The 144,179-nt window shown below is 34.9% G+C and overlaps 11 protein-coding genes, 1 long non-coding RNA gene and 1 other non-coding gene across 18 annotated transcripts; 3 read left to right on the top strand and 10 right to left on the bottom strand.

The window, feature by feature from the left end:
* Nucleotides 1–25,812: 25,812 nt before the first annotated feature.
* Nucleotides 25,813–26,133, top strand: LOC127899246 (cysteine protease RD19A-like). The gene has a single exon (XM_052432584.1). It carries the CDS (start codon nucleotides 25,813–25,815, stop codon nucleotides 26,131–26,133), a length of 321 nt encoding a protein of 106 aa, XP_052288544.1.
* A 583-nt stretch (nucleotides 26,134–26,716) lies between these two features.
* On the bottom strand, nucleotides 26,717–38,460 carry LOC112496692 (uncharacterized). The gene is made up of 6 exons (XR_008050960.1): nucleotides 38,383–38,460; nucleotides 37,661–37,730; nucleotides 37,002–37,090; nucleotides 36,622–36,776; nucleotides 27,424–27,491; nucleotides 26,717–27,285 (listed from the first exon to the last, which is right to left on the bottom strand). It is a non-coding gene; the product is annotated as an uncharacterized LOC112496692 (long non-coding RNA).
* Nucleotides 38,461–41,914: 3,454 nt separating this feature from the next.
* LOC102620752 (purple acid phosphatase 2-like) lies at nucleotides 41,915–45,386 on the bottom strand. Of its 2 annotated transcripts, XM_006487276.4 has the most exons (9): nucleotides 45,176–45,385; nucleotides 44,916–45,034; nucleotides 44,590–44,790; nucleotides 44,386–44,497; nucleotides 44,002–44,231; nucleotides 43,412–43,550; nucleotides 42,764–42,984; nucleotides 42,418–42,539; nucleotides 41,915–42,321 (listed from the first exon to the last, which is right to left on the bottom strand). In XM_006487276.4, the coding sequence occupies exons 2-9, from the start codon at nucleotides 44,970–44,972 to the stop codon at nucleotides 42,123–42,125; spliced, it is 1,281 nt and encodes a 426-aa protein (XP_006487339.2). In that variant the 5' UTR covers nucleotides 44,973–45,034; nucleotides 45,176–45,385; the 3' UTR covers nucleotides 41,915–42,122. The 2 variants fall into 2 exon arrangements, with proteins under 2 accessions (XP_006487339.2, XP_006487338.2); XM_006487275.4 differs by having other exon boundaries at nucleotides 44,916–45,386.
* Nucleotides 45,387–58,491: 13,105 nt separating this feature from the next.
* LOC102620490 (probable cysteine protease RD19B) lies at nucleotides 58,492–60,671 on the top strand. The gene is made up of 4 exons (XM_006487274.4): nucleotides 58,492–59,037; nucleotides 59,391–59,510; nucleotides 59,756–60,005; nucleotides 60,169–60,671. Exons 1-4 carry the CDS (start codon nucleotides 58,552–58,554, stop codon nucleotides 60,438–60,440), a joined length of 1,128 nt encoding a protein of 375 aa, XP_006487337.2. The 5' UTR covers nucleotides 58,492–58,551; the 3' UTR covers nucleotides 60,441–60,671.
* Nucleotides 60,672–64,030: 3,359 nt separating this feature from the next.
* Nucleotides 64,031–71,727, bottom strand: LOC102620201 (V-type proton ATPase subunit a3). Its single transcript, XM_006487273.4, has 18 exons — nucleotides 71,435–71,727; nucleotides 71,022–71,066; nucleotides 70,303–70,425; nucleotides 70,093–70,200; nucleotides 69,664–69,774; nucleotides 69,403–69,576; nucleotides 68,732–68,869; nucleotides 68,219–68,326; nucleotides 67,954–68,061; nucleotides 67,717–67,865; nucleotides 66,955–67,108; nucleotides 66,086–66,246; nucleotides 65,798–66,004; nucleotides 65,493–65,676; nucleotides 65,320–65,403; nucleotides 65,023–65,216; nucleotides 64,670–64,729; nucleotides 64,031–64,566 (listed from the first exon to the last, which is right to left on the bottom strand). The coding sequence occupies exons 1-18, from the start codon at nucleotides 71,591–71,593 to the stop codon at nucleotides 64,362–64,364; spliced, it is 2,472 nt and encodes an 823-aa protein (XP_006487336.2). The 5' UTR covers nucleotides 71,594–71,727; the 3' UTR covers nucleotides 64,031–64,361.
* A 1,107-nt stretch (nucleotides 71,728–72,834) lies between these two features.
* TRNAM-CAU (transfer RNA methionine (anticodon CAU)) lies at nucleotides 72,835–72,906 on the bottom strand. Its single transcript has one exon. It is a non-coding gene; the product is annotated as a tRNA-Met (tRNA).
* A 1,762-nt stretch (nucleotides 72,907–74,668) lies between these two features.
* On the bottom strand, nucleotides 74,669–80,162 carry LOC102619925 (DNA replication licensing factor MCM4). Its single transcript, XM_006487272.4, has 18 exons — nucleotides 80,006–80,162; nucleotides 79,230–79,922; nucleotides 78,996–79,124; nucleotides 78,815–78,896; nucleotides 78,317–78,449; nucleotides 78,126–78,197; nucleotides 77,913–78,035; nucleotides 77,723–77,836; nucleotides 77,390–77,602; nucleotides 77,185–77,283; nucleotides 76,675–76,835; nucleotides 76,338–76,434; nucleotides 76,088–76,249; nucleotides 75,666–75,746; nucleotides 75,509–75,587; nucleotides 75,276–75,412; nucleotides 75,137–75,190; nucleotides 74,669–75,057 (listed from the first exon to the last, which is right to left on the bottom strand). The coding sequence occupies exons 1-18, from the start codon at nucleotides 80,040–80,042 to the stop codon at nucleotides 74,983–74,985; spliced, it is 2,541 nt and encodes an 846-aa protein (XP_006487335.2). The 5' UTR covers nucleotides 80,043–80,162; the 3' UTR covers nucleotides 74,669–74,982.
* Nucleotides 80,163–95,883: 15,721 nt separating this feature from the next.
* Nucleotides 95,884–97,057, bottom strand: LOC107178142 (protein SHI RELATED SEQUENCE 3). Its single transcript, XM_015532979.3, has 2 exons — nucleotides 96,712–97,057; nucleotides 95,884–96,506 (listed from the first exon to the last, which is right to left on the bottom strand). The coding sequence occupies exons 1-2, from the start codon at nucleotides 96,986–96,988 to the stop codon at nucleotides 96,091–96,093; spliced, it is 693 nt and encodes a 230-aa protein (XP_015388465.1). The 5' UTR covers nucleotides 96,989–97,057; the 3' UTR covers nucleotides 95,884–96,090.
* An 8,219-nt stretch (nucleotides 97,058–105,276) lies between these two features.
* On the bottom strand, nucleotides 105,277–106,210 carry LOC102619629 (uncharacterized). Its single transcript, XM_006487271.4, has one exon. The coding sequence runs from the start codon at nucleotides 106,089–106,091 to the stop codon at nucleotides 105,492–105,494; it is 600 nt and encodes a 199-aa protein (XP_006487334.2). The 5' UTR covers nucleotides 106,092–106,210; the 3' UTR covers nucleotides 105,277–105,491.
* A 2,948-nt stretch (nucleotides 106,211–109,158) lies between these two features.
* On the bottom strand, nucleotides 109,159–116,377 carry LOC102619148 (coatomer subunit alpha-2). Of its 5 annotated transcripts, none has more exons than XR_001508962.3 (5): nucleotides 116,164–116,377; nucleotides 115,581–115,825; nucleotides 114,456–114,950; nucleotides 110,875–113,933; nucleotides 109,159–109,392 (listed from the first exon to the last, which is right to left on the bottom strand). XR_001508962.3 is itself a non-coding variant. In XM_006487270.4 (4 exons), exons 2-4 carry the CDS (start codon nucleotides 115,786–115,788, stop codon nucleotides 110,977–110,979), a joined length of 3,660 nt encoding a protein of 1,219 aa, XP_006487333.2. In that variant the 5' UTR covers nucleotides 115,789–115,820; nucleotides 116,164–116,377; the 3' UTR covers nucleotides 110,592–110,976. The 5 variants fall into 5 exon arrangements, 2 of the variants coding, with proteins under 2 accessions (XP_006487333.2, XP_006487332.2); XR_008051226.1 differs by lacking the exon at nucleotides 109,159–109,392 and adding an exon at nucleotides 110,302–110,510; XR_008051225.1 differs by lacking the exon at nucleotides 109,159–109,392 and adding an exon at nucleotides 110,302–110,514.
* Nucleotides 116,378–117,150: 773 nt separating this feature from the next.
* Nucleotides 117,151–122,626, bottom strand: LOC102618849 (uncharacterized). Its single transcript, XM_006487268.4, has 11 exons — nucleotides 122,429–122,626; nucleotides 122,226–122,320; nucleotides 121,421–121,526; nucleotides 120,668–120,766; nucleotides 120,491–120,556; nucleotides 120,240–120,356; nucleotides 119,743–119,817; nucleotides 119,304–119,406; nucleotides 118,843–118,890; nucleotides 117,661–117,782; nucleotides 117,151–117,569 (listed from the first exon to the last, which is right to left on the bottom strand). Exons 1-11 carry the CDS (start codon nucleotides 122,501–122,503, stop codon nucleotides 117,468–117,470), a joined length of 1,008 nt encoding a protein of 335 aa, XP_006487331.2. The 5' UTR covers nucleotides 122,504–122,626; the 3' UTR covers nucleotides 117,151–117,467.
* Nucleotides 122,627–125,406: 2,780 nt separating this feature from the next.
* Nucleotides 125,407–125,742, top strand: LOC127899247 (uncharacterized mitochondrial protein AtMg00820-like). Its single transcript, XM_052432585.1, has one exon. The coding sequence runs from the start codon at nucleotides 125,407–125,409 to the stop codon at nucleotides 125,740–125,742; it is 336 nt and encodes a 111-aa protein (XP_052288545.1).
* Nucleotides 125,743–131,431: 5,689 nt separating this feature from the next.
* Nucleotides 131,432–132,904, bottom strand: LOC127899248 (uncharacterized). The gene is made up of 3 exons (XM_052432586.1): nucleotides 132,773–132,904; nucleotides 132,359–132,682; nucleotides 131,432–132,271 (listed from the first exon to the last, which is right to left on the bottom strand). The coding sequence occupies exons 1-3, from the start codon at nucleotides 132,902–132,904 to the stop codon at nucleotides 131,432–131,434; spliced, it is 1,296 nt and encodes a 431-aa protein (XP_052288546.1).
* Nucleotides 132,905–144,179: the final 11,275 nt, after the last annotated feature.

The following is a 144,179-nucleotide window of genomic DNA, read 5'->3' on the forward strand; positions in this document are numbered from 1 at the left end:
TATACTGCTTGTAAATCTTCTGTTCTAACTAGCTCTTCTTTACTTAAAAGATATGAACTTTGTTTAAAAGATCCTAAGTTAAAGTCTATTATCATCATATAATCATTATATGTTATTCTAGTAGTAGAGTTTATCATATATTCTTTAGAATTCCCAAGCAAAATATCGTTATTCATGTTTAAATTAGCTCTTCCTCCATAAATCTCCTCATCATCAATCATCAACAAACTTCCACCAACAGATAAGGGTTGAGAATTATTACCTAAGTTGTTCTTATTTCTTTGCCTTCCGATCCTTTTCCAGTGACCTGCAGCCTGGTTGTCCTTATTCCCTCAACGGCCTCCTTGTCTTAACGGGATCAGCGGACTCGAGCGGCCTTTCTGTATGGATTTTGATCGTTATGCTTGGAAACTTTGAACAAATTTAGGTTTCTCTTTCCTTTCTTTGGTGTTGTTTTGTTTATGATTTCTGATGGCTTGATTCTGGATTCTGAGCTGAAGAGTTGTTTAGTTATTCATTTGAGAGAGTTTTTTGGAAAAGATTTCGTAATGGAAGCTTTGAGAGCCTTTCTTCTTTTTTTTCCTTTATTTATCAAGAAAAAAAATTACATTCTTGCCCTTTTATGATTGGGTCTTTTACATTATTACCTACGTTTTATTACATTATTGCCCTTCTATGATTGGGCTTCTTACGTCATTGCTGACATTACATATCACTTACTTTAGCATCTTTCAACTTTAGCATCTTTCTTTTTGTTGTCTGCCATTTTCCTTATCTTGTCGGGCATCTTTGTTTATGCTGTCTGCTTTATCTTGTCGGGCATCTTCTTTATGTTGTCTGCCACTTCCATGAGTTGATAAGCTTGATCCATAGTTTTACTGTTACTGGGGAAACGCATAGTGCTTATTTCATTGATGAAGTCTAATAACAGATTTGATGGTGTATGACTGTCTTCAGAGGTTATGAGAATATAGTTCTGGAATTTGATGATGGTTCTGAAATTTCTTTTGTATAGATCCTTGGCTATGCTCCATATGGCCTTTATTCCTCTGGCTCTTCGTGTTCTGATCCAAGGTTCATTTATGTGTGGAACATTTGTGTAATCTGTCCCAACTTCGACCTTGAAATTCTTAGTGAGATGACATATAGAGATCATATAAAAGGCTTGATATTCTACGTTCTGATAGTATTCAGGGCTTATGGTGTAGAATTTTAGGTATATGGGTCTTTTTTGGGCGAACCTTGATACTTCTTTTATTAATAAGTCATCAAGACTGGCTATTTCTTAAAGATTTATATCTGGATATACCAAGTCTAAATACCCATATTTTGCTATTTTTCCAACAAGAAGTGGATCTGCTCCTTTTGTAGCAATCATTCTAGGATACATATTTTTTCCTGGTGCCTTGAAAATTGTATTATTGTGGGAACAAGTGGAGTACACCCATGTAGAGAATTGTTTATATTCTTCTTCTTTTGGATTCAGGGGTTTCTCTTCTTCTTCTGTATAAGGGTTGTTTATTTCTATGAACTTTTTGGAGGATCTGATTTAGGAGACTGGACTTCTATAGATATGATTTTATTTGGAACTGGGTCAGAGATTGGTTTATCTTCTCTGAAGGGTCCACTACTGCTTCCTATATTTATTGGGTTAATGTTTATTAGGCTCGTGTTTGTGAGAGCGCTTTTGTTAGGTCGTCTATGTATGATTCTAACAAATTTACTCCTTTTTCATGAGCCTCAGATGCTTCTTTTAAATAGTTTATTACATCAATTATATCAGATGCTTCTGTTTTGAGCCTTTGTACTTCAGCTTCTATTTTTCCGATGATTCTATTTACTTCGGGATTCATTCTCTAAATTCTATGTTCCTGCTTAGGAAATCTACAAGGAAATTGTTAATTCCTTTTATATGGACAATTTTAAAATTATAATATGACAGATAAACTTACCATCTATGTAATCTTCTGTACTGAGGTTCATTTGGTAAAATCCTATTAACAAGAGCGTTTACCTGAGAATTATCAGTTTCTACAATAAATTATTTTTGGAGTAAAAATAATGAGAATTTTTTAATTCCTTTGTATATTGCAAGGAGTTTTTTTTCATGTACAGGATAGTTAACTTGAGCTTGGTTAAACGTTCCACTAGTGTATCGACAAATTTCATTTATATCAGTTTTAAGTATTGCTCCCCAATATAAGTCAGACGCATCTGCTTGTATTACTAATCTATCTTTTTCATCTGGTAATCTTAAAGTTGGAAGGTTTTTACATTCTTCTTTTAAATTTTTTACAGTTTCTGTATGTTCTTCATTCCACCCTCTAATATTATTTTTTCTTAATAATTTTTGGAGTATATTCCTCTTTTTTGATAGATCTTTTATAAATCCTTCTGCATAATTTAAACATCCCAAGAATTTTGTATTTGTTGTTTATTTTCTAATTTATCTGGAAACTCAATTATTTTCCTTCCTATATGGCTCTGGAGTTTGATTCCTTGCTTGTCAAGTATCATTCCTAAAAATTCTATTTTCTTATGCTCTATTACTGCTTTTTTACTAGATAATACTATGCCTTCTCTAATACATGTATTAGCAAATTCTTTCAAATGATGTCTATGTTCCTCAATTGTTTCTGAAGCTATTAATATATCATCAACATAGACTATAATGTAATTGTAGTCTCTAAATATTTTATCCATCCTACTTTGGAAAATTTGTGGAGCATTTTTTAATCCAAAGGGCATTACTAACCATTCATAATGACCTTGTGGGGTACTAAAGGCTGTGTAAGGGATGCTATTATTTTCCATTTTTATTTGCCAAAATCCTGACTTACAATCAAATTTTGAGTAATATGTTTTATTTTTTACAAGATTTATTAGTACTTCTTTATTTGGGAGAAAATATCCATCAAATTTTGTATATTTATTTAGTTCTTTGTAGTTTATTACCATTCTTGCTTTTCCTCTAATCTGTTCTGCTCTTTTCCTAACCATAAAAGCTGGACTATTATGCGGACTATTACTACTTCTAATAAGTTTTAAATTTAATAATTCTTTTATTTGAATTTTAAATTCTTCTCTATCTTCTTCTGTATACATCATAGATTTTAGTCTTATAATCCTATTTTCAATTAACTCTATTTTTACTCTAGGATGATTCGGTTTCCATAATGCTAAATGATTTTCTTTATAAACTTGCTCAAGCTGTGATTTTATTGTTTCTAATTGTATATTATAAATTTGTCCTTTTTGTATTAAATAATATTTTTCATAAATATACTTATCACCACGCTGGGCTGGCTGAACTCTGTAAGGTTTAAATTCGCGAGGGATGCGGAGAATATGATTACAAGGGGTTTTTAAAGTAATCATATAAGGTGTTTGTTGGTAATATTAGAATTGTTGTATGAAATCATTTCCTAAAAGGATATCACAATCCATACCATTATATTGGAATATTTGATTAATACGTACTATTTTACTCCCTAATAATATTTCAAAGTTTAGAATAGATTGATTTACATGTTGTTTATCTCCTGTAATACCAATAATTTTTAATTTTCCATTTGATTCCCATGTATTAGATAAAAAGGATTTCATAATAGTTATTTCACTATCTGTAAGGCTGAGTGATGTATTGTCATTATTCTATTACCTTCTTTCATTAAATTTTTCTTTAATAACTTAAAATGTAAGCTTAATGTCTCGTCTATGTTTTTATCTTTAATGTGTACACAATATCTAGGGTGACAAGTAAATAATAATTTAGTATAACATAGATTTCCTTCTATTGTTCCAAGATGTCCTATATTAGGATCTGTAAATCTTTGATCATGTAATGATAAGACTATAGGGCTATCTATTCCTTCTTTAAAAAGAGATTTTATTAAGATTTGTATCTCAGAGAGGTATACATATTGAATTTTTCCTTTAGTTGACTCATTTTTTATTTTTCTCAGTGCTAGTTCTATGGATCTCTTATTTATTAAACTAAATCTAATATTTCATTCAGCTTGTGTGATTGTCACAGCTTTTTCTTGTTCATAATATTCATGTAATATTATTCGTTTTCTTTTAAACATATCTCTAAATCTATGGATTATTCCATATTCTGGTTTTTCCATATTTAATTTTAAAAGTTTATTATATTTTTCTTTGTTAAAGGTAGCAACAAGGCTGTATCCACTTTTATTTTCTTCTTTTTCTATTTCTTCTATTTCTTCTATTTTTTCATTATCTAATAACTTTTCTTTATTCTGATTCATTTTCAGATTCTTCAGCCATATAAACTTCTTCTCCTATGTAGTCAGATAAATTACTTATTTCTTCTAAGTCACTTTCTATATTTTCAAAATCTTCTTTTAAGAGTTTAACCTTTTTCTTTTTTATACAATCTGTACTTATATGTCCTATTTCTCCACAATTCCAACATTTGCATTTAGACTTATCTAATATTTTTCTTTGGTTTTTATATCTTCTTTTATAATATTTTCTTCCTGATTTTTAAATTTTTTCTTAAAATTATTATATTTTTTATATCTCTTCTCTTTATGATAAGATTTTCTGCGTTTTTTATGAGGTACATAACATCCCCATTTGGTAGGCATTTCTGTCTTTTCACAACATATTTTTGTTATGTTTTTACTCTTTTTTATTAAACTTCTTTGGATACAAATTTCACTTAATCTTGTATTTAAAAATCTGATCCTAGATCCTAATGTATCTGGGATTCTACTATCACTATTACTAGTATATTTTTCATATTCATTTATGAAATATCCATTCCATGGATAAGGTAATTTAGAGTAATACAAATTTTTATAAATGTTATGGTCTTCATGACTCATGAATTGTGTATAATAATATTTACTAAATTCACATGTATATTCTTTTACATAACACATATTACAGATTGTCAGGTTTATTAATTTCATTCTAGCATTTAATTTATCATATTTTGCTTCCTTTTCTGTATTTTGTAACCAATCTTCTCCTAAGAATTCATTAGCAACGTATTCGATTATTCTTTCAATACCTAATCCTTTATCTTTTCCTAATGCTATTTTGGTTGAGTCTTTTATTAATTTTTGTGTATCGTCACTTAATCTTTTCCACCAATTAAATACATTTCCTGTAAAACTTGCTATTAGAATATCTGTTTATTTTTTCTTCTTCGGTTTCTACATTCCAATCATCTTTGGATCCATTGAATATGAAAAATAATTTCATTTGCATTCCCCATTCTACTAAAGCTTTTCGGGGGTCTATTTTACAATCTAAGTCTAAAAATGTACCTGCATTGCTTATTGGCATCAAGTGGTCATTATTAGGTTGGTAATCTTTTTTCCAAGGGGTATTTTTAACGGGCGGATAGTATTCATAAAATGGTCTATTTTTCTTTTTATTTGTTTCATATCTGTGGCTAGGTTCTCCAATATCAGGTTTTAATTCTGGACCTCCAGCGACATTCATTTTTATTTGGTATTCTTTTTCAAATTCTTCTAAATCACTAAGGTTAATATCACTAAATTGTTCTGTTAATTTTTCTAATGTATTTTCCATCATTCTGTATCACTAGGTGTGTTTTCTTTTATCTCTAATTTTTCTTTTCCCTTTTCTTCTCTTTTTAATTCTGCTTTTAGCTTTTCTGATTCCTCTAATATTTTTGGGTACTGGGTTTTTATAAACCAATCATCATAACTTCCTGGTTGAGGTTTTGTCATATGTTTTTCAATATTTGTTCCTATTATTCCTGATTTTATCATTTCAAGTTTCTCAACTTTTTTATTTTTCTTTCGGCTTATCTGTATTGTTGATAATTCTATCTTTATCTTTCCTATTTCTTGTTTAATTTCTCTCATTTCTTCTTTAAGATTTAAAAGTATCTCTTTTAATTCGATTAATGTAGTTTCCATAGTATGTAGGGGTTCTAATAGATATTTTTCCTTTTGAGTGTATGTTACATTCAAAGTAACATAGTGTTAGCCAACATTTTATTATGATCATAAGATATAATCCCAACATATATTTTTAATTGGATGTGTCCAATGGAAATAAATCTTGGATGATCTTGTTGTGACAAGATTTACATAATAGGATAAATTAAATGTTAATAGATATATTAGATTGCATTAAATGATGACACATAATGAGGATTTGCAATTAATTTGCTTTTTGGATAATTCTATTGGAAATGCCAAATAATTCTGGTTGTCGGCATTGCATATAGTCATATGGCAAATAGATCATTTACTAGATTTCATTTACTTTGACCCATATGACCATTGCCAGGGTTGCAGGGCATAATGGGAATCTTGGATAGAGTTCGCGAGAAGTCCAAGAAACAAGCTTGATTGGTATATAAATTTGTATCGCTCCATTGTCACAAATTCTTATATAAATTTATTTTACACAAATTGATATGGCATGATAAAATTAATTGAATTAAATATCTCGACCCACATGATTTATTTATATTATTTTATATTTTCATTAAACCAATGAATTAATGATACATCAATTTACACAAGACAAATTTATAAAAGAATTTATGACTGTATCATCACTCTATCTGGATTCATGCGGTTGTTTTATATATTCTCCTTTTTAGTAGCTTTCATCACCAAAAAGAAAAAGAAAACAAACAAAAAAAATCTGCTTCCGTTCCATCACTCTTCCTTGTAGCTTGCGCTTGAGCACCAAAATTATAATATAGATTAAATCAATTTCATCTCCAGCTAAGGCAGCAAGCCAGCAAACTAGTATAAAATGTTTTATATCCGATGACAAAACCAATACAAAATGTTTATACTATGACAAGCAATATATGAATCGATGGATTAAAATATTATATATATGTTAAGAATATATAACAATTACAATGATATTATCAGAAAACTATTGCCAAATAAACTGATTCATACAATTAAATTATTTAAGTGACCTTTTTTTTTTTAATCTCAAATCGATTATTAAAAGATTTTTCCTAAAAATACAATATACTGAAGTCTTTATTAATATATATTATATCGTATTATAAAATCTCAACGACAATTGACATGGGTCATTATCTTTAAATATTTATGTGTGTCTTAGCACAACACTATCATATTAATATTATTATATATAATAATTCTTATATGCGAGTACCTTATATTTTTTAATATGGACGCACTCTTAAACTATATTAAAAAAATGAGGACATTTGTACTAGAGAATAACTCTTATGTATGTGTGTGTGTGTGTTAACTTATGTTTATGTTTTTCTAATGAACAGATAGGGATGACAAAATCTTCCACGGGTTTGGGGCCCCATGGAGCCCCACCCTAAATGAGAAAAATTTTAAATAATTTTTGGAGAATGGGGTGGGAAGTGGGGAAAAAAATCCCTAAATTCTTAACGGGGTGGGGTTTGGTTTTATACTCCCCACCCCAATCCACATTATATATAAATATGTTTTTAATTCTTATTTAATAATTTTTATTTTATCAACTATAATGTCAATTAATAATTTTTTTATTTTTATGTAATATAAATATGATATGAATAAAAGAAAATCCTACAATATAATTCTTTTTCAACTCTAAAATATTGTTATGTTTTCTTTTCTCTTTTAAGATGCTGCTCTCTTCAAACATTTTTCAGTTTTGATAGAATTTTAAGATACTGTTTCAAACTTTTAGAGATTTTTTTAAATAACTTAAATACTTAATAATATGATAATGATTTTATTTTAAGCCTCTAATTTTTAATTTACTGAAATAATGTATTTATACCTATTATAAAATAGGTAAATGGAGAATGAGGTGGGGATGAGAAAATCATTCACCACATGAAGATTCCCCATCCCCACCCAACTAAATTTATTAGGGAATGAGGTGGGAAATGGAGGCAAAAACTTTTAATGGGGTGAGAAATAGATAGGCCTTCCCACTCCCACCCCACCCCATTGCCATCCCTATGAACGGATGAGAGTAAAAGTTGCAAAATTCAAAATGCAAAACTTGGGAGCGCCTTATCATAGCAAGTAGTAACTAGATGGAGTGTCAAAAGAGAGAAAAGTCCAAGAAAGAAGCTTTGATTGATTTGCATCGCCCATATTATCATCATCTCCTTCAATTGATGACTCATCAAAGTGCCTTTTTAAAAATCACTACTTCCACACACTTTTCATGGAGCGTGTGTCCAACAAAACATACTTTATCGAGAGAATTAAAAAAAAAAATTCTATTTCCTTTTAATTCAGTAGTTCAATAAGTTCACATATTATATCTCTATTTCCGATTTTAAAGTCAAAGTTTTGTTTTTAATGGTAAGGAACGACCCCCTATATAAATTTAAATATCATCCATTGATGATTTTATCCAAATTCTGTTGGAATTAAGAGTGATAAAACTTAATTCTTTTCCCCAAGAAATCACCACACACTGATCTTATTACGGCAAGAATGGAGAAAACCAAGATAGGAATCAGAAAATAGAACAAGAGTATATAACTAGAGATAGAGATTAAGAAAAATGAACACAAAAGGAATTATAGAGGTTCGACTTGACAGCCTACATCCTCTTGAGAAACAGAAACCATAGCTTTTCTTTTATACTTAACAGATTACAAGTCTTAGCGAAATTGATACAAGGAACGTTCTTTTGCTAAGTATGGCCTTGGAGGCTTTATATACAACTCTTAGGAGATCCAGATAGGTGTGCTGCACGCCAGCTCTTATTCTGGGTTTGTTGAAACAAACCCAAAGAGTTCCGGCCAAGTCTAACCGTTGGTAACAACCTTTAGCTTAAAACGGCACTAGCAGCTGCCGTTTAACTAAAGCTTGATTTCGTTGATGCTCGTGCAAGTCACGTGCATTACTTAAACTCTTCGTATGATAGAGTCTTGTTGTCGTATGGGCAGCGTTATCTGTTTCTTATTCAATTTCAAAAATGACAAAGTCGTCTCCTTTAGAAATTCCTAATTCAGGTTCACAATTAACAATCTCCACCTTGAACCTGAATCATAGCACTCCTACAGCTTCTTCTTCTCGAGCTTCTATATCTTCATTTTCTACAGATGCCAGCTAAGTCTAAGCAGTGCTCAAACTTAGCCATAGGAATTGGTTTTGTCAACGTATCAGCAACATTGTTACTGGTATGAATCTTCACAAGCTTCACAGTGCCTTTAAAGACTTCCAGCCCTATGAAATGGAGCTTAATGTCAATGTGCTTGGTTTTTTCATGGTGGACTTAGTTTTTGCTCAGACTGATAGCACTTTGACTGTCACATAGAATTGTTATGGATGATTGCTCATACCCCAATTCATTTATCATGCCCTTTAACTATATTGCTTCTTTGAAGGCCTCTGCAGCAGCTGTATACTCTGCCTCTGTTGTATATAGGGCCACTACACTTTGGAGTGAGGCTTTCCAACTGATTGTGCAGCTATTAAGTGTGAATAAAAAACCAGTGAGTGATCTTCTATTATCCACATCTCCTGCATAGTCAGAGTCAACAAAACCCTTAACCAGATTGTATTTTGCTCTCTCTCATCCATACAACAAACCATAGCTTGTAGTTCCTCTTAGATACCTCAGTATCCATTTCATAGCCCTCCAGTGTTTCTTCCCTGGATTAGACATAAACCTGCTGACCAGGCTTACAACATATGACAAATCAGGTCTTGTTAAGACCATTGCATACATTAGGCAGCCCACTGAGCTAGCATATGGAGTTTTCAACATTTCAATTTGTTCTGATTCAGTGCTTGGGCACTGCTGACTTGATAACTTGAAATGAGCTACCATTGGAGTAGACACTGGTTTACAGTTCAACATTCCAAACATCTCCAAAACCTTGTTAATATATTTTTCTTGAGACAAAAACAATGTCCTGGCTGTTCTGGTCCTTATTATTTCAACACCTAAGATCTTTTTGGCTGGACCAAGGTCTTTCATGTCAAACATAACTCTAAGTTGTTGCTTCAGCAGATCAATCAGCTTCATGTTTTTACTGGCCATAAGCATGTCATCAACATATAGTACAAGATAAATCACTTCCTCCCCATAGGTCTTTCTGAAATATACACATCAATCATAACTAGATTTTTGAAAGTTCAGTTCCTGCATGTAGCTGTCAAATTTCAGGTACCACTGCCTGGGGGACTGCTTGAGCCCATAAAGAGATTTCTTCAGCAAGCAAACCCAATCAGGGTGTTTAGTATCCACAAAACCATCAGGCTGTGACATTACAATCTCATCTTGTAGATCACCATGAAGGAAGACTGTTTTAACATCTAATTGTTCAAGATACATATCATAGACAACTACCAATGACAGAATAATCCTTATTGATGTGTGTCTGACTACTGGTGAGAAGACTTCGGTGTAATCAATCCCCTCCCTTTGGGTAAAGCCCTTGGCTACCAATCTTGCTTTGAATCTTTTGGGTTCAACATCAGGGATCCCATCTTTTATTTTGTAGACCTATTTGCAGCCCACAACTTTTCCTCATTCTGGTTTCTGAATCAATTTCTAGATGCCATTCTTATTCAGAGAGTCCATCTTATCTTCCATGGCTTTGATCCATTGAGCTGATTCTTTACTTGCTACAGCTTCTTCATAAGTTTTTGGTTCCTCTTGGTCAACCTCATTTGTTGTTGTCAAGGCATATGCTATTAAGTCAGCATATCCCAGTCTCTCTGGTGCCCTAACTTGTCTCTTCTGTCTATCCCTTATAAGCTGATAGTCTTGTATTAAGGTGTGCTCTGGTGATTGAGCACTGGTCCTATCTGAGCCTTGAGTTTCTCCAGTGTGACTTGTGTTTTGACCATCCTCAGTTTTTGTTAGCTCCACCTCAAAGTGAGGTGTCTCTGCCCCTGAGATTTTCTGAATTGTGCTTTGTGCAGAGGTCTGACTTTTCAGCATCTCAGACTCATTGAAAATTACATCCCTGCTTATTATGCACTTAAGAGGCTTAAGATATACACACAACAGTTTGTAACCCTTAGTTCCACTAGGATACCTTATGAAAGCACATTTCAATGCCCTTGGTTCAAGTTTGCCCTGCTTAATATGAGCATAAGCAGTGCAGCCAAAAATTCTAAACTTAGTGTAGTCAGCTAACTTCCCTGACCAGACCTCATAAGGTGTTTTAAGTTCAATTGCAGTTGAGGGGCATCTATTTATCAAGTAACAAGTTGTACTCAAAGCTTCAGCTCACAATGTTTTTGGTAACTTTGAATGAAACAACATGCATCGAACTCTTTCCATTAATGTTCTATTCATTCTTTCTGCCAAGCCATTTTGTTGTGGTGTGTGCCTTACTGTTTTGTGCCTTAGGATCCCATTCTTTTCACACAAATCATCAAACTGTTTATTACAAAACTCAAGTCCATTATTAGTTCTGATCCTTCTAACCTTCCTATTAGTTTGAGTTTCAATCAAGGTTTTCCAGGCTTTGAATCTATCAAAAACTTGATCTTTGCTCCTTAATGGATACACCCATACCATCCTAGAGAAGTCATTTATCATAGACAAAAAATAACAAGCTCCACCTAGAGATTCAATCTGTGCTGGTCCCCACAGATCCGAGTGAATATAATCCAAAGTACCCTTAGTATTGTGCACTGCAGTTTTAAACCTAGTTCTTGAGGACTTTCTTAGGACACACTCCTCACAGAACCCAACAGTACTTATCTTATCACTCCCTAGAGCTCCTTGTTTTTCACGTTCTTTCAGCCCACTTTCACTTACATGACCCAACTTGAAATGCGACAATAATGTCTTATCTTCTTCCTAGTTTTCTACTACCCCAGCATCCCCAGTTATTGTTGTACCTTGCAATATGTATAAACCATAATGCATTACACCCTTTATCATTATTAAAGACCCTTTAATAACCTTTAGGGAGCTTGATTCAAGTCTGATACAACACCCTGCCTTATCTAACATGCTTAGAGAAATTAGGTTTCTTTTATGCTCTGGTATATGCCTTACATTATCTAGTTCTCTAATTATACCATCAGACATTTTCAACCTAACAGAGCCAATACCAATGACTTTACAGGAAATATTGTTTCCCATCAAGACTTTACCTCCTTCAAAGGGCTGATAGCTACTGAATAAGTGTTTATGAGGACACATGTGATAGGTGCAGCCAGAGTCAAGAACCCATTTACCTTCAGTTTGCATGTTTGAGGCTACCAAAATACCAGCAGAGTCATATCCCTCATCTGAATCTTCAGAAGCAACAACAACATTTTCATTCATGTTGTTAGCATCCTTAGGCTTAATCTTTTTCTCAGGGCAGTCCCTTTTGAAGTGACCCTCCTTGTGGCAGTGAAAGCACTTCAAGGCCCTGTTTTTAAACTTTGATCTTCATTTCTTTTTCCCTTTCTAGCCATCTTGCTTCTCTGATCTCCCTCTTACTGTCAACCATTCACCATCTCTTGTTTTTGATTTCTTGGAGCTTTCTTTGGAACTCAAAACTTCTTTAACATCCTGCATAGCCAGAGATTGTCTTCCATACAAGAGAGTGTCAACAAAATGTTCATAAGAATGTGGTAATGAAGATAACAGAATAATGGCTTTATCCTCATCTTCAATCTTCGCATTAATGTCTTCAAGATCTAAAATGATCCTATTGAAAGCATTAATGTGAGTAGTCAAGGAGCTACCTTCTTCCATTTGGAGTGTGTAGAGCCTTTTCTTTGTACTCAATCTTTTTGTCAAAGATTTCTTTGTGTAAAAATGCTCTAGTTTCTTTCAAAGGCCTGCAGCTGTTGTTTGGTCTCCCACTTCTCTCAGTACTCCATCTCCCAGGCTTAGGATTATAGTGTTGTGAGCTTTGTCAATGGCTTTTTGTATGTCTTCATCTTTGACCTTGCCGATCTTTTTCGAGGTTCTTGGATCCTCCAACACTTCTTCAATTCCCTGATGAACCAGCAATGCTCTCATCTTCAGCCTCCAAAGATGGAAGTCATTTTCCCCCGTGAACTTCTCCACGTCAAGCTTCTGTATTGCCATTCTTGCTCACAAGATTCAGAGATGTGAGCTCTGATACCAATTTGTTGGAATTAAGAGTGATAAAACTTAATTCTTTTCCCTAAGAAATCACCACACACTGATCTTATTACGGCAAAAATGGAGAAAACCAAGATAGGAATAAAAAAAATAGAACAAGAGTATATAACCAGAGACATAGATTAAGAAGAATGGAAACGAAATGAACATAAAAGGAATTATAGAGGTTCGGCTTGACAACCTACATCCTCTTGAGAAACAGAAGCCATAGCTTTTCTTTTATGCTTAACAGATTACAAGTCTTAGCGAAATTGATACAAGGAACGTTCTTTTGCTAAGTATGGCCTTGGAGGCTTTATATACAACTCTTAGGAGATCCAGATAGGTGTGCTGCACGCCAGCTCTTATTCTGGGTTTATTGAAACAAACCCAAAGAGTTCCGGCCAAGTCTAACCGTTGGTAACAACCTTTAGCTTAAAACGGCACTAGCAGCTGCCGTTTAACTAAAGCTTGATTTCGTTGATGCTCGTGCAAGTCACGTGCATTACTTAAACTTTCATATGATAGAGTCTTGTTGTTGTACGGGCAGCATTATTTGTTTGATTGCTTTGTCGTTTCTTATTCAATTCCAGAAACGACAAAGTTGTCTCCTTCAGAAAGTCCTAATTCAGGTTCACAATTAACAAATTCAATAGACAAAATTTAAAATAAAAATATAAGGTTTAATGTGATTAACTTATCGACTAGTTTGGTCTTCTTTTTTTTCAGAATATTACATTTGCAGATATTAGTAGAGTAGCAATTATGAATTTATCTACATCTCCATCCGAATATGTAGCTCATAACGGGTTGAATAGTTTTTTTTTTTTTATTCTGTACTAATGGATAGACGAACCTTTTCCAAGGTGTGAATATGAAATAAGAAAAAAAATGAACACGATTCATTAAAGAGAAAATTGTTTGGGAATTTGGTTATCTGAAGTATCTAACGAAAAAGACCTAAAAGGTCTACCTTTGCTCATTGGTGCTGCCATTTATGTTCGTGCGCTCAAAGTTATGCACAAGATTAGATCCTTCAGTTCAGTAGTTGAATCTCGTCGATTTATTTATTGGGATTAACCTGATCCATTGATTCTGTTTATGTGATGGTCATACATGGAGTTAGCATTTGTTACATCACTTACATGATTATTTTAATGAATCATGTGGTGCTAGGTACTTCACTCGTTGTTCCTTGAATCCTCAGCCACTTTCTTTGATTTTTCTTTAAGCATTCACGTGATCAATAAACATTTAAGCAACCTTAGTTTTTCTCTCTTGAAAACGACATTATTATTATTTTTTTATTTTGAGAATTTGAAACCGACATTATTGAGACCAAAGAGTGAGGGCGGAAAAGTGGGAAAAGCTCTTAGTTTCTAATTATCCTATAATTAAATCATCCAGAACCATAAGAATTCATAGTCAGAATGGAATTTCAATCAGTGATTTTTAAGATTTCGAGTAACAACAAAAAATAATGCCAGCTTTGTTCATAATATTGTTACTTATTAGAGATTCAATCTCAAGGGAAATATATTTATCAATTGGAATTTGGTCATTCAAAAAAAAAAAAAAAGAACTCTTAAGATGATATCTCATAAAACACAACTCGACTATAAAATTAATGAAATACTAACTAAAAGAACAATTTTCACTCTTATGTATATATAATCTAAACATGTTTTTATGGGTCTAGCTACTGTGCACTTGGTGCATGGTACCCCACATTTTGTCCATATATGAGTTACCCATTAGATCTAACGCAAAACTTATTTCAACGGCATAGATGTATTCTCTTTGGTTTTTAACATTGACATTCCTATTGTTTTTCAAAAAAGCAAAATAGTCAAAAGTTTGACAAATAATTTTGGATAATTTTTAAATTTTATATTTTGATCAATTGATCTAATTTACTATTAAAATTAATGACAATATAAGGCCAATAACTTGAAAAAAATTTAATACATAAAATCTTTTTTATTTTTTCAAAATAATATAATAATAATTTAATCTGTAATAAATAATTTAAATATATAATAAAATATATTACTTTATCAATAATATTAAACAATTTTTAGAAACAATATAAAATCTATTTAATCAATAATAAATAATTTTAATATATAATTAAATTTTAATTTATCAATAATAATATGACCAAATGACAATGTTAAAAAATTTCATAATAATCAACTATGGTTTAGTATTCAAATATAAATAACAGAAATATACTCTTAAGTGTAAATGGTAGAAATATTTTGGACTTATATATTAAAATTTTAAAATTTCTAATTTTTTCACTTTTCAGTAAATAAGAGGGATTGTAAAGTAATTTATCAAAAGCAAGGGGTTCCGTGCACCGGGACACCGTAGCTTCATCCTATTTTTATAGACAAAGTAAACAATTTTTTTTTTTAATATCCAACATTCGAATTCCTTATATATAGACAAAATGGGAAGTACTGTGCGTCAAGTACACAGTAGCTAGACTCTATATCTGTCCCAAATTCAAATGAATGAAAAATATATATTATTAATTTTTTATGTTTACTACAAAATCTTAAAGACGAGAACTACCTTACAGCTGCTGTAAAGTGCAATCCTCTCTCGTGAACAATATCAATCATGAGCCCAAGTGATTCACGATCAAATTTGTGGGAGAACTACAACTTACATCAATTGTAAGTTAGCAAGCTCCAATCTTAAATACAACTCTCAAAATTTGCTACGCTGCAGTTCAATGTAACATTAGCATTTAGCAAGACCCATACATGTAGTTAGCAAGACTTTCTGTGTGTCGTCCTTGAAATGTGGGCTTCCCACTTTGCTCACGGCGGGTGTAACGAATGTGGAAGAAGAAACACGAGATACTATTGGATGGGCGAATCTTGACCTTCCCTCCTTATCATTATCCCATTTATATTATGTCACCCTTTTGGGCTTTTTTTTTTTTACCCAACTTTTCCAAAGTAAGGCAGGCCCATTTGAACTTTTTAATAACATTTTGCTTCGCTTCAGTTTTGGTCCACCCAATCTTCTTTACTAGTTTGAAATATCCACTCTCATATTTTTTTTCTTTTTTTTTTAAATTTGACATAATATTAAAATATATAGTTTGAGTGATGAATAGCATGTATAAAATGTATTTCATTGCTACTCTAGCTTGTATGCATGGTAATTTTTTTTTAAAGTATTATCAATGATCAAAATTTTAGTGAGAACAAGCATTATCTTTGAAAGAAAAACCAGTAGGGACTGTAAAACAAACATCAAATACGCCGTAGTTGTAGAAATTTTGGGGCACTTGCAAATTGGGTTACGAAGCATGTGTCTTTATCAGATTCTAAATGGACCCATTTTAGAAAGACGTGGCCTTGTTTTGAAAACGGGTACATTCATGTTAGAAGAGGGGCCTTTGGGCCTGGGGCTCAACTGAATACTAATTTTGATTTCAATACCTTTTTTTTTTTTTGGCCTTTTTGATTTTGTAGGATCACACCTCATCAGTTTCCCCAAGACATTTGTTTGCTTCACTTCATCACCAAGTAAACATAAGCACTAAGCTGCATAGCCCGTATTGACTAGAAGATTGGAATACTAACAAGTTGTTTAATTAATTAATTAATTTTATTGAAGAGTAAGGAGAGTTCATTTTTTGTTATGTTATACATAATCCAACAACCCAATTTGTTAGTTAATAATTTATGTAATTTTTTTACCGTATTTGTTCAATAGAAATACATTGAAAACAATATGAAAAAATATTATTTCAATTTGTGCATCGTTTGCTTTCTTCTTTCTTTTTTTCCATTTTTTATTCACATAATTTTAAAAATTTTGTAAGTTCATTCATTGTGACAAGATCATGAGATAATAGTCTTACATTCATAAATATTTGGCCACGTAAGGGTGACAAATCTCCCCATTGGGCCTACCGAGCCCCACCAAAAAGACCCTACAAACAGCTACTGCAAAGGATTGTACGAGAAGCTGCCCTCCAACAAGCCCATGTGTACTTGTCCGATAGCAACGGACGGTCACATAGGGAATGCCTCGACCCAGAAAGAACCCATTATATTTGAATTCACAATAATATTAGGTCCTTACTTAAAACTCTTACCTGATTTCGAGAACAGTAAATCACACCTCGACACATTCAAAAAGATCAGAAACGCCCTATATGATTCTTCCACAATCGTTGGATTTTCATCCGATGGTTGTGGAAATAACATGATACATAATTTTATATTTCCACAATCGTTGGATTTTCCTCCAACGGTTGTGAAAGAATCATGCATCTCATATGATAATGTAAGATAACAATCTTCATGCCTTTAATAATCGTTTTCCTCATTTTCAAACTTTGCATGGGCCTTTCTTCCCAAGTTCTTCCCATAAATCCAGAGAGATCATTACCAATAATAAGTCTTTAAAATATTTTGGTCCAGATAATGGCCTGACTAGATTTTTACCAAAACATTAGTTGATAAGTGTTTTAGACAGATTTTGCTGGTAGAAAAAGATAAATTTATTTAAAATAATGAATTTGTATTTTTAGGGGAAACGAGGTACCTCACTAGTTTGTCGTGTGTGATATTTTAAATTCGAAGGAGGTGAGATGGGATGAGAGAAGTGGTAACAATGGTGAAAGGTTTGAACTAAGAAAAATGGCCTTCGAAACGAGCTTCACGCCTGCAAAACAGTGAAATAGAGATTAGATGTGAAGTTGGGGTACCCCGGCGTTCCCACTTCGACGCTCAAGTTAGCAACTCAAGCTTTTTTCATGGTAAAGAGAGCTTGCCAGCCCCCTGTAAATCAAGGTTTAAGGTTGAAGAAAACTTATTTTGTGAAGTGTGAGTGTTCATGAGTGAATGAATAATATCATGGAGAATAAAACTTAAACACCTTTATATATGAAGTACCTCACCTGTCATGTGGAGTATCTTTTATGGCTATTGGCTATCCCTTTTCAGGTCTTTCACATTTTTTTTACCTTTTTATAATTTTTGGGTCGTTATATGCATGCTTGGGAATCAAAAAGTCGTTCGTGGCGTATCTTATCCTTTGGGAACGTGGCGCGCACTGGAGAGTGGTCTAGGGTACCTTTGTCGGGTAAGGCGGCTGTGGACCACTGTCCTTCAAATTTGGCAGAGGTGGCAGGCGGCTGTCGCCAGTTTTCGGTATGACGTTTTTTATACTTAATTTTGACAAAATCAAATATTATCCTTCAAGAGATGGAGACATTTCTCATGGTGGACTTTTCAGAGGATTCCCCTGAATTTGATCTGTCGGGTTCCTCAAGTTATACAGGGTATCTCTATTTATGCGGGGTATCTTGAGTTACTCTAGAGTTATGCGGGATACCTCAAATTATGCAAGGTACCTTGAGGTATTCAGAGTACCTCGAATTATGCTGGAGTTATGCGGAGTACCTCAAATTATACTGGAATTATGTGGGTTACCTCGAATTACTCTCGAATTATGCGGGGTACCTCGAATTATACTGGAGTTATTCCGCTCATCGACATGTGGCGTTTTGCTACACTTTCCTTTTTCTCCCCAAACAACATCCCCCTTAGTTTCTTTGTGGCGAGAAGTATTGGAGGCAAAAGAAACTCACATAAAAAGTAGGAGCGACATGTGGCGATATGAAGTTTAGCTCGATGGGCGGCTGAATAGAGGGCGCCTTGCTTAGCTTCTTTTCTAACTAAACCTTATATATTTCCAAGAAATCTTCTCTTTATCTCTGTTTTTTTTAACCAAACTAATGGCATCTCCTTAGGTGGCCCAGGTACCACTCCTTCTATGAGGTGTACTTGGCCTCCTCACATCTTGAGATGTGAACTTGGTCATTTAAAAGCTTAGACATTACATCCTCTTTTATTCAATTAAAGTACTGGCGCGGATGGACCAAGCTAAAAGATGGTCGCTTTAGGGGTACCCAGAGAACCCAAAAAAAAAAAAAAAGGGCTCCATTTCCTTAGAAATGGCTACCAATTTGGACATGTTGGAAAAAACGGAGCTGATTGATCAAAATTTTTCATCTATTTCTGGGGAGGAACACTAAATATGGGTAGAAGATATTGTTAGGGTACTCCACAATTACCTATAATTTGTTTTTTTAGCGATTGCCATGTATAGATCGCTGTGGTGAGGACTTCGATGCCTTCTTTGGCTATTTGAGAAGCGGTTCATCGGTTACCCTAGGATCCACCTTATTTAAAGGTACATTTTCTCCACATGCTCTGGGGACAAAAAAAAAATCACATGACTCATTTCCTGGCAGTTTAAGGGTGCCTCAGGTACACAAAAAAGAAAGATGGGCTTCAACCCCATGAAGGGAAGCTCTCTGGAGTGAACAAGACTTTGAGGGGATAATTTGATGAAGTTTCAGAGGAGAAGGCATATAAGGTGAAAGACCCTGAAGAGTTTTAAGCTAAACTTGAGGACTTGGTACCTAGACAAAAAAACATAGTTGATAATGTTTTTGAGTGCATCATGACCGATGAATGAAGTGCTGATCTGAGGCTGGTGGTGCCAAGAGTGGAGAAATGGGTAGATAAGTCAGCTATCTTGAAGGCAATTGAGAATAGCAGAGCTCCCCACACATCTTGGTTTGAAAGCCCATGAAGATCAGCTAGGATACCTCATATAAAGTCACCATAAGGTACTCCTAATACCAATGCTTATGCTTCTGCTATTTCTAGCATTTTTTTTTATCCCCATATCCTAAGACATGAAGCTGAAGATAATTATCCTACTGTGTAACCTTATTCGACATTATTGACGAGGCGCATGGGGTACCTCGGGTACCCTTAAGTTTGGATATTCACTAAGCTATCTGTTATTTCATAACGGAACAACCCAATTTCATCAAACATATGGCGATTCCTCTATATATAATTACTGCTTATCTCAAGCTTTCTTAGGGTTCCTCTTGGTGTATACGAGGAATGATTTTCTATCATAGGGTATCTTGAGTACTATGGGTACCATTAATCTTGTCTCATCAGTATATCGCGAATTACTTAGACATGCTTTTTGCTGTTACTTCATGGCGGAACAACCCAATTTAATCAAACATATGGCGATTCCTCCAGATATGTTTATTGCTTATCTCAAGCTTTCTTAGGGTTCCTCTTGGTGTATTTGAGGAGTGACTTTCTGGCGTGGGGTACCTTGGGTACCCTTAATCAGAATATGGCAATTTTTCATAGAAATGCTTGTCGCAAGTCTTTTTTAAACTTGTGGCGATTCTTTTTTAGAGATGATGGAAAACTTCATGATCCATCATTCACTCTAAACCAAATATGCAAGACGAATAGTAATAAAGGTGGATGCTCGCCTACCATTATATATGATGGTCGAAAATCTCATGATTCGCCATTCGCATGAAATCAAATAGACAATATAGATTGAGATAAAAGTAGCTGCTCGCCTACTCTTATGAGAGATAGTCGAAAACTTTATGATCTACCATTCGCATGGAATCAAATAGACAATATAGATTGAGATAAATGTGGCTGCTTGCCTACCATTATGCGAGATTGTCGAAACCTCATGATCCACCATTCGCTCAGAATCAAATATGACGAACAAATGATGATAAAGGCGGTTACTAGCGTGCCCTTTTGCTGGGTCTGATGTTGAGTAGGTTATCAAGATCGGGGATAGGTCAGGTACCTTGGGTACCCTAAAATAAAGTGATCTCTGGATACCATCTTGCGTCATAATAAACAATACTCAAAAACATATATAAAGTTAGTTTAATGGTGACCAAATTCTTATAGCAGTTCAAGCTACTCATCCATATCAAAAAATCGAAAGGCAAATACAAGAGCACACATTATCAAACTTTGTAAGAAAATGCATTTATAGATAGTGGCGATATGGATCATTATATGACACTATTTTGTCATCCTAAAGAGAATATAGGGGATCCCGGGATCACTTGTTATTGTGATTAAGAGCTTAGGAAACTGACTAGTTTGGTGTACTCTGGGTACCCCACATGGTCAAGCATATATTTCAAACACACAAGCATTAAAGAAAACAAACAAAATAAATAGAATGAGGCAGAGTGTTATCACTTTACTAGTATGATGACTTTTCTTTGTTGTTCTTCGGAAAGGTTGCAGCCTATTTTGACAGTCTTTGTTGGATTGGTGGTGCAAATCTAAAGTGAAACCAGGTCTTCAACCGGGGTACCCCGTTTCTCATCTTTCGGTATTCAAGGATCCAAGGGTGCTTCAAATTCACATCGAGGCCCAATCTGGTCACCATGGGGTACCTTTAATTCATCTGAAGCAACCATTTCTATTCCAATTAGCGAAGGTCCCGACTGCTTTGGAGGGTCGGCTACCTGAGATGACTTTTTTAGTGCTGCTCTCCGCTGCCTAACAAGCATTTGCTTTGTCGGATAAGGTGTCGACTTGCTACCCCCCAGGTACCCCTTCATTGGCGGATCGAAAACTATTTGGTAAGTGACTTTGGAGGCCATAGAGTAATAATCGCGGGCTGACTGTTGATCCCGTTTAATGGTTATAACTTCATGGGCGACCGGAACTTTCATGGCGATGTAGTGCATGGATACCACTGCTTTAGTTGCTACTGAGAACGACCTTTCCAAGGGTAACGAGCAGTGTAATGATGCCTTTTGGGATGACCACATCCCTAACGAACCCAATAAGAGGCGTAGCATATAGGGTGATCTTTGGCGACTCAATCAATAGTTGATCCAAGGTGCTTTTGAAAATGATATCAAATGAGCTACCAGAATCTATAAGAGTCTTTACTACTTTACCAGTAGCAACCTTCAATGTAATTACTAAGGCGTCGTCATGGGGGTACGAGATACCTTCAACATCTTTTTCTGTGAAAATGATCGGCGGGGGATGGTGGGGTACCTGAGGCATTCCTCATCCGGTAAAGTTGACATCTCTGTCAATATTGGTTGTTAACGACAATGATCTACCATAGCTTTTGACGGCCCTCCTAAACTGGCCAGCTAGAATCGGTCCGCCCGCGATCATCCAAACATACACACATTTCTTATGTCTTGAGGGCACCTCTCGTTCCGGGGGCTGCTATCAGCTACCCGCTTACCCTTATCTTGTTCTATGAATTTCCGAGCCTCTCTCATACCAGCAACAAATTCTTTGAGGTACCCGCTAAAAATCAAAGATTTAATCTCCCCACACAAGCTAAAATACTCGGTTGTGCTATGGCCGAAGTCCTCGTGAAACTCGTAATACTTTAGGCTACGCTTCATGTTGGGATACTTCTTCATTGGTTTAGGCGGACAAAGGAGGCCACTATCCCGAATCTGGTAGAAGATCTACCCTGGGGAATGATTTAGCGTTCATGGTAAGATTCGTACCGAGATCTCGGTGGTGGCTCTTACTGCTCTGGTAGTGGCAATCTTGGAGGTTGGGGTACCGTGAGATACCCGGAGCGTTATACCCTCATCCCCGCGGGGCAACCCGTGGAGGGCTCCGTGTTCGGGGTACTCTTGGTAATGTGATTTCCGTCTTCTTGGGCTTCTCCTTGTTCTTTATGACCTCAGCCTTATCTTCTTGGCGCTTCAAATGACATTTATCATCTATCTCCACCTACTGTAATGCCCGGGAATAGGCTCCTCCATATGAAAGTGGGCGCTATTTTTTAAAAGAACGCCATAACTTGCCTAACCACAAATTTTTCTCAAAATAGGTCAGTTTATGTTGGTTTCCAAATGCTCCGGTTCGCAACACCTCTTGGTAGAAATGGCTCACATACTCTTCCAAACGTTCAGTTTCCCCTTACTTGATAAAAGCAAGTTTAGAGGTTGCCTTATCTTGAGTAGAAGCATAGGAAAACTCTTTAGTAAATTCGGATAACAACTAATGTAGGGAAGATATGCTACCCGCCTTTAATGACTGAAACCACGACTTCGCAGGACAAGTAAGTGTATGTGTAAACATCCTACACATGGCATTCTCAGCAACACCATTGATAAGCATTTGGTCACGGTATAGCTCAACATGCTCTGAGGGATCAGTGGTACTCGAGTATTGGGGTATCTGAGGTATGATGAACGCTTTAGGAAGAGCTGTCGTCTGAATGGCGAATGGTAGGTCATTGGTGTTGGAGCACTTGTGATTTTTTACTTTTCGGAGAAGAGCTTCGCTTGGGCTTCCAGGTTCTCCATTTTTTTCCATAAGTTCGAGGGGTACCCTAGGGGCACCTGATGATGTCGCCACTATTTGAGAAGCCCTTTTGGCGTTTAACTTGTCACGGAGATCCTCGTGGGCATGTTTTGCATACCTCGTATCCTGGCTGCCGCGAGAATTGCAAGAGGCGGCGGAACGCTCGTCTCGGGAACCCACGGTTTGAAACTTAGAACGGGTACTTGATGGCCTATGTTTTGGCCTGCTGGCCTCGGGTACCTCTGTTCTTACCATAACTTGTTGGTCTGCTTGAGGTGGTGGAGCATCTAGCATCACTGGTGGAAGTGAACTTTTAGGTACCCGAGATCCAACCGCCCTAAGAATTACATAGGCAAGATCCTCGAAACACTTGTGAGAGATGGGTTCCTCATCTTGGCGAATAATTGTCGATTGTTTGATAGACTCGCCTTTAGTGAGACGACTACTCTCCTTGCGAGATCACTACCTTCACCACTGCTGTCATCCCCCATCCTTATATGATCTGCCATTAAAACTTCGGAAGGTATGTCAGGTGCCATGTATTCGAGCACACTCAACAACTAGTTTGATAACCGCGATGGAGGCTTTTTGTGCGTATTCCCACTGACGGCGCCAATTGTTTCAGATAGATTTTGGGGGTAGAAAAAGATAAACCTATATAGAAAAATAAATTTGTACTTTTAGGGGAAACATGGTACCTCACTAGTTTGCCGTGTGTGATATTCTTAAATTCGGAGGAGGTGAGAGAAGATGAGGGAAGTGGTAACAATAGTAAAAGGTTTGAACCAAGAAAAATGGCCTTCGAAACAAACTTCATGCTTGCAAAACAGTAAAATAGAGGTTAGAGGTGAAGCCGGGGTAACGCTGGTGTTCACACTCCGACGCTCAAGTTAGCAACTCAAGTTTTTTTATGGTAAAGAGAGCTTGTCAGCCCTCTGTAAATTAAGGTTTAAGGTTGAAAAAAGCTTATTTTTTGAGTGAATGAATAATATCATGGAGAATATAACTTAGACACCTTTATATATGGAGTACCTCAACTGCCACGTGGCGTATCTTTTATGGCTATTGGCTATCATTTTTCGGGCTTTTCACGTATTTTTACCTTTTTATAATTTTTGGTCCGTTATATGCATGCTTAAGAATCAAGAAGGCGTTTGCGGCGTATCTTATCCTTTGCGAACGTGGTGCGCGCTGGAGAGTGGACCAGGGTATCTCTGTCGGGTAAGGCGGCTGTAAACCATTGTCCCAAGGACATTGTCCTTCACTTTTGGGGTATCTCGATCTGCCGGGTACCTCAAGTTATACGGGGTATCTCAATCTATGCGGGATACCTCGAGTTACTCTGGAGTTATGCAGGGTACCTCGAGTTATTCCGAATACCTAGAATTATGCTGGAGTTATGCGGGTTACCTCGAATTATACTGGAGTTATGTGGGTACCTCAAATTACTCTCGAGTTATGCGGGGTACCTCAAATTATACTGGAATTATTCCGCTCATCGACACGTGGCGTTCTGCTATATTTTCCTTTTTCTCCCCAAACAATAAGGAAAAAAAAGTACGTTAATGATTCTGAAATTCGAAAATTTAGGGAAACAAAATACATTAGTGATTCTGAAATTTGAAATTTTCATTGTTTTAAAATTTATTTTCAGAAAATCCAATCAAACAATTCATGATTCCTTCCCCCGGTATGTTCAATAATTTTGTATGTGGCTTCTTAGTAATTTACTGGAAACATAACGTCAACAACTCAATATCACCATATCGTTGTATTTATTTGCCCATTCGCTACATCCCCACTGACCAAAAAGGAAAAGGAAAAAAAATGATCAGCTTCAACCTATTCGCTTTAGTATTACAGAACATTTTTTATGAAAATAAGAAAAGACACAAAAAAGAGACAAAAGTCGGTTCCTGTTGAGGCCGTATAATCCAACAACGATTCCAATCCACAAGTCTTTGTATGAATAGTCCATATTTCAATGGAATCATAAAACTACATGACAGCTCCCATTTTCTTTGTATCCAATCACGTTCGCTCAGAACTAACAAGGCAAGCAACTACATTTCCCTGAACTCTACACTCAACTCATGCCACGTGTTCCATGTTCATTGCCCCTTCTTCTTCTTCTTCCCAAAGCAATACCCAATCAGAATATATAAAAAAATTATAAAAATAATACGTTGGCTTTACTTTGATCAGATATTTTATAAAAAAATACATATATTTATTAAATAGTGTTTCTCACGGTAATTAGAAAAATTAAAAAAATTCTAAAATTAAGGTGAATAAAAAAATTCTAAAAAATACTCTTTACTGTATTTAGAGTAAGGTGAATAAAATTAATCACCTGAAATCTCTCCGTAACTTTGTGCTAAGTAGAGATGTAAATCTTACCCATAACTTGCTTTTTATTTAAAATTTATATATATTAATTCATTTAAAAAATAATTTTAAAAAAATCAACAAGCATCTGCTGGTTCGGGTGTGTGTATGTGTATATATAAATATATACAAACTTACCTACTAACGAACGCTTCTATTGTTATCAGCATTGTCTAAAAACATGGGATCTAAAACAATGGTTCTCTTTATGGTCTCTCTCGTCGTCGTCTCCTCCGTTTCATCAGGGACGTTGATCGACGATAGCGATCAGCTGATCAGGCAAGTAACGGACAACAGTGACAAGATCCTAAGCCACCACGAGAGCACCAACAACGACCTCTTGGGCGCAGAGCACCACTTCTCCATATTCAAGAAGAAGTTCAATAAAGCGTACGCTTCGCAGGAGGAGCTCGACCGTAGGTTCAATATTTTCAAGGCCAACTTGCAACGCGTCGCGTGTCATGAGAAGCTCGACTCGAGCGCCACCCACGGTGTCACTTAGAGGTGGCAAAACGGGTCATCATGTCGTGTCAAATTTAAGATGACCCAAATCTGACCCATTTAATAATCGTGTCAAAATATTGAAACTCAAACCCGACACGGAAAATAAACATGTTACCCAATAACTCGTTTAATATTTATGTATTAAATAATATTTACATCAAATATTGCACTCCCAATTAATGCAAATTGCATTCCATCATGTATATATATGTGCAATTAATATAATATATTATTATATTATTTGCACATGATTTGCATTCCATAATGGAACGCAAATTGCATTCCATCATGTATATATATGTATGTACCTAAATATTACACATTTAGACCATTAAAGTTCTAAATTTATATCTATCAAAAACAAAAGTTCTAAATCTATATAGAATTTTACAAAATAGACTGTCACAGTCCATATATATTCTTATCCTTCACAAAAAATGGAGAATCATCTTTAATATGCGAGTTTTGATAATTAGCACCTACAAATTGATTTAAAATTAAAAAAAAAGTATATTTTAATGCAAATATGAATTTAAAAAAAGAGAAATTAATAAATGATTAAGCTTTTCATTTATCAGTTATCAATAACATTTGCTTTGGATGGAAGACTATTAATTGTTGTGCTCGAGTATATCAATGGTTAGCTCATCCATAGAAACCATTGCATTTACTGAAGTGAATAAACAAAAAAAGGAACACAAGTCAGAAAGGACATGCAGCAAGCCAAAGAAACAAACAAAATCTAGCCTCAAAATTGTAAATAACCATAATTCAGAATCTACCATAACAAATATTATATTCATAAAGACAAGAGAATTGAGAAAAAAAAAAAAAGATAACCTTCTTGTCCAAAAATCCAATCTCTACTGCAAACTATTGATTCCACTGTTTCGGGCTTAAGTGAACTTCGAAATTGATCAAGAACCCGACCACCTACGTTAAAGGCTGATTTAGATGCAACTGTTGATATTGGAATGGTTAAGACATCATGAGCCATAGAAGCGAGCTTAGAATAACGAACTTGGTTGTCTTTCCAAAAACTTAAAATGTCCAAGTGACTGCTCCTATCAGCTCGTGGTTCACTCAAATAAAGCTCCAGCTGAGTTTTTTGGGTACAACTAGATTCCATGCTCTCAAAATTATCAAATTCCTGTTATACATGAAAAAAAAAAGAAATAATTCAACAAACATGAAATGTAACTAAAATTCATCAAACATAACATGTAACTATGACGTAAACAAGAATAAGTTGCGATTAAAAATATCTATATAAATAAATAAAATTAACCTCAAGACATGAATCCAATTTTCCTCTGCCTTTTCTATCATCATTCTCATTTGAGTGAGAAACCGAACCTTGCATGGAAGATGTATTGGTAGATTCAGTCGAAATGATCATATATTCATTAAACAATGAAAACAACTTCTCTCTAATATTTTTTAACTCATTGGAATTTTCACCATAAATCTTTTTGTATGCCTATTCAACAAATTGTAACTCGTAACAAGGATCCAAAATAACAACTATTGTCAAAATTGTACAAAAGTCAGACCAATACTTCAAGAATTTCTCAAGCATCCTCTTCCCCATGTCTTTCATATACCCATCCCCATTTTCTGAGTATTCCCTCAAAGTTACATAAGTTGCAAATACTTTTGGAAAATACAAATTTGAAGTGGGGTACTTTGATCCATAAAATATGCAAGTAATCTCATAAAAAAATGCCAAAAAATTATTAATTTTCTCCCATTTAGTCCACTCATCTTCTAAAGGGCAATACTTATAATTAGAATCACTTAAAGCTAAGTGAAAAAAGGCAATTTTGTAATAAAGTGCACAATCAAGCATAATATAAGTGGAATTCCATCTTGTAGGGACATTTTCTCTCAAGCCTTTTTTCATGTCCAAGGACATTTGATTAACACACTCCAAAAACTTTTGTTTTCTACCTTGAGATGCTTTCACATATTTTACCTCCCTCTATTGCTTTTAATCCATCTTGAACAATTAAATTGATGATATGAGCACAACAACACATGTGTAAATAATCACCATTAAACAGTAAAGCTTTCCTAATTTTGAACTGAGATTTCAACATAGTAATACATGCCTCGTTAGCTGAAGCATTGTTCAATGTTATAGAAAATATATTTTTCTCAACACCCCATTCTGTCCATAAAGATAATAAGTTTTTATACAAACAAAGTCCAATGTGTGGAGATGGCTGATAGACCCTCGATTTTGTTGTAGAAAAAGTAGATAGTTTGACAGGAAAGGGATATGTGTTTTATTGAAATTAAAAGGAACAAGTTAACAGCCAGGTAGTTCGAGAGACCTGGTTCTCTCCTAGAGCCAAGGCTCAATACAAAATAATTCTCGATACCCATACACTTTCCCTTGTGCCCCTTTTATTGCCTACATATTACTATAAATAAATCCTACCCATAATTACCCAGATTCCATAGCTATTATGACAGATATTGGTTGCCATATCCATACCCAAACAATGTTCCCAAATTGCCCGTAAATCAAGGTAATTAGCAGTTAAGTACTTCCTTTCTTGCGTCGCGCATATGTGTACCTAATTGGTGGCCCATCATTACCCGCCGCCCAAGCTTCACCTTGTCCTTAAAGGGAAACAGAAGAAATTGGTGTTGAATGGTGTCGAACTGCTCCCAAGTGGTGTCAAACAGAGGTAAATCTTTCCATTGAATCAAAACTTCAAAAAGAGCAGGTCGGTCATTGTCAAGATGGCGCACTCCAATAACTTCAACAGGCTCTATGAACAATTCCAGGTCAGGTGACAAATGTGGCGGCAAAAGGGAAGAAGAGTTAGTCACCCCATGAGCTCGGCGAAGCAGGGAAACATGAAAGACATTGTGGATAGATGAGCTGAGGGGTAAGGATAGGTTATATGCCACTGCACCTACACGAGCCACAATTTCAAAAGGGCCATAAAAACGTGGACCGAGTTTCTCATTGCGTCAGTTTGCCAAAGATTTCTGGCGATAAGGTCTAATTTTTACAAAAACCTTCTCTCCCACCTCAAACTCTTTATCTCGCCGCTTAGCATCAGCCCTGGACTTCATCTTCTGTAGAGCACACAAGAGATGTAGTTTAAGCTCATCTAACTGTGCATCTCGCTCCTCCAAGAGCTGCTCCATTGACGAGACCGAAGTACTCCATGATTTGTAACGAATGAGCGATGGTGGATCCCGCCCATAGAGTGCTTTGAAAGGAGTACAATTAATGGTGTTATGGTATGTGTTATTATACCTGTATTCTGCCCAGGCTAACCATTTGCACCAAACCTGCGGTTTCTCCGAGATGTAGCATCACAAATATGTCTAAAGCAATGATTCACCACTTCGGATTGCCCGTCCGTTTGAGGATGATAGGTTGTACTACGACACAACTCCGATCCTTGGAGGTGAAATAATTCCCACCAAAAGTGACAGAGAAAGACTTTGTCGCGATCAGAGATGATACTGCTAGGTACCCCATGCAACCAAACGATTTCTCGCAAGAATAACTCTACCACCGTTCGAGCTGTAAATGGGTGCTTCAGAGGCAAGAAGTGGGTGATTGACACTAAAAAATGTACATTTAATAAAGATAAAATTATTAGTTTTTCACTTATTGTGTCGATTAATGCATTCATTATTTCTATATTATTTTAATACTCCCCAAATATATTTTATGTTAAATTAATTCGTAATTTGTTAATTTTTATCTTGTAAATATTTTTTAGGAATAAAAATGGAATTGGAATTAAAGCGGGAACAAAGAAGAACTACTAGAACACAATTGAGGAGATCTAATAATAAAAAAATAAAAAATAAAAAAAAAGAACAAAAAGACAAAAGAGTAAAAGGAAACCAAAACATTGGTTGCCTCTGATGGTCAGGAGGCCATCACGCCTCCTGGCCATCACACTTCTCAACATTTATTTAAATTATAAAAATAATATAATAATATAATAATAAATTAAATAAGAATCAAAAGAATGAAGATGAGGCAATTATTGCCTATAAAAGCCGGAGTATTGGGAAGCTGAGGGGGGATCCTTTTCAAAAAAGTCGAGAGAGCTAATTTGAGAGCTGAAGCCGAGATTGAAGATTTTCTTTCTTTCCTTGTTTCTTTTATTTTCTTGTTTCCGTTTGTATTAATTTTCTTTGTAATACATTTCAAAAAGTTTATCAAATAAAAAGAGTGTTGTGTTTTCTTTCAATATGAATAGCTAATTTTATTAAGTTGAGGTAAAGGGTGAAGCTCAATGTTTCAAACTATTAATTATTATTATTTTCTCAAATGAGTTTTTTTATTCTTTTCTAATTATTTTTATATCATGTTAATTTATAATCTCACTGGATTTTATGGCATTTTGATATAATGTCGACACATTAATATAGTGTAGCACATTAAGTACTTTATTCTATATTTATCCACACACATAGAATTAAATAATATAATAATTAATTAGTAAAAGTGAGGCAAAATATAAATGAGAGAGTATTAAAATTATAGTTTGAATACAGAGACTGGATCCTAAACCTTAGTTTATTTTTAAATTGATTTCAAATAATTTCTTTTCCCCACAATTAATTTTCTTAGTTTTACTAGATTTAAAACTCCCTGTGGTTCGACCCCGGTCTCACCGGGTTATATTATAACTAGACACTCTTATACTTGAGAGTAATACACTTTTGAGTTGTGTCAGTGGCCATATTTAGTCAACCTGTCAACCACCACTAGTATTGTATCCATACCTTCTGACTTGGGCAGCCCTCTATAAAATCCATTGTTAAGTCCTCCCAAACTTGGTTAGGTAAAGCAAGGGGTTGTAACAACCCTGCCGACGTCATGGACATAACTTTGCTTCTTTGACATACATCACACTGCTGCACCCACTTGGAAATGGCCCCACGCATGCCAACCCAGAAAAAATCAGCAGCTATTCTTTTATAAGTACGTTCCTCTCCAGAATGTCCACCCAGAGTGGTACTCCTTCAAAATAGAAGGTAGTAGGGTAGAATGCTTGGGCAACATCAAATGCCCTTTATAGAAAACCCGATTGTTTTCCAAGGAAAATTCGGTAGCTCGCGTTCTTCCTTGCTGCAGCTCCACTTTCAATTTTGTTAAAAATTCATCGTTATCAATTTCCCGCTGCAAGGCTGTTGAGTGTTAGAAAATATATAATTATAAAGAAAAAAATCGTCATTTTACATTTCAAGTCTTAGTAACACCCTTACTTTTATGTATTTAAACTTCTTGTGATTTAATTACGTGTGTTTTATTTTAATTAAGTATTTTATGTATTTTAGGGGCATCATGGTCATTTCACAATGAACGAGAAATCAGACGGCAAAACGGACATCACTTTTGAACTCAGGATAGTCGAAAACCTTAGGAGGAGTATAAAATGAAAAATGTCATTGTTCACATGTACGACACTATTCACATGTACGATACTGTCCATGTTACTGTTTATGACACTGTTCACACATACGAAATGATGACGTGGCATCGACCGATGATGTGACATTGACTGATGAGTTGTCACGATTCTATTAGACAAAATTTAAATACATTGTTGATCGGTGACGTGGCAGCATGTTAGTGGACCAAAAATCGCACGTACGGTACATGTATATATATATGATTATTTTCAACCAAACCGCGTCACTGTTCAAGCCGGTTGACTATTCAAATCGCGTGGTCAAACTGTGTACTGTTGACTGATGACGTGGCGCAATCCTGAGCATCCAAACTGTTTTTAATCCGATGGTCATGATTTACTCAATGTATCTATAAAAAGGGGGCCTTCCCCCCTAATTTGATATCTCTGAATCCATTTTTGGGCTCCATTTTCTGTAATTCCTTCTCCATCTTATATTTTCTATGTATTTTAATAAATTTTTATTTTTCTCCTAGTTCAATTATGAGTAGCTAATTTTTTTTCAAGTTTGGGTTGAAGGTGAAGTCTCAACATGTGTCATGGACTTTATTTGGTAAATTTATTTTCTCTTTCCCTCTAGTTTTTGTGGATGTTTTGACTTCTCGTCGACAAATAATAATAATCTTGTCTAGATACCGCCTTGGTTTCACCGGCTCCCTAATACAAGATTATTATTATTTGACACGATAAGCCCTTAGTACCATATTGATTGGAGTGTGGTTCATGAGGTGTGGATTCCCCCCTCATGATTTAATTGACACTAATAAGAAATATTTAGCCCATGGTGCATGTTGATACGGATCCAGATACCCAAGCGCTACAATTATTATAGTTTCCACTTTAATTTAATTCTGCCATTTTAATTCCAATATTAGGATATTTTAAATCATCTTTACCATAAATCCAACCACCCAATTAGAAAAATTAATTCTACACACAATTAAAATTCACCTCCTCGTGGGATCGACACTCGTCACCATTGATATATTCTACAATAGTTTCGTACACTTACGAGTTCAATAAAATTTGCACAACAAAGGCCTCCCAATCTAACCATTGTATGCCCACCAGCTGGTGTAACTCTGTAGGAAGTAGTACTCTCGATAGTGCATCAGCCACCTTATTGCTTGCACTTGGTTTATATTGAATTTCGAAGTCATACTCAAGTAACTTGGCCATCCATTTTTTATAATCAGGTGCCACAATTTGTTGCTCCAATAAGTGTTTTAGGCTTTGTTGATCAGTTCGAACTAGGAATTTCCTCCCAAACAGGTATGGCCGCCATTTTTGAATGGCAAAGACAATAGCCATCAATTCTTTTTCATAAATCGAACGCAGTTTCGCTCGTTGCCCTAGCCCTTGGCTGTAATAAGCCATTGGTTGTTCTTCTTGCATCAAGACGGCACCTAAACCATACCCCGATGCATCGATTTCAATGACGAATGGTTTGGTGAAGTTTGGAAGAGCTAAAACAGGAACCGTGGTCATAGCCTTTTTAAGAGCCTCAAATGCCTCCATAGCCTCCTTATTCCACCCGAAACGATCTTTCTTCAATTGCTCTGTAAGAGGCCATGCAATCAATCCATACCCCTTGACAAACTTACGATAATACCCTATAAGTCCTAGAAAGCCTCGCAATTCTCGAATTGACTGTGGTACTGGCCATTCAAGCATGGCTTGTATTTTAGAGTTGTCCACATCCACATCATCCCGAATATGATATGCCCCAAATATTCCAAACAAGTACAAGTGAAGAAGCACTTCTTGCAGTTTGCATATAGTCGATACTTTATGAAAATGTGCAATACCACTGCCAGATGTTGTGCATGTTCTGTCATACTGCGACTGTACACTAAGATGTCATCAAAAAATACTAACACAAAATGACGAAGGTGTAGTCGAAAAACCTGATTCATTAGTGCTTGAAATATTGCCGGTGCATTAGTTAGCCCAAACAACATGACTAAGAATTCATAATGACCCTCATGGGTTCGGAAAGCCGTCTTAGGAATATCTTCAGGCCGTACTCGAATCTGATGGTATCCAGACTTCAAGTCAAGCTTAAAGAACATAGTTGCTCCATGTAACTCATCCAGCAACTCATTGATCATTGGGATGGGAAATTTATCTGCTATCATCTCTTTGTTCAAGGCACGATAGTCCACACAGAATCTCCAACTCCTATCTTTTTTCTTTACTAGTAGTACTGGACTTGAAAAAGGGCTCACACTAGGCTGTATGATCTTGGCCGCCAACATCTCCTTTACTAACCGCTCAATCTCATCTTTTTGTATTTGAGGATATCGATAAGGACGGACGCTGATAGGTGAAATTCCTTCCTTTAAGATTATAGCATGCTTTTTTCCACGAAAAGGTGGTAAGTCTATAGGTACCTCAAACACTTCCTTAGAATTGTTTAACACTGTCTCAATCTCATGGGGAAAAATAAATGTTTCTTCTGTGGCAACTCTTACTGCACCAAGCTCCACTACATACCCATATCCTTCGTGTATAATGGTACGACATATGGCTTTAAGTGATACCAATGTTTTGTGTAATGAGAGATCCCCTTGTAAATTCACCGGTGTATTTCCCACATTAAATTTCATAGAGTGAGTCTTCCAATTAATGTGAGTCACTCCCAACATCTCCAACCATTGAATTCCAAGGATAATCTCAGTACTACCCAAATCTAGAGGTAAAAAATCTGCTATTGTCTCTACTCCTTGTAAAATTAACCCTACGCCTCGGCAGATTCCTTGAGCTTTGGTGGCTGAACCAGTTCCTAAAATTACCCCATAAGGCTTTGTATTAGTGATGGGAAGCTTCAAGATTGACACAAGCTCGTTCGAGATAAAATTATGTGATGCGCCGCTGTCGATAAGTACGACCACCTTTTGATTATTAATCTCACCCGCCAATTTTAGCGTTTTAGGTGAAGTGAGCCCCACCACCGAATTTAATGACACCTCTACCACTTGATTTTCAGCCCCCTCTGTCGGCTTGGACTCCAATTCACTTTCTCGACCTACATCTTCCATTGCATATGCCTCTGCTTCATATTCTTGAAGTAGTACCACTTGTAGTTCTCGTTTCCTGCAACGATGTCCTAGTGAAAATTTTTCGTCACACTTATAACACAGGCCACGTTCAAGCTTGGATTGCAGTTCTGCCTCTGTTAATTTTCGAAATCCTCCGCCTTCGTGAGTTTTTGTTGGAATTGTAGTCTCTAATGCTGTAGTGCCTCGCCCCATCTAAGTTCTAATAGGTAAGTAATTAGAATGCCCAGGCCCACGTGTGTAACTTTTAGACTCTAAATTTTTAGCTTCAATTTCATTGCTAATTCCATAGCCTTTTCAAGCCCATTTAGACCCAATACAATTAATTCAGCCCGTATATCACTGTTCAGCCCATTTATGAAGGTAGACTCCAAAACTTGTTCAGATATATCTTCTAATGTGGAAGCCATTTGCTCAAACCGTCTTCGATACTCCCTCACGGATCCACTTTGTTTAAGAACCAAAAATTCCTCATAAATGGAGCCATTGGGTAGAGACCGGAACCTCAAAAGGAGTTGAAATTTGAGTTCCTCCCAACTCAGGAATGGTCTCCACTTGTTCTCCCATCCAAACCAAATCAGTGCTTCCCCTTCAAAACTGATAATGGTTGTCTCCAATTTGTCTGTGTTAGTCATCCGGTGCAAGGTAAAATATCTCTTTGCCTTTAATATCCAACCGTCGGGGTTCTCTCCATCAAAAAAAGAAAGTTCAATTCGCCTAGGTCGGAGATCCCACCGAGCGTTGAGCGTCATCTCTCTACCAAGGTTCCCGTCTATTGCTCCATTAGTCTGCTTCGGAGTCTTACCTGTCATTGACGCTTAAAATCGGCCATTCTCTCGCTTCGCATCCTCTTGTGTCTGAACGACCTGATCGAGCTTCTCCATCAAGGTAGCGATTCCTTACTCCAGGTTAGGGATTTTCTGCAATTCCTATTTGATTGCACCTAACTCCCCCTGTACCAACGTCACCACCTCTTCCACGAACTCCACCCGTGATTCCATCCTCATGACCATATTCCCAGAGCTTGCTCTGATACCAAATGATAGACCCTTGATTTTGTTGTAGTGGAAGTAGATAGTTTGACAGAAAAGGGATATGTGTTTTTTTGAAATTAAAAGGGACAAGTTAACAGCCAGGTAGTTCGAGAGACCTGGTTCTCTCCCAGAGCCAAGGCTCAATGCAAAATAATTCTCGATACCCATACACTTTCCCTTATGCCTCTTTTATTGCCTACATATTATCATAAATAAACCCTACCCATATTTACCCAGATTCCATGGCTATTATGACAGATATTGATTACTATATCCATACCCAAACAATGTTCCCAAATTGCCCGTAAATCAAGGTAATTAGCAGCTAGGTACTTCTTTTCTTGCGTCGCGCATATGTGTACCTAATTAGTGACCTATCAATGGCATCAAGGTGAAGTTCAACAATCTTTTTTTGTAAAACCCAATTTTTATCAATAAAATGTGCAATCAAACTCGTGTATCCATCAATAGTGCAAGCAGTCCACAAATCATAGGTGAAACAAATTCTACCAGGAACCTCTTCTAATATAGCTTTAATCTTAAGTCTTTCTGCATTATAAGCTTTTAGGATATCTGCTTTTGCTGTATTTCTAGAAATATTTTGTACTTCAGAATTTAGAAACTCAAAACAAGTTCTAATTGCATCAAACTCAACAAACTGAAAAGGTAAACCATGGTTCACAATTACTGCAGACAATAACTCACGAAAGACAATCTGGTCAAATTTTGAAGAACATGACCATATAGAACCTAAATGGTCTAAAATCATTTGATGGGGGTCACGTGGCTTTTTTAACTTAGGACATTTTTTTAATATTCTTAAACATGTTACCAGTCCCATAATTACTTTCGCTAATGTAAACTTTTCCACAAACACACATAGACCTTTCCTTTCCATCTTGGTATGCATCTAATGGAAATTTAGTGAACATACCCCATGCTTTAAATGTTCTTCTCCTCTTGCATTGTTTCTTTGGAACATCATTGTCACCATCTTGCTCTAGTTCCTCCAAATTCACTCGATGTCCATGTCAGAAGGCTTCAATGTTAGTTGAATTATCATTATTTGGATCTGGTTCCATGTTACTACTGTACTAAAAAAAATCATATCAATAATGATTGTAACATTAAGTTATAACAGAGGAATGCAATCAAGTGTCAAAAATTTAAACAAATTTACAAAGAATTACTTTCAAACCAAACTGCAAAAGCTATAACCTATAAGCACACGGGTGAATGAAGCAATAGAAAACAAAACCCATTAAAGAATGCAAACAATATTTAAATAATTGAGAAATTGATTTTTAAACTAACCTAGCCATGAATGTTTGATCTCAAGAGCAGCCGATCAAAGTCTTGCAACTTGCTAGAATTGAAAAACTTGAGATTTAATCAAGTGTTTGCTAATGACAAAGAAAGTGGGGGTGGTAGGTGGATAAGACCGAAGGTACATCAGTATATGGATTGTGGCACCAGAAAAATTTTTTATCTTAATTTTTAATTGGCAACAATCTAGATTTTTTAGGTGGAAATTATTTTTTTAATTAGTGGCTAGAAATGTTTATCAATTGGGGCGCAATATATTAAAGGCTTAAAGCTTATTTCTTTATGTTATTTTATTTATATTAATTATAAATATATTCTTATATTTTTTTAAATGTAAAAAATGTCATATTTTAGTGGGTCGTGTTAGATGGTTCGAGTTGACACGACCCGTTTACCCACTTAATAATCGTGTCATTGATCGGGTAAATAAGTTAAAAATTTTGACCATAACCCGACCCATTTAATAATCGTGTCAAATTTAACGACCCAAACCGATTTATTCGTATCGGGTTCGTGTCGAGTATTCAGGTCGTGTCAAATTTTGCCAACTCTAGAGTCACTCAGTTCTCCAACTTGACGCAAAATGAGGTAAAAATAAGCATTTTAAGGAAATAAGAAAAGTAATTCATCATATAAGTTGTACATACCTTGTTAGATCTCCAGCTGTCCACCTCATACAAAAGGGAGAGTGGACTTGAAGATGGAAGCCATCGCCCACTGATGCATCAACCAGTAAATTACCCTGATATCAGAATTATGTGGAAACATAAATTTAAAATAGAACCCATAAATCAGAAATTTGCATGGTCATTAAAACTCCTTTACAGTTTAGAATACAAGGCAATAAAGAATAAATCAAAACTATATGGTCCCCTTGGAAAAAGGAAATACCAAAATAGGAAGAAAGAGCCCTCTACCCTCACATCATGTGACCTGTAAAGTTAATACAGATAGAAGCTCTCTCAATTCTTCCATAAATTTTCATTTGGGTATTATTATGTAGTTCATGTTAAAACATACAAAATCTTCCAATTCCTAACACATTCCCAAATGTGGACCAGCCAAGCCTGAACAAAAACAAAAATCAAGAAATAAGCAAGACAGTGACTTTTCAATTTGAGTTCCAAACAAATAAGTTCAAATATGCATGGAAAAGATAATTATTCAAATTCAGAAAGAAATTTATGCGCATTACTATTGTTCAATCTCAGTATCAACTTATCACCTTCCAAGACATTACAACATTCGACCTGATTCCCACTATAATTATGATCTTCAGTTAGGATTCAAAGCTTTTCCAGGGTTAGCTAGAGAGATCATGATTAAAAAACATACAGTGCTCATACTCATCAAGTAAAATTTCAGCAACCTGTTTCCAGGAGTACTCTGGTAGCTTGGTGTTTGCGATTCCCAATTTCTTGGCATGTGGATGTAATTATGATAGGCCACATACCCCTTCCTATTGCATCTCCAATCCTTCAATACATAACAATGTGGGAAGCAATTGCTTAATCATCAAATAAAATTAATATACAGATCAAAGTTGATTGTAGATTCACCAACCGGAAAAGGACACACGTTGAACTTAAACACTCATAATTATTTAAAACTTAATGATAATGCGATAATTTATATTACGCTGAATTTAAACATCCCACGCGACAAAAAGGAGAAAAAAAAAAGAAGTTACCAGTCGGCGACGGACGCCAGACTCGGCTTTGCGAAAGAGAATGAGGCGTCGAACGCCGATGTAATCGGAATCGGAATCAGATGTCGCCTGCTGAAGCATGGAACTGAACAGTTCTGGATCTATTACATTCTCTTTTTCTTCATTATTTTTATTGTCTTTATTATTATTGTTGTTGTTGTTGTTGTTAAATAAATAACAGTGAGTTAACAATTAAGAACAATAGGAAAACAACAACTGGAAAAAAAAAAGTAAGAACAACTGGAAATGATGAAACAGGGAAAAGAAATTAACGAAACAAAAGAAATAAACTCGAGGCTTGTAACATAGTGTCCTTAAAATAGATTCCCAATTTCTTGGCATGTGGATGTAATTACGATAGGCCACATACCCCTTCCTATTGCATCTCCAATCCTTCAATACATAACAATGTGGGAAGCAATTGCTTAATCATCAAATAAAATTAATATACAGATCAAAGTTGATTGTAGATTCACCAACCGGAAAAGGACACACGTTGAACTTAAACACTCATAATTATTTAAAACTTAATGATAACGCGCTAATTTATATTACGCTGAATTTAAACATCCCACGCGACAAAAAGGAGAAAAAAAAAGAAGTTACCAGTCGGCGACGGGCGCCAGACTCGGCTTTGCGAAAGAGAAGGAGGCGTCAAACGCCGATGTAATCGGAATCGGAATCAGATGTCGCCTGCTGAAGCATGGAACTGAACAGTTCTGGATCTATTACATTCTCTTTTTCTTCATTATTTTTATTGTCTTTATTATTATTATTATTGTTGTTGTTGTTAAATAAATAACAGTGAGTTAACAATTAAGAACAATAGGAAAACAACAACTTGAAAAAAAAAAGTAAAAACAACTGGAAATGACGAAACAGGGAAAAGAAATTAACGAAACAAAAGAAATAAACTCGAGGCTTGTAACACAGTGTCCTTAAAATAGATTCCCAATTTCTTGGCATGTGGATGTAATTACGATAGGCCACATACCCCTTCCTATTGCATCTCCAATCCTTCAATACATAACAATGTGGGAAGCAATTGCTTAATCATCAAATAAAATTAATATACAGATCAAAGTTGATTGTAGATTCACCAACCGGAAAAGGATACACGTTGAACTTAAACACTCATAATTATTTAAAACTTAATGATAACGCGATAATTTATATTACGCTGAATTTAAACATCCCACGCGACAAAAAGGAGAAAAAAAAAGAAGTTACCAGTCGGCGACGGACGCCAGACTCGGCTTTGCGAAAGAGAAGGAGGCGTCGAACGCCGATGTAATCGGAATCGGAATCAGATGTCGCCTGCTGAAGCATGGAACTGAACAGTTCTGGATCTATTACATTCTCTTTTTCTTCATTATTTTTATTGTCTTTATTATTATTATTATTATTGTTGTTGTTGTTAAATAAATAACAGTGAGTTAACAATTAAGAACAATAGGAAAACAACTGGAAAAAAAAGAAGTAAGAACAACTGGAAATGACGAAACAGGGAAAAGAAATTAACGAAACAAAAGAAATAAACTCGAGGCTTGTAACACAGTGTCCTTAAAATAGATTTACCACTTACTGCAGTACTTTAGATTTACTAGTATACAACGGGTACGAATTATCCGTCAAACACTGACAAATAATTCCGGCAAACCACAACAACGTTCAAACTCAATAAAAAAACAGAACGTCAGAAGGAGGAAAGAAATTTTGAAGTGCCCTATGTGCTGGCTATTCTTGTGTGTAAGAAAGAGAAGATGAAAATGCCTTTTTATATATATGTGAGGATATAATAGTAGCATAGTATTGAATTTTCGAATTCAATATATGCCATTTAATTGTTATACACATTTGGGCTGACATTCGCGTACGTACACGCGTTCAACCAAATCAGTCTTAGATTTGCACCCCCTGCGCACGCGCGTGTGGAGAGAGCATTTATCTTTATAATTCTTGTTCATGCATGGGTAAGTGTCTATATATAAACACAAATCCCTTAGCTTATTTTTTCCTTGTGGGATAAACCTCATTTCTTTTCAAATTTTTAACTCCAAAAGTGCACTTTAAGAGATAATTTCTCATTCACCTAAGTACCATTTTAATTAAATAAATATAAACTTTCGAAATATTCACGGAGTAGAATCCAAACCTCAAGATTTCCCACATTCGCTTAGTGGAACTCACTCAAAATGTGCCCTCAAAATAGCATATTGAACAATTATTAATATCGCTAATGTTGTCGTTATTAGCTTCCATCGGTGATGTTGATGTTGAGCTACTTAGCTGCTCCGCCATTCTACCGGACACGTTGTGTTACCTCATCAGCCGCCGTTCGTACGGAGAAAGATCTGGCAAGCGTGTTGATCAGAATCAGGGGTTCTGGTTGATTTGATCAGTGGAAGCTTAAGTGAATGTGTTTGTTTTCTTAAAATTGTGTTGAATCAAAACGATGGATCAATGAATGAATCAAAATAGTCGCAGCCAGTTTGTGCAATTGTGCTCTGTGCTTGGGCACTTCGAAATGAAAATGCCAACTCAGTAACTACGAGACGAGCTTTTTACATTTTCTTTCGTAAAAAATGACGACGTTGCATTCCTAAGTTGACTCCAAATAGAATAATAATATTTTCATTTTCAATGTACTTTTATATAATTTTGCAAACTTTGGATCACTTCAAAAAAAATAAATTAAGGGGTTTTATTAGATTTTACTTTGAGAAATTGAATTCGAGACTGGATTTTTCTTCTCTTAAATTCAAAACTTCCTCATGGATATGATTTCTCGAGTTCAAATCTTTGACCTGATTGATGATTAAGGAATAGGATTCTCGGTGAGGAAATACTATCGTTTCTTGATTTGAGTTTCTTAAAAGAATTGATATAAATTTTATTGAGTTTTTAAAAATTTACTATCACGTATCTTTTAATAAAATTTTAGGTAAAATTTAACTTTTTTTAATTAATAATTATTAATCAACACTTCAATTATTTATTTAATATATGATCATATCAGAAGAAAATAATAATCCTTCAACTATATAATTGTTGACCTTTACTGTAACTTTAATTATAAGATCATATTATCCTTTAATTATGGGATAGTTGACCTTTACTGTAACTTTAATTATAAGGTCATATTATCAGTAGATTAAAGTTTTTTCATCTTATGTTATAACTCACACGAATGTTTAAAAGAAATTTGGTGAGTAAATTTATTGTCTAAAAATGACTAAATAACAACTGGCTGAAAGCCAAACATTTGACCTGTATGAATCATATAGTTTTGCTTTATCGATAGGCAAGAACAACGTATACAAATAGCATTACATTAAAGATTGAAATTATCAATGACTCGGGATTTTGTATTTATTCCAGGATCAAGTTGTGTATATATCTCATGAATCTGCTGTTGTAGAATCATCAATTGGACTCCAAAATCTGTTCAAAAACCACATGGAATCAGCTTCCACGGCATACCCATCTTGATTGCGGTTCCAACCGTAGTAAGCGTGAGTTCGGTTCTTGATCTCAAAAATGGCATGGCCAAAACTGGCCTCACGATAAGCTGAGTATGCTGGCTGTGGCTCCGTCATGCTGTATCGACAAGAAATATTAGTATCTGACTACAACCCCAAAAAATAAAGTCCGCTTTATGTGAAAGAAGATTGATTATATGTACAATGATCTTACTTGGTTGCTAAGCCCTCAAGATTGCCTCCATCACCAATGATTATGTACACGGGTGCAGATAGATCCTTAACGGGACTGCAAAGACCATTCACGACATTGTAGGCAATGTTGGAAACACGTTCCTGCAATTTCAATATACAAGTTGTCTTGAGTAAGAGCAGAAAGGAGAAATACTTTCATATTTCCATAAGCAGAGATGAATATCATTTTGAAAAACAAAAGAAGACAGAAAATGGCACGCTTCTGAAGCACATTCTAAGAGTGCTAAAGCTATCATAACTATACAAGGAGACTTGAAGAAACTAAAAATCAGTTTAGAATGTAATATCGTTGAAGGAATACTTACAGATCGTTCATAGGCATGGACATGGCCTGCAAAGACCACATCAACTTTGTACTTCACAAGCCATGGTTCGTACATTACTCTCATGGTTTCTCCTTCCATGTAATGATAGTTGTAGCTATTATACCAAGGGGCATGCATGAGAACAATCAACCATGGTGTCTCACTTCGGTTGACTTTTGGTAGCTCCTCTTCCAGCCATTTATACTGAGGAGTGTATTTTCCTAGAGAAACAGAGAAAGTTAGTCGGTAGCAGAAACTTCGAAGAAGTATGCGAGGCCGTTGCCAGAATTTGAGTTATCATTGAAATTACTAAATACCAAAACAACACTACATGGAGATCCAGAAAACTACAAAGAGATATGTCCCCACGAAATGTGAACACAACGTTCCTTTATCAAAATTTTCTGTTGGAAAAACACAATGTGTTCTCCCTTAGAGTGAATCAGGTACATTGACCCAAAGCAAGGAGCACAAAAATCACAAAGCAGCTAGAAGGTAGTCTTTGTTTAGCAGTTTTTGGATCACCACAAATGCGCTCAGAAGTCAGAACTGCTAGTTAAACATAAATTTTTGTTGCAGACGTGCATCGTGCACAATTGTGAAGTTTGAAATTCTTGTTAATAACTGTAGGTAATAACACATCCTTACCATATGCTGAGTATGAAGACAAGACTATGATGTAAACTGAAGCTCTCTTTATCGAATACCAAAAGGGAGCAGTACTTCCCGATGCTCTGTAAGGAACATGATAACGGTGGGAATAAGGCTTGAAAGGTACGGTTTCACCCTGCAACAAAGATACAACTCTTCTGTCTTACCATTTACTGACGGTTACAAATCCAACAATGGCAAAAGCAGTAACAGTTATAGCATACTTTTTCCAAGTTCTAATTTTATTTCATTTTCCAGCCCCAATCTCAAGAATAATTGGCATGCCTAGCTCATGAGACATAGAGAACCCTTAGCCCCTAGGGAAGCCCAAGATGCGAGCCATTCTCATAACTAGGCAGTGAAGCAGTAACAATTAGCTACCAATGGAAGATTTAACAGATTAGGAATCTAGCTGCAATAGTTTTTCAGATTGAAGACAACACTGCAGGATTGAAAATAAATTGTCTGAGAGGTATACTACATAGCAATTCTTCTGCTAAACAGATATCATAGAACTGCTGATTCATGTTAGGAAATGGAAAATTGATAAATGTATACTTTCCAAGGATATCTTAAGATACGCTTACGATTTCTGGGTAAAAGTCAATTTCGTGATTTCCGGCTGTCCATATCCAAGGTTGATAAGCAGCACTTCTTTCAACGAACCTTCCCCATGTATCCCACCTATTATTATCGTGACAAGGATAGTTGTCAGCATAAGATAAGTCCCCAACAAACAACAGAGTCTGCCCCTTTCGTGGATTCCTCTCGTAATGAGTAAGTGTCACATTTGAATCATAACTCTGACCAAGATCCCCTGCAAGCCAAGCCCCAACAGTAACTTAGACATACACACATACATATAGATATAACAAGCACCAAAGGACAAAGATTTTGTAGAGTTCCTATAAAATTTTGTCAAAATCACTACTAAAAACCAAAACGAAGTAACAATTCCAAATTCGAATTACCAATGAGACCAAATGAATATGGGACATCAGGGCCAACTTCAGGAGGAGTCACAAACCAGAATTGTCTTTCGGTGTGTCCAATGCCAACCACATAGTAATATTTAGTATTGAACTGCCAAGAATTCACACAAAGAATAAAATCAACATAATATTCAAAATGAAAGTTCTTCAATTACAAATAAATTTACAATACAAAATATTCACCTCTAAATGTCTGATAGTGCAGTGATGAATGTAACCAGAAGTATAATTGTAGTATTTATAAGTATAAACTTTGCCCTCAGCCTGTTCCTTCTGCTCGCTATTTTCACTCCAATAAACCACTGTATTAGTGCCTGGCTCATCCACTGTAACCCATGACACTATCACTGCCTTCCCCACAAGATCCCCTTGAGTTATATGAACCTAAAAAAATATTAAAATTATCTTTATAAAAAAAAAAAAACCCTACCCTTTATTTAACTTAGGAAAACAAACAAACTTACGAAGATGAGAGACAATAAAAGTGAAAAGGATCAAAGAAAAGGAACCTGCTGAGGAGCATTATAGCCAGGAGGGACTTGAAAGACATCAGCATCAAGGGGCATGTCAATGGTCTTTTCAACTTTCCTGACAAAGCTGCTAGTTTTGCCTCCATTAACAAGCGAAGCTGCATTCAAAACCAAACAGAAAACGGCAACAACAAGAGGAGAAGAGAAACCAAGCAAACCCATTTGAGTATTCTCTGTAAACAACTCTAACACATTGTCGTCTTGTTACGGTCGATATACAGATATATATAGAAACTTACCGTTTGAACATAAAATTACGAGGAATATTCGGAGGGAAATACGAATAATATACGACAACGTAAAGGTCAATTTTTATTTTATTTATTTTTGAATGCCAATAAGACTCTTTTTGGCTGAGCCCGAACTTGAACCAGATGTCATTGCTTGAGGAGAAAACTAAAGAATTAGCACATAGAGTGGAGAAGAAATATCAAAACATGTGAATAAGACTAAGAAAGTAAGAAGTAATTGCGAGTTGACTTGGACTGGGAGTACTGGAAAAGTTGTAAACAATTATTAAGACGGGTAATTTTAATCCCACCCCCAAAATGTTTTGATATTTGACATCGCGACCCAAATGATTTTCCGCTTACCACCTCATAACCATTCCGTCCGAGTCCGCCGTTAAGTGAAACGACTTTGCTTTTAAATTTGTTCAAATGACGGATATGTCCCTTTTTTGAATTGCATTGATTGCAAATACCCTTACAACTAAACAAATTTTCATTAAAAATACAGTTTTTTTTAACACTAATTTAAAAAATAAAATCTAAACCCAGTTGAACAACATGCAATCCACACTTTACAGTAAGCAACAATCAAAGAATTAGCAATGAACTGTTAAAAAAGAAAAAAAATTATAGATGATTGCTAAATTTTCATTAAAAATACTGTTTTTTTAACACTAATTTAAAAAATAAAATCTAAACCCAATCGAACAGCATGAAATTCACACTTTATAGTAAGCAACAATCAAAGAATTAGCAACGAACTGTTAAAAAATAATAAATTGTAGATGAGTAATACAATTTACTTCGAGTCAAACACCGAACATTAACACCGTTTTAATTAATTTTATTTTTTTTAATTTTAAGTTCAACTTTTGCATTTTACCTTTTTTTTTTTTTTTGTCTTCCCAACCACAGACCCCCTTTATCTTCCTTTTGGGCTACACAATTTAGCTGTGGGGATGCTTTGTGATTGGAGAGGGTTGTAGCTGTAAAAATAATGATAAAAAATACAAATAACATTTTTTTATATAGTTTTACTTAAATAAAACAGTACGTTTTAAAGTGTCAAGATTTAATTCAATGCAAATAACATTTTCGATTGTAATAGATGGAATTGAGTTCAATTCTATTTTGAGTCATCGTCGAAAGACAATCCAATGTCTCTAACACGTCATCTAAGAGAAAGGGAGGAAAAACTAAAGATAAATAACAAAAGAATAAAATTTATTTTCAGTCTATTTGAATCGATTAATTAAATGGACAGTTACACTCTTCGTACGCGAAAAAAACTTTGCGGGCGCGGTGTCAAATGTCAAGAAACTTGGTGGTGGAACCAAAAATTTCCCATAATTATAGTAGTCAAAGATTTAGATGGAAAAGCGGCAAATGACAAAGCGCTTCGTTTTTTGACAATTAAGAGGGTCAAATCCGACATTTTGTGTTGTTGGATTTGTTTCTGTACCCACGGTCCCATTTTAAACTTCAAATTATTCATGATTGATTTGAGGACAAACATTTTATGATCATAATATATAATCCCAACTTATTTTTTTAATTGGACGTGTCCGATGGAAATAAATTTTGGACGATCTTGTTGTGACAAGATTTACATAATAGGATAAATTAACTGCTAATGGATATGTTATATTGCATTAAATGATGACACATAATGAGGATTTGCTATTAATTTGCTTTTTGGATAATTCTATCGGAAATGCCAAAAAGTTATGGTTGTTGGCGTGAAAATTTGTATCGCCCAATATTCGATTCATACGGTTGTTTTTATTTGTTCCTTTTTTCAGTCGCTTTCATCACGAAAAAGAAAAAGAAAAAGAAAACAAAAAAAAATCCCTTCCGTTCCATCACTCTTCCTTATAGATTGTATCCAACAAAATATGCTTCAGCACAAAATTATAATAAATTAAATCAATTTCATCTCCAACTAAGGTAGCAAAATAATATAAAATGTTTATATCCGATGACAAGTAATATAAATATCGATGGATTAAAATGTTATATGTTAAGAATAAATAGCAATTACAATGGTATTATAAAAAAACTATTGCCAAATAAATTGATTCATACAATTAAATTATTTAAGTAACCTTTTTTTAATCTCAAATCGATTATTAAAAGAATTTTCCTAAAAATACAGTATACATGAGTCTTTGTTATATATATATATATATATATATATATATAATATCACATTATGAAATCTCAACGTCAATTGACATGGATAATTATCTTCAAATATTTATGTGTCTTCTCAGCATAACACTATCATATTAATATTATTATATATAATCATTTTTAGGTATGAGTGTCTTTATATTTTTTAATATAGACACATCATAAAATAATGCGGTTTAAGAGAATTAAAAATTAACTCTCTCAATTCTCATTATTTAAAAACATGTATTAAAAAAAGAAAAATTATCAATTGTATATCTTTATTTTACTCTGCTATCAAATTTACTACAACACTTTCAGGGTATATCAGTCGTCCACCCTAAATTGACAAAATGTATCTGCCGTCCACCAAACCGTTAGTTACCGTTTAAATATGATGACGTCAAAAGGGTAATATAGTCTTTTCACATTATTCAAGTGATAATTTAAGGGTATATAAGTGATAATAAGAGATTTTAAGAGTATACAAGTGATAATTTTTAAGGGTTAAATCGTCAATCTATTATAGTTTTATTAACTTTCAAACGGTAGCTAATGATTTAGTGGTCAGCATATAATTTTTGTCAATTTAGGATGTACGATTGATACACATTTAAAGTATTATAGTATTTTTTATAAAAACGTAAACTTAAGATATACAAATGATAATTTCTCAGAAAAAAAAAAAAAAAGAGTGTCCGGACTAGAGAACAGCTCTTATCATATATGTGTGTATATTTATGTTTTTCTAATGAACGGGTGAGAGTAAAAGTTGCGAAATTCAAAATACAAAACTTCAAGCATCTGATCAGAGCAAGTAGTAACCAAATGGACTCTCAAAAGAGAGAAAAGTAGAAGAAAGGTTAAAGAAGCTTTGATTGATTTGTATCGCCCACATTATCGTCATCTCCTTCAATTGGTGACTCATGAAAGTGCCTTTTTCAAAATCACGTACTTCCTCACACTTTTCATGGAGCGTGTGTCCAACGAAACATACTTTATTGAGATAATAAAAAATAAATAAAAAAAGAATAATTCTATCTTCTCCAGACATTATTATATCCGTGTTTCCGGCTTTAAAGTCAAAGTTCTATATAAATTTTAAATGTCATCCACTGATGATTTTATCCAAATTCAATAGACAAAATTTAAAATCAAAATATAAGATTTAATATGATTAACTTATCGACTAGTGTATTTTTTTTCTTTTCTTTTTTCAGAATATTACATTTGCAGATATATATATTTTAAAGATTCCTTACTAATGCATAGTCGAACCTTTTCCAAGGTGTGAATATGAAATGGAGACCGCACCTTAAATGTTCACGTGATCAATAAACATTTAAGCAACCTTAGTTTTTTACCCTTGAAACCGACAATCTTGAGATCGAAGAAGTGGGGGCGGAAAAGTCGGAAAAGCTCTTCGTTCCTAATTATCCTGTAATTAAATCAACCAGAACCATAAAAATGCATAATTACAATGGGATTTCAATCAGTGACTTTTAAGATTTCGAGTAACAACAAAAAATAATGCCAACTTTGATCATAATATTGTTACTTATAAGAGATTCAATCTCAAGTGAATATATATTTATCAATTGGAATTTGGTCATTCAAAGGGAAAAAAAAAGCTCTTAAGATGATATCTCATAAAACACCAGTAAAATGTAAAATTATTAACTAAGAGAACAATTTTTACTCTTATGTATACAACTCTACATAATCTAAACATGTTTTTATAGTCAAAGTAAACTTTTTTTTTTTCATATCCAACATTCGAATTCCTTACATATGGACAAAATGGGAAGTGCCGTGCGTAAAGTATACAGTAGCTAGACCTTATATCGGTCCCAAATTTAAATGAATGGAAAATATATATGTCATTAAATTTGTATGTTTAATTAGATATGATAATAGAATCTGAATCTAGCCCGCATTCGTAAGGATTTGGAATATCCAAATCTAGAAAAGTTCATATCCACTTATTAAAAATACGGATTCGGAGGTGGAAAGGTTAGATCCACTTATATCTAGATCCAGATCAGATAACCTGATCTGATTAAATTAAAAACACACATTAAAAGTTAAATTAAAAATTAAATTTATTTAGGGATTTATGATGTTGTTGTATGTTATTCATGTTAAATTGTTAATTGCTGAATTGTGATTGAATTTTATTTAATGTTATTACGTAAATTATATATATAATTATTGAATTTTGATTTTGCGGATCCAAATATTTAAAATATCTTACTGCATTCGTTGCGGATATTACTCGTATTTAAATCTACATATTTTTTTATAAATTCAGATGTGAATCCGAATAGAGAAATGTAAATGCGAATCTGAATCCGATTTACCCAACTCTATGTTTAATAGAAAATCTTAAAAACAACTCTAAAAATTTGCTGTGTTACGGTTCAATGTAACATTAGCAAGACCCATAAATGATCGTTCGCAAGACTTTCTGCGTGCTTGAAATGTGTGCCGCCCACGTTGCTCATGGCGGGTGTAACGAACGTGGAAGAAGAAACACTTGGATGGGCGAATCTTATCATTATCACATTTATGTCATGTCAGCTTTTTGGGCTTTTCGGGTTTTTTTTTTTCACCCAACTTTTCTCAAAATATGGCAGGCCCATTTGAACTTTTTAAATAATTTTTGCTTCGCATCAGTTTTTGGTCCATCCAATCTTCTTTACTAGTTTGAAATATCCACTCTCATTTTTTTTTTCCTTTTTTTTTTAAATTTGACATAATATTAAAATATTTAGTTTGAGTAATGAATAGCATGTATAAAATGTATTTCATTGCTACTCTAGTTTGTATGCATGGTAATTTTTTTAAAGTATCATCAATAATCAAAATTATAGTGAGAACAAACATTATCTTTGAAAGAAAAACCAGTGGGGACTGTAAAACAAACATCAAATACGCAGTAGTTGTGGAACTTTTGGGGCAACACTCGACACTCGCTTGCAAATTTGGTTACAAAGCTTGTGTCTTTATCAGATTCTAAATGGACCCATTTTAGAAGGACGTGGGCTTGTTTTGAAAATGGGTACAATCATGTTAGAAGAGGGGCCTTTGGGCCTGGGGCTCAACTGAATACTAATTTTGATTTCAAGGTCTTTTTGATTTTGTAGGATCACACCTCATCAGTTTCTTCAAGATATTTGTTTCCTTCACTTCATCACCAAGTAACCGTAAGCACTAGTAGAGATGGCAGAAAAGTTCGTCCGGACCGGACCTGGCGTATGCGGTCCAGGTAAATATTACGGCGTCAGCCACCATAGCTGGTCTCACTCAATTGTTTTGTCACCATATCAACTGCAGCCTCGCCATCACAGCCATGACCCATGAGGTATTTTTTTTTTGCTATTATTTCAAAAAAAATGATGAAATTGAGTATTTGGCATTATTATTGTTAGGTGTTATATATATATTAATTATTTTCTTGGATGCTGGAAGTGTTTAGAAGCATGAATAATCCTGGAAGTTTAAATTGCTTTCAATTCTCGTTATGCACTAAAAAGGGCAGAAATTGTTCTTTAAAGACAATGCTTCTTTGGCACGATTGCTTCTTAACTTCATCACATTTTGCAATTTGTGTTTGTTGTTTTATTGATCTGTCATTTCTGACTTTGCTTGGAATTGGTACCTGCCTAGTAACTGTTTGGCTGAAACTGGGGACGTTACTGGCTTACTGGTTTATTTCGATGGATATGAATTTGAATTGTTTTTTTAACTAATTTCAGTTATGGATAAAAAATATAAATATATATCAAGGACTTTAATAGATTCTTAAAGAGGTGCCAATAGTTCCAACGTTAACACACTCGTCCAAATGGATATGAATTTGAATTGTTGCTTCTAATAGTTGAATTTAGATTTTAGATATGCTTAATGATAATTTTTAGATTGCTTTAACTTAATTTGTTGCATAACATTTAGGTTGCTTGTAAGTTAATTTTGTTATATAATATTATAACTATGTAATTTGCATGATTATTTATAATTATTCATTATTTTTTTAGAATAAAGAGCAGTGCGATGTCACAGTCACAGTCAGACAATATAGAAATTAATTCTTCAAATACTCCAAATTTATCTCGGAATGTTGAAGATAGCTATGATAATGAGGTTGAGGAGATTTCATTGTCAACTGTTAAAGATAAAAAGGGAATGAAAGTCTCTACAACTTGGGATTACTTTACAAAAGTAACTATTAATGGAGGAAAAAAAGGCAAAGTGCATGCACTGTAATGCAATTTTAGAAGCCAAATACACATCGGGGACCACGAGCTTGAACAGACACGTGAAATCTTGTTTTTTGAAGAATCAATGAAAAATACAAGAAGCACTTCAAGGAAGTCTCAAAGTGCTCAAAAGAGAGGATGAGAGTTGTGACATTGGCTTTGACAGTTTCGATCCAAATATTTTGCGGAGTTTGATTGCAAGGATGGTGGTGATGCATGAGCTTCCACTTAAATTTGTGCAATATAAAGGCTTTACAGAAATGATGGCACATGCCAACCCCGTGGTTAAGCCAATGAGTAGAAATACATTGAAGAATGAGATTTTGAAACTTTATCATATTGAGAAGGTTAAGACTTTGCATATGTTGGAGAAAAATCATGGTAGAGTGGCTATTACTACTGATTTATGGACAGCAAGTAACTAGAAAAAAGGATACACGGTTGTCACAGCACATTTTATTGACAACTCTTGGAAATTACATAGCCGAATTTTAAGTTAATTTTTAATTTTTCTATAACTTTTTATTTGCTTAATTTTTCTTTCAATTTTTTATTACTTATATTTGATTTCTTTTAAAGTTTAAATTGTTATAATATTTTAAGTTTGTGTATTTAATATTATCACTTGAATATTTGTTAGGTTTATTTATGTTCCGAGCCCTCATACTGCTGAGGCCATTTCTAATGAGTTGGTGCAATGTTTGTTGGATTGGAACGTGGATAAAAAGTTGTCTTCAATGACCTTGGATAATTGTACCACTAATGATGCGATGGTGGAGAAATTGTTATTAAGGTTTGATCTCGGTACCTTAATTTCCAATGGTAAATTTTTTCATATGAGATGTACTGCTCATATATTGAATTTGGTTGTGCGGGATGGGTTGAAAGTTATAGAAAACGGGGTTGGAAAGATTAGGGAGAGTGTTAGTTACTGGACACAAACACCAAAACGATTTGAATCTTTTGAGCTAGTTGCTAGGCAACTGAAAATTAATTGTAAAAAAAGTTTGAAGTTAGATTGTCCAACTCGTTGGAATTCTACTTATGCCATGCTTAATGAAGCATTGATGTATAGAAGTGTTTTTTCTCGGTTACAACAGCGTGAGTCTCAATATAAGAGCTTGCCTAGTGATAGTGAGTAGGATTTGGCAGCCACAATGGTGGAGCATTTGAAATCATTTTACATGTTAACGGAGATGTTTTCGGGTACAAAATACCCTACTGCTAATTTATTTTTTTCGTTAATATGTAAAATGAAAATGTCAATTAATGGGTGGCGCACTTTCGATAATCTTGCTATTAGAATTATGGCTGATAAAATGGTTGATAAGTTTGAAAAATATTGGAATGAAATTCATCCGATGTTAGTTGTGGCTGTAGTTCTTGACCCGAGATATAAGATGTTGTTGATTGATTTTTATTTCCCAAAGATCTATGGTGATACAACAGATGAGCATATTGAGTGTGCACGTCAGCTTTGTCATGATTTAGTGAAAGAATATGAAATGAAAGCTATGATTTTGAGTGATAGGCAGGATGTTGGGTTGAATGATGTTCCTTTGGAATCTTCTTCGCCGAATAAGTATTGGGATGTAGATGAGTTTGAAACATTTTGAAGTCGAAATAAGCGTGTTAAGGTGACTAATATCCTATTTTGGGCGAGTTGGCCAAGGATATCTTAGCCATTCATGAAATATAAGTGTGCAACCCAAGGGGGGGTAAATTAAAATTTTTAAAAATTATCCTAACAAATCCACACAACAAGCAATCTAATGTCTTAATAAAAATTGAAAGCAATAAGTTCAATAAAAGCACAATAACTAATGAGTTAGAGAGAAGAGAAACAAACACACGAATTTTTACGTGGTTCGGTAATCCCCACCTACGTCCACGCCTCCAAGCAATCCAAGCTTCAGGATTTCACTATTCAAGTCTTTCCAAGGCTTCAACCGTTTACAATTGACTTCAAGGTGTCAATGAACCTTTACAACAAAGAGATTATCTCCCAATCTCTTCACTCAAGTGTCTCACACACTCAAACTCTTATAATTAATATGCAGAAATGAAAGTTACAATAAAACTCACTCAATGAGTAGATATTCAAAAATGAAGAATAAGGAATGATTCAATGTTTTGTGTTTTGCAAGTTGAAGGCTCAAGATATCTCGTATGCTTTTTGTTTTTGCTTGTTGGAGAGCTTGACAATGAATTGGATTTGAGTTTTTATAGTTTGAGCTCAAAAACTAGCCATTATGCACATTTTGGTCGTAACCGGCTTGTCGTTTATGGACATCCGATTAGCCACTTAATGTTACTTTTATAGTCAGAATTTTGAATTTCTGAACATCCGGTATGCCGCTTGTGAAATCCGATAAGCCGTTTAAGTTTCAGAAACACTCTGCCCGAATCCGGTCTACCGTTTGTCAGGATCCGGTTAGCCGCTTGCTACAGTAACTGCTACAGTGAAATATTTTCTAATTTTATAGTTTGACCCCAAAACTTTATAAAACCGTATTATGACCCAAAACGTTATGAAATTTTTCAAATAGGTCCAATTTCAGAATTTCTAAATATTACTTTATTACTCCTAAAATATTCTAAAATTAAGATATGACCCAAAATATGTGAAATTATAGAATGACCCAAAACATTTAAAGATTTTCAAATAGGTCCAAATCCGAATTTCAAAAACAATATCAAAGGTTTAAAAATACTTTCATTTTAGTCCAGAACACTTTGATTCCATAACATCATTTTCTTATTATAAAAACACAATTCATAAATCTTTATTTAATCAATACATGTAGTTTGTTATCATCAAAATCAATATCTATAGCCATATAGGCTAACAATTCCTATATCCATTGTTGCCTCTGAGTCCGCTTTTAGTACCGGAGGCAGATTTTTGAGTCCGCATCGTAGTAGACTTCATCCTAACACTTTGGAATCCTTGATGTGTGCTCAAAATTGGATTTGGGCTTCTTCTCAAGGTATAAAGTTATTTGAATTATGTTATAGTATTATTTGTTTGCTCAAAATGCTTTTAAATCTTAATATGTTATTTTTGTTATTAGGTGGAGTTTCGGAAAATGAGATTTTTGTTGGGGAGGAGTTAATTTCAGATGATGATGATGATGGGGCACAATCGTCGAGCTGCTTGACATGAAGTTATTATTTACATATGTTACATTATTGTATTTTAAACTCTTTTATGAATTACGTGTGTTTGATATTTTGGGATTTTTATATGTTATGTTGGTTATTGATATTGGAGTTATGATATGTATTATGTATGCTACATTTATTTAGATTTATTTGATGATTATTGTCATGTTCAATTTAAATTTTAGATAAGGATTGAATGAATTTAATTTAGAAATTGAATGAATTTAGGTAGTAGATAATAGATTGAAATGATTTTTATTTTTTATTTACTTAAATTTATAAAGTAGATTGAAATTGAAATAGTTAAGATGTTGTAACAATTTATTATAGAATTTTTTTCCCTTTTTAATTTTAATAATTCCATTAGATGTTTGCCTATGTTAAGATAATAAGATGTTTTGGTTTTCGACTGTTACCGGTTTGTTAGAACTTAGAAGTAAACAATTGTTTTGGCTGCATTTTTTTTTTCCAGTGCTTTCACCTTTGAAAATGCGGGTAAAGAAAACCCGAAAAAAAGCTCGTGCCCGGATAGTGCCGGGCATAGAAAAAATCCAGGCATGGTCCGGGTCCGGGTAGCTACGTGTGACATCTGAGTCAGGCCCGGGCAGCCCCGAACCCGGACCTAACCTGGACTTTTGCCATCTCTAAGCACTAGGTTGTGTAGCTCTTGTTGACGAGAAGATTGGAATACTAACAAGTTGTTTAATTTATTTATTTATTTATTTATTGAAGAGTAAGGAGAGTTTATTTTTTGTTATGTTATACATAATTCAACAACCCAATTTGTTAGTTAATAATTTATGTAATTTTTCACTGTATTTGTTTAATAGAAATACATTGAAAACAATATGAAAAAATATTATTTCAATTTGTTCATCGTTTGCTTTCTTCTTTCTTTTTTTCCATTTTTTATTCACATAATTTTAAAATTTTTGTAAGTTCATTCATTGCGACAGATCATGAGATAAGAGTCTTAAGTTCATAAATATTTGGCCACGTAAGGGTGACAAATCTCCCCATTGGGCCTACCGAGCCCCACCAAAAAGACCCTACAAACAGCTACTGCAAAGGGTTGTACGAGAAGCTGCCCTCGAACAAGCTCATGTGTACTTGTCCGATAGCTTTAAATGGACAGTCACATAGGGAGTGCCCCGACCCAGAAAGAACCCATTATATTTGAATTTACAATAATTTTAGGTCCTTTCTTAAACACTCTTACCTGATTTAGAGAACAGTAAATCACACCTCGACACATTCAAAAAGACTAGAAACGCCCTCGGGATGCTCAATTGTATAAAGTTAAGATCATTTCACTAAATGCCATCACCAGCATGCCTTTAGCCTTTAGTTATGTTAGATGATCATATAACATACATGATTCTTCCACAATCATTGGATTTTTATTTAACAGTTGTTAAAGAATCATACATCTTATATGATAATGTAAGATAACAATCTTCATACCTTTAACAATTATTTTCTTCTTTTTAAAACTTTGCACAGGTCTTTCCTCCCAAATTCTTCCCATAAATCCAGAGAGATCATTATCAATAATAAGTCTTTATGTAGTGTTTGGTTTGAAGAAGAGTAAGGAAATGAGAGGAGAGGAAAGTGGAAGAAAGGAGAGGAGAGTATATTGAAATTCTTTTCTAATGTTTGATTTGTTACAAAATTATACAAAGAAAGGAAATGTCTTAACTTTTATTTGGACAATTTCACCCTTTAGTGTTGAACTTTCAATATTTACCATAAATATAATTCAAAAAATTAAACAATAAATTTATTTAATCTACTACTTAAATAACTAATAAAAATTTTGTTTTAAGTAATATAATTATATTTATAATTAAACTCTATTCAAACAGTTTATTAACATAATTTTATTTTAAAATTAGTTTAATTTAATTTGTTTCTAAATAAATTATGACATAATACAAATAATTTCTTAATTAATATATCATAATTTTTCATTTTTATTTGAACAAAAAAAAAAATAGAGTTGCCGCCGCCGCCGCGTCCACCGCCAACCACCACTGTACCATGTCATTCTAACTCGAGAATTATATGAAAACTATCAGAATTTGGTGATCTATAGATTGAAACAACTTATTTGGCCGAAATACTTGATGTTTGTTCGGATTTGAGATAGTCAAAAAAATTTCAAATTTCTTTTAACTTGATTTGAGGAAGATAACTTCATTTTTTCACTTGTTTGACATCATAATGACGTTGCTCGTAGGCCGGCGACTCCAACGGTACGGCGGTGACATCCCACGCGCGGGTTTCAGCGGCGGCAATGATGGCGGTCCGGTGAATGTTAAATTTGTATTTCAATTTTTTAAAATTAATTAAATAAATAAAGTGATTTTATTAAATTATTTAAATCATTGCTTTAACTTTACTAATACAAAATTAATTATCTACAATATTAAATTGATAAAATAAAATTATAAATAATAATAATTTGATAATATTAAATAAGTCAATAAAAGATTGAAGGGTAATTTTGGATGTTTTGACTTCTAATGGAGGAGGAATTCAAATTCATTACTCTTTGTTATGAAATCTAAATTCTACATTATGATGTATATTAAATTCTAATGAAAATTAAATTCTTATAAATTATGATAAATCAAACAAAGGAAATAAAAAAAAATTAAATTACTTTCCCTTCTCCCTTCCTCTCCTTCCAACCAAACACCTCCTTAAAATATTTTGGTCCACATAATGACTTGACTAGAATTTTACCAAGACATTAGTTGATAAGGGAAAAAAAAAGTATGTTAATGATTCTGAAATTTGAAAATTTAGGGAAACAAAATACATTAGTGATTCTAAAATTTGAAATTTTCATTGTTTTAAAAATTATTTTCAGAAAATCCAAACTAGAAAATCAAACAATTCATGATTCCTTTCCCCCGGTATGTTCAATAATTTTGTATGTGGCTACCTAGTAATTTACTAGAAACGCAACGTCAACAACTCAACATCACCATATCACCGTATTTTATTGCCCATCCGCTACATCCCCACCGACCAAAACGGAAAAGAAAAGAAAAAATGACAGTTTCAACCTATCCCCTTTAGTATTACAGAACATTTTTTATGAAAATAAGAAAAGACACACACAAAAAAAAAAAAAAGAAGAAGAAGAAGACAAAAGTCGGTTCCTGCTGGGGTCGTATAATCTAATTAACATTCCAATCCGCAAGTCTTTGTATGAATAGTCCCTATTTCAATGGAAACATAAAACTACACGACAGCTCCCATTTTCTTTGTATCCAATCACGTTCGGTTAGAACTAACAAGGCAAGCAACTTCCGTTCCCTGAACTCTACACTCAACTCGTGCCACGTGCTCTATGTCCATTGCCCCTTCTTCTCCTTCTCCCCAAAGCAATGCCCAATTAGAATATATAAAAAATTATAAAATAATACGTTGGCTTTATTTTGATCAGTTATTTTATAAAAATACATATATTTATTAAATAGTATTTCTCACGGTAATTAAAAAAATAAAAAAAATTCTAAATATTATTTAGAGTATGGTGAATAAAATTAACCACCGTAATTTTGTGCTAAGTAGAGATGTAAATCTTATCCATAACTTGCTTTTTATTTAAAATATATATATATATTAATTCATATAAAAAATGATTTTAAAAAAATCAATAAGTATCTGCTGGTTCGGGTGTGTGTATGTGGATCTATATATATATATATATATATATATATACACAGACTTACCTGCTAACGAACGCTTCTATTGATATCAGCATTGTCTAAAAACATGGGATCTAAAACAGTAGTTTTCTTTCTGGTCTCTCTCGTCGTCGTCTCCGCCGTTTCATCAGGGACGTTGATCGACGATGTTGATCAGCTGATCAGGCAAGTAACGGACGGCGGTGACGAGATCCTAAGCCACCACGAGAGCACCAACAACGACCTCTTGGGCGCAGAGCACCACTTCTCCCTATTCAAGAAGAAGTTCAATAAAGCGTACGCTTCGCAGGAGGAGCACGACCGTAGGTTCACTATTTTCAAGGCCAACTTGCGACGCGCCGCGCGTCGCCAGAAGCTCGACCCGAGCGCCACCCACGGCGTCACTCAGTTCTCCGACTTGACTCCGGCCGAGTTCCGCCGGACGTACCTTGGCCTCAGGAGGAAGCTGAGGCTGCCTAAGGATGCGGATCAGGCGCCGATCTTGCCTACGAATGATTTGCCGGCGGATTTTGATTGGAGAGAGAAGGGCGCTGTAGGCCCTGTTAAAGATCAGGTCTTTTTTAATTAATTAATCAACTTATTTAAAAAAAAAGAATTGCATTTTTTCGTTATTATTGTTGTTTGTTTGTATTTATATTTTTGCTGAAATTTGTGTCTCTTCACTAAAAATATTATTTTACATTATTGAAGCTTCTATTTGTTAGGATTTTTGTAATTTTCATTTATTTATTTTGAGGTCGTGCTATAGAAAGTTAACCATTTTTTTATTTTTTATTTTTTTTGGATTTCATGTTTGTTAGGGCATTTAGTTTTGGCCTTTGATTTGTTTGTATTATTTAAATTTGAATTTGGATAAAATTATGTTGGATTTGTAATTGATTATTGTTATTTTGTTGTGATGATTAGGGTTCATGCGGATCATGCTGGAGTTTCAGTACAACAGGGGCCTTGGAAGGTGCTAACTTCCTGGCAACTGGAAAGCTTGTGAGCCTCAGTGAGCAACAGCTTGTGGATTGCGATCATGAGGTTTGTGAATAGATCTCACTCTTGGATTATAAGATTACTTGCATGTATATAATGTATATAACCGTTTGAATATTTGTTGCCTTAGCTAATTTTCTGTACAGTATTATGACCCCATTATATGCTATTTGCTTGTACATTGAAAATTTTGTCCGCCCAACCCCCCCGGCCTGAAAAGTTGCCAATTAAGCTCATGTCAGTGCTTCTAATTCTTCTAATTGAACTGTAATGGTTATATCCGTCTGCAGTGTGATCCTGAGGAACCAGGTTCTTGTGATTCTGGATGCAATGGTGGGCTTATGAACAGTGCTTTTGAGTACACACTCAAGGCTGGTGGGCTTATGCGGGAGGAAGACTATCCTTACACCGGCACTGATCGTGGCCACGCCTGCAAATTCGATAAGAGTAAGATTGCTGCCTCAGTGGCCAACTTCAGTGTTGTCTCCCTTGATGAGGATCAAATTGCTGCCAATCTTGTGAAAAATGGTCCCCTTGCAGGTAAATAATTCCTTCTTGCAGATGGTTTCATGTCATGAGGATCTTTTCTGTTCATGTCTAGGTTTGCAGTGGCACTGTAAATCAGAATTTCACTCTGGTAGTTTAATTAATGGAGATGTTCATTGGCTTTAACCGTAATACCTCTTTCTTTGTTTGAATGCAGTGGCCATCAATGCCGTGTACATGCAGACATACATTGGGGGAGTTTCCTGCCCATACATATGCTCGAGGCGATTGGACCATGGAGTGTTGCTCGTGGGATACGGTTCAGCTGGCTATGCTCCAATCAGGTTGAAGGAGAAGCCATACTGGATCATCAAGAATTCATGGGGTGAGAGCTGGGGAGAGAACGGATACTACAAAATATGCAGGGGTCGCAACGTCTGTGGAGTCGATTCCATGGTTTCGACCATAGCTGCTGCTGTTCGTGACTGACTCCAAGTAAGGAGTAGGTTATAGTAGCAGATACAGGTCCATTGGATGTTTTGTATATAAAGCATGCGACTTTAATGTTGAAACAATTTCCTCAATGCATAAGAAATGATTTCTTATTGCATCTGGGTGTCAAACTGAAATGTCTCAATTATGTCATTAAGTGGAACTCCTTTGTTGTAAGATTAAGACTGTTATCTGACTTTATATAAATTTGGCAGATCAAGGACATGACATCAAATCTTCCGAGCTTAAAATGCTCTTTGGAAAGCGTAACACTTCCTTTCAAAAATATGAAATACCTATTCAAATCACTTATTATCATAATGGAGTCATTACTATAGTCAATGGGAAGAGTATTAATTTTACAAAAGGGGAATACTCTACTTCATTCAAACACATTTATGTTTTTTAATCTTTTAGTTTGTAAAATAAAGGATTTTCCTATCGAATTGGGACTGAATATGAAAATGGTAGATTTATTTTGTCAGGGAGTTTATAAGTTAGGAATTTCGTTGTTGGAAGGGACCCTGAATATAACAAATTTATTTGGTAGTATAGCTTTATGAAATTTATAAGTTTTCGAGTAGGCCAGTTATCAATTTAGTATATGAGTTGTGATATATTTACAAAGTTAATATATCTTAATTGATATGGCAGACACCAATATGAGAAGAAAAAACAAATCGAGTGACCTTTTGTTGTCCTTCGTTCAATACAGAACCTTCATTGTGAGATTGGTTGAAGCCAGCTTTAGCGTCAATCCGAGTACTCATCTCCTCAGTACCCATGTTGTGCCAATAGAATGAAAAATTATGATGCGTCAGAATTTATGTCATTCTGTTGCCGCAACTCTCCCTTACAACCCACGGAAGGTACCTAATGCAAACATAAGGAGTGTCACGTACTCAGCCTTGTGAGGATTTTATAGTTTATACTGCCAATGGACATTGCAAAAGAAAATTTTAGGAAAAGAATACAAGTCCCATGTGAACGTATTATTTCAAGCAATTGCGGGTTGTTAGAGATGAAAGGAACACTCTGTCTGATAGATGGTGTGCTGCCTGGGAAATCAAGTAAAGCTAACAGATGCCGGTTGTCGTTTGCTTCATAATCTAAAGTGCATAGACAATACAGTTCAAGCACCCCATTCATTTTATAACAAAAGACCAAAACCTTATATTTTTGGCTTGATGTATCATAGACCAATGACTTGAAGCAGCAAATTAGAACTAGATGGTGTACAAGGCAGTACCTTCTGTCAAGATAACTGATGACATCATATACATAAGAGCTGGCCAATTTGCTTCGATAGAGAACAGTAGTAAACTACCACAAGATCCAATTGTATCGACTCTATCCTCATCTTGGACACTCAAAGCAGCAAATTTCCTAGCTCTCATCCCATTCTCTTCTAATTTGTATTAGAAGTACTGAGATCCAGGTAACCTGGACCTAGCGGCAGTCATAATCTTTGACATCTGACGTTGAATGTGAATGTCTAGAAGTTAGGATCAGAGATCATACTGAACCAGGCCTTACATACACATTTGAATATGACTATAGATTTTGTAGGAAGTGTAAGTAAAATCTCACACATAACATCATGAGTCTTCGGTTTCGACATTTTCAATATGAGCAAAGAGAAATGGGTTGACGATTTCCTTCTCGCTTTTCTTCATTTTCATCCATCCTCGGAATATATATAACAATTGTTCTTTGTCTTTGAACGTCTGCAACAACATTAGTTTGTGACTTTACGAGTAGTGTTATACAAATAATTAAGCAAATACCCAATTCCTATATAGATGCAAGCACACACAAAGCAAAGGGAGGTTGCCACTTTTGGTTTTCTGTTTACCCAAACAATCTAAAGTTGTATCGTATCCGTTGTGCCCCTAAAGGTTTGGCAAAGTAGTTTTCAAGTAACTTCGTTTTAACCACAATTTTATTTTGATTGAGAAAAGTGAGAATATTTACACCAAAACATGATTTTAGAAAAACAGTACAAATAAACAAATAAATAATTTAGGGAGAAATCGATAATCTGTCTCGAGTCTTGAATCAAGATTAAATATGTAAATTAGCAAACCAAAAACCGAAATTCAATTTACTAAAAGAGTATATTAAACCTCAAATTGGAAGAATTTCGATGGTTACAGAGCAACTCCTCTTCTTTTCAAGGCCACATATTCTCTACTCTTAGGTAGTGTTTACTTTATGGAGTGAGAGTATGGAGTGTGTATTCCTTCCACTCTAGTGTTTACTTACTATTTTTAAGGGGGGAGTGCGATTCCCACTCCATGGATCCCACCTAATTTTGGAGTGGGGAATGAGATTCCCATGGGGGAGGTGGGAGTAGGAATCTACTCTCCCCTCTTCCCTTTTTACCCTCATAATTAAAATAAATAAATAATATCATATTTATTAAAAATAATAATTATAAACATATTTATTTTATTAAATTTAATAAAATAAAAATAAATAAATATTATATTTATTTAAATAATAATATTTTATAAATTAAATTAATTAAAAATAATAATAATAAACATTAATTTTAATAAATATTAATTATTTAATTAATTAATAATAATAAATATTTTATTCTAAGAAAATATTAATTTTGTACTATATTATCAATAACAATGTTTCATTTGTGTTGCTATTATTAATAATTTTTATTCACATAATTTAAATTTAAATTAATAAAAAATTATGATTTACATAATTAAGAATATTAATAATTATTATTAATGTACAAATATAATAAAATATTTATTTTATTTTCCAAATATATTTTTTATTAATTTTTTAATTACAAATTATAATTCTTTAAATAAGGGTAAAATTATAATTTAAAACTATTTACTCCCAATCTAAGACAATGTAAACACATAAATTAAATTCTAGTTTCAATTTCATTCTCTCATTCCAATGTAAGTAAACAACTTACTCTCACTTCCAATCCTAAGATTCTCACTCTAATTCAAAATATAAACGCTGCCTTATATTTTTATATTTATAATCTCCGAGTGATTGACTTCCTTCCGAGGATTTTGGTTCTTTTCCCCCTTTTTTCCTATTTTAGAGATTTTTGAGAATGCGTGTTCCATCCTATCCATTAACGTATTCCCAATCAGTTTCACATCAATTGCGTAACAATGATTCTAGATACCCCTAAATCTACATAGCAAATTCCCAATCACCAAACACGGAGTGATAATACCAAACACTATGTAACGATACTTGAAATGAGTAATACAAACACTTTCATACGATTACGAATAATGTTATCCAAACTGATTTATATTCTGAAATAATGTTATCCAAACTGATTTATACTATGAAATAATGTTCTCAATCAACTAATCATATGTTTATAATATATAATTTATGTTTTCAATCAACCAATCATATTTTCATACGCGTGCCTCTTACTTCCTGTCCAACAAAACCATCTTCATCCTTCACAGTAAAAACTGATGCAAATATACAAAATAATCACAAAAGAAAAGTCCAAGATTTTCCACACCAACCCCCAACACACACACACCCACACAACCCCACCCGCCGCGGGGGTTTGGGACATATTTATCATTTTATAATAATAGAATAGCTGAATAAATCAAATATGCAATTGTTACAGATGGGATGGGACTGACTAACTGTGCTCAGCAAACGATGCTGCTAGCCTAATAAGGAAAACTGCTTATTCCTTCCCAATAATAAATAAACCACCATTGAAAAGGGAACGGGTCAATGCTCGCATGCTTAAAAAGTTTTCTCCAATGGCCTCTACAAGATACATCCCGATCAACCTCTTCCATGATGTTCAAATTAAAAAAATGAGCACAGATCCCAAAGCTATGCACACACAACTGAATTATCTTCGGACGGTAACTATTTATTCAATCAAGTGTATCATTCATCTTCATCATCAAGCAATGCAAATGAAAATGGAGAGAACTTGTAACCGTCTCCTTCGTAAAACTTGTTCTGGAATTCCACCCAGTGAAGACGCAAAGCATGCAAGAAAGCACTAAGAGTTTCCATCACCAGCAATACGCCCACAGTTGCAAATATGAAGACGATGATGCCAACAATAAGGATAAGTATATTATTGTACCTGCAGCAAGTAATTGAGACAATCGTTATTCATTGATTATATTATTGTTATTGTCTTTTGACGATATAGAAATGGAGCAGTATCATAAAATGCATTGACATACCCCCAAGCAAGGAGAAGGACCTTCTCATAGAACACACTTGATAGTTCCGAGTGGGCAAGACTGCAGAAAGGTTAAAAAGGGAAAAGAAACAAGCACAATTAGCCACCATGGACAAAGTTGGACTCCAATTAGATAGAAAGTAATATTTATGAAGTCGTAGCAATATAACGAAAGTGATTGAAGGGTATCTCGTGTAATTTATGTGAAATGGCAGTGCATGATCTTATGCGAGTAGGTACAGGTGCGCATGAAAGGAAGCTGATTTCAACAACTCTTGATCTTCCATTAAAATATGAACAAATTATTTTATTATAACAAAAACTGATCAGATTGATTTTCTTGTTGCTAGATACCTCAGAGCCCATAATCGAAGGTAAGAAGCTGTGTTTGAAACTGCTCCAAGTACAAACTCAATTGTGTGTATCATCTGATGTACAAAAACTTCACTGAACTCAAATTCCTCATGACCATGGGAATCATGATTTGTATCTGGCTGAAGAGACTCGTCTGTGCTCTGGAGTGCTTCATAAGATTGGCCTTGATGCCTCTGGGAGAACATGACTCAGTCAGAACAAAAGGAAAAGCAGGGGAAAACAAATGCTATAAACAAATTAAGCAAGAAATCGGCAAGCAGAAAACTTTTAACTTACGTCTTGGTGTTGCATCTTTAAGATAAAAGGCTTTGGAAGCAGCATCCATGGGACAGAAACAAAAGCCAACAACAACAACACAAGCTGAAAATGAAACACACAAGAAGAATCAGTGTGATGTGATGTAAATAAGCATGGGAAATCAATTTGAAAAGCAAAAATAAAGAGCCAACCTGAGCTGTTTTTTGCCCCGGGAAAAGCTGGTTATCCCCCAATTCATCAGTAGGACTCAAGAACATGTATATCATTACATGATATAAATCAGCTTGCGAACCAGTGATCCACTTCAAAATGATAAGGAGTGAAAGATAGCCAAACAAGCTGTTTAAAAATATTATCTGGGGAATAAATTGACACCTGGAATAATGCATGAGAAAATTTATCTTTTAGTTGTATGCTACTAATCCTCTTTACAACTCTGGAAGAGGCTTAGAAGCCATCAAGCAAATCGAAAACCAACTTAGCAAGTCAAACTTACCAGATGTTAACGCCAATCCGGAAGAATGTTGCATTGAAATAACTTAATATGATTCCAAGGTTCATTTGGGCAACCCCAAGAAGGATGGACATTTTCATTTTCAAAGAGTTGAGAAATGGCAGCTCGCTGCGGCTGCCATGCCATACAGGATCTACACCGAATGGGTAGGTGTCACGCACTTTTATTAAGCCAACTGTAGTAGCCTCACTGCAAAAAGAAATCCGAGACTGTGTCACTGTCAACTCACAGATTAATGAAAAAAGATCACTACCAAAGGTATTGGTGTACCTGCAAGAGAGATCACGGCATGCATACGCTGAGTGACTAAATATTTCGAATGGAACTGAGAAGAACTCATTATAGATTAAGCCGGTGTAAATTGAAAAGAGTGCCATCATCAAAATAACATAACGACCGCCAAAGGTCATGTCTGTAATGTCATCAAGCTTCTGTAGTATACCAAAGACGGGGGGAAAACACAATTAAACAACAAAACTTGACAATTAAACCTCAAAAAACAAAGAAATGCAAACAGAATGACAGAGAAACCATAAGACAATGATCAAGTTGAATATCACAAGCTGGAAGGAAATTAGTGACCGAATGCGATGCAAGAACGCCCACAAACAGCACATAGCTCAGAATTTATCCTAATACATACATACAAAAGGTGAAACTTATATATAATAGCAAATTCAGCGCAAAAACCAACCAGCAGCAAATGTAATTTTGTTAAAATCTATTGTACTTTAATCATCTATGACATTCTAAAAACCCAGAATTAAATCATAGCCATACAAAGTCAAAATCTAATTGTGCCCTGATGATCTCGGTATAAGCACATGATATAATAAAACAGACAAGAGAACATAACTGCCCGGTTACCATTATCATGGCTAGTTTAACATTATCATGCGTAGCATAATAATATAGGATGTAGAAATGACACGGAATTCACAACAATCAGCATAGAAATAAAATGTGAAAAGACTCATATGCTCTTGAATTATGCTTAGCAATCAATCACAACTAGGTAGAAATGCCACAGAATTCACAACAATCAGCATAGAAATAAAATGTGAAAAGACTCATATGCTCTTGAATTATACTTAGCAATCAATCACAACTAGGTAAAATTCTACATCAAACAAGATTACCTGGCTTGCAAGTTTCTTTTCCCGGACTATAAGAACCAGGGTCCCAAGTAATAAGCATATTCCATGCCCCCAGTCACCAAACATGACAGCGAAAAGAAAAGGGAATGTGACAATGGTGAATACACCAGGGTTTGCTTCTCGATACTTAGCCACCCTGCAATTACAAAATAAAGTGCATTTATTCTCAGTTATTTTGACTTGATTTCAAAATAAATATTGTAAGGAACAAAAAGTAACAAATGACCATAAAAAGATGGCATAAACATGAAAGGGAACATGCACATGGAGCCTGCACATAATCATTGTACTAAACCATGCACTAAAAATTTTCACTGCTTTAGACAGCAACATAAATCAGAAACTCTTTGTTCATTTTCACTTTTTGATATGAAACAAAGATGTTTTTATTAAAACAAAGGAATACACAATAACAGTTGTTTATATTCACTTTGAACCCTATGATATTGACCCATATCAGTTGTTCTATGTATACTAGAGTGCCACGAAAAAAAAAGGGAAAAAAAGGTGGCATCATCAATAACTTACAAAGGGCTTAAATTTTTGTTATGTGGTAGGCACAAAGGAGATTGGTATGCTGGACTCAAATAATTATGAATCAATTACATATATGGTCAGCCAAAAAATACGGAATTCTAAATTTAACGCAGTGTAGCATGAGTTTAAGACAGAATTCTTCCTGTTCTTATGAGTCAACTCGCATGCAGCAAAGCAAGTACAGCATAATCTTAAGTAAAAACTCACCCATATGCATCAACAATCTCCTGAAAGGCAGAAGTAAATTTGTTTGTGCGAAAATAGGTAGGCGGAGACTCTTTCGTATGCAAAACCTGAAAAATAGCTCCAACTTGAGAATTGGAGTCAAATGCAGCCCGCTCCAATGCATCCTGAATCTGCACAGATAAATTCAAGCTTTGCTTGTAAGTACTCCGACATAATATTCACAACTAGAGAGCTTTTAACAAGAGGGAAAGAAATTACCTGCTTTGTGGCGAAAACAGGACTCCACCCCTCACCCACAAGACACTTTTTGGTCACATCAAGGCTAAGCATGTTCAAAGTGTGATAGATTGATTTCTCCCTCTTGACCTTCATGAGTTAAAATTTACATAAATAAACAGATGACCGAACATAATCTCTATCAGGCAGATAGCATAATAAATTGACAGGGCGAGTTGCAACTCATGTGGCATGGTTATTGAAAAATAGAAAAGAACATTCACTAAATAATGTATTTTCCACAGACCAAAAGGTTCCATTGTTCAAATTGGTCTCCAATAGTTTGCAATAAATTTCCACGATGAAGCAGCCCAGCATCTAGAGTAGTCTTCAGCTCTGAGAGTCTTCCCGAAACCTGAAATTTGGAAATGAGTGTAAGGGTTTAGTTTTCTTCATTAAAGCATAAAGATGCAGGCTTGATTCTGAACATATGGTGATCCCCGAAATATTTAACAAACATGCAAAGATCATTTTTCTTCTCTTCCATTCAGAACATATGGTAATCCCAGAAATATTTAAAACACATGCAAAGATAATTTTTCTTCTCTTATATAACTTTCACTTCTTGATATGATTTTGTTCCAAGCACAAAAAGGAAAGCAGACTCATCATGTTAATAGTCCAACCAAGCAAAAGAACACTAATAAATATCCAAGCAACTGTACTACTGAAGGGTTACAAGATGGGAGGAAAATTAAGCACAAAGAAAAATTAAACTTGCAATAGAAACAACAGCTTCAAACAAGAGTGCAATAAGTACCTCCGAAATTGCCTGAGCTTGTTTATCGAATTCTTCATTAAAAGGATAACGGTTAGCGCCAAAAGCGTCACAAATTTTCAGGATTTTGTTCTTTGCTCTTTCTCCTGAATAGAAAACCACAAATACATTTTTCTCCATCTGCATTTTACAATCAGAAATCAAAAGTGAAATTCAAAGTGCAGTAAAATATAAAAAGACTGTAGTACAAGATAAAAACATGGAAAGTGGACAGACTTTCTGTGCAGAATTTCACAATTCACAAAATTCATGCAAAAACCACTAAACACAAGCATAAATACCTATTAAGCATTTAAACTAGAGAACTATACAAAATTCAACACCATATACATGCATAAAACAAAAACAAAACCAAACAGTAAGGCTTTTTTATAGTGATCTTCTGTCCTGGAATGAGAATGGCCTGGAAAGGCTAGCCTCAATTACTTTTGAGATTGTGGTAATCATATATGCAGCCAACTGCAAAGACTATAACACATATATCTCTAACCATATGGTAAAACAAAAAACAAGGACAAACGATATTCTAATAAGAACACTATCTTTTAGAAGTTTATACTTAGAATTCTTGTTCCTTCCCCCCCAAAAAAAACCCAAAAAAAAAAGAAAGAAAGAAAAGAAAAGGCATCCAAGAAATGTGTGCTAAAGCTCACCTTCTCGCCAGAAACAGGATCAACCACAGGTTCATCAACAACAGCTTGCCTCAAAAACACATTACCCCTAGTAGCACGAAATAGCATCCTCTCAAATGACATAGATTTTTCTCTAGGAACAAGGCCAGCAATAAAGCCCAATTTTATTTGTTTTGATGGATCAGCTGACATTTCCTATAAAAGAGCCAGAGGATTTGTTAGGACAAAAATTAGAGGGGCACGGATGGAATTATAAAGGGAGCTAAGGGTTGGCATTTGTACTTTATCTGTAAGTAAAGGGGTTTCTATAGTCATTTCACCAGTTTGTTGAGATTCCATTTCTCTCTGCTGAGCTGCAGCACTGGTTAGTGCAGAAGAAAAAAACTCACCAGCCTACAAGTTGATAAACAATGAGTAAGCAAAAGTACAAAAACAACGAAAGAAATCAAAAGGCAACAAATTGAGCTTAATTAAGCATGGAAAGGTACAATTTATGCAGAATTTAAGGTTTATCACAAGAATGACAATAGGAAGAAGAAAATAGTTACAAGTTAAATAATATAACAAAAATCTAATAACTGAGATTGTTAGTAATATTCTCAATGTACACCTCAACTATTTGCCAAAGCTTGACGACTAAATGTAACATGTAAAAATAAGGCTTTAGACTACTAGTTAGTCAATAGACCAAGGCAACAAATAAATATGTACCTTCTGCAGAACAAGCTTATATTCCACAAGCTCACTGTGTGCCCGTTGCAGTTTATCTCCATTTGCATTAATTTCAACCAGCTCTGCCTCAAGGTCTCCAAGTTTTACCTAGGACAACCAAAAAGGAAAAAATGAAAATGAAGACAGAATTCTAGTATAGCCGACTAAGTTACAATTTTCATTTCCGTAAAAGCAAAAATCTTGAGATACCTCTAAGTCATCCGTATTGTTGTCAGCTCTTGTCGTAGACTTTACTGAAGATAATATACCTGCCTTTAGCATTTGCTCCTTGAAAAAACGTAACTTGCGTGCCATCTCTGCACATTTTTTTATCTTCACATAAAAGTCACAAATCAATACACATAATGACTCAAAACTCCACTTTGGCAAAGATCAATATAGGGTATGTTCGCAACTGCTGTGCTTCTTCTTAAATTTGTAAGCACAACAGCTAAAGAGTTTGGTAAACATCCCCTTTTATTTGGCAATTAAAATTTATTTATTTACCAAACAACTATTCATTTATATTTTAAGAGTTAATATTCCATTTCATTGTAGTTATGGATTAAAAGCCACAACACCTCAATCAAAACGTACCCCTAAACAACTTAGGAAAGCTGAGACTATATATCATACCAAGTGAGTATCGATCACTCAAAGTTTCACCACTATGGTGTGATATCATTGATAGAATTTATGATCCTATAGGATTTTTAGTTTTTAGGCTTAGGGATTTTTTCGCTTTTTATTTGTGGGTTTCTTGTCCCTCCTCTACGTACATTTTCTACATCTATATAATTATCTTGGTTCTGACCCCCTCCCCCCCCCCCCCAAAAAAATCAAAGCTTCACCACATTAACTAATTATCTAATTTTCATAGGTCTTGAGTTTACGTAAACAGAAAGTTTTTAGCATACATAGGCACTCACCTGAGCGGCATAAGTTCGCTGAAACGGGCTCTTCTCTGAGTTTAACTGAAACAACAATACATCAAACACATAAGACAACTCCCAACAGCTTAGTTCCAAATCAACAACAATAAACCGCATGGCATTACTTGATTAACAAGTTTAAAATACAGAGGAGCAAAACCAAAAAAAAAAAAAAAACTACATCCAACTCACCTCTCACAAGCAAAACCAAGCAAATCAAATAAGCATTTTAGAATGAAAGAACCTTATCAAAACCCTACATACTACAAGACATCCAAACAATTTTTAAACTTAAAACTAAATTAACAAACCCCTTACTAAAATTGAACAAAATATTGACATCAAAATTTCGAAAATTCTGTACAACACAGAATCTAAAGCAACGCGAAAAGTAAAGAGAGTGTACGGACGTCTTTAAACTGAAGCAAGCCGAGTTCGCCGAGGTAAGAGACAGTGAGGTGAGCGGATTCAATAGGGATGATGATTTGGACCAATTGCATCGGCTCCGACCGGAACAGATCCATCGGCGGGCAGCATCCTCCGCCGCCTCCAGATTGTAACTCCGCCATCTCCTCCTGGCCGTCCGATTTGATTTGATTCGGTTCAATCAGCTCCTCGCTCTCTCTCTATCAGTAACATGCACGGACAGGGAATGGAAATTGAGATCGATTTCTCTAGCGATTTTGATTAATTTGTTTTATCATTAACTGACACGCAAGAGAGAGATAGGAAACTGGGAGCGGTGTCGTTTTGTTAGCTCACAGGTGTCCTGCGTCCACGTATTTTCATTGGCCACACACGTTTTAGTACTCGTATTTTTTCAGGGTGTGATTGTTATTATAACTTTTTTTTAATGAAGGATGTTATGAGTCCCATACATATATTATTTATGAAAGGGATATATTTTATATTAATTGTAAGATAGTGTTTGTTGGATGTTATTAATTAAAACAGCGAGAGATTCTGCGTCGTGTTGTGTACTTTTTAAAAGAGTGAAATGTTTTATTTTTTTTTCAAATAATAATAATTTTTGTTGAATAATATTTTTTTAATGGAAAGTTTAAGCACTTTTCTTTAATGATTTTTGGAAGGACTTGAAAAGCCTTCGAATCAATTTACATAAATTTTAAATTATTTAATTACAGAATATAGATTTGAATATTTAAGAAAAATATATTTCTTTAATAGAAGAAAAATATATCTTATAAGCTATTTATATGGTTTTTAAAAAAATAAAGTAATAAATTCTTGACTTTATGAATTAATCATACATTTTTTTCGCAATAAAATTCTATTTCAGTAGAAAAAAGAACTCATCGGATGATGCAATGGTCCAATTTCTTAATAAAAAATCACATTTTATAGTCACGAAGGGAATGAATGTAATTTGGAATAAAATGGTTCAAACTTTTAATGATCATCGCGTAGTACTCCTTAAATCAAACTATTTTATAGGGGCAAATGCTAAGTTACAATAATTGTAACATACATTCTTCATGTGAACCACACAAATTGTGGGTCCTACAATTTTGTGTGGTTCACATGAGGGATGTATGTTACAATTATTGTAACTTAGAGGCTCCCTTTTATAGGACCCAATTACGTGGATCATTTTCCTATTAGGTAAACATTCGCATAAATATCACCGAGTAGTTTTGCATGAATTGAAATTGGCATCATTTGTCATGGACCAGAGTAGCCCAACAGAGGCAACTGGGCTACAACACATTGGAAGTCAGCCCAGCAGTGATAATTGGGCCCTAAAATAAACGGCACGATGAAAATTTAAAAATATTTCGGAAGCCACTCTTATCAGAGCCAGGTTTCGATCCTGGGACCTGTGGGTTATGGGCCCACCACGCTTCCGCTGCGCCACTCTGATTGTTGAGGTTAGTTTGTTAACGTATATATTTTATTCTTAATAGTGTTTCCATTGCACTTTTTATCGAACTCATTTTTTCCAATTCGGAACAATAATTGTATCAATAATAACAATACCACATTACTAAACTTATTTACAAATTAGGACTGCATATGATTTAAAGGTTAAACAAGTGAAATTTATCTAAAACAACAGAGGTTTATTACATTATGAGCTTAGTATTTTCTTTTCTTTTTTAAATGATATTTAAAATAAGAAGTAAACCCTAGGATAAGAAAAACACACTTCAAAATAGTGTGTTTGTATTTTGTAGTATATTAAAGTGTGTATCTTTTTTATCTTTTAAGGAACGTCTTAGTTTAATTAGGGATGACAAAATTTAGGTTCAGGCTTGGGTATGCCTGTGTAGTAATGCTCATACTTGCGCAGAGATATATTTTATGCCTAGATTTTATATCTTATAACATTATATATGTATATTTTAATTTTTTGTAATTTTATAATTTTAAATTTTATTTTAATGAAATTGGATATGAAAATACGAACTTTAAATGTTTAAAATTTACATAATGTAATAAATTGGTCAAATATATATAATCATTTAAAATAATATGAAAAATGATTGATACACCCCCAACATTTAGAAAAATGAACAAAAACTCTCTAACTTTTTCAAAAAGATATTTAGACCCCATTCTTAACAGATTCCGTTTATTTTAACATAAACAATATTTTCAATATATAATTATTATTATCTCCCTCTAGCATACAAATTAATATATTGACCTAGACATGTTATCAAAAAGTAATTATTGATTGTCCAATTTACCCATAGATTGTTAATAAATTTTATTAACAATATTGGTGATACTGGTGATTTTTTTTTTACTATTCGTGAGGATAGAAAATGATATTTTACAAGACTTTTGAGGGGGGAATTGGCAATATATTTTGTGTTATTTGTTGCGTTTGCAATTGCATGGGAAATTTATTTGGATCTCTTACCAAAAATTTCAATCCTTATGAAGAACGGTATTTCATAATTTTATTAATAATATATGGGTAAAGTGGGTAAGCAACAATGATTTTTTGATAACACATTTGTGTTAATATGTTGATTTATATACTGGAGCGAGATAATGATAATTATATGTTAAAAATATTAAATATATTTTCTATTAAAATAAATAGAATTCCATAAAAGATAGGGGTTTAAATATCTTCTTCAAGACGTTGGAGAATTTTTCGTTCCCTTTCCTAAAAGTTAGGGGTGCATCAATTAATTTTCTAAAATAATATATATTTTATAATTTTTTTAATAAAATCTTTATTTTGTGATGTTCGAGATTGGTCTAACCTCATCCTAGAGCCGAGTATTACTTGGCCTGCATTGCCCAAATTCGAGCCAAGCGGGTATTTTTGACACCCTAACTGAATAAAGTATGAACATTACTGTCTTAAACTGGTTGTGATTCACACTAAATATACATCTCGATCATTCTTTCATCTTTGATTTCAAGACCACAAAAATGACTCTTAATGCATATATTTCTGTTTTTATGAATTATTTTTCCTCATAACTTCATGTGCAAGTGCTGTGATGAAATAAGGTCCATTGGATTATTAATTGCAGTCACGGGAAAGAAAACAAGATAGCTCTCGTCATTCAGGTTGTCTTTTTATTAACCAACTTTTTGTTTGAGCTCCACGAAACACAACCAGTTTGATTAAAGCAATGGTTCTTGATTCTGCACTAGACGAGTTAAAATGAAGACGAACCCTTCGATGCGTAATCCAAGGGTTCAGGCAGCCCAGTGATTTGCCATCACATATTAAATGAAAGAAAAAAGGGGATTCTTGTTATGGCAGCTGATATGAACTACAAAAATCATATACAGTCATCATGTAGCTCACATGAAATTGCTATACTGACATTTTTTCTAGTAATACACGGAAATTATCTGAAGAGCAGCAGCTTCCTTGTCTCTAGGTAATGTTACAGCACCACACTACAGCAGTTTCTCGTGAAGCAGGTTAACTTGAAGAATTTGGCATAGTAAGTTATGACATACTGTTCTATATTCTTTTCACACTGTCACCATGAACAACAACGAATCCCTCGCTCGCAAGAGTTGTAAGCGCATTCCTCAGCTGAATCGATAGAAAAGGTGTACCCATCAATATTCTACTGAGACTGAGAATGAAGGAGGAAAGGGAGCAGGTAACTTACGTCATGCAGATGAACTTCACTTCCAGGGATCAGCTTCTTCAGCTCCTCCAGTATCTGTGGATTAAGCACATTCAAGTATTGGTTGTGATTTACACTAAATAACAATAAAAAGATTGCTGCATCTAGTATATTAGTGCACCTCCAACAAGCGCATTGAGGGTCCCCCAAGTTGCATCTTCTCCATTATTATGTTGCGAGTGGAGGATACCATATTCTCACGTCTCATTCGTTCACTTGCCGAAACTCCAGTAGTGATCAGATCCATGTCAATTGTTCCTTTAGGAAAAGGTTAAAGCCATTAGCAGATGCTGATAATCTAGACAGAAAATAAAATCAGGAATAAAAGGGGAAGAAGTGTTTCAGGAGAATTACCAGTTGAATGATCAGTAGCTGACTGTTGCATTGCAACTTCCAGAAGCCGAAATGCCTCTTCTACATCATGCTTTTCAACCTGTTTGACCAGGACATAAGTTCATTCTCTGCTCATGGGAAACCATCATTGCAGTAAAAACTCAAATGCAATACTAACCAATTCTGACAAACGAATTCGTGCCAGGGCCTCACTTAGGCGTATCAAACTCTCAATTTGCCTTGGTGTTGCTGTTATTACCTGTTAAATTAACAAATCAAGAGACATGAAAAATATTAGGCATGGACAAATAAACAAACCTGCAACAGTTCAAATTGAAACAAAATAGCATTCACAATTCTTTCAGATGTCTATACAATGCGATGGATCAAATTCAACATCCAGGAGAAAAGAAAAAGATCCAAATTGAGAGCAAAGTCATTACATGCATGAAGGAAGAATCAACGGGTGGAATCGTGAATGCAATAATATTCCATTATAAAGAAGTGTCGTAAATAGCATTCATTCATCAGATTTGTTAAACAAGTGTATTCAAAGGAACTGAAGTAGGGAATGTTGTAAATAGCAAAATAGCAAGAGACCTTTTTGCTGCTGCCAGGGAAATTTCCTCTCCTTCTCATTTCTACATATCCTCGAGTCAACTCTTCAGCAGCTTCATCAGATAATTTTGGATGAATATGCTTTCGGGCATAGCTCACATATGCGGTCAATGTGGCAAGGTCTAAGACACCCTGCTCAGAATTCTGCAAATAGACAGGAATTTTCTGATGACAAATGAAAACTGCCGGACACATGCCTTGAAACAAGTGAGATAGTGACAGTTTACCATACTTCAGGATTTTCGAAGTGTAATGAGACAATATGCTTGGCGAGACGTCTGTCTGTCTGTTCATCAGCTTTGTCAAGTATCAAGTAGATTAAATCAAACCTGAGATCAAGAGTCAATGTAGTTTTTGTAAACAATTGCCATTCAGGATTATCAACAAATATTCTAGGTATTAGTATGTATTCACAAAAGATTCACAACCAAGGTTCAATGAAACAACCGCTAAGAATTAGTATGTGATATGCATTTAACCATAGTGTTCACTGTGAAAGATGTGAAGCTATATAATTTTCAATATATGCAATATCTTAGTTGCATGGCATAGAAATGGCTCTTTCTTACCTGGACAATAACGTAGGAGGAAGGTGTATGTTTTCAATCACAGACAAGCGAGGGTTATAGCGTGAACCACTGGGATTTGCACAGGCCAATACTGAAGTCCTAGCATTAAGTGAGGCAATGATTCCAGCCTTCGCTATTGAAACGGTTTGTTGCTCCATCACCTGGGAGAATTGAAGTCAATTTTATAATTCAAATCAACCATCATAGGTGCCCAAGGACAAAAATAGTGAGTGATGAGGCAAAGAGTATACACTAGCTAATCCTGCGAGTTAATTATGCATCTATCATGCTTAATATACCATCACAGAATCATCAACTTCTGTCCATAAAAGAAATTGTAACATATTCACTAATAGAAGAAACTTCAAAGAAAACAAGTAGATGCTAGAAGTTCTCATATTATTGGGTAAAGGAATAAAATTGCAGGTTCATGAAAAACAACTTTTCCATACATGCATAGACAACTCACAAAACTAAAGTAATTTTTAAATTAAAAGGAATGTAATCAACCTCATGTAACATGCTTCTTGCACTTTCAGACATTTTATCAAATTCGTCAATGCAGCAGATGCCTCTATCACTCAGAACCAGCGCTCCACTCTCCAGAACCTACAGAGTAGGTCACTAGTATCAAAATCTACTCAATTTCTTCAATTTAAAGGTGATTGCTGTATGTAAAGAAAATATAAGGACCAGATTCTAGATGTTATCATACAGTTTCCCCAGTTTCAGGGTCTTTGGTGACATAAGCTGTCAAGCCAACAGCGGAGCTCCCCTTTCCACTGGTGTAAATGCCTCGAGGAGATAGCTTATGTATGTATTGGAGCAGCTGAGACTTGCTGGTTCCAGGATCACCAACCAGAAGGATGTTGATATCACCCCGGAAGCTAGCACCAGATGGTAACTTCAAAGCATTCCCACCGAAAAGCTACATGACATCAAGCAAAAAGCTATTAGTAACAAACAGAAAAATGATAAAATATCAACTAACATATTGGAATATCAAAGAAAGCAGTTGGTAAACTAGACGGCCAAACTAATATAGCACCTGGCAAAGAAGACCTTTCTTCACATCATCCAGCTCCCAAATATTCGGTGCCAAAGACCTGGTTAGTGTTTCATATATGTTAGGTTGTCTTGACAACTCTTTCAATTGCTGAATCTGCAATATAAACAGTGAGTCAGTCTAATATAGATAAAAGAAATAAGAGATTTTGGAAGGGTAGAACTTGATATACTTTTGATTCATCAAATTGAATTTCATCTTCAATTCTAGGGTGGCTGTTATCAATTTCCATAGCATCCTCAACTAGCATTCTTGACTTGTCAGCTTTCTTTATATGAAGACAATCGATGTATGTCTGTGACCAAAAGAAAGAAATATAACTCCCAGTCCATATCAATGTTTCAGATATTCAAATGTAGTGGGAAAAAAAGAATGGAAGATATGCCTTAAATAATGATTTCACAGTTCTCTGTGTTGGCCCAACTCTGACGCTCATAGCCCTGTAAATCCCAGTGACCTAATGCAAAGAGGAAAACTAATCAGACAACAATAACATTCGGAAAAAGTGAAGGAATCAGATGAACAAACATAGTGAGGAACTCGTGATATAAAAATATTGTTATGCTGTGGATTCACCTCAACTCTGTCACCTGGCTTTCCAGCATCCACTAACTTGTCATGCATCAACAGGCTCACTGTATGTGGTGTTCCACCATCAGGAATATCATCAGGTGTCTCCTGAAGCCTCACAATCTGCTTATCAGCAAACCTGTGTTTTAGAAGAGGACCAATTGGTTATGATCTCTTTATGCCATAAACAGTAAGAGTTTCACATGATCACATCAACATCCATGAGCGCCTTTCTGAGGAAACAGTTATTTAATTGAATCAATTTATACCAAATAACAATACCCCAAAATCCCCACCCTCCTCTCATACTCAGCATTGGCAAATAATGCCAGTGTACATCCCTGTAATACTTGACCTGAAAACCATTCAGCTGAAGATTATATGAAAATTAACTTACTCCTAAGATGCCAAGAGTTCACCTGCACACTCAGTTAGTCGGCTTAGCCCATAAATAAGGCTTTAAATTACCTGCATCGATTGTGCATAACTAAGGCTTTAAATTACCTGCATCGATTGTGCACCAGCGTCATAGAGTTCTTAGCAAGACACTCTTGCTTCAAGCATGTTGAAGGTTCATTTATCCGTCCTGATACCACCCTTCCGTCAGAAAACACAAAAAACTTTCATCCAAAACAACATTTATCTACACAGTCAAATCAATACACAGAACAGCAGACGAATTTACCTCTATCCACCACAATGGGGTCCGAGTAGTACCCACATACAAGACACCTAAATATAGCCTCCCTAATCTCTGGTATTATCGAACTACACCGAATAATCATTCCCTTTAATGATACCATCTTCTCGATATCTATCCAAAATGATACCAAAATCAGCTATAATCTTCATTCACACCACGCATTCATCAAAATCAATAAGAACAATGTAAAACACAAACAAATTAAAAAGAACAAACCTGATGGGTTGAGATTTCGCATTGCAGTGGAGCTCTTAAGATTATAAATCCTTACTTGCACATGCTTTTCAAACAAGGGGTTAATCAAACTAACAATATCCATCAACACAATATCGAAAATTGCCAAAACCTCAAGTGGGTATCGAACCATTTTGTTATACAAGTCGGAATCATAATCAAACACATCATTTGCATCAACATCAATCCACTCTCCTTCAATTTCAAGAACCCTATTTATAGCTCTCATATACTTCCCCTCTTTATAAATCTCACTCTCACTTCCACTCAGCAGCTCTTCTTTCTCTCTAAAATGCTTCAAGAACATTTGTATAGCGCTTTTAACGTCTTGCACGCTAATGTTCGTGCCCCATACGAACGTCGGCGTGGCCTCGTCCATGTCGTCGCCGGCCTCAGAGGACGATAGTGGGACATCGTCGGTTGAGGACGGCGACGTGGCGTGTCTTTGACCGTTGGATCTGCGGTTTGAGCGGGATGGCGTGGTGTTTGGGGTTTCAGAGGAAGTGGCGAAGCGGGATTGGTTTGCCCGTGGCGTAAGGAAGGCTGTCGGTGTCGTGGATCGGCGGCGGCGGCGTCCGCCACCACGACCGCGACCGGAGGCGCGTGAGGAGCCGGCTGGAGAGGAGAAGGTGTTGTCGATTGGAGTTGAAATTGAATCGTCCGGGGACGACGGCCCTAAAAACCAAAAAAAAATCGAAATTTTATGAATATAAAAAATTAAACTGTAAATAAAAAAATTAATTTTATTTATGACTGACCGTCGTTGAAGCTGGGGAAGCCTGAATCAGACGCCATGGTTACTGACTGAATGCGAGGGAGAGGCAAGACTTGGGGTTTGGAGGGCAGACATTGGGCGCCCGCAAAGTGTTTGACGGGAAGATTTGGCGGGAAATGGGTGCCTTTTGGCGCCAACTCTCCTACTGGTAGAGTGTAAACGGGCCGGACTTAACCCGATCTGGCCCAAAACTCATTTGAAAGGTGCATGACATCATTCCTAATCTGGGCCTGGTTTTTATACTTACTGGGCATAGGGTTTGGACGAGATGGGACTTAAGTGGGATTCATGCTAACGGCACCCCTCAATAATTATTTTGAAACCCTTCTTTTGGCGCCAACTCTCCTACTGGTAGAGTGTAAACGGGCCGGACTTAACCCGATCTGGCCCAAAACTCATTTGAAAGGTGCATGACATCATTCCTAATCTGGGCCTGGTTTTTATACTTACTGGGCATAGGGTTTGGACGAGATGGGACTTAAGTGGGATTCATTCTAACGGCACCCCTCAATAATTATTTTGAAACCCTTCTTTTGTATTCACAAGTTTGTCCAGAAAAAACCAAAGTTCATAATGTTTGAAGAAATTTATACGCATACCCCATTGGTTTAAAAAATGCTCCCTTATTTATTATTATTATTTTTTTTTTTTTAATAACTATGTGTTTTGATTATAGTGATTTGTGACCCAATCACCCAACTACTTTGCATTTAAATATAATTATCAAAAAGAAGTCTGATCATTTCTAAGACAATTGGAGCTTATATGATCTTCGTGTATTTTTTGTTTGTCGATATTTGAAATTACATTAAAGTCTTGTTTAAGATTAGACTCGAAAAGTTAAAAAAGTAAATTATTTCATAATTTTATCAGTAAAAGTACCTTATTTGTTAATCTTAGATTACTTGATATATTCTAGTGTAACAAAAAAGATTTAAAAAATCATGGCTTCAAATTACGTGTTAAATGTGCATTGAGAGTGATGTTACCAAAATTGTCTTGTCTGTATCTAGATAAATTAAAAATACTAATGAAAGTAGTTTGTACGTTTATTCTTGAAAAGTTGAGGTCTGCTAGTATAGTTAGGGCAAATATATATAATAAATAGTTCTCTAAAAAATATTTTATGTTTTTATTGAATTTTTTTGAAGAATAATTAGATTAAACGCGGGGCCATTTACACTCTTAAAATTACTTTAAACGCTCATATTTTAAGAATTATTTATTACAAAAAATGTAAAATATGATTTACATTTAAGGATAATTTAATATAATTTAATATAATATAATTATTTTAGACACTCATCGAACACAGCCGTTTGTTTATAATTATTCTTTATTTTAAAACCTAAAACTTAGCTCTCTTCAAAATCGTGTATGTAAATAACTAATCAAGCAATTATTTGCCTGGACAAAAGCAATTGTAAACGCACAAATATAAGAAGAAGAAGAAAGAAAAGGAAAACAAAAAAGAAATAATAATAAAATAAAAAAGAAAATAAAAACTGCAATTATAAGAAGAAGAAGAAAGAAAAGGAAAAAAGAGCAGGAAGTGGCCTGATTTGAAATTAGAGTCCTCCCTACTATCCAAGATATTTATTCATAAACAACTATTTCAATTCAATTTCGATTGAGATTGAAGATGAATAAAAATAACTTAAGCAACAACTACAAGAAAGACGTGAAAATTAAAGATAGGATTAGAGAAACATGATTAATTGCTAATGAAATTTATCAAAATTTGTAGGGATGATGAATATTTTTATAGGTGTAACGAGAAAACAAAAAAATTAATGAATAAGGTTTAATTTACCGAAGACTATTTTGGTATCTATTAGAATGTATAAAGTAAAAATTACTAATAGTGTTATTTGAACCCACCAAATTTCTCTTTGTATCATTTTAAAATAAGTTTATTATTGAAAAATTAAAATTTTAAAATCTCAAAACCATCCTTCATTAATCTCTTACTTCCCTTCACTAAGCTTTTTCTCTCTTTACCTTACAATTACATATTCTATCTCTACTCTCTCATTCTATAAATTAAACACTCAATTTTGCTCTCTTTTGAATTTTTTAAATATATTTTTCTTAGTCTATCATGATTTATATTTTATACTTTTAATGTATAAGAATTTTTTTTATATTCATTAGTTTTTGTGATTTGTAAAAATTAATTTCTAAATATTAATTAATTTTCATGGCTGATAAAAAATTAAAATTTTATTGATATTCATTTTTATATAGTGGGTTTTGTTCCTCTTAATTAGTGATATCAATTATTTGCGGCTAGTGGTGGAAAGAGGGGAAAAAGTTGGTTACAACAAAATTTTTTTATGAGAATACACTATGAAGATATGTGGAGTCCATATGAAAAATGTCAAGAGATAATAAGAGGAGAGTGGGGGAAATAATGCAAGTGGGAGGGAGCAGATGCAATAGAGATTTTAAAAAATGTTGCAAAAAGGTCCATGGCTGAACTAGTGATGTGGAACTTAAAGGAATTTGGTGGGAGGGAAAAAAAGCTAAATGAGTTAATTAACGAGCTGAAAAATATAAAAAAGAGTTATGACCATTATGAGAATGGGGATAAAATTAGGATGCTAGAAAAACATATCGACAACATTCTGATTGATGAAAAAGTGTATTGGAAGCAGAGGTCTAAATCTGATTGGCGATTAGAAGGAGATAGAAATACAAAAATTTTTCATGCCAAAGCTATAACAAGAAAGCAGAAGAATAAAATATGGGGAGTTTTAGATGAAAAAGGAAATTGGGCTGAAGAAGCAGAGGTGATAGAGAGAAGATTCTGTGATCATTTTGCAAACTTTTTCACTACAATAAATCCATCAAGGCAGCAAAGGGAAGTAGCGTTGGAAAACATAATAAAGAGAGTAACAACAAAGATGAATGAGGAGCTGACTATAGCAATCACAAAGGAGGAAATCAAAGAGGCTATTTTCCAAATATGCCCAACAAAAGCACCAAGATCAGATGCTCTCCCTGTTGCATTTTTTCAAAAGTACTATAATTTTGTTGGAGAAGTTGTAACAGCAACGTGCTTACATATCCTCAATGAGCAAGGTAACCTAGCTCTTCTCAATCATGCTTACATTGCCCTTATCCTAAAAAAAAAAAAACACAGGGATATAGCAGAGTATAGACCTAATAGCTTGTGCAATGTGATTTATAGAGTCATAGCCAAATCTATAGCTAATAGACTAAAGCAAATTTTACATGCTTTAATATCCCCAAATCAAAGTGCATTCATACAAAATAAACTTATCACAGACAATATCATCATAGGTTATGAATGTCTATATAAAATTAGAATGAGTAAAAGGAAGAAAAATAGGTTAGTTGCTTTAAAGCTAGACATAAGCAAGGCCTATGATAGGGTGGAATGGAATTTCTTAAAACAAATCATGTATCAGTTAGGGTTTTCAAAAAAACCTGGATTGATTTTATTATAATTGTATCTCTACCTCATTATTCTCTGTACTGATTAAGGGGGTTCTTAAAGAGTTGATTAAGCTAGAAAGACGTTTAAGACATGGTTGTCTGTTATCCCCATATTGGTTTATTATTTGTGCAAAAGCTTTTTCCAACATGCTGATTCAAGCAAAAAAAAAAAAATAAGCTCTTTCAGGGGCTTAGGTTCAACAAAGAGCTATCCATCAATCATCTCTTGTTCGCTGATGACAGTTTGATCTTTAGTAGAGCTATAATGGATGATTGCAAAAATCTAAAGTAGATATTTGATTGTTATGCTGCTGCATCTGGTCAGATCTTCAATTTTAGTGGAAACACCCCAGCTGGACAGACGAATGCAATAAAAGACATTTTTCAACTAAATGTTGTATCAAAGCATGAAAAATACGTGGGATTGCCCTCCATGGTTAGTAGGAAGAAAATTAGTTTTTTTTTTCAAGGAAATTAAGTTGAGAATTTTGAGCAAAATCTCAAGTTGGCAAAGCAATTTTTTTTTCAAGCAGGGGTTAGGGAGATCTTGATTAAAGCAATGACTTAGACTGCACCAGCGTATGCAATGGGTGTTTTTAGACTTCCCACAACTTTATGTAAAGATATTCAAAGAGCAGCTACAAGCTTTTGGTTGGGAGCAAAGAAGAATCAGAAAAGCATTCATTGGGCAAAGTGGGAGAGGCTATGTCAAGCAAAGGGTAGAGGAGGTCTTGGATTTAGAGACTTTGATAGTTTAATTAAGCTTTGATAGCTAAGCAGAGCTAGAGGATAATCTAACATCCCGAGTCTTAAATGACAAAAATCCTACAGGCAAGATACTTCGAAGATGCTGATTTTTTATAAGCTAAATTGGGATCCAAGCCATCTTTATTTGGACAAGTATTCTCTTGGGGAGACAAATCATTTACAAAGGAATGAGATAGAGAATCAGATCAGGGGAATCTCTTAAAGTGTATAAGAGTCAATGGATATCAAGATCACAAACTTTCAAACCCATCTCATCGGCAACCTTAGATGCTGATTTCACAGTAGCAGAATTATTTAATGACAATCAACAGTGGAAAGAAATATTGATTCATTAGCACTTTACCCGTGAAGATACTGAAAAAATCCTACAAATCCAACTCCTAAACAACCTACAACCATATCAAATTTTGTGGCACTATGATAAGAAAGGTCAATACTGGGTTAAGAGTGGTTATCAGATAGCTATGAAGATCAAGCATTCTGAGCTATCAAGCTGCTCAAAAAACACCAGAGGACAATGGAATGTAATATGGTCAACTGAGTTACTATAGAACATCAAGATTTTTATGTGGAGGGCTACAAAAAATCTGTTACCAACGATAGAGATTCTATGGAAGAGAAGAATTGTGCAGGATCTAAGATGTCCGAGATGTAAAATGAAGGTTGAGGATGTCATCCATGTTGTAATGGAATGTAAACCAGCAAAGTAGATATGTCAGTTAACTCTTTTTTTTTTTTTTTTTGCAGAAGTGCAACTACTTATTAATCAAGATTTGCCAGGTATGATACAAGAGATGGTAAAAAGAAGAAACAAAGAGGAACTGAGATTAATAATAGCTTTATGTTGGGCAGCATGACATACAAGAAATGTTTTTGTTTTTTAAAATATAAAGCAAGATCTTGAAATCACAGTGGCCAAAGCTGAAGCTATTGTTAAGGCATACGTGATACTAACCTCGTCAAGAACTAACGCGACCCTAATCAATTTAGTTTCCAAGATCGAATCTAAATCAGGAATGGAATGGAATCTCGACCCAATGCTTATTGAAAGCATGAACCTTGGTATGTGAAGACGCCACAATCAGTTATGGATGGTCTGATTAATAAGTCAAGAATTTGAACGCCACGGAAATCCGATAAATTCAAAGAGTTCGTAAAGAACCAAAGAGAATTAACTCTCTCACCAATTGCATAAAAAACTTCTTTGTTGTTTATTGAATATCAGTACTTTATATAGGGTTGGTTACAAGAATTTTTGGAAATAAATCCTAACCCAAAAATCAAATTTAAATCTAAATCTTCCCTAATAGGAAAGAATCTAAATCAAATCAGAATCCTAATATAAGTAAATAGGAAAGAATTTAAACTAAATCAGGATCCTAATTGTCTTAAATGCCTTACATCAATTAAATGGAAACTAGGCGATTAAAATAGAAATAACTGATTTGATTCCCTAATAGCCTCCTCACGAAACGGGAAAGTATCTGAAAAAGGAAAATAATATATTTTCCTACCATAATGTTTAAGCTAACTCCCTATTTTATGAAAGTGATTATTTGGAAACTTCAAGAGCCTAAATCATGCATTTATCATGTGCGATTCCTTCAATGGGCCTCCACGAATTTGATTGAGCCCAAGTTGCTTGAATCAATCCATTAAGTGCTTCTTTGAATTTCTTTGCTCGAGCTCTTGTAACGGGTCCGGCGGGAACTTGAATAGGATCTGAATATGTCTCATCTCATGTGCTTGTGATAATTTTATCCTTAATCTCATCATTCCTTTCCTCTTGAAGAGGATTTGTCCTCAAATCATCACATTCCAAAACTTGGAATGGGCCATCCCCTCGAGGTAATAACTTTGATTTCCTTCGTTCCGGAAATCGTTCCTTGCGCATGTGTAACCACACCCAATCACCGGGTTCAAAGACTAGCTTATGTCGCCCTTTATTGGCTTGTTTAGCATATTGCTCAGTTCTCCTCTCAATGTTGAACTTCGTCTTCTCATGTATCTGTTTAACAATTTCAGCCTTTTCTTACCGTCTAAGTTAACATGCTCAGAAACAGGTAATGAAGTTAAATCTAATGGGGTTAAAGGATTAAAACCATAAACAATTTCAAATGGTGAATACTTAGTAGCAGAATGAACGAAACGATTATAAGCAAACTCAACAAGTGGTAAACAATCTTCCCAAGTTTTGATGTTCTTTTTAATGATAGCTCGCAACAGAGTAGATAAAGTTTTATTCACAACTTTTGTTTGACCATCAGTTTGAGGGTGACAAGTAGTTGAAAACAACAACTTAGTTCCTAACTTAGCCCATAAGGTTTTCCAAAAGTAACTTAAAAACTTAGCATCCTTATCAGAAACAATTGTCCTGGGCATACCATGCAACCTAACAATCTCTTTAAAAAATAGGTCAGCAACATTAAAAGCATCATCCGTTTTGTGACATGGAATAAAATGTGTCATCTTTGAAAATCTATCTACAACCACAAAAATTGAGTCTTTCCCTTGTCTAGACCTCGGTAAACCTAGTACAAAATCCATCGAAATATCAGTTCAATGTGCACTAGGTATTGGCAAAGGGGTGTATAAGTCATAAGGTTGCACTTTTGATTTGGCTTGCCTACAAGTGACACATTTACCACAAAATCTTTCAACATCTCGTTTCATATGTGGCCAATAGAAGTGTTCTTGTAAAACTGATAGTCTTTACAACTCCAAAATGCCCCATTAACACTCCTCCATGGGATTCTCTCATTAACAAATCTCTCAAAGAACAGTTAGACACACACAGTTTATTCTTCCGAAATAAATAGCCATCATGCCTAAAGTATTTACTGACTATGGTCTTTTTACAAGCTTGGTATTCAACACTAAAATCATGGTCATCAGTATACAATTCCTTAATATGTTCAAAACCAAGTAGTTTAGCATTAAGTGTTGAGATTAAGACATACCTGTGGGAAAGCGCATATGCAATAATATTTTCCTTACCTTGCTTGTAACGAATGAATTATACTCATCGAGCATGCCTCTTGTTCAGCTTGTGTTGGCCTTTTAGGTGTTTCAATGACTCATGATCGGTGTGAATCACGAACCCCTTAAGCCATAGGTAGTGCTACCACGTTTCTAACGCTCGAACTAACACATATAACTCCTTATCGTAAGTAGGGTAGTTTAAGACTGCCCCACTCAATTTTTCACTAAAGTAAGTAATTGGTCGTCCTTCCTGTATTAGGACTGTGCTAATACCAATATCTTAGACATCGCATTCAATTTCAAATGTTTTATTAAAATTAGGCAAAGACAATAAAAGAGCATTGGTCAACTTTTGCTTGATTATTTAAAATGCCTTCTCTTGCGCTTCTCCCCACTTGAATCCAACATATTTTTTTATTACTTCAATAAGCGATGCGGCTAATGTGCTAAAGTCTTTCACAAATCGTCGATAAAAACTAGCAAGCCCATGAAAACTTCTCACATTACTTACACTTGTAGGACTCGGCCACTCTTGGATTGCACGTACCTTTTCCTCATCAACCTGTATACCCTGTGCACTCACAACAAATCTTAAAAACATAAGTTTGTCGGTGCAAAAAGTACACTTCTTTAGGTTAGCAAACAACTTTTCTTTTCTAAGCACATCTAAAACATATTTCAAATGTACTACATGATCGTTTATGTTTTTGCTATAAATGAGGATATCATCAAAATAAACAACAACAACAAACTTGCCAATAAAAGCTCGCAAGACATGATTCATAAGTCTCATAAAAGTGCTTGGGGCATTAGTTAGACCAAAAGGCATGACTAACCATTCATACAAATCATATTTTGTTTTAAAAGCAGTTTTCCATTCATCTCATTCTTTCATTCTAATATGATGATATCTACTTTTCAAATCAATTTTGGAAAATACACAAGACCCATGTAATTCATCAAGCATGTCATCTAGCCCAGGAATGGGATGTCGATACTTTATCGTTATGTTGTGGATAGCTCGACAGTCAACACACATCCTCCACGTCCCATCCTTCTTAGGAACTAATAAAACAGGAACTGCACATGGACTCATGCTTTCTCTCACGTACTTTTTTTTCCATTAATTCCTTAACCTACCTTTGAAGTTCCTTGGTCTTCTCCGAATTGCTCCTATAGGTTGGTCTATTTGGAATGGCTGCACCGGGCACAAAATCAATCTGATGCTTAATCCCTCGGATTGAAGGTAAACCATGTGGTGTTTCCTCAGGAAAGACATCCTCATACTCCTGCAAAAGAGAAGTAATAGAATTAGGCAAAGTAGGGTCAAATTCATTAGTGTTTAAAAATGCCTCTTTGTACAAAAGTACAATCGTCGGTTGATGTAAAAACAACGTTTCTTTTATCTCACTCGCTCTCGCGTAGAAATTCTTTTATTTTCCATCTAATTTTCGCTCAATGGCCGTATTTTTCTTTGGTTTTTCTCTCACATTTTCCTCGGTCTCTTTTTGAATTTCACTCTTTTTTTCTCTCATTTTCTTTTCCACACTCTCTCTCTGTAGGCTCACTTGGTCTCCATAAACCTGCTTTGGTGTCAATGGAAAGGGAGTGATGTTGCGTTGATTAAATACAAATGAATATTTATTGGTGAAGCCATCATGTTTCACATGTCTGTCGAATTGCCAAGGCTACCCAAGTAACAAGTGTCCAGCCTGCATTGACACTACATCACAAAGCACCTTATCTTTATACTTGCCAATCTGAAAAGTCATTAATACCTGCTTGTTCACTTTCACCTCTCCACTGTCATTTAACCACTGTAGTTTGTATGGCCGTGGGTGTTTAAGTGTCCGAAGTCCTAACTTATCTACCATGATAGTACTAGCAACATTAGTACAATTTCCTCCATCAATAATCATACTACATACTTTGTCTTGAACATAGCACCTAGTATGGAAAATATTTTCCCGTTGCGCTGTTCCTCTTCCTTTACTTGCACACTCAAAGCTCTCCTCGTTACTAAAGTCAATTCCCCAGGGGCTATATACTCTTCATCTTTGACATTCTCTAATGGTGGTATCTCATTCTCATCCGTCTCATGTTCAGTTACAATCTCACCATTGTCCCGCAATACCGTAACTCTTTGGTTCACACATTCACTTACAATATGCCCCCTGCCTTAACATTTAAAACACTTAATGTCATGATTCCTAATAGTAGGAGTTACGGTGTTACCTTGTGTATTGTGCTTGGAGGGCTAGAATCTTAGCTTAGGTGTAATAGATGCTTGTGGCCTCTCGTCTCGTTTCACATTGCTCGACTTCCAAGGAGTGGAACTCGAGTTTGAGGCTGCACGAGTGTTACCCTTCCTCTTGAGTTGTTGCTCAATCTTGATGGCTTTGTGGACTATTTCCTCAATCTCCACATAATGTTGCAACTCAACATTATCTGCAATCTCCTGATTAAGTCCATTTAAAAATTGTGTCATGGTAGCTTCTCTATCCTCCTCCACATTTGCTCTAATCATGACAATCTCCATTTCTTTATAATAATCGTCAACGCTTCGGCTACCCTATGTAAGACGTTGTAATTTTTTGTACAAGTCTTGATAATAGTGGCTAGGTACAAAACGTTTTCTCATCAATGGTTTCATTTCATCCCATGTCTCAATTAGACGTTCCCTATTTCGCCTCCTGCTTATAACAAGCTGATCCTACCCAGTAATAGCATAGTCAGAAAACTCAATCACAGCCAATTTTACTTTTTTTGCCTCTGAATAATTATGGCAGTCAAATATGAACTCTATTTTCTTCTCCCATTCAAGGTATGCCTCTGGGTCAGATTTTCCTTGAAAAGATGGAATCTTCATCTTTATGCCACTCAATCCATCATCTTTATTCTAGCTCTCTTACCTTATCCATCTCTCCTATAGCTACCCATTGAGTCATCTCCTTCATCATACTCATCTCTATAATAGTCATCAATCTCTCCTCTAACTGGAGCTCTTTCTCTCTTACGTGCTTGGGGAACGAGTTGTGGCTGCCCTGCACGTGTGTTCTTTACCCGATCCAAACGCTCGTGGATGAGCTCTAATTCAGCCCTCATCATCCTTCTCATCTCTCCCATCAATGCTTGAATTTGTAAATTCTAAGTAGTTGCAGATTGATCCTCTTCATTTGTGTTTTGTTCTAAGTTGTGAGATATAGCTATTATTTCAAAAGAACGTTGGAAATAATGTGGAAGGACCTCACCTCACTCTCTTACGTGTTTCACTCAAGAAAAATGACTCACTCAATTCCACTTGTGTTTCACTCAATTTATTGGCTTTTACCCTTTAATACGCTCACTCTCTTGTTTTTTTTTTTTTCTACTCTTTGTAATCTTCACTCGATTCTTATCAAACTAATCAAACCAATATCAGGATTTCAGAAGCAATTCACAAAGATGACAACTAAGGAGAATTTAATTTCAAGAGTAAGAAGGCAATGTGTACAAAAGTCGAGTTTTGATTTTTGGTAAAATTTTCACCGATGGGGTAAAACTTATTTTAGATTTCCAAGACACAAATAATGATAAAAAAATGAAAGATTTTAAGAGGAGGTTGGAGTTTTTTTTTTTTAAGGAAAATGAGTTGGTAAAACTTGTGAATTTAAGGAGAATGAAACCACAAAGATGCAAAATTGATTTTAAAAGAAAACCCTAAAAATATTGTTCACACGGCACTGTTCACGCGGCACTGTTCACTACTTTTTTTTCTTTTTTTTATAGATACTAGAACAAGATGAAAAATTCAAACAAGAATGAAAAACAACAAAGATAGATGGATCTGACCTTGGAGCCTAGGCTCTGATACCAAATGATATGAACCCCGTCAAGAATTGACGCGACCCTAATCAATTTAGTTCCCAAGATCGAATCTAAATCAGGAATGGAATGGAACCTCGACCCAATGCTTATTGAAAGCATGAACCTTGGTATGTGAAGACGCTACAATTAGTTATGGATGGTCTAATTGATAAGTCAAGAATTTGAACGCCACGAAAATTCGATAAGTTCAAAAAGTTCGTAAAGAACCAAAGAGAACTAACTCTCTCACCAATTGCATCAAAAACTTCTTTTTTGTTTATTGAATATCAGTACTTTATATAGGGTTGGTTACAAGAATTTTTTGAAATAAATCATAACCCAAAAATCAAATCTGAATCTAAATATTCCCTAATAGAAAAGAATCTAAATCAAATCAGAATCCTAATATAAGTAAATAGGAAAGAATTTAAACTAAATCAGGATCCTAATTGTCTTAAATGCCTTACATCAATTAAATGGAAACTAGGCGATTAAAATAGAAATAACTGATTTGATTCCCTAATAGCCTTCTCACGAAACGGGAAAGTATCTGAAAAAGGAAAATAATATATTTTCCAGCCATAATGTTTAAGCCAACTCCCTATTTTATGGAAGTGATTATTTGGAAACTTCAAGAGGCTGAATCATGCATTTATCATGTGCGGTTCCTTCAATGGACCTCCACGAATTTGATTGAGCCCAAGTTGCTTGAATCAATCCATTAAGTGCTTCTTTGAATTTCTTTGCTCGAACTCTTATAACGGGTCCAACGAAAACTTGAATAGGATCTGAGCATGCCTCATCTCATGTGCTTGTGATAGTTTTATCCTTAATCTCATCAATACGTAAGAGTCAAAATGAGAAAAATAACAGAAGCATCAAGAATCACAGCAAAAAGAAGTTTGTGTTGGATTCCTTCTCCACAATAAAGCTCTTTTAAAGCAAATATTGACGCAGCTATTAATAAAGAAAAAAAGTGAAACAAGGGTTGGAGTGGTGATCAGAGATGGTTGGGGATCAGTGATAACTGCAGCTGTAAATCCAACGATATTCTATGGAAATGTAGCTCAAGCTGAAGCAGTAGCAGTAATCTTTGGCATACAGATTGCTGTGGAAGCAGACTTACTACCACTAATTGTTGAAACTGATTGCCAAGAAGTAACTGATTTTGTTTTACATAAGAAGAGCAGCAGAACAAAAATTTTCTGGAATAGTGCTGAAATTCAGAACAAGATGAACTCGCTCAATGACAAGGCAAAAATTCAGCATGTCCCTAGAGATTGTAATGCAATTGCTCATGCTCTAACTAAGACAACTTTAGTTTGTGAAGGCACTTGTGGTTGGAAGGGATCAGTCCCTCCTCAAATTGTATCATTGTTTTCAAAGTTTAATTAATGAAAGTAAATCTTTCTATCAAAAAAAATTATTTGCAGCTAAAAAAATATATTTAAATGGATTGATGTGAATTTGTGAAATTGAGAAGAGAAAGAGACGAAAGAGTTAATTAAGTAATTTTTTTAAAACTATTTAGATAATAAAATTCTTAATTAAAAAAAGGGTGTAGAAAAGATATTAATAAATTCAAATAGTACAATCTAAAAATTAATGTTAATTTTTTAATAAATGAGTGCATAGAGTAAAAGAGTCCTCAAAATAAAACATGTTTTTAACTCAACAAAAAATTTTGATAGTGGAATTTTTTTTCTGTATTAAAATTACACTCCAAGATGTCCTTAATTAGCCCTTTTCTTTATCCACGTGCTTTTACTATAACAAATAATAATAATAATAATAATAATAATAATAATAATAAATGGTATTGAAATAATTTGGGGGGGGGGGGGGGGCGGGGGGGGGGCGCAATTCTGAAATAACAAAGTGGGGGCTTATCAGAGGCACTGCAGAGTGAGGAGCCACTTTCTGTCAGTGACTAATTAAGGATAAAACAATTCACAAACCCTTAGTCTGCTCGTGTTTCTTAGAATTTCATCAAAGCAATCAATGGTAGATAATTATATTATATAAAAGTAGTCATCAAAGTTGAAGAGCTATTGAAAATTTGTCCCCATTTAGTGGGTCGAAACTTGAAAGACATGGGCAGCTGCAAGCTGTAACGGTGTAAACTTTGATGTGATGGAAGCGTCGTACTGTTTATATTAATAAAAAAAATTTACAGTTAATTTCTGTCACCATATTTATTGCCTATAATTAAAACGCATAATCAGATTTCAGAATTTATTATTATTGTTCTTTTAAAGGCTTCCACATGTTAACAACTCCACATGTATTTTAAGACTTTAAGACACATGTTAAGGGATAAAACTGAGTTAATAATATCATAATTACATATTATTCTTTAATTAGTTTTTTATTTGACGTCATGTGTGCATTCCACGTTAGTGATGCTTGTCAAAATAATTAAGATTTAATGCATGTCCAATAATTGGTGAGTAAGACATAATCATGAAGTTAAGACTTATGAGGTGAGGTGTCTTTATGGCGTTTTAAATAATGTTACCTTCTTGGCATTAATTTGCTTTGCATGCACGATAATTTTCAACTAACTGATTATATAATACACAATTAACAATTTTTGTAGTAATTCTTTGAAGATGGTATCTATTACTTGTATTAAAAATTATGGTATTTGGTACCTCCCACAGTTGGGGTCGTTTTCAGAATACCTCGCGGTTAAGATAAAAAAAAAATTTATGGTATTTTATAGTTTTTGGCCAATCAAACCATTTTATCATACTTCTGCAAAAAGATTGATGCATACAAAACTAGTATTGGCAAAGAATCGAACCAAACTTTTTCAATTTTGCAGCATTATGAATTAATTTACATGAGCAACAAAGTATGACTTTTCAGCAGATTATTCCCTTCACATATAGTGATTGTTGAGTAATAAACTCATTCGAGCATAAACGTTAATTTATGCCAAAACTTGTTGAAAGAAAACGTGTCATCTTTTTCAAAAAAAAAAACTTTGGTACATCGGTAATAATACAATTAATTAACACTAATTTGACAAATACGTAGAGTCTTATATAATCAACAATTTAGTTAATAGTTTTTCGACGTGAATACAAGCATGATATAATAATAAGGGTTGTTTTACGACTGATGCTACGTACAAAAGACATTATTATTCAACTTGTTTGGTCTAATTTGCAATTAATCCACACATGTAGGCGAAACACTAGGATTAGGAGCACTATAAGTGTTCACTTTTCATAATAAAAATTAACTATTGGCGTCTAATGCTTTTGAGATGAGCATCATTTGCTGCATTCTCCTTCTTCACAAAAGCTATTTAAAAGCACTTATATAAAGAACAACATTCTCCTCCTTTGGAGTGCTTCTGGCTGCTGCTGCTGCATAGTTTATTTCAAAACCCAGATAAAGTCAAGCTTGTTTCTCATATATTCTAATATAAAAAACATCACAATAAATCACTTTACTTTTAGGGCTACATATAGAGATTGCCCTACTTCATTTATATATTACTTTGTTTTTCTATTTTATCTAATTGCTGGATCTCTTCCTACAGAAGTTAAGGATTTGCTTTCTATGACTAAATAGGGAAAGCCATTGAGAGGAAGTTCATTTTGGAAGAGAATCCTCAATATGGAATATTTCAAAGTGATGAGGTTGCATCTAGATCATGAAATTTGTACTAAATAGAACCAATGAACAATGAACTTAGTAAATGGTTTCTTCCAAGTACAAAGTATATATTCTGTGCCAGTAAGTGTCTCAATCTTATGGTTAGTGATTGACACAATGCATCTTTGTAATAAAATATACAAGCATGGGAGAGCTTCAGCAATGCTTTCCAATTAAAGTAATAATTATCATCTAAAATCCACAAGATGCCTGCATAGTTTTTCTGACTAAACATATAAAATATTCAACTTTGAGGGAGCTTAGTTCTTGCTTTTTAGTAGTTATGGCTAGCGCCTATAGCTACAGGCTGATTCTTCCTCAACTTTCCAAACCCTGATTATAATATACAAAAATGCTGTACTACTCTCACTCAACTTTATTTATATGCATGCAAATAGTTAAATGTTATAGAAACAATTTGTTTTCATGCAATCATCATTTATAAAGAAGGCACACTTGAACACATGCTATAAGTGCCACTAAACATAAAAGAAAATGCATATAGGGGCAATATGAAATCATCAAACAGCTTCTCTTTAGTCTTCCAGCTAACTATACTTGGCAAAAATTGTTCAAAACACAAGCAGATCATGATTTATATGCGGCATTTCTTTTCATCTTTTTGCATACATTGTGTGTAGAATGAGTCTGTGTGTGGAATATTGAATATATTGGGTTTGGTGATGTTCATGCATCGGTGAAACAACCATTAAAAATAAATAAAAAATTAAATTCTCTTCAAATCCTTATCGGTCTGCCAAAACTTATGTATGTAGTAGAATTAGAAATGTAGATTAGTTTCAAGCCTGCAAAGATACGGGAAATAGGGAAAAAAGCAGCTTAGAAGTTCGTAAACAAACAATTAAATGAGATTGGCTGATACTTAGAAAGACTTAAGGACAAAGAAATTAACAAGAAGACAAACTGCTAAGTGCTAAGACTGTCTTCAGAATATCACATTTAATTAATTAATATTACCAAAGAAGATCATATAATGCAAGCATTGGAGTTAAAAAACAATGCACAAAGAAATAAGCTCTTTAGTACTTTCTAGTTCAATCGACATCAATTATATAATCAAAATCCACTGATATCAAAACAACACAACAGCAACAATGATGTTGGCAAGAGAGAGCCAGTGAAGCCAATAAGTGTAAAATCCCTATTGGTCTCTTGGAAAGATACATATGATGATTAGACATATATAAAATAAAAATGCTTAGGAAAGAATTAAATCAAAGCTAGCTAGCTAGCTAGCCAGCCAGCCAGCCAAGTGATCTCTTAAGCATTTAATTTGTTCTTCAATTCCCACATTTCTTTCCAAGATACAACTTGATCAGTCTAAGAGTTTGGATATTTTGGGAAAAATTGCGTACCCGCGGACACGTAAGAGCCGAATGGGTATGTAAATGAAGAAGAATATGGAGTTTCATCAGCTGCAGCTAAAGCAGTAGTAGTAGTGGTAGTAGCAGCAGTGGTGGTGGTTAGGGCAGCAACAGTGAAGGGATAATAAGGTTGCTGCTGATGCTGAGGTGGCGGCGGAGGTTCACTGGAGGAGCTCTCTCCCACATTGTTATTGGAGTTACTTTCACAGCCTTGATAATAGAGAATTCCTTTGAAAATATGCCCTCCAACACTTATAGAAGTTTTGTATGCAAGTGTTGTTCGATCAATTGCATCATCAATGGAACTCACTTTAACACATCTAAATGTTGCCTCAGATGTTATTTCTGCTGGAAAATTTCCTATTTGTAACCCTATAACAATTAAAGAACCAAAGAAAAAATAGATCACAACAAATAGTTAAACTCAGGCAATTATTAGAACGCAGGAAAAGAAATCTGCTAGCTAGGGTTACAACTTACGACAGAATCTTTGGAAACACAAGCAAACGATATGAGGCGTGTTTGATGAATCTACATAACTGTTAGCTTTCTAAATGTGCAGATCTAACAACTTTACCTGGTGACGAAGGATTCTCTCTAAGCCTTTTTGGGCTGTGTCCCTGAAGCTGAAGATGCTGTTCGTGAACAGGAACAAGGTGTTGATGATGATACCTCTGGTGCCTTCTGTAGGCTGGAATCCAAGTGCTTTTAATATGAGTTTCACATTCATATCCTCTTCTTTTACAACAAGTCCTACACCTCATGTACGCACAGTTCTTTTTGGCTTGGTTCCCACAGTCTTGACATCTTGTGACGCCTAATTCAGCTCCTAGTTGTCTAATATTCATCATCATTAATTCATTACACTACTAACACCTCACCTCTCATTTTTCTTTCCTTTTCAAACTAAAGTACCGCACACCCGTTTGCTTTTATCACTTATCTTTTTTGCAAAAAAAATGTAGGAATCAAAACAAGGGTTTTGCTTTTGTGGGTATATATATGTGGTGTAGTCTTTAACTACTTGGGGTTATGTCCTTCAAACCTTTTTGAGAAACTAGTTATAGAAAAACTTAACAAGAAAGATATTTTGTTGGTGTTTTTGCAGAGTGAAACACTGAAAATAGTAACAACCAAAAGTATTACAGAAGCTAGCGCACACAAGCCGCCATGGCTAACACATCATCAACTCTCAACTCAAGTTTTTTATGAACAATTTATCCCAGACACCCACAAGACATAGAGAAAGAAAGCACTAATGAATTCTCTCTCTTTCTCTGATTGTTTTGTTTTTTTTTTTTTTTTTTTAATAATAATATCGGACATGAGCTGATGAGTGAAATGATTAAAGTACTATTTCGGTTGTGCGTTAAGCAGAGCTGGCGTAATTTGATACCGTTGGGTTTGGGTACAAATAAATAGATATGAGATGTGAAATTTGATACAATTTATTAAATGAGTTAGATTTGGGTCTATACTATTTTTTTTATATCGGACTAAAGTTAAAGTTCTGAACTTATTTATTCGATTAATGACACAATTATATTTTTTACTCTAAAATAATTTATAAATTCTTATTATCGACTTAAATATTAGACATGATTTTTTTTAGAATAACAAACATATACACATTGTTTTATTTATAAAATTTTATATAAATTTATAACTTTAATATATAGTGCAAATATCTAATATTTTGATAGATATGAATATTTTTAATATCGAAAAAGAATATATACACATACATTAAAAAAGAGATAATGATTCGGGATTTCTACTGCAGGCGGTCTGATTCCGGATCATTTAGGGCGTTGGATAACTGGCTTTGGGATGATGATTGGCTCTTGCTCTATTACGGTTGCAGAACTTTAGGGCTTGTATCAGGGGCTTCAGCTTGCTTGGAACTCAGGTATCCGTAGATTGAAAGTTGAAACGGATAGCCTGTGCGTTTCACAGTTGGTGGCTAGACCATCGCCCATCGGTGATGACTAATGACTATGCTCCCTTGGTCCAGGCTATTAAGGATTATCTTAAATTGGATTGACATGTTTCCATCTCCCATATCTACAGAGAAGCCAATTTCGCCACAGATTATATGGTAAACCTCGTTTTTTCTCTTCCTTTTGGCCTTCTTGTGTACCCTACCCCCCCTTTGGGTGTTCGGTCTCTTTTGCTTCATGGCTTTTACGGGGTTTCTTACCCCGTTCTGTTCTTCATTAGCTCTTTTTAGAGCCCCAGTTGAATAAAAAAAAAAAGAGATAATGTGTAAATATTTAATATAAATTTTATTAAATATATAAATATTAAAAATAAAAATTTTGTTCAAATTTTATTAATATTTTGATATAAATATTTGACATAATTATTATGCGCGTCATGATTGAATCAACTTAAATTGAATCAACTTAAATTTAATATTTTTTGTGACACGACGCAATACGGCCGAATGACTCGTTATTGGAGCCAACAGCTCAACAGGTACGCGTAAAAGAAGGAATTAATGACGAGCAAAAATATATAAATAAATAAAAATTAACCTTGGCGTTGGTACTAGGTTTATAGGTCTTATGATTTTAAACAGTAAGCTAAAGAATAAACACTGTTTGTATAATAAATAAAATACTAAAAATGGTTCAAAAAGTTGCAGGTCCATATTTATTTTCTCTGACAGTCAAAACTGACACCTACATCACTATTCGTCTATCAAAATAACCGGGTCTTGACACTTTTCATTTCACTCCAGTGCTTAGCTTTGCTTAGGCTGTGTATGTGGGTTTTGGCCTACAACTACTTTATTGGACTTCTTCTTCGTAGTCTCTCTTTCCTATGAGAAATGAATGAAAGTATAATTAATCTCATAGGGCTAAAACTTATGATTTAAATGATCTCATTTTGTACCATATTATTATAATTTTTTGTCCTATAAGATTATTCTTTTCTTACATTAATTTCTTAGTATTATGAAGATGAAGTACAATAAATACAAAAGTTAATATTAGCATTGGATGATTTTTTTTTATACACTTATATATTATAATCCGATATTTATAATTAAAAATCTGTCGGGACTTGTTTGAGTAATTTTATTACAACACAGCCTGAATATCAATCCTCATTAAACTAGAAGAAGATTTACCCTCATTATTATTTGAGTAAAATCGATCATACTCTAATATGGGGAGTCAATTAACTCCCATTATATATGGAGATAAGTCCAGCGATGACCCTGCGCTGGGACTTGAATTGAATGATGTTATTACTCACGGCGACTCATCCAAATTATTGGATGGTGTAGGTCAAGTGTTTGGATTAGGAGGTATATTGGTATTGGAGTCGTTGGATGGCTTTAATAGTGTGTTTCAAAGTTCTAATAGCTTGGATTAGGGGCCCGTTGAAAGGTTATCTAGTGAATTAACTTGAAATAGACACTAGCGATTTTCTTTTTTAAATAGAAATGTTTTCTCCACAGGTACTGTAAAATTTCTTCAGCGCCTCATAAGACCTTAGTGCATGCCTTTTTACAATTTTTGAAGTAGCTCAACTTCAATATCAATGGCAAAATGAGTGTAATCAACTTCCTAGTAGTTGAAAAAAAAAAATCTCTCATATGAAGGGAAGTTGTTAACGCTCTACTAATTGATACGTGATTTCAAAACATAGTGATTTTAATTTTTAAGAATACAGTGATTGGTAACTCCAATGCACTCATTATGCAACTTTATATGTAATGAATTAAACATTTTTTTTTAAATAGTTCTTTATACGTAAAATTGTTGGTCCAAACTTTAAAGAAATGCAGATGTTAGCAGAAGGGGACTCTTGTAAGGTTACAATTTCTAGTTTTGTAAAAAAAAAAAATGATAGTGTTAAGATGCAGTGTGAAATTGCTGTATGTTAATTAAGAATAGTTTCTGAGCAGCCACAAATTCCTTTCAAGCTTAATTTACGGGTTTTAAAGATCTATTTTAAAAATTTTACTTTAAAAAGAAAAGGTAATAGTAACTTGATTGAGTGTTATACTTACAATGAGAGATTTGTGAAATAAGAGCTGTGAGTTGTAAGTCATCAAATATTCACTCGAAGGCCTACTCATTACAGGCACAAAGACAAAACTCAAGACTCAAAAGATGACCATACTCTTGATCTTGAACCAAAAACATCTCTGTCCCTCCCAATAATAAGGTGAGAGTAGCATTAATTTTGCCCATCAAGAAACGTATAATGGGAGTGGAATTGTCCATATAATGGAATAGAATAATTTTGGGCTGCAGTACTCTTAACAGAAATGATGTAAAAAAAATTTCTTGCAAGTTTTCTTTGCCTTTTAAAAGATACAAAATCTCAGCCACTATTTTGATGTGAAGCAACACCTCATTGATGGAACGGAACGAGAGCGTGCCCCATATTCACACCTAACCACTAGCAAAATCTATCAACAGTGGGACACTGCTAGGACTCGTTTGTTTCCTTTTTCCTTTTTCCTTTTTTGCATTTTGTTCTCTTCTTTCTTGTTTCTCATCTGTGTACGGCATACACCAACAAAAATGTTTCCCAGTGGCACATGCATATTTTCATCTTTGGGTAAATTTTAGAAGCCTTAACTTAACCTACCCTCAGGTTTGGGGTAGTCTTTCTTATTTTGATAGAATATATTTACGTATTCTTAGAGACCTCCGGTACCTTTGCATTCCGTTTCGTTTAAGTTAAGTAGACGAGAGTAAGATGGTAATTGGACAAGGCAGTGCTAAAAAATTCAAATAAATTTAATGTTTTCTATTTGGGTTTTGAAATTGGTTTCAACTTTGTTAATATCCATGGGCTAATAAACTGAAAGAAGCTTTTACTCAAAAGATATTAACACAAGATAAAAAATTCTCATCTCTTTCCTTTACTAAATCCGAAGCAACTAAGCTCAAAATCCATTTCATTTTTTTTTTTTTTAATGATGTGTTTACTTGAAAATTTAGGAAATGTGAATGAAAGTCATGTTTATTTGGCAAAATGTAATTTGGGAATGAGAATAAAATATATAGATCTCACACAATTTGGGAATAAGAAATGAGAATCTCATTCACATTGGGGGTTGGGAATAAAGATTCTCATTCTCTGAACTGACTTTTGTATCCCTCTATTTTTTTCATATTTCCTGAATTACTCTCGTTTAAATCACAATTAATTTTATTATTTTAAATTTCATTGTTATTATTATTAAAAAAATTTATTAAATTTATTATTTTAGTTATTATTAATTATTGTTATTATTATTTTTATTAATATTATCATTATTAACATTTATTATTATCATTTTTAATTAATATCATTTTTATAATAATATTTATACATGTATCTAGTTAATGAAAATTACATTGTCTAATGCCATGACTATTTTAGTAAATTGATTCTCATTCTCATTCATCATTCATCATTCCTATTTATTTTGCCAAGTAAACATATCAATGACATTCCAGCACACTTTCGTTCCCATTTATTTTTGCCAAGTAAACATTAGAATCTCATTTTCATTCTTTATTCTCATTCCAGCCTATTCTCATTTCCAACCCAATCTCATTCCACTCTATTTCCATTCCATTAATTAAACGCACCATAATATTCTTGAGATTATGTAATTTTAGAAAATCCAAGATTCTGTTCAAGTACTTTGCCAATAAATTGAAGACCATGATAATGAAGTGGAGGACTTTAATTGAATGATTCAAGACTGCACGGTGAGAGAGTATCGACCAGTGAGTTTTTCACTGACAACAGTTAATATCCTGTTGTTTTTGAGCCACGAATAAGGTATGTATGAAGAACTTTCGTTGCATGTTAGTTTTTGTTTGATTTGTTGATGAGTTGAGTAAGATATGAAAATGGGTCTTCAAAGTTGATTGAGAATGTGGCTGATACTTCTTATTTTTTTTATCGGCTTATGTTATTTATAGTGAATGGAGTAACCCAAATGCTTATCAGTTTTAATTTCATCAATAGGAAGTGGCAAAAATGAATCTGCATGACAGGGCTTAATATTGGCTTACATTGAAGTGATGAAGTAATGGTTCTATAATGTCAAAAAACAGAGAGAGAGAGAGAGAGAAATTTTGTGATAGATCCAACTGCAATGACATGGTGATTGACAAAAAATTGTTTTTATTATGAATAAAATCTTAGTTCTATTATACATAGTCCTTTACATTAAATTTCTGCAAAATGTTGTTAGATTGAGTATAAATATGAGTTGCTGCTGGTTAAAATCAAGTATATAGTAGTAAGTTGTGTAGCATGACAGTGTTTGACAACTAGAACCATGGTCGTTTGAATTTAATTATGTTTATGTTTACATTATCTTCATGACTTATTTATTCACTATAAGTTGCATACTAATACAATATTTTTATTAACAAAGGGCAATTAACCCAAGCCTAAACCCAAAGAGATAATAGATAGTGAATCTTGCAGCAGTAGCTTTGGCAGCAAGAGTGTTCATTAAATAGTAGTATCAGAGTCCAAACTAATCCCATACAACATGTTTTAAAGTGATTCGATAATACGTCACCTTTTTTTGTGTAGGCCTTACATTGTAGAGATGTTATATCATCTTTTACTTGGCTGTATAGATAGGTTTGAGTCTTTTATATATTTTGTGTGTTGTGCGGTACTTAGAACTCACTTCATTGACAAGGACGGTCTTGCCTTTATTAGTATTAGTCTTATTAAACTGTTATTAGTTGCTTAGATGTAAATATGGACTATTGTTGAGTTGTAATGGCTTATTAGATTACAGCCATTGATGGCTGACTACATTCATATTGTTGTTGGAATTTTTTTTATATGTATCACATGATTTAGTTATATTTCTACATTTAAATGCTTGCATTTGCCTATGTCGTTTATATCGTTGCTGAAATTTTTTATATCACATGGTTGAGCCATGTTTCTATATTTGAATGGTTGTATTTGTGTCTATGTTTATATTGATGCTGAGATTCCTTTATATACATCACATTCAAGGGATTAAGAAACTGCTTTCGATTGATTTATTTATAATTACTCCATTACTCATCTTAATTGTTTGTGTTTTGATTCTAACTTGTCAAAGTGATTTTGTTGTTGAATATGGTATTTTGAGTGTTTGGGTTCACTTATTCCAGTGCTCTTTGCTTGCCTTTGTGTTTGATTGCAAGTTATGTTGGACTGTAGGATTAGAAATTGTAGTCTGAAAGCACTATTACATTTAATCTATAAAGTAATAGAGATATGAGAGGATACTGGCAGTGATGTTTCGATATTGCTGAAGGAAGAAGAAAGTTTTCGTTGTAGCTTGACTATCAGAAGCAAAAGCTTTGTTGTTTGTTAAGCTTGGCAATGGCTACATATGTAGCCAACCAACATAAATATTGGCAACAACAGTTAAAATTTCTAAATTTATTTTTAATTTTTTAATCCTAATTCAGCTAAGTTATTTTGGAAATTGATGAGGGTGATATGGTAATTTCATCGTGTTTACAACCTTTGGCGCCATGAGGGTGATATGATAATTTCATCGCGTTTGTAACCTTTGGCACCAAAACCAATATAATGCTAACAACCCCAGCACACCTAATCTGAATATAGAAAAATTGTTTTTCTTAAGTCAAGGATATTTTAGTCATTTTACCGGTCAACAAACAATTTACGGATGGGAATGAGAATACCAACATGAGGGGAGGTATTTGAGAATACGCTCATATATTCTATTAAAGTGAGAAAACTCCAAACCTGAGGGGAGGTTTCTGAAAATTACCCTTTCATATCTGCATTGCAAATCTCCGTTGGCAACTTGGCACATGTAAATTTTATCTTTACTTTATTCAAAGGACTTACATATGCTTTCCTCTCACTGTCACCCAACATAGTTTACTTGAAGAGCAGGTAATGAAGAAAAATAATAGGTCACCAGGTCAAGAACTTGTATACATATGACTCATGATAAAAATTTAATGGTCTATAAAAGATAACTTCACCTATATTTTGACCAACCCTTTGTTAGTTCAAGGAAATTTTTACAAGAGAAAAGAAAAGATAGATCCAGCCATTAATAGGATTCAAGCCCCCTCACAAGACAGTTGAGGAAGTAGGAAGGGTTTGATATCATTTAACAAGAGATGTAAACTGTAACTTCACTCTTTGCTTTTGTAAAGACTAAAAAGTTGCTTTATTAGCGTCATGTTATTAGCTGTCGATATTAAAGTAAATAACTGGGCCAAAAGCATTCCTTCTTCCAAAAGCATTCCTTCTTCATGAAGAATTCTTAAAATGTTCTCACATCAATCGGAATTGATTCTGGCTTGGAGATTCGTAAGCAAGGTCAGCAGAAAAGTATAGGGATGTATAGAATGAAAAAAATCAGGAAGGAGAAAAAACTAAAAAAGTAACAGTAACTTAAGCTAAGTGTCAGAAGAGATTGCTTGGTGCAACGATGACTTGGAAATAGAAGAACAAGATGAATGAAAACGAGATGGAAATGAAGTGGTGTTTCAAAAGTTAGAAGAGGTTAAAGGCTGTGATAATGGCGGAGGCTGCAGCAAGATGGAAAGTCATGCAACCATAGCTCCCGGAAGGTTTCATGCACCTCTTAAGAGACTGCATAAGCAATCAAACGAGAAATTCATTGAGATAAGACACATCTAGGAAACTCAAGTGAAACATATTTCATCCCTTCAACTTGCCATCACCCCTCCAACCCATAAATGTACGTTAACTAAACAATTGATCTCCTCCAATCAACCTTCCCCTTAAACAAACAAACTTCTTCCATTTTTCGAGTCATGAAGCTCAGACAAACCCCATACTACAAGGTATGATTTTTCCAGATATTGCAACCCAATTCCCTGTCAAAGAATCAATCACCACCAAGAACTGATGTACAGCATCTTTACTCATTTGTGTATACGTATATGAACTATACTATGTCAAAAGATCAAACAAGAAGAACAAGGTTACCCATTAACAACAACTAAAATGAAAAAAATTGATCATTTGAATCACCAATTTGCAAATTTAGCATAAAATGCGCCAGCCATCCATTCCCAAAATATTATACAAACAAATTAATTCAACCAAGACCAATTGAAGAACTCAACTAAGAGAAAAGAAACCAGAGACATCACATGAATAAGCATTGATATAAGAGACAATGAGTTAAAAGTCATAGTATGTAAACCACATGAACCAAATCCAATTAACATAACCTAACAATTCACCAGGATACCCTGGTTCCAACTACATTAATTACATGCCAAATTTCTAAGCAATCCCCACATAAGGGTCAAATTTTTTAACCAACTTTCTTCACAAATCTCCCAAATTTACCTTGTTGCTTTAGCAACTGTACTTCATTCCCAGTCCATGCTTGCCATGAACAGCACCAGGCTTCACATATGAGAAAGGAGCCCTCTTCGAAGAATTCACCTTTGCAGAAGCCCTTTTTCCCAACTTCCTCATCCTCTGCCTCCCAAGCTTTCCACTCACTGCCCTTGGCACAAGTTCATCATCCAAATCATACGCACCATCATCATCATAACCATCACTATCATCATAACCATGCTCATAATAATCACGACACTCACCCTCGTCCACACCATCATCATGATACTGATCTCCCACATGGGATACTTGCTCCTCAATAAACCCACCACCAATCCGAACACCAACATCATCAAGAACACTTTTTCCTTCATCAAAATGGAATGTTTCTAGGGCTACGATTGAATTAGCAACTGAAGAGTGCCAAGAAACAAACCAGCCATCATCATTGATGCTGTCCAATGACAGTTCATCGATCTCATGATCATCAGCATCAGATGGGTTGATGAATTCCCAGTAGGAGAGATCAATTTCTTCTGATTCCCCTGATGATAAACACAAGAATTCATCACTCCCTTGTTGCTGCAACTGCAAGATTTGATTTTTCTGTGCCATTTTTCCCTCTCTTGGATTTTTAATTTCTCTTCGCTAATTTTGTAAAATGAATTGGAATTTTTTTTTTTAAAGAAAAAAAAAAAAACAGGCAAAGAGGATAACGTGTGTAAGAAGTTGTGATTTAGTTACCTCACGCGAGTTCAATATAAATCAACGGGCACACACGTCGAGGATCACGTGAGGAGAATCCTTACTGGTCCACGTGAAACGACCAGTCGTTTTGAGCCATGTGGAAAGCTGTTCTATTTTGATATTTGAATTAAATTTTTATTTAGTTTTTTCAAACCAAATGTTACGTGGTGAGACTAGTCATGACTCATGAACCAAAGTGCATCTTATTCCCAGGGATCAATACCCCACAATTTCAAATTTCTACCCAATTTAGATCCTTTATTGCGTAGAAAATTTTTGACGGATTCGATTACATTGATGATATATTTTTTTTTGAATGTTATATAATTCAATTAATTTTACAATTCTCTTGATCACAAATTTTCATACAAATTTTATTTTAGTATTTTATTATTATGATATAAAAAGATAAAATTACCCTAAAAAAACATGAGTATTAATTTTGGTATTTAATTAAAATGAGTATCTAATAATTTCGGTATTTAATTTTGTGACTTATAATCTAGTATTTCTAAATGAAATCTAGTTATTATTTCACTGTCCTTACGTGTTACGTGTGAATAACATAAATTTGACAGTCTAATAATTTATATGAGAATTGTGCATAAAAACACTATGTTAATTTAATTAAAAACTAATATTCATACTAATAAAGTAGTATTAGAAATAATAAGTTTGGTACAAATTAGAAAAATATTAAAGTTAACATAAAATCTTGATAATTTTACTTTATAAGAGTAAAATAATTAATTTAAATTTATGTCAAAGCAATCTTTGTAATCAAATATACTAAAAAAATTTAAGTCACAAAAAAATGAATTAAGATAAATTTAATTAATTAATTCTCTAAAATTCTTCTTGATTTGAAAATTTTAAAAGTAATGTGACACTTTAATAATTATATTTTAAAAATGGGATGAATTTACAAAAAATGTGGGGTGGAGATATCATTACTCTTAAATTTATTATGAAGTGATTACTTGACCACATACGCAAGCCTACAGTTTCTCAAGTATACTAAATTGGATAATTGGGACCGTTTGCAAACTGTTACCGAACTGATAAGAAGATCCGAAACTAAACCAAACCGAAACCACGATGTAGTTTTTATTTTCCTTAAATGTCTGTTGATTTTTTTGAATTCCCAACCCGAACCGATGCCTACCCATATCTAAAATGGTACTTCAAATGGGTTATTTTTACATACCTCCCCTGAGGTTTCACCTAATATCAGTTTAATAGAACATATCTCCGTATTTTTACATTCCTCCCCTACTATTAATATTTCTGTCAGTATAATATCAGTATATAAGGTCACAATTGTAAAAGCGCATTTAAATTTTAAAAAACTTAAAAAGTTAGCTGTAGTGGCATTGGTAAGTGCGAAATACCATTGCATCCGTCCATTTTATTACCCAAAAGAAAAATCTCTTCACGAAAGTGTAAATCTTACGAAAATCTCATCATTCATGCAAACATTCACCCCTCAGCAGCTTAAGTGTGAAAACAAGCGAGTGTTAGTGAGTTTGAGGATCAAGAATCATCACCATTTTGAACTTACCCATGAAGAAGACTAGCTTCGATGCTAATAGAAGACTGCTGAGGGGCGAGTTTCCGCGGCTTTTCACGGCTCTAATACCAGTCGAGGCTGCGTTTTTCCTCTCTCCTCGTGAGCCGAGAAGATGCTGATAGAAGACTGCCAACAAGCGCAGTGCGTGGCCAATCGAGGAGGCATTTCCGTGGCTTCTCACGGCTTCGATCGGTGGCTTTCCGGACGCTTTTCGACGGCAAAGACGGCATGGAGATGACTAGCGGTTCAAGGGCTTCCGATCGGTACCAAGCTCGACTGAAACGGTGGCCCGAAATGGGAGATCCGACCGGATCACGGTCGCGGGTCGGGTTGGATCCGATTCTTTTTCCTCTCTCTCCCCGTGAGCTTCACTCTTTTCTTTTTCTTTTTCTTTTTTTCTCTCTATATAAATGGCTGGGCAAAAGTCAAAGAAAATATGGTGTGGGTGTTTGTACTCAAAATTCACTTGTAATCATGTCCGAATGATTAGAAAAATTGGTGTTGTCATGTTGTGGATGTTTGTTGTAAAAGATTAATGGGTTTTAATGTATGCTGAATTTGTAGAAAAATTATTTTTTATATTAATTGATTTAATTTTATTCCATGGCTTCTGCACTCCTATTCTCCTGTGCATTGGAGAAGAAAGAAAATTTTTTTGACTCCAAATCTCCAACTTCTAAGCACCGAGAAATTTATGTTTGATTTCAATATTTTCGGCTTTTGAATAGCTTTTGAATATGCTTGCACTGTCAACTTTGCTGGGAAATTATACCTGTCAGCTTTTAAAGGGTATTTTCATCCTCTTGTTAGTCCACTAACAGTCAACTGACAAAAATATTAACTACAGGGGAGGGGAGTAAAAATACGGAGATACTTTCTATTAAACTGAAATTAGGTGAAACCTCAGGGGAGGTATGTAAAAATAACCCTACTTCAAATACATATATATATATATATATATATATCTCATAATTAGGGTATCGCTAGATTTAAATAATCAATAAATCATGAAAAATTAACAAAATCTAATCACCATGCGGTGTATAGACTGTGAGAAACAATATTCATGAAATACAACTATCAGAGTCTTTATACACGACAGTTGTTGCAACCCAAAATCAATAAAATCATGAACTTATTATACACTTATGCTCCTGTCTATCTATAGTTTGAGACGTCATGTAATAGTAAATTGTTTAAAACGTTCTGCTACAATTTTAATAAGTAAAATAACACCTCATAAAATTGCACTTTTCTAATAGAAATGTTTCAATCAAAATTTTTAAAGCGTGAAAAATTTTAAAAAACACATAAATTATGAGATTTATGCACTTTAAATTTAAACCTCTAAAACCATTTCTCAAATAATATTTTAATTTTGTACCTCTCTATTTAAAAAAAGAAAAAGAAAAAGAAGACAGAATTATTCATCCACTCAATAGAGTTCTAGGAAGCAATCTTATAAATTAAAAGAATTCAACAAATGAACCCCACCTTATATTACATCTCACGCTACTGGGAAAAGCGTAGAATGATATTTACTTGAAATTTCCCGCAAAAGAACGAATTAAGTGGTGCTCTACGATCCTCATCATGCCCCTAGTTCCCAATAAACACCATTAAAAAAAATTAAAATCACATACAATTTACAATAAACCCCTTTTAGATCTCAGAAATAATTTTTTTGGACTACATATCTGCAAACCAAAATAAATATTGATCATCCATAACCCACTCTAAAGATGCTAAAATGAAAATGATGACCGGTTTGACTTTCAATATTATTGTTGCCATAATACTACATTTGATATGTTACTTGTGTTGAGCGTTTCATTTAGAGAGTGCGGACCTTTGGTACGTTTAAGAGCTTAGTTACCATGCTTGACCTTGTAACAGTATACTTATGGAGGGGTTTAATGGAAAAACAAGTTTGTCCTTCAAAGAAGAACTACATTGTGAACATTTAAATGGCTTTTTCATAAGATAAATAAAGTAGTGCCCATAGCACCACTAAAGACGCTTTCACATCTAAAAGGTTGAAAAGAGTTCCCCAAAAAAATTTGCTGGCAACATTCGGGTAATATTGGCTCTCATTTGCAAGCCTTTACCACATCAAATGGAGTAGACCACCGTCACATATCCTATGTAGTAAATTAAGGAATTGTATATACACACGCCTGTTATTTCTGTTCTGAAATTCTCATAACTGCCAGAGCTAGCAGAAAAAAATTGCATGTCCAAACTGAGCTTAAAAGTGAAAAATGAGAAAGTATAGGATCTATGCTCTTCCCTACCATAATTTCATTAACCATCTATGACTTGATTCAACAAACTTCTTGTCAAGGCTAGAGTTATAGGCTGCATTTTTAACACGGTCCCATCCACAGCTGCAACATCTAATCCTTCCCTACTTACTGTATTAACAAATTAATTTCCTATAGTTTTGCGTCTACATTCATTCTTCTACATAGCCAAATCTGCAGGATAATAACACTGAATTCGGTTCACTAAAGAAAGATTGTAAATTTATTATACTAATATGAATGGTCTCTTACAATTATCTTCATATCTTACAAGCCATCACACTCTACAGGTCCTACGCACGATATAGTTTATAACCCTCAAAAGTGACAAACAAATTGTATCCCAAACAATAAAAACAACAAACAAAACGCATATTTTCTGAAAGCCTCCAGAGAATCATAGCCGCAACATTGCTGACTGGACATCAAAAATATTAATTACTGATAGCTGGTAGAAATTACTTTCAACTAGTCAACCAAGAAAAAAACCAAGTATAATAGCAAAAAGCAAATTTGCCAAATGGGGTCTGCATACATTGACATATAAGTCTTCCTGCCTATGACAATCATCTAATTTTAACAAAAGCCCTTTAGCTATTCTTGTTTATGAACAACTAACAAGAATAACCCAAGTCAAAATTCTCAAATTGTTATTACATTGGAAATCATAGCCAACTAAATAGAGGGCAAAAAAAAAAAAAAAAACAGGCAAAAGCCAAAAAAGTAGCCAGCACAAACAATAAATTCGAAACTTTTAACTCTTGTTTTGGTATCTTACCTTTTAGCTGCAGATATGAGAATCAATAAACTTGATCGTTTATGCTGCCAAAAGGATGAGCAGAAAAATGGTTGAACAATTCTTTCTGATTCAGTAGTTTGATCATCGAATCTGGGTAGGAGAACAGAGCAATCCTGAAGCATCTACCCCAACAACCGCAAGATCACACACTGAGCAGAGCTGCCCTTCTTGGCTAGGCACAAACCGGGTAGTGCAGTAGGGGCATGAGACATCCTTCTGTCCTCGGTAGATTGGCACATGTGTTGCTCCACAAATGACAAATGGGTTTCTAAAATCATAATTCAGCTGTGTGGCATCTGTTGGATTCCTCTCTGCAGCCTGAAGCACTTGCCTGGCCGTTTTTGATTGGCTCTCAATCGTGGGGTTTGTCTCCAATAACCGCCTGGCAAAGTTACCCGCTGTAGCAAGGTTCTTATTCTTGAAGCATACTGACATTGCATTTAGCAAGGCTAACCGTAAGTGAGGCATTTGAAGGTTGCAGTGGGTGAAGTAGGCAGCAAGCTCCTGCTGGCGTACCGGATCATCTTTGAGTTCCCTTCTTTTAAGCTCCAACTGCAGACCAAGGACATATTCCTTGACAATAGTGATCAACTCCTTAACTTCGTCAACTTCCCTCCTTGAGTCAACCACAATCAAAGGAATCGTATGAAGAATGCTAAGAAAGAGACGGAGGGCCTCTGTAAATTTCCCAGTTGTTGTGGCCTTGTAACTAGCCTTGAGCTTCTCTTCCAACTGTGAGAAATTGAAGACAAGTGCTGGTGGTCCCCTCACATTGGGGCTGGCAGACTCATTCCATCCCCTTTCAACAGCTAGTGGTATCACCGGAGCTGATGAAAATGCACGCAGATAAGTGTGGCTCCCTGAATGAAGATCAAGAAACATGGATTTCAAAGGAGCAAAATTTCTTATTCCAAGTTGCCTGTTCAGCAACCGCATTGCAGTATCAAAATTGCCAGCTGCTGCATGCTCAGCAGCAAGGGAAGATCTCTGGATCCAAATCTGGCTAACGGGCATGCCAGGAGTTGGTGCCACAAAAACTGCAGATCGAGCATTCACAGGAGCCTTAGGTGTTTCTGCCTCAGGGGGAAGCTCCAAATCTTCAAGGTCCCATCCTCCCTCTTCTTCTTCACCTTCTTCTGCCACTTCCCCATCTTCCAAGATTGCAGCGACATCCCCGTTTTGTAAACCATCAACATCAACCATATCCAGTTCCTCACCCCAATCACCCTCAACAGCCTCTTCCTCTTCATCCACAGCACCCCTTCCAATATTATCCAGCCCACCTTCAAAGATGCCCTTCATGACTCTTAGAAGAGGCCAATCACCACTACACACAACGGGGGATGGGGGCATCAAAAGGGAAGGTGCTTTTCCCTCTGGCACAGATGGAACATTATCTCCCAACTCAGCTGCTAGTCGTTCAGCAACATCTTGCAGCCCATGAACGGAAGCAGTAATATAAGCCAGAGGCAAATGACCTGCACTCTCCAGGATTTTCACACGTTCTTTGACATCACCCAGATACAAAGCATTATGAAACTGACCCATGACATCATTCTTAACTTCAGCTATTTTAAGCATCTTGGACAGCTTGTCCATGTTCCCGGTTATGAGATAAAGAAAAGATAACCTCTCAAAATTTTTGGTCCTCTGATAAGCATACTCCACAATGCCTGCATTACCCTGGCGAAGAGCCTCCACCCCTAATCTATACCAGTGGTCTTTCTCATCAATCTCCTTAGCTGATGCAACTGCAATTTGAATGTTCCCGCTCTCTAAAGCCAAATTAAATCGAGTTCTTTCATCTTTCACAAAATGGAGAGCAACTTCAGGGAAGCCCTTTTGCTGCAGATAAGCAATCATTGCCTGACCACAAAGCTGTGAGTTCCTTATCATGCTCATGACATGGTCATATCTCTTCCTCAATAGAGACAGCTTGAAAATATACTCTGTTGCTTCAATAACTATAGCCCTGTTCTTCCCATCCCGATCCAAGCAAAAGATGGTGTTTCCAGAAACCTTTGTTATGTAGATTGGGACATCAAGGGTTCTAATAATCCCACTGTCCCCATTTGGGAGGCAGTATTTGATATGATTTAAAGTTGTGTAAATGAAAACACCATTGTCATCCCAGGCTCCACTCTTTACTCGGATTGTCTCATGAAGAGTACACTGGTGCACAAGCTTTTTACTAGCAATGATAATGGCATGTTTGCTGAGCAAGGCAACACTCTCCATGTCATTAGACCATACAACATACTTGACAAAAGGAGTTTGGAGATCACCAAGAACAAGCCTCTGCTGTAGATCAAATATAACCACCCTATCCTCAGCCCGACACAGCAAGTTACCAGTTCCAGCATAGAAAATTGCATCTGCAGCGATTGGAAGGATGCTCTTTTTAACAACCTCATTCTTTAGATTCTTGACCAATACTTGGTTGCTGCTTTTGTCAAGTACAGCAAATCTATTTCGGGCAATAAAAATTGCCGAACCTCCAAGGCCTTTCTTTGCATCTTGCACACTATCACCCCTACCAATGCTGTCTTTAGGTATGACATACAACTCATAAGACCCCCCATCCACATCTGAGCAGATAAGAACAGCATTTTCTGTGGGACTGTAAGAAAGAGTCCTCGGACTTTGATTCAAGCTTGTAGAACCAGGCCGCCGAATTGGAATAACTTGGGTATCTTTTTGAGTTGAAAACTCATAATATCGCAGAAAGCGATCCTTAGCATAAAACAGAGAATCACCACTCACTGCAAATGCAGGTCGTTCCCTCTCCAGCTTAAAGACAATCATGCCACTATCATGGCCTGCTGCCAAAAGATTCATTTCAGGGTGAGATGCTAGAATCCAGAATCTATCGTGCTCGCGGCGGAAAGTTTGAACTCCAGTTCGCTTCGTTACATCCCACACACGGATGCTTTTATCCTCGGAATTAGATACAATTATGTCCTGTTTGGCATGGAACATAACGCAGGACACGTTATTCATGTGCCCCCTCAAAGTGTCCACTTCCCAAGCCTTAGTTTCTGGAAAACAGTGGGGGAAAGGGGGGGAAAAGAGATTCACTTTAATAACTGGGTTTATCGGTGGTAACAGTATAAAAGAAGATGTGGAAATTGCTACGGAATTTGACAATTTTTGTAATCAAAACAATATTCAAGTAGCTTGCTTTAACTAACACAGTTATTCTAAAGTGCAATTCGCAATCACAAAAGCAGAGCTTGGACAAGCAAAGGATGAATTAAAAGCACTGACAGTATAAAAGTTGCATGTCATATCTCATGCTCTTAAAAAAAGAATAAATAACAATATAAATGCAATTATGAAACAAATAAAACTAATTATCAGTTGAAAAATATAAAACAATTAAAGAAAATTTCAAAATTCACAAAAAGACAAATGTTTTTGGCATGCTTTTGTTATATTGTTGTTCCTTTATCATTTTACAATAAAAAATTGCCAACGCAGCAGCTAGTCAAAGATACCCTAATAACTGTTGTTTGACAATCAAAGGCAGATTAAGTAAAAGCACAGGCTTCCATAATTACCGTTCATGCGCCATAATTTAACTTGACGATCATCTGCTCCTGAGACAATGAGAGGGAGGGTGGGATGGAATGCTGCCCAGTTGACTCCCCGGTCATGACCTTCCAAGACATATTTAACAACAGCATCAACACCGCCAAACAGATCAGTGTTCATTTGACTCAACCGCAGAATGTCATCTGCAGGAGACACTGTTTTCTTTCTCAGGGCACCTATATCCCAGACACGAACAGTCTGATCTAGAGAGGCTGAAACAACAAGGTCTTCTTTAGGATGGAATGAGGCACACATGACATAATGATTGTGTCCCGTCAACACAGAAATACAAGTACGTGACTGCCAGTTCCATATGCGGATGGTCTGATCATCACTGGCACTCACAATCCAAGGGTACTCATGATGAAACTGCACAGTACGGATGTAATCAAGGTGCCCGAGAAGAGTAAACAAACACCTATGCATCTTGTAATTCCAAACTTTGATCTTGTAATCATCACCTACAGAAGATAGTAAGTTATTACATGCAGCATTTTCTTTTTATTAAAGAGATGAATAACAGAATCAGTACTGCACAAACAATCCTTTGCATGCATTAGTGTCGCATCCAGAATAGCATAGAGCACAAAGGCTTCAATTACACCTTTTGGTTTATCCATCTAAAATCATTTGACAAGCATGATTGAACCAAAAAATGTACTCAATATCCATAATTCAATCGATGGTAAAAGAAGCCAATCAACTTGGTCATCTCCAGAACAGACCAGATTTATCTTTTCCACTGTTTGACAATACAAGAAAACCAAGATGCATATTAAACTAGTTTTAAATTAGACACTCAAGTTAGATCTAGAAAGACAGACCAATGATACACTGTTATTTTATTCAAGACAATCCAATTTCTGAATAAGATCTGTAGATGAAACCAGATGCTGAATTCTAAACATATCCAAACTTGCAGACACCAAAGTCAAAAGGTCCACACAGCATTTGCATTTTCTTTAATATCCTTATTCGATCTTGCAAAATTCAACAATATGCCGCTAAAAGAAACAGTACTGATCTTCTGCATCCAAAAATTCAACCCACAGATCAATCAGACAACATTGTAAACAGAAAATCTCATTTACCTCCAGAGACGAACAAGGGCTGAGACTTGTGGAAATGGACGCCACGAACAGGGCCATCGTGCTCATCAAACCTGTCGATGAGTGTCCCCATACGATAGTCCCATAGCTGGATCACACCACTGTGAAGACTTGCAAGGATCCATGGTCTCTTACTATGGAAACTAAGTCCCTTCACTCTATTACTCTTCGTCTCAAATTTGGTCAACATCTTCTCCAATCAAAATCAACAAACACCGAAATCTAATCTAACCAAAACAAAAACAAAACAAACAATTCAATCAAATTCCACAACAATGTTCATAGTTAACTAAACCAAATCATATCTCGTGCACCTCGTTTGGTTCCTTAAACAAATATAATATCTACTCTCACTAACCGACCCGTTTAATCGCAAAATTAAGAACAGATCTTCAAGTAAAAAATGACAATAGAAATTAATACGATGTCGTATTCGTAAGCAAAGATAAGGAATCAAACGAAAAGCAATAGACACAGAGGAATTGAATCACAGGTAGATCTAGCAAGATCAAAAGCATTCAATTAAACAGAATTTACAAAATTAAGGAATTAAACATAAATTTACCTCAGATCTGATGACCAGTACGTGAAATGATCAACGGCATGTGATTTGGTTAGTGCATGAGCAAAGCCAAGATCAGCGATGCGAGTTTTGCGAATTTATAAGAGAGAAATTTTTTTAGATCGGGAGAGATAGCTTAAGGGTTTGTTTGTTTTATATGTTCTGATTTTTCAATTTCTCCCTTTAGATCTGAGTCTGATAGAGAGTGTGCGTAGTCCCTTTGTGTGATAAATCTTATAGAGCGGGGACATGAAGGGCATTTTGGTTATTTATTAGGGGCACCGTCGGACCGGAGAATCTTAAATATTTATTTTTGAAAAAACAAAAAATGGAAAAGAAACAGAAATCGAGTGCGTTTGCAAAAAAAAAAAAAAATTGAATTAGCTAATACCGGAAATTACAAAAATATTTGTTATTAGTTATTTACATTCAGCCATCAGGTGATGTGTAATAATGACCGTTAGATTGAGATTTGATGGTTATGATATAGTGGGTGATGTGTCATTGGGTGTAAGTTAATAGTAGACGTTGATCGTAAGTAAGGTGGCAGGAATGGAATAGGGGAAGTCAATTAACGGTCTAGATTACATCTGTTGCGTTGTGTCAATCGTATTTGTCACGAACAATGCGTTACGCGCCTGTTTAATTTATCTGGACATTTGAGAATTTCGTTTTCGAGGAAAATGCTGAAAGCCTGTGATTAAAATGGGTGTTTTAATTGAACTGGTAAATTATATTCAAATAAAAAAAAAACTGATAAATGCAGTTTCTTCTTGTAAAAATAAAATAACTCCAATAGTAAAAACGGATTTCTTCTTCAAAACAAAAACAAATTAATTGTTAAAGTTATCGTGGCATTATAATCATTGGAAGAGTGAAAAATAAAAGGTCAATACAACAAGAGTATAATAATTTTTTTTTTCCAGTTATCTAATCATATTGTGTCACGTTAGTTTGTATGTCAATTTAATTTATAACTCAGGTATCAAATACTGAGCAATAATCCAATTTATTACCCAAGATAAAAGGAATGATTACATACAAGTTCATCAGAAATGTACAAACATCCCAGTAAATGCCGCTGCAAAGAATCCCTCTGTGTTTGAAGTGACGAGCTTTTCTGATACTTCAGCTGACATGGGAGCATATACATATCAAGCAACATTTTGCTACAAAAGCTGAAGAACAAAACAGGGTAGCACATAGTTCTACATTTAGCCGCTCTCAATCAAAGGAAAAGCTTCTTTCTGCTATAGCAAATTAAGAGTAACTTGTAATGTGGAATGGCATCTTCGTTTCTGTACAGATTATTGAGGATTTCCCCGAAGTAACTGTACAAGCTGCTCTGTTCTTGATTGGATGCCTTTGACATATTCGGTAAGGATGCGCTGCTGGTAGGAGCCTCCCTCCTGGGGGAGAATGAAAAGAGAAACATCAGGCAATTACGAAATGCTAAAACTCTTAAACATTAAAGATGCAAGGCCAAAGGGTGTCTGTTACTGTTCGGATAAGTATCCGCTCAATTCGTTTCTTAATGACAGCATAAAATTCCTCTGGCAAAATTTCGCCTTTTCCAACTGTCAATCCATCAATCAAAAGTTTGTTCCATTCTTCCTCAGGAGCTGCAGCAAATAAACATATCTATAAGTGAGGGAAAAAACATTAGTAACTTCGAAACATGAGAGGTTCAAACTAAGAAGGATCTTCCTGGAGAACTGCCAACAAAACAGAAGAAAATGAGCTGTTGATTCTAATTTATAATTCCATAACAGCTTTTGGATTACCTTGAAAATTCACCAAAATACAAAAACAAAATCAATTTATCATGTTAGTGCTTGGATCTCATGTGCTCCAAACAAATACTGGTAGCCTTCGTATGTATGTATGATGGACTTACTATTCAAACCTCAGCACTCGACTTAAATTTTAATAAGAGTCATGCCCAATAACTTCAAAATGATAAGGTTGCACAATCATGACAGAAAGAGAGAAAAGTAAATGAAAAGAAAGAATCAAATAGTAATACGATCTAATACTGGGAACCAAACATGCAGTATAAGCATTAACTACGTCTCCATAAACATATTCTTCCTTTTATCTAAACTTAAAGGTATAAATCATCTACAATGAAAAAAGATTCTTGGGAGCTTTGCACTCCAGGCAGTCACACCACGTATGGCCTAGAAAGCCCGAGGCACAATCTTCTGTCTATCTAATATGTTAAGACAGCAACAGTATATATAATGAAAACTTGGAGTTAAAAACCAAACTGAGTACCAGTAGCCACACTGGAACAGACCTTATACATAACTCTCTGGACATATTTAACAAGCACTGTGTGTTCTCACAGCCAGAATTGGCAAACATCTTTTAGCCATTCTACACCCAGACACCAAGCTCTAGAATATCCATGCACAGAGCCAAATCCCTCTCATTCAGGCTTGCAAGGAGAATTTAGACTATCCATGGAAGTACCATCAATTTTGCGGAGTCTAAAGACTCAGAGCTTGATCTCAGCCATAGGCTGAAAGCGATATAATAGAGCTAGAGAAACTAGTTACTAAAAAATATTGAGTAATCATACAACTTCCTCTTTGCCTAGTAGTAGTACACGGATCATTCATAAATATGATATACTTGCCGTTTTTCTGAAAGCATAAAAACAGGGGAGAAGGTATGCACCTTTAATTATGGTCTCAAGAAATTGCTCAGCCTTCAAAACTTCATTCCCTGCATTAGGGAAAAAAAGGGGACAGACATTATTTTTCTGAATTATAAAATTGAAGGAGTTCAAATTATGAGCTGAAGCAAGCCACAAGAAATGCAGTGATAAAGAGAAGTTTTTTTTTTTTTAATTTTTTTTTTTTGATGCGGTGATAAAGAAAAGTTGAAATAGGGAAAAATGTAGCATAACATTCTTTTGGTGCATAGATGTGCACATATGTGCATGAGAATATTTTCCACTTAAAACCAATGGAATATGAATAAGATATGATGCAGACGAAAAGAACCAACATTGTATTACTTCAAATATCATACTTTAGATATATAGATGAAAATAAAGAACCCATCTATAAGATATCATGCCAACAGAAATTTCTGTGAATGGAAACATATGGAACCTAAAAGGGCAGCTATTATACCTTTCTTTGCATAACTTTTCTTGGACAGCTTAATTGAAGCATAGAGTTGTAAAACCTTTTGCAACATAGCCTCAAGCCCTGGCTTATCCCCATCTTCTTTTGACTGCAAAAGATTAATAAATTCAGTCAATCAATAATTATCTTAAAGATTCAAAAATACGTAGCATCTAAATACTGTTACAATGTAAGTTTTGGCCCTACAGCTTTACATGTATCGCAGCAAAATCTTGCAAGTAGGTTTAGAACAGAAAAAAGTTAATGCAAGTTCAATAGTTAAAATATAAGGCAAAGCAGCATGTAATAACAAACATCTTTTGTTGCAGAAAATTCTACATATGAGGATACTTTGAAGATAAGATTTGCATAGCTGGCCACTAGCAAATATAGCCACGACTATAATATTCTCAGGAGTTCAATAGAAAAGATAGATCAAACTCACTTGTCGTAATTGAGCATTAACTTCTGCAAGGAATCCTTCATCTAGCTGCCCTTCTTGCTCTCTTTGGACAATTTCCTTAAGTTTTGTAAAATGAGTCGCATAAATTTAATTCAATTCAATGAAAATTACAGTAGTATTTCAAACTGCATTTACAAAGAGAATACATCAACACAATGTGTGCATACTAACAATCATACTCTTACCTATTTCTGTTAAAAAAATCATCTAAACAAACAATATTTCTTCACCATTGTGATAAAGTTGAAAAATGCAAAAACTAATCATCTCTAGACACTTTTTTACTTTTTACTTTTTACTTTTTATGCTAGACTACTGGTAAGCAAAATAATGTAAGCTGGAAATCCTCTCTAACAAATAATGAGATATTCTAAAATTTCTAGAAAAGGGAAATATAAGTTGGAAATCTTCTGTATCCTTTGAAGATCTTCAACATAAGAAAATCAATCAATTTATACCGAAGTGTAAAGAATACCTACCTTTTCCATCAGTTTGAGAGCCTCAGGATCTCTTGGAGGCCAGGAAATCTCTTCTTCCTCATGAACCACAGGTTTAAGAATGGCCTTGAGAACATCAGTAGCTGATTCTATCTTTTCCTGCATGGGGAAAAGATACCATCAAGAACAAGAAAAAAGAGTTCATATTAGAGAATTAGGAGGTATTTTACATGGATGAAGGCATAACAAAATCATAAATTGTTAAACTGATAATGCAAGAGAGAGCAAGGTACATGGGTCTTATGGACAACGCGATCCACTATGTTCATAACAGATGTTGCCAATTCCTCGTAGTCTTTCTGCAATAGGACAGAAATAATGCCAAAACCATTATTATAAAGAGGAAACTGCAAGAAGTCAACTACAGGAACACAATAAAAAATTAGAATTAACCAAGTCAAAAACCATGCTTTATCATCCTCTGATTTGCAGGTATCAGTTCTCGCTGCAAGTCGTATCCAAAAGCCTTCATTGAAAGCAAGGATGTTTTCAACGACAAGCTGCTGAAGCTGTTCACAAAAATAGCAAAAAAACATGAAAAACCAGTTTATGTAAATATATTCACAAAGCTCAGCAATAGCTGATATTTTCTTTCAAGTGAAAGCATCCACATTTAGCCCGAGAAAAGTACAAACAAATACCCATTACCAGAAGTATAAGCTGCAGATTTAATTTGGAATCACTGGAGATAAGGTTTTCACATTTGACAGATAACTAACTGTTTCGTAGAGTTGTCTAGGATAACTCAAGTTTCTACATCAGCGTCATGGAATATTCTGCCTCATTGCAATAAATTTCTATGAAATCATATATATGATAGAATAATCGTAATCACTTTTAAGGGTAACATTTTTTACATCTCCAAATGAAGTTGATAAATCATGTGTTTACTCTTGCATGACTAGTACCCGAACTAAGCAACTAGAACAAATGACTTCATGACATTCGATGATTGATTCCTTAACAGTAAGACAGTTTAGTTGCTCCTACAATAGCTCTAACACTGCTTACGCATAAAAGATAAAATTAAGAATAATTGCCAATCCTATCATATAGGAGAACTGCCAGTAATCGAGTTCAAACTTTATGTGAAAATGAAAAAAGGGATTTGATGTTGATTATAAAAAAAAAGGGGAAACAAACAGCAAAGCACCATCACTTACTTCTTTTGGATTCGCATCCCTGAGCATATCAATCAGTCTATCCACTTCTACAGTCTTTTTGAATGCTTCCTCAGGACCCCGACCGACTGCACATATTAAATTTCTCCTGTTTTATTAGATCCAAACACCCCAATTTACCATCAACAGCCCAATCCAGCACATAGAAGAATACTAATTAATAAATAACTAACTCTAACCATTCACTAATACAAGGATTAGAAAAAAAAATTAATCCACAACACATACCTTTTTAAATGATTAGCACTTGGCTACCAGCTGACATTCAAGAGCAAGAAAATAACAAAACAAACAGTTGCTAGCCAGATAAGAACTTCGTATATATATCTAAAAAAAATGGAATATCCTTAAAACAAGATAAATTATCCAGAACCAGTCGGAAACACACAAGAATTCCAGCCAGTTTGAGTTATATCAAATCCAATTCAGATCAACTTTTTACTCCTGATTCCCGACTTAATGAGTCCATAAGTCCCGTGTAATTAAGCTAAACAACAGTGAGTTTCAATCTACACCCTGCAATTCAAGCTAATCATTAATCAACAACTCATTTCAATAATTCAGGATATGTTTGGATTGACAAGCTGTGGCTTTTAGTCTACAATTGCTATGAAATAGAACATTAGTTGCCAAGTAAAAGTGGTTATTGCTTACTATAAACCACCAAACATTTTAAACATTGTACTTTCAAAGTTAAGTAGCAGAAGCACAATATATGTAATTACAAACATACCCTTAAAGCAATATCAAATTCAGCTCTAGGAGAAGAAAAAAGCAGGAGGCATACCTCCGTTTCCACTCAATTGAATTGGTCGAAGAAAACGGAGTGAGCATCGTCACTCTAAAAACCCCAATATAGCATCTCTTTTGGAGCACTGAACACTGCATTACAAAACAAAATTTATTCACACAAAAATAAATAAATAAACGGCATCACTAAGCTTTGAGTCTGAGAGATTAGGAAAATTAATTAGGATTTTGCATAAGTACCCGGTGTTTGAGAGGTGTAGTGATTGGCGCCAAGCCAGAGAATAGCGTGGCCATGGAAATGGTGGCTGGTATCATCAACTATGTGCGGACAATGGCGGGAGACTGGACGGTTATTATGACCGTTCAATTTTCATATCTATAAAGCTTGAAGCTGATTTGATGAATTGAGTTTAGTGATAAACTGAAAATTGAAGATTTTATGTTGTTGGTTGTTAGCACAAATATTTGGCCCGTTTAATAAGACTACGGCGTCGTGTGGTCAGTTGAATAATTACATCGAGGTTGCTGATGTTTTTCTAAACAGCAAAAACTGAATAATCCAATGAAATTACCCAAAAGAGTCTCACGTCCGGTTTGATAGTAAGATTGGACAGTAAACTTAAAAGTTATAACACTAAAATATTTAATAAATATTAATTATTATAACCTAAAAATTATGTTGATTTGATCCACCAATTGTATGATAAAAAACTTGTAATATCTTTATTGTTTTTGAAATTTTATTTTATAAATATAATTTAATTTTCTACAGTAGCTCTAGCATGTAGCTCTGAATACCAAACAAGGGTTCAATGGCATATTTTGAAATTCAGATGTCCAAATTTCAATAAACAAAATTGGTCTTGTGATTGATGAAATATGATTTATGGATAAATATGGTATCATCATTTTTGTTCATAAGATATAATATAAATTCTAAGATGACCATTAATTATTCTAATGGATCATATTTGCTTTTAGAAGCTCTTTCTACTAAATAAAGAAAATTGTGAAAACAAACACTTCTCAGAATTAATTACAACAATTGCTGAGATTGGATATGATTAGAGGTGGCAAAAATATCCGCCCGGTCTGGACCCAAACCATACCCAGGCGTTGTGGGTCGGGTATTACCCGACCCGAGTATGAAGCCGGGTCAGTCTTGGGCATCACTTGATAAACCCGGAACCCGAATTTTATTAAAAAATATATATTATTTTAAATATTTATATTTATTTGACTCATTTATTATACATATATAAAGTTTTAAACACTTAAAGTTTATTTTTTTATGTCAAATTTTATTGAAATAAATTTAAAACTTATAAAATTACGAAAAAATAAAAAATATATACACATATAATATTAAAAAATATAAAATTCGGGTACCCGGATTAAAACACGGCCCGGACTTGGACCCGAATATGTTGCATCCGGGCAGGGTTTGATCATTGCAATACCTGTCACGCTCACTAATTAGATTGGAACTGCTACCAAATATTTCGGGGACAAAAAAGAAAAAGAAAAATTCTTTTCCACCTAACATGAAACGCAAAACTGATAACAAAATTACCGATAACTAGAACATCCTCACACTAGCACATTAAACATCAAACCAATAACATGCTATTGGTAATTAAATTAATTGTTGTCAATCCAAAAAACAAATAATATATCCATCAATGCATAGAATGACATAAATTTCAGTAATAAATTTACAATTTGAGTCAACTGAGTTGTTTGTAATTGATAGGCAGAATGAGAGATTTGATACATACAGTCTGTATTCTTTGTACGGTTTATCTTGCAATAATTTCATTTAAGACTCAGCATGTTTCAATTGAAATACAGAAAGGTAAATTAGTTAACTAATTCAGCGGTGTCCAAAAATATGTGTATAAGATAAGAAATAAAAAAGGGACGAAGTATAAAACTTCCCAATCACAGCTAAGAACACGTAAGGACGACGGATATCTTAATTGCAAAGCTCTTACTTCAAGAAAGCTTGTTGGAGCTCGTCTGGGATTGCAAGAACAACTGGCTTTGAAAGTCTGGTAAAAGGAACGTCGCATCTGAACTGGCTTTCCCTCTGGCACCTTCATACTTCTTATGTCTTGCTATGACGCGAACAAATGGTTTATCAGGCCATCGGTAAGAGTCATCAATACACGTTCTTTAATGACAGCAGTATGTCTTGGACACATGATCAATTATCTTTTCATTAATGGTCCAAAGTTTGTCCCATTCCATAAGATTAATTTTTTTAAGCTCCTTGCAAAAATAAGAATACAAAAGTGAATCCTCCACTTAGGTGATCTCAATACATAACATATTCAGTAACTACACAAATAAATAAGAATAGAAAATGCTTGAACTATTAAAATCCTTTTAGTCAGCTACATTGTTTTACCTGTTCAAGAATAAACTGGCCACTTGTAGACCTCTGCGCACAATTCCTTGGACAGTAGGAAAGCGAGGGTCATCCCATCAATCAACCTTTTCGTTTTGTACAAAACAGAGAAGCTTGTGCTTGCTGAGAAGTGAGTTCACCATATTCAGCCGGCTGAACTCATAAAGGTGAACCTTTCTCACTTCTAAATCATCCTGAATTCTATGGTATTGAGCATTGCGATCATGGTACTCACTAAATCTAAGTGCATGTGTTATTCATTCTTTTGTATCAACAAAAGGACAAGCAAAATCATATGTTGGGTATATCTTGTACTTGGACCCAATTCAATGGTGGGGAACAGGATTACAATGTGTTAAGGAAGCTCATAATGTGTAAAAGCAGTCAGCTCAAGGTTAGCACGTGGGAGAATTTGCTGAGCTAAAGTTAGTTAAGTAAGCAACGCCAGCTCAGCAAATTTAGTCAAGGCTTACTGAGATTTTATTCTGATTGTTTTCTTTTCCGTTAACAATGTATAAAAGGTGTGCTTTGTACTCATTTGATGATTAAGAAAAGAAGAAATAAAATCCAGAATATTCTCTGAAGTTTTCTCAGTAAAACAAAGTAAATTTTCTTAGTAACCAAACAGTACAGATCAGTAGAGTTTACGTTTTCTTTCATGGTATCAAAGCATTCCTCATCAACCATACCATTATCACCAACACAACAACAAACTGAATCACAACCACAAAATGAACCACAACTATCTACTTCCCAGCACATAAATCAAACTCAAACCAGAAACCTTCCTTCACAATCATCACATTCAATGGTAACCAGATCAAAATCTGGAATCTTCAAGCCAAAAGTTTACATAACCACCTTAACCAACAAAGAATCCAGTACTGTTCAAGAAGCTCTAAGTGATCAGAATTGGCATCAAGCCATGAGAGATGAATATGAAGCTTTGCTTAGGAATGAAACATGGTCATTGGTACCATTTTCAGAGGCATACAAGGTTGTTGACAGTAAATGGGTGTTCAGAATCAAACAAAACACATATGGGAGTGTAGCTAAATACAAAGCCAGGCTAGTTGCAAATGGTTTCCGGCAAACTGAGGGTATTGACTACTTTGAGACTTTTAGTCCAGTGGTAAAGGCTTGAACAGTAAGAATTATTTTTAGTTTGACTGTGATGAATAAGTGGAAAATAAGGCAAATGGATGTCAATAATGCCTTCTTAAATGGAGAGTTGACAGAAGATGTTTACATGCATCAGCCATCAGGTTTCATTGATGATAAAAAATCCAGCTTTGTATGCAAGTTGAAGAAGGCCTTGTATGGCTTAAAATAAGCTCCTAGAGCTTAGTATGACAAGCTGAAAAACTGTCTAATAAGTAATTGGGGTTTTCAAAATTCCAGAGCTGATACTTCTCTCTTCTTCAAAGAGATTCAAGGCTCAATAATACTTGTTTTTATATATATGGATGATATACTTATTACAGGACCTGACAGTGGAGAATTAGAGAAGTTTATCTTAGAATTCAGTAAGACATTTGCTTTAAAGGATCTAGGAATACTATCATACTTTCTGTGGATAGAAGTCACTTATGCTGATGATTGTATGTACCTATCTCAGAGAAAGTATATTAATGATCTCTTGTCTAAGGCTGATATGTTGGACTGTAAAGGGTGTGATACTCCTATAGTGATTGGACTGAAACTTCAAAAGGAGGTTAAAGGTTATTTAGGCCAGTATGTTGAGGATGCAACCAGTTACAGAAGTTTGGTTGGAAGCTTGCAATATTTGGTGTTAACCAGACCAGAGATAGCCTTTGTTGTACACAAACTCAGTCAATATGTGACAGCTCCAACATTGCAGCACATAATGGCTTGTAAACGAGTTCTAAGGTACTTAAAGGAAACCATGGATTATGGTCTAAAATTTTCAGCTGGTGGGAAAATGGAAATCACAGGTTTTACAGATGCAGATTGGGCATGCGATATTGATGACAAAAAAATCTATAAGTGCCTACTGTATTATTTTGGAAACAATCTGGTGTCATGGTCATACAAGAAGTAATCTATGGTGACAAGGTCTAATGCAGAAAGCGAATACAGAGCTTTGGCTTCTGCAAGTGGAGAAATAGCATGGATTCAATCCTTGTTCAGTGAGCTGAATATAAGATGTATCTCAATACCTATCATCTGGTGTGACAACATGAGTGCAACGAAGTTAGCTAAAAATCCAGTCTACCATTCACGTACCAAACACATTGAACTGGATATGCATTTTGTCAGAGATAAGATTTAGCAGAGGAGCTGGAAATTCACTTCATTCCAAGTGAAGAACAAATAACTGATGTCTTAACGAAACCTCTCACATTCATTCATTTTAATTACTTTCGAAACAAACTCAATGTGCAGCCATGCCCCTTGAGTTTGAGGGGGGCTATTAAGGAAGCTCATAACGTGTACAAGTAGTCAGCTCAAGGTTAGCACGTGGGAGAATTTGCTGAGCAAAAATTAGTTAAGAAAACAATGTCAACTCAGCAAATTTAGTTAAGGCTTACTGAGATTTTATTCTGATTGTTTTCTTTTCCGTTAACAATGTATAAAAGGTGTGCTTTGTACTCATTTGATGATTAAAAAAAGAAAAAATAAAATCCAGAATATTCTCTGAAGTTTTCTCAGTAAAACAGAGTAAATTTTCTTAGTAACCAAACAGTACAGATCAGTAGAGTTTATGTTTTCTTTCACAATGGTAATAGACTAGATCTCGAAGAGATTTATTGGGATCTTGCATGTCTAACTTCCCACGAAGACATCACTGCAAGCCCCTTTCAGATCCTGCAATCATCTCCTTTCACAATTTCATATTCTGCTCTACACTATTTTTTCTGCATTTTGGTTCAAACCCATCCATCCTTTGTTTCTGCATTTCCTCACGAGTTGTGTCACCCATATAAGCCTTTCTCTGACAAATCAAATTCTCAGCCATATCCATCAAATCCAGGAAGTAGTCCGAAGTGTACGTTACTATTTCATACTTGATGCCCAATATCTCAATATCATTAAGAAGATTATCCATAAATTCATTGTTTTCTTTAGAAGGATTTTTATCATCGAAACGCATAATCGGTTGACCTTTATTAAATTAACGATAATTAACTTGCCAGCTTCATTTGCATTCCAACCATAGAAATTGGTAGCCCGACCAATGTAACAGAGGAGGACATAAGTTCCATGCAAAGTTGACTTACATCACAAAGAAGGCAAACCATGAATACACAATATTCTTACCTAGTTTATAATTTTCTTTTATAAGCTAAAAAATAAAGCAAAATGTTATTAAAGAACAGAAATTTAAAAAGATAAACACGAAGATTGGAAAATCATGCCAATATCATATTTAAAACTATTGGCTTCAAGATCAAATCAAGTAAAAAAACTCAAATTGGAGGACTTCACCAAACTTACAAAAAGGGTTTCTATCTACTAAAGTACCCAAATGAATTACTTGACTAAACAAACTGATAATTAAATGTTTGCCGCTGATTTTGGGTTAATGAATAAAAACCACAAAATCAAGCTAAGAACAATAAATTTGTTTATTGTCGGGGAGCGGGGTGCCTCACTTGTTTGGCTTGTGCAGGTTGTTTAGGCTTTTTGTGGAGTGAAGGAGGATTGAGATGGCAGTAAATATGGCGAGAGTCTGACTTCAGGTGTAGAGGGATGGTGAAAATCGTCTTAAACCTGCAAAACAGCAAAAATAGAGGTCAGAGGTGGAGCCAGGGGTGGCCGACGACCACACTCCAACGCTCAAGTCAGAGTTGGGTTATCTCACTTTGGAGAGCTTGCCAGCTCTCGGTAATAGAGGTTTTGAGGTTGAAGAAACCTTAGTTTTTTGTGGGGTTTGTGTGTGTGTGTTAACTTACTTGATAAAAATTAAACCTAAGTATTTATATGGTGTACCCTGGTCGCCGTGCCACCTGACACTATTTTAAAGGCGTTCTCTGCTGTCATGTCAGGAATATTCTTATTTTCATGCGTATGACGGCTTAGGTGTTTCAAAAATATGCGTAGAGAGTAAATTTCTGGCGTATTCACGTGTTAGGCATAGTGGAGTGGTCCCGCGTACCTCTGTAATTCCATTGTAATTTTACAGGCGTGGCAGGAAAAGTTGGTGGTCCCAACTGTCATAATATCAAACTTTTGGCTAATTCACTGGCTTGACAAGCGGCTATCTCATCTTTTGTAGCACGAGATTTCCTCACTGATTCCTTATTTTTTGGCACGTATTCAACCGATCTTTTTAAGATTTGGGGCCCATCTATCCCTTGACATTTTTACAAAAAACTTTTTATACCCCTACATGGTGTACCTGAGGTACCCCTACAAAAACTTTTTGTAGCACGAGATTTCCTCACCGATTCCAATTTCTTAAATATCGACACACGACACTTCATCATTGGCCTCATGTTTCCTTCCCAAACAACATCCTGCTAATTTCTTTGTGGCGAATGTAATTGAGGCACAAGAAACTCTTGGAGGAATTGCGCATGACACGTGGCGATTTTTTTTTAAACACTGAACTGATGCTTGTCTTCACGTTTCTCCAGCTTCTCTTAGGAAGTGGTAACCGCCTGACACATAATTTGAAAATAAACACTCCTCTACAAAATGAATTTGACTTATCTCTTTATAAAGTACGATTTGTCATGTTTAATTGAAACTTGTTCCACTCCTTTTATGTTATCACTTTATTTTGAAAATCCCAAAAAATCTCTCATCAAGTTTAATTGCTTCCAGTGGCTTCTCCTTGCTCCTTGGCTTTTCATCTTTTCCTTAGCTTTATTTCTCATTCATTTTTGGCTTTTCGTCTTTTTCTTTAGCTCGTCTTCTCCTAGGCTCAATTAACATTCCATAAACAGGTAAAAAATCTTCATTTACTTCCCTTTTTCCTTTTTTTAAAAATGCCTTTTCATGTCTCATTTTCCCTGGTTTCAATCTTCTTTTCCATTTCTTTCTTTTTTCTTCTTTCTTCTTTCAGTCAACTCTCATTTTCCTCTTTTTTTTCTTTTCTTTCTTTTTCTTTTCTCTTTCTCCTTTTCCTTCCCTCTCGGCTGCACTTCTCTTTACGCGCTTTCGGCGGACTCTCGACGATTACTGCAGCGATTTCCAGTGAGATCTCTTTCCGGCGGGTTTGGCGCGGTACTTCTCTCCCCCACATTATCTTCTTCACTTCTTTTTCTTCTTCTCTATTTTCTTCTTCTTTTTCTTCCTTTACTGCGTTTTCTTTGGCTTTTTTTAACACATTTATTTTTATTTTTATTATTATTATTATTATTATTATTATTATATATGTATATACATATATTTCACCTTGCAGTACATGTTTTTTTTTTACTTTTTTTTTATCCAGACTTCTTTTTTTTAAAAAAATCTCTAACAGGTTTCATTGTTCCCATGATAGCCTTTGCACAACTTCATCTTTTAAGCACTTTCTGGCGATCCACAACTTCTCTTGGCGGTTTACAATCTCTTTATCCACAAACTTACGTTTTTTGGCGACTTAAATTTGCTGCTCTCGGTGAAAGTTAGGTATGAATTTTTATATCTATTTTAGTTTTTTTGTTTTGAAAAATATTATTGTGGCATTGTTTTTGGATTTCATGCAAAGTGTTGGTACTTTTTCTTTTTGTTTATGTTTTTATTGGTGGATGTTGGTGTTTGGCTTTTGATGGATGAGGTCTGAAGTTGTGGGGGCATGTTTTGATGTGAAGATTTTCTTTTCAACTTGTGTCTTGTGTTTTTAGGGGAACAAGATGGGGAGAAAAATAGTTGGGATAAAGGGTCAAAATATTGTTGATGATTCGGGGGGTGAAAAGGCCCCATGTTCTGAGTCAGCCCCTTTTGTGTCCATTAGTGATGATGATGGGTCTCCTTCGGGTAGCCCCAAATTGTCCCGAATTGATCCTTGTAGTAAATTTAAAACTAGGGGGAAGCAACTGGTTAGGGCAGACCGTAAGAAAACCCGTGCAAAAAATTCAAGACCCAAATCTCCTACCCCCGTCATCATTCCTGAACCTCCCCTGGTCTCCCCTTATGTCTTTGTAGCTCGTAGTCTCTATTCACTAGGGGGTAGGCCAGCTACTTTTAGAGATTTAGAAAGGGTTAAAGCTAAATATAACATACCTACTTCTGTCCGCCTTAGGGTACCTCGCAAAGGCGAGCGCCCTAAGCACCCCCATTTTAATGGTGTAACCCTTCATATTGACCTTTTCGACTTAGGTCTCTGTTTGCCTCTTCAACCATTGTTTAGAAAAATGTTCACTGAGATGCATATTGCTCCCGGAAAGGTATCTTTACCCAGTTGGAGATTGCTTACAGGTTTGAAGGTACTGTGGCTGGATGTATTTGGGAAGGATAATTCTTATAAGATCTGAGGGGGCTTTATCAGTTGAAGAAGTCGGCTGGTTTATCCGTATCTTATTTTGCTACTTGGGGGTTCACTTACACATGTAGGGTACCTTAAGTACCTTTCATGGCTTTACCACATTACACACATAGTAAAGAAAATATCATATAGATAAAGTGAACGATAGGGTTTAAGACATTGTCCTCATGTTAGTAGTACTTCCTTAACATTGCGGCGTTCCAGGGATGCTTGGCGATTGTTTCATCCATATGGACTAGCCTGTACGCCCTCGACCAACGGACTTGTCTATGCGATATAGGCCTTCCCAATTTGCTCTGAAAGAGCCATCCGAGGGTATCCGGGTGTTCTGAGTTACCCTTTGTATGACTAAATCCTCTATCTTGAATGATCTGGAGTGTACCATCTTGTCATATTAATCATCGATCAGACAGTATTGTGCAGCTTTATACTTTAGCCTCCTTACTTTACTCTTATCTGAAGGCAGATCACCACTCTTGAGGTACCTAATGATTAGTTGCATCCAGGGTACCCCAGCGGTTATCGACCCTACTTCTTCTAGCTTAGGTAGATTAACATTGAGTGTAGGTATATACTCAATAGTGATTGGACCAACCGACTGAGTTGTACAGAATGAAGCCATTTTGGCGAGATTGTCAGCTTCAAAATTTTCTAATTGTGGAACTTTTTCCATCTTGACCTCAGCAAATTGGGATATTAATTCTCTGGTTCTCCCGAGGTACCCCTTCATATTTTCTTCGTTAGCCTGATATTCTGAGTTAATTTGACTGACCACAAATTGAGAGTCACTCTTGATGCGGACCATTTTTGCACCCAAGGCCTTCGACATCCTTAGCCTCGCTATTATTGCTTCGTACTCGGCCTCATTGTTTGAGGCCTTGAACCCGAATTGCAAGGCATAACATGGCTTCACTTCACCCGGATTAATGATTATTACTCCCACACCACTTCCGTGCGAGTTGGAGGAACCATCATTATAAATTTTCCAAGCATGCTCTTCTTCAATAGCTGGTGTGGTTTCGCTCGGGTACCCCAGGATCTCCTCACCCCCAGAGTCATTGGCGAATTCTGTGATGAAATCGGCAATGGTTCGGGCTTTAATAGCTGAGCGTGGCTTGAAGATGATGTCGAACTCACTCAATGCAAGAGACCAGCGAAGAAGTCTTCCAAATATGTCCAACTTCTGGAAGATTTGCCGAAGAGGAAGGTTTGTTACAACGGCAATGGTGTGGGCCTGAAAATACAGCCAGAGTTTTCTTGCAGAGATAATTAAAGCGAAAACCAACTTTTCTATGGCGGGGTACCTCTTTTACGCATTCACCATTGCCCTACTAGTGTAGTATATAAATCGTTGCACCCCATCTTTATCTTCTATAAGCAACAGCGAGCTAGTGGCGTGCTCGGAAACGGTGAGGTACAATAGAAGCACTTCTCTAGGCTTAAGCTTGGCGAGCAACAGCAAATTAAAGAGGTACTCCTTTAGCTTTTGAAAAGCCTCTTCGCACTCAGCGGTCCATTGGAGCTTCTTTCCCGCTTTTAAAGCTTTAAGAAATGGCTTACACCAGTCTGTGGCCTTGGAGATGAAACGACTCAAGGCGGCTATCTGGCCAGCTAAGCTTTGGACTTCTTTGATAATACTTGGTGACTTCATTCCAAGAACCGCTCAGATTTTGTCGGGGTTAGCCTTAATTCCCCGATGTTGCACCATGAATCCAATGAAGTTACCCGAAGTCACCTTGAATGCACATTTCTCAATATTTAGGCGCATCTGATGCGTTCTCAAAATATTGAAGGTGTCTCTAAGGTGCCCAGCGTGATCACTGGCATACACCGACTTTGTTATCATATCATCAATGTACACTTCCATGGTACGACCGATTTACTGTTTAAAGACCTTGTTCACCAAACGCTGATAGGTGGCACCCGTATTCTTCAAACCAAAAGGCATAACCTTATAGCAGTACAACCTACAATTGGTGATGAAGGTCGTTTTATCTTGATCGAGCTCATACATTGGAATTTGGTTGTACTTGGAGAAAGCATCCATGAAACTAAGCATCTCATATCCCGTTGTAGCATCAACCAGCTGGTCTACCCGGGGAAGTGGCAAGCTATTCTTCGGGCAGGACTTTTTTAAATTCATGAAATCTACACACATGCACCATTTTCTGTTGGACTTCTTAATCACGACAATATTTGACACCTAGTCGGGGTACACCGCCTCCCTAATAAACCCCACAACTAGTAATCGGTCCACTTCTTATTCAATGGCGTCATAGCGTTCCTGGTTGAAAATTCGATGTTTTTGCCTAACAGGCCTATGATGTGAATCGACATTGAGCTTGTGACAGGCGATATGAGGCTGGATACCCAGCATGTCCGCATGAGACCAAGTAAACACATCAAAGTTTTCATTTAAAAAATCAAATAAGTTGCTCTTGGTTCTGGTTAGGGAGGTTGGAGCCTACTTTGACCATCTTGGTTGGGTCATTATTACAGATCGAAACAGACACAAGATCATCAACTAGTGCTCATCGATTTTCATCTTTCGGTATCCGAGGATCCAAGGGTACCTCAACTTCTCCCATTGATGCTGAATTGGGACTTTGGGGTACTTATGGTGCCCTAGAAGCTATTACGTCTATTTCCATTGGCCCAGCTTCTTGTGGCGCTTGGGGTACCTGGGAATTCGTAGACCGTTGAGCTTTCTTACGTGCAGCTCTCCGGCGTCTAGCCAGTGCTCGCTTGGATAGGCTGGTAAATGGCCTTGTGCTAATGGGGTACCCTTCCAGGAACATATTGGTAGCAATTTGATAACTCGCTTTCGAGGCGACGAAATAACACCCTTGAGCTAATTGCTGATCCCCTTTGATTGTGATTATTTCCCCGGCGATTGGAATATTCATGGCGAGGTAATTCTTGAAGATTACCATTTTAAATATTGTTAAAAATGGTCTTCCCAAGATGATATTATAGGCACTGTGATGATCAAAAATAAGAAAGTCGATCATATGGACCACCCGATACGGTACCTTGCCGATTGTAACGGGAAAAATGACGATACCCTTGGGAATAACCATGTCTCCTGCAAAACCGATGAGTGGCCTGTCACATGGAGGTGTCACATGAAGTAATCCTTGGCGATTCAATTAGTAGCTGATCTAGGGCGCTTTTAAAGATAATGTCCACAGAACTGCTAGTGTCTACCAGAGTCCTTGCTACCTTACCGGTGGCGACTTTTAGTGTTATAACCAAAGCATCATCATAGGGGTATGAGACACCTTTTGCATCTTTCTCTGTAAAGAGAATAGAGACAGGATGGTCGAGTACCTATGGTACCTTAAAGTGGTTTTGACAAGCGAAGTAGGGGTAAGTCCTCCTTCTATTATCTTGCTTTGATAATTAACTAGCCTCCCGCATATCAGCCACAAACTCTTTGAGGTACCCACTCAGAATCAATGACTCAATTTCTTCCCGCAAATGAAAGCATTCGGCGATGCTATGGCCTAAATCTTTATGAAACTCACAATATTCCAAGCTACGCTTCATATTGGGGTATTTCTGAATTAGCTTAGGTGGGCAAAGCATCCCCGTATCCCGAATATGGTAAAAAATTTATTCTGGAGATTGATTCAAATGATGAAAAGAGTCATATAAGGGTTTTTGTGGCGCTTCCCGTTGTTCAGGCAGTGGCAGCTTAACATGTTGGGGTACCCGGGTACACCAGGAATATTCAACCTCTCCCACGTGGGGTTGGACGAGGTGGGTTATGTACCCAGGGTACTCGAGAGGGTACCTGAGGTACCTCGGCTCTCTTGGGTTTCTCATTGCTTTTCACGACTTCGGCTCTGTCTTCCTCATGCTTCAGGTAACACTTCTCGTCCATTTCTATTTGTTGCAGAGCTCGAGAACGAGCTTCCCCATATGAAAGAGGGCGGTGCTTTTGAAATGATCGCCATAACATCCCTAAACGCAAATTCTTTTCAAAATGAGTGAGAATATATTGGTGACCAAACGTACCATTACGCAACACCTTTTAGTAGAAGCGGGTTACGTACTCGACTAGAGACTCCGATTCCCATTGCTTAATGAAAGCATGCTCGGAAGATGTTATGTCTTGGGAGGAAGCATAACTAAACTCATGAACAAAATCTTTTAGGAGCTGGTCTAAGGAGGATACATTACTTGACTTCAACGATCCGAACCATGATTTGGCTGGTCCGGTGAGGGTATGCGGGAGCATTCGGCACATAGCATTGTCGCCCACTCCTTTAATCAGCATCTAGTCACGATACAATCAGCATGTTCCACGGGATCCGAAGTACTCGAGTATTGTTGTATTTGAGGCATGGTGAACGCTTCCGGGAGAACCGCTGTTCGAATCTCTATGGTGAACGCTTCCAGGAGAATCGCTGTCTGAATCTCTATGGTGAATGGCAAGTTATATGTTATTGGCACTAGAGCATTGATGGGGTTTTGTTTTTTAAAAAAGAGCTTCACTTGAGCTTCGGGGTACTCCATTTTTTCTAGGAACTCGCAGGGTATTCCAAGTGCACCTGAGGATGCTACAGTTGTTTGGGAAGCTCTTTTGGCATTCAACTTGTGCCGGAGATCTTCATGGGCTTTTTGTTTGCGTTTGGTACCCTGGCTACTACGAGAATAACAAGAAGCAGTGGAGTGTTCTTCCCGAGAGCTGCCGATTTAAAACTTTGAACGGGTGGCTAATGGGTCGTGCTTTGGTCTACTTCCCTCCGGTATTTCAGATCTTGGTATGATCTATTTCTCACCGCGTGGAGGCGGAACATCTTGAGTTACCGAGGAAGTGGCTGCCTCGGGTACCCGAGATCCTACGGCTTTGAAAATCGTGTGAGCTAAATCCTCAAAGTGTTTATGAGTAACGAGCTCATCGTCGGGTTGAATACCAGTTGATTGCTTAATAGATTTGCCTTTCTTTAGGCGGGATGCCCTCCTTGTCGAGTCACCCTTCTCATCACTGTCGTGGTCCTCGGCTCCATCATGACCTAGCATTTGGTTATCAGCAAGTAAGTCGGGTGCCATGGTGGTGCAAGCACATGTACTGACAAGCTTAGCACCATGTGGAGGCTTTTTACGCGTGTCCCCACAAACAGCGCCAATTGTTTGAGGCTAAGTTTTGGTCAATGAATAAAAACCACAAAACTAAGCTAAGAACAATAAATTTGTGTTTTTTTTCGGGGAGCGAGGTGCCTTACTTGTTCAGCACGTGCGGGCTGTTTAGGCTTTTTGTGGAGTGACGAAGGATTAAGACGGTGGTGGATATGGTAGGGATTTGACTTCAGGTGCAGAGGGCTAGTGAAAATCGTCTTAAACCTGTAAAACAACAAAAATAGAGGTCAAAGATAGAGGCGGTGGTGGCCGGCGACCACACTTTGACGCTCAAGTCAGAGTTGGGTTATCTTAGGTTGGAGAGCTTGCTAGCTCTCGGTAATGGAGGTTTTGAGGTTGAAGAAACATTAGTTTTTCGTGGGGTGTGTGTGTGTTAACTTGATAAAAATTAAACCTGAATATTTATATGGTGTACCCCGGTCGTCGTGCCACTTAAAGCTATTTTAGTGGCGTTCCCCGCTGTTATGTCCTGAAAATTCTTATTTTCATGCGTATGGCGGCTTAGGCGTTTCAAAAATATGCGTGGAGAGCAAATTTGTAGCGTATTCACGTGCTACGCGTAGTGGAGTGCTCCCGTGTACCTCTGCAATTCTGTTGTAATTTTGCAGGCGTGGCAGGAAAAGCTGGTGGTCCTAACTGTCATAATATCAAACTTTTGGCTTATTCGATGGCGTAACAGAGGGTTGTCTCCTCTTTTGTAGTACGAGATTTCCTCATCGATATTTTTTAGATTCGGGGCCCCCCTATCCTTTGACATTTTTACAAAGATTTTTTATACCCCTACATGGTGTACCTGAGGTATCCCCTGAGAACCTAGGGTATATGGGGTACCTAGGGTACTCAAAATACCCGAGGTAAGTCAATTTCTTAAATATCGACACATGGCACTTCATCATTAGCCTCATGTTTTCTTCCCAAACATTAAACATGAAAAATAAAGGCAGCAACAGATCATTTATACCCATTTGACAAGGAAAACGCAGGAGTAGAGCCCGAGGTATCAGTTGGTATCAAGAAACCCGCAAGCTTGGTAGCAGCAATAACCGATAGCGGAGGGCTATCAGCCAAAAATGCTGACATCTTAATCTCCATAGCTACCACCTGCACTATCAAAGCACCAAAGTCAAAATTTTTAAAAATAATTAACTAAAAAATAATAATTTAAGAGCTAGGTTCGTGGAATTTCTCTTACTCGCAACAAGGAATTATCTAAATGTAAAACTAACGCTACAGCCCATACGATTAGATTAGAATCCTTTAAAAGCTAAGGGTGAGTTGAAATTTCAAAAATTACAAAATAAATTAGTAAAAAAATAAATAAAACTTCAATGAAAAACTCACTAGAGCAATGAAAAGTTATATACATTATTTAACAAATTGAATAATAAAATTTATAATCAAATCAAAGCGATCGGTTTTTATTACATTATGTTTCAAGAAATTGTATGGAGAACCAAACAAAAAAACAACAATTTCAGTACTAGTAGAAAATGACGGCAAGATAAGCGGCCTGGTCGCCAATGAATGATGGCGATAGGGGCAAAAAATGAGTGGCAATGGTGGCGACATAAGTTTGAATTTAGAGAGAGGAGCAAAGAGCAAAGTGACGAGAAACAGGTTTCGTGATCCTGTGTGATCAATTCTATCGTAATAGAAGGGTAAATACTTCGTAACAATATGCCACTTGTCCAATTAAATATAACTTATTTTTTAAGTCTACAACACGATAACATACACGCTAAAATACCGAAAAACATAAAATACAATATACTATTATATTGTAAGTTAGAACAGTAAAGCATTATAAACTTTAGTGATGTAGTTTGTAAAGTAAGTTAATTTGATTTTATACTTATATGATGAAAAAATTTAGTATATATTTATTAATTTTTTAAAAATCATTATTTAAAAATTATAATCACTATAAACTATTAATTTTTATTTCATAACTACTTTTTTTTACAATAACTGTAAATTAAAAGTTACAGTACATCAATTTCAAATAAAACATTGATAATCTATTGATATCATATTATTAAATCATATGACCTAATAATATTAGATAATTTTTATGTCTTTATATAAGTTTTGTCATATTGTTCTAAGTAATTATAATATACTGATTGACACTAAAACATATACATTTAACAAGGATAAAATTTTCAATTTTTTACTTATTGTGTCAATTAATACGCCATTATTATTAAATTATCTTAACACTCCCTAAATATATTTTTATATTAAATTTATTTTTAATATGCTAATTTTATTTTAATTTTATATTGTAAATATATTTTAAGAATAAAGAGGATTTGGAACTGAAAGAGAGAACAAAGAAGAATTACTAGAGTCATTTGGAATGCATTATTAAATAGATGATAATTAATAAAAAATAAATAAAAATAAATAAATAACAAATGACAAAGTGTGATAGTCACAGGTAAAGATGGCCAATGGGCCGGGCGGCACGTGTCCGTACAGAACGGCACGGCACGAGCACATTTTGGTGAGGCACGAGCATGTTTCGGTGAGGCACGAGGCACGGCACGGCACGCACGTGGGCCGTGCCGGACCTAGAATTTTAGGCACGCAGGCCTTAAAACACGGCATGATTAGAGATGGGCCAAAGCACGGCAAGCGAAAAAGCACATAATAAGCACGGTTCATTAGTGGGCTAGCACACGGCCCGTGAGCCATTAATAGCACGTGGGCCAAAATATATCTAAGTAAATTTTTTTAACAAAAGGTAAATATAAAATGTTATGAAATTAAATTACAATATCTTGAAATTAAATGTTTTAATATATTTTTTAGCATAGACTTTTAAAAATTAATTTAAATCATTAAATCTTAGTTTAAATAAATATTCTAATCTTTTATGTTTATAATTTATTAAATGAATAAGTAAATATCATGATTTTAATAAATAAAATTATAAATATCATAATTTTATTTATGATATTTATTAAATGAATAATGTTATTTATGATATTTAATTTTATTTATGATATTTATTTAATTATTTATTTATGTTTATAATTTATTAAATGAATAAGTAAATAACTAAATATCATTATTTTAATAAATAAGATTATAAATATCATAAATTTATAAATTATAAATAAAAAATAATTTTTTTTACAAAATTAATAATAAAATATTTTTCATATGAAATATTTTTCATATTAATATTAAATCATAACTTAGTTATTATTTAATAGAGATACGTTTCATTTGTGAATGAAATATATTCTATTTTATACACAAGAAAAATTATGATAAATTAAAAATTACATTTTCATTAAATGAAGTAAAAGTACAATTATAATATTAGTAATTCAAATAAAATTAGGTGTAATTTGCATCACTATCGTTAACAGTACATCCCAACTAGGTTGGCGCCTACTAAACCATCTATCATTTGCAAATTTACAACATTCTCACTAATAAAAATTGTTTCAAAAAGTTACAAGAAAAAAAAAATCTCTAGTCTTTGGAAGTGGCTTCAATGTTCAGTACTCTGCATAATCTAGATCCACTTCATCTTGATCAACATTCAAACTCTCAATTTGTTTAATTAAAGCATTTTGCCAATCTTGTTGCACTCGACATTCAGCATCTTCTCAATCTTTCAAACACAACAAAGAGTCTAATGTCTCTGATGACAATCTTGACCGATGTTCATCTAGAATTCTGCCACCTGTACTAAAAGCTGATTCTGATGCTACAGTTGAAGCTGGAGGGGTTAGTAGATCATGGGCAATAATGGATAATATAGGGAAAAAATATGTCTTACCCATCCAAAAATCTAAAATATCAAAATTTTGCAATTGTGAAGGAGTTGCTAAATCTTCAAGATTGGCAGAACAATATCTTTTTAATTCATTACGATTAGTATCAATACTAGAGGCAACACCCTTACCTTTGAGTAACAAAAGGTGAGCTGGATTTTTATAAGAAGTTGATGCTTGTTGAACATTAGAATATGTATTGCTTGATCCGAATTTATTTCGATAAAAATTAAAAAGTTCATGCATAGAGGATATAATTGTATCAAAATTTGTATCAAGTCCAGTTTGTAAATTTTCACTAATACCCTCAACTAAAAGTTTTGCACCAACTTCCTTGATTGTAGGATCCAACACTGCTACAAAAATAAATAGGTGTGGAATATCTTTCCAATATTTTTGGAATTTTCCGCCATGGTATCACAAATATTTTTAAACATAATATTCTCTCTAAAAGTCTTAAAAGTATAACTTATATGGTACAAGTGCATTAAAACTATACATGAAATAGGCTCATAAACAGTAGAACATGCAAGAGTAGCATCATAAAATACCTTTAAAAAATCCATAAATTTAAATGCAACATTCCAATCATAATCAATGATATGATAATTTTCATCATTCATTCTCTCATTGTAAAAACTAGAAATTGCTTCAGAATAGTTTTGACAAGAAAGCAACATTAAATATGTAGAATTCCAATGAACTTTCATGTCAAGGTTGAATTTTCTCCTTTTCAATCCAAAAATTTTCAATGTCTCCAAAAATTGTTGACGCCTTGAAGGTGCTCTAATATATAAAATAGATGCTCTAATTTTTTCTAAATAATGATTTATATGAGTCATACCAGCTTGAACAATTAAATTAATAATATGACACACACATCTCACATGAAAAAATTTTGAACCACGTGCAGGCATGAGAGTAGAAATATTCCGCAAAAACATATCAATTGCCGCTGTATTGGCATATGCATTATCAAATGATATGCTAAACAATTTATCAGTAATTTCATATTCTCTTAAAACAGACATTATAGCTGCATAAATTACTGAACCAGTGTGAGGATATTCTAATTCACGAAATGCAAGCAATTTTTTTTCCAACCTCCATTTACCATTAATCTCACGTATAGAGTGCGAAGTCACACAAAAATAACCAACCATATTAATACCAGTCCAACAATCAGAAGAAATTGAAATAACACTATTAAAATTGATAAAAGTATTAATTAAAAGTTTTTTCATGTCATGGAAAATTTCAGTTAAATCACATTTTAATGTATTTCTAGGCACTTTCTTAAGTTGAGGTTGAACATACCTTTGCAAAAAATTTATTAGACGTTCATCTTCTGAAAATGTTAAAGGTTGTTCTGCTGCAGCAATATACCGAGCTAATCCTTCTCGCATGTTCTGTTGTGAATATCTGAATGATGTTATACCGGAAGATCCAGAACCATATTGTGAGAGTTGGGTTTGTGTTGGGTCTTGTGGCGCGTGTTTTGTCTGACAAGTTTCCATATGTCGTCTAAGATGTCCAGTTCCACCATTGCTTTTGGCACTTAAAGCAGATTGACAATATTTGCACACTGCTTGATCCACCATTTCACCTTTTTTGTTTTGACATTTTTCCAAAGTAAAACATGACCAAACAATCGATGTTCTTTGTCGTTTGGAGGTAGTAGTAGGATCGGCAGTTGAAGAAGTAGAATCACTTTGACTTGCTTGAGAAGTAGGAGGCGATCGTTTAGGTGGGACAATAAATATATTACTTGGATCAAATTCTGGTGCAGCAATTTCTTCATTTGCAACTTCCTCTCCCTCTTCAACAAAATTAAAATTCTCATCTAACTCGAAATGAGAGTGAGACGTTTTATAAAATTAGTGTTTTAGTAAATAAAGGCGCTGGAATTGTAGTAAAGAAGATTGGGCAAACAGAGACTAGAGATGACTGATGAGATAAGAGAGATAACGAGGAGATAAAGAATTAGAAATTGAGAAGTGAGAATGTGAGATGAATTCGAAAATAATTTAATCGTTTAAATAGAATAAAAAAATAAACATATTAACGGTTAGAAACGGGTAAATAAAAAAGTAAACATTTTAACGGTCAAAAACGGGCAAACACGCTGCAAACCTACAAGTCTACAACTGCAAAGCTTCCTGCAACTCTGCAAGGCTGCAGCAAATTAAACAGTTATATTTTATCATTCATTTGTCCGTTGGAAACTTGGAATTGTAAGGTGAGTAATTGATTTAATTTAGAATTTTTTATTATTAAAAATTAATTGTTGAGGGATCTATCTATGACTCTATGGTACCGATTCTGCAAGACTGTAACAAACATCTCTCGTCATCCCATTCCCACCATTCGATTGTCTATTGTTTAGTTTCTCACTCCACATCCAACGGTTGATGCTGCAGTCTGTAGCTTACAAATTCTGTAAGCTAGTCAAGTCTAATTGTTGAGTCATGAATGCCCATGCTGTGAAAGTGAAATTGACTAGTCAAGTCTATCAACTTTATTGTTTTTTATTTCGGAAAGACATATCAACTTTATTGTTAATTCAATTAATGCAGAATTTTTTTTATTCAATTAATTCCGTTTTTTTTATCCGTTGGGTGAGTAATGAAAATATGAAATTGATTTAAATTTTTTTTGTCATTAAAAATCAGAAAACATTAATTGATAATCAGAGCCCGACTGCTTATACTGTAAAATTGAGTAGTCATATCAATTTTACTATTAATTCAAAAAACAATTTGTTCGTTGGGTGAGTAATTCAATTAATTCAGAAATTTTTTTTAATTCAATTAATTCAAAAAAAAATTTATCCATTGGGTGAGTAATAAAATTAATTTAAAATTTTTTTATTATTTAATAATTAGAAAAAATTATTTTCTAAGTGCACCGTTGTTATTTATTTTTTAAAATAATTTTTGTAATTAATTTTTTTTTCAAAACAACATATTAAATTAAAAAAAATTATGGTTCATTGTTACAAGAGAATCACACAACTATCACAATGTTAATAAATCCTATCACAAGTGTGTTGATGAGATAATATTATAATAGTAAACTAGTAGTATGGGGGGGAGCTTGCATTCATTATGTAGAGTACTTTATTTCTTTGAATTTAAATTCTCAACTCAAATTTTCAACACGGTAGTTGTCAACTTGTCATATAGTGCACCTGCAAACGTGCAAATTGCGGATTTTTAAATAATTTAAGATTTTTTTCCCACATGCCAAGTTGCCAACCAAGCACTTGCCTCACGACTATATTTATATTTCACTAAATATTTTTTTACTTACTCTTTTTACTCCCACCAACAAAGTAAATAAATTTAATTTTTGTCTTTTTATTAATATCTAATATTATATATACACGCCATTATGCTATGATGCTTCACAATTCTTATTCTTCTTCTTTTTCCTCAAACTTTCCAATATTCTAAAAGCCAAAATCATTATGAATCCGCAGCAACATAATATGAATGCAGAAGAACCTCAACACCCTCAAGAATACGGTGTTGATGTAGTTGGACCTCAACAAAATGTTAGGCTAAATCAGCCCAGAAGTCATTTTTTAAATGAGCTTTTTCAAAATTTTACTACAATAAGGGAGGAAATAATAGATAATAGTTTGCATCGTCCTTACAAGCGGATCATCTTGAGGTGCAACTATTGTCATCGAGAAGTTATTTATTCAAACAGCCATGGCACCTTGGGTTTACGTCGGCACGTGTCAAATTGTTTAGCTCGCCACCAGCCGAGATAGAATTAACCTTGTTCGTTTGCCGTATCCATAGTTGTGATTAATAAATGTTTTTTTCATGCTTGTTATTCGTCAATTGATCGTAGTTCGTGTTTTGTAGTTGTAACTTGTAAGTTGTGACCTATGATTTGTTATATTAATATTTCGTAGTTATGACTTATTGTAATGATTATTCGAGGATTGTATTTTTAATTTTAATTAATTATTATTATGATCTATGAAATTAAATTAAATTAAATTTATGTATTATTGTGTTATGAATTATGATTGATTATTGTGAAATAAAATATATAGTTGTGAAATTGTGATAAACTAATAATAAAATGTTAATTGCTCTCTTAATAAAAATTAATACGATTATGATTGTGAATATTATTATTATTATTATTATTATTATTATTATTATTATTATTATTATTATTATGATGTTG

This window comes from Citrus sinensis, chromosome 8, assembly GCF_022201045.2.
Source record: "Citrus sinensis cultivar Valencia sweet orange chromosome 8, DVS_A1.0, whole genome shotgun sequence".
Taxonomy (NCBI): Eukaryota; Viridiplantae; Streptophyta; class Magnoliopsida; order Sapindales; family Rutaceae; genus Citrus; species Citrus sinensis.

Coding starts and splice junctions, on each gene's coding strand:
- LOC127899246 (XM_052432584.1), top strand. CDS start 25,813: ATGGGATCTAAAACAATGGTTCTCTTTATGGTCTCTCTCGTCGTCGTC.
- LOC102620752 (XM_006487275.4), bottom strand. CDS start 45,098: ATGGGTTTGCTTGGTTTCTCTTCTCCTCTTGTTGTTGCCGTTTTCTGT. Junction 44,791..44,915: donor GCTATAATGCTCCTCAGCAG/GTTCCTTTTCTT, acceptor ATATTTTTTTAG/GTTCATATAACTCAAGGGGA. Junction 44,232..44,385: donor ATATTCATTTGGTCTCATTG/GTAATTCGAATT, acceptor CTTGGCTTGCAG/GGGATCTTGGTCAGAGTTAT.
- LOC102620490 (XM_006487274.4), top strand. CDS start 58,552: ATGGGATCTAAAACAGTAGTTTTCTTTCTGGTCTCTCTCGTCGTCGTC. Junction 59,038..59,390: donor TAGGCCCTGTTAAAGATCAG/GTCTTTTTTAAT, acceptor TGTGATGATTAG/GGTTCATGCGGATCATGCTG. Junction 59,511..59,755: donor TTGTGGATTGCGATCATGAG/GTTTGTGAATAG, acceptor ATCCGTCTGCAG/TGTGATCCTGAGGAACCAGG.
- LOC102620201 (XM_006487273.4), bottom strand. CDS start 71,593: ATGGCGGAGTTACAATCTGGAGGCGGCGGAGGATGCTGCCCGCCGATG. Junction 69,775..70,092: donor ATAAGCTTGTTCTGCAGAAG/GTACATATTTAT, acceptor ATCAACTTGTAG/GCTGGTGAGTTTTTTTCTTC. Junction 65,677..65,797: donor CGGATTGGCGTTAACATCTG/GTAAGTTTGACT, acceptor GCATTATTCCAG/GTGTCAATTTATTCCCCAGA.
- LOC102619925 (XM_006487272.4), bottom strand. CDS start 80,042: ATGGCGTCTGATTCAGGCTTCCCCAGCTTCAACGACG. Junction 79,125..79,229: donor GCGAAATCTCAACCCATCAG/GTTTGTTCTTTT, acceptor CATTTTGGATAG/ATATCGAGAAGATGGTATCA. Junction 76,836..77,184: donor CAAGAAGCATGTTACATGAG/GTTGATTACATT, acceptor CAATTCTCCCAG/GTGATGGAGCAACAAACCGT.
- LOC107178142 (XM_015532979.3), bottom strand. CDS start 96,988: ATGATGATGAATATTAGACAACTAGGAGCTGAATTAGGCGTCACAAGA. Junction 96,507..96,711: donor AGAGAATCCTTCGTCACCAG/GTAAAGTTGTTA, acceptor TAATTGTTATAG/GGTTACAAATAGGAAATTTT.
- LOC102619629 (XM_006487271.4), bottom strand. CDS start 106,091: ATGGCACAGAAAAATCAAATCTTGCAGTTGCAGCAACAAGGGAGTGAT.
- LOC102619148 (XM_006487270.4), bottom strand. CDS start 115,788: ATGTTGACCAAATTTGAGACGAAGAGTAATAGAGTGAAGGGACTTAGT. Junction 114,951..115,580: donor GCCCTTGTTCGTCTCTGGAG/GTAAATGAGATT, acceptor TATCTTCTGTAG/GTGATGATTACAAGATCAAA. Junction 113,934..114,455: donor TAAATTATGGCGCATGAACG/GTAATTATGGAA, acceptor ACTGTTTTCCAG/AAACTAAGGCTTGGGAAGTG.
- LOC102618849 (XM_006487268.4), bottom strand. CDS start 122,503: ATGATACCAGCCACCATTTCCATGGCCACGCTATTCTCTGGCTTGGCG. Junction 120,767..121,420: donor GGGATGCGAATCCAAAAGAA/GTAAGTGATGGT, acceptor TTTTGTGAACAG/CTTCAGCAGCTTGTCGTTGA. Junction 119,407..119,742: donor TTAATGCTCAATTACGACAA/GTGAGTTTGATC, acceptor AATCTTTTGCAG/TCAAAAGAAGATGGGGATAA.
- LOC127899247 (XM_052432585.1), top strand. CDS start 125,407: ATGGTAACCAGATCAAAATCTGGAATCTTCAAGCCAAAAGTTTACATA.
- LOC127899248 (XM_052432586.1), bottom strand. CDS start 132,904: ATGGAAGTGTACATTGATGATATGATAACAAAGTCGGTGTATGCCAGT. Junction 132,683..132,772: donor TTGAGAAATGTGCATTCAAG/GTGACTTCGGGT, acceptor CTTGGAATGAAG/TCACCAAGTATTATCAAAGA. Junction 132,272..132,358: donor ACTACACTAGTAGGGCAATG/GTGAATGCGTAA, acceptor CTGTATTTTCAG/GCCCACACCATTGCCGTTGT.